General features: G+C 26.1%; 5 protein-coding genes across 7 annotated transcripts; 2 read left to right on the plus strand and 3 right to left on the minus strand.

The window, feature by feature from the left end:
• Positions 1 to 794: 794 nt before the first annotated feature.
• Positions 795 to 104,701, minus strand: LOC136973731 (protein artichoke-like). Of its 3 annotated transcripts, XM_067268475.1 has the most exons (4): positions 104,393 to 104,700; positions 43,843 to 44,134; positions 3,044 to 6,333; positions 795 to 1,844 (listed from the first exon to the last, which is right to left on the minus strand). In XM_067268475.1, the coding sequence occupies exons 3-4, from the start codon at positions 6,315 to 6,317 to the stop codon at positions 1,132 to 1,134; spliced, it is 3,987 nt and encodes a 1,328-aa protein (XP_067124576.1). In that variant the 5' UTR covers positions 6,318 to 6,333; positions 43,843 to 44,134; positions 104,393 to 104,700; the 3' UTR covers positions 795 to 1,131. The 3 variants fall into 3 exon arrangements, with proteins under 3 accessions (XP_067124576.1, XP_067124577.1, XP_067124578.1); XM_067268476.1 differs by lacking the exon at positions 43,843 to 44,134 and having other exon boundaries at positions 104,393 to 104,701; XM_067268477.1 differs by lacking the exons at positions 43,843 to 44,134; positions 104,393 to 104,700 and adding an exon at positions 18,564 to 18,645.
• Positions 104,702 to 108,099: 3,398 nt separating this feature from the next.
• LOC136973733 (chaoptin-like) lies at positions 108,100 to 112,527 on the minus strand. Its single transcript, XM_067268478.1, has 2 exons — positions 109,865 to 112,527; positions 108,100 to 108,673 (listed from the first exon to the last, which is right to left on the minus strand). The coding sequence occupies exons 1-2, from the start codon at positions 112,491 to 112,493 to the stop codon at positions 108,108 to 108,110; spliced, it is 3,195 nt and encodes a 1,064-aa protein (XP_067124579.1). The 5' UTR covers positions 112,494 to 112,527; the 3' UTR covers positions 108,100 to 108,107.
• A 2,522-nt stretch (positions 112,528 to 115,049) lies between these two features.
• Positions 115,050 to 117,310, minus strand: LOC136973734 (uncharacterized). Its single transcript, XM_067268479.1, has 6 exons — positions 117,195 to 117,310; positions 116,602 to 116,710; positions 116,446 to 116,525; positions 116,267 to 116,368; positions 115,202 to 115,258; positions 115,050 to 115,133 (listed from the first exon to the last, which is right to left on the minus strand). Exons 1-6 carry the CDS (start codon positions 117,264 to 117,266, stop codon positions 115,068 to 115,070), a joined length of 486 nt encoding a protein of 161 aa, XP_067124580.1. The 5' UTR covers positions 117,267 to 117,310; the 3' UTR covers positions 115,050 to 115,067.
• A 10,066-nt stretch (positions 117,311 to 127,376) lies between these two features.
• On the plus strand, positions 127,377 to 131,753 carry LOC136973833 (uncharacterized). Its single transcript, XM_067268614.1, has 4 exons — positions 127,377 to 127,460; positions 130,994 to 131,077; positions 131,158 to 131,248; positions 131,367 to 131,753. Exons 1-4 carry the CDS (start codon positions 127,392 to 127,394, stop codon positions 131,543 to 131,545), a joined length of 423 nt encoding a protein of 140 aa, XP_067124715.1. The 5' UTR covers positions 127,377 to 127,391; the 3' UTR covers positions 131,546 to 131,753.
• Positions 131,754 to 139,738: 7,985 nt separating this feature from the next.
• On the plus strand, positions 139,739 to 142,201 carry LOC136973834 (neprilysin-1-like). Its single transcript, XM_067268615.1, has one exon. The coding sequence runs from the start codon at positions 139,741 to 139,743 to the stop codon at positions 141,931 to 141,933; it is 2,193 nt and encodes a 730-aa protein (XP_067124716.1). The 5' UTR covers positions 139,739 to 139,740; the 3' UTR covers positions 141,934 to 142,201.
• Positions 142,202 to 144,179: the final 1,978 nt, after the last annotated feature.

Consider the following 144,179-nt stretch of genomic DNA (forward strand, 5'->3'; position numbering starts at 1 on the left):
TAATTAGAGAAATTTATTTGATTTATGGCTAATTATTTATTTAATTTCCGAAATGAATAGGAATTTTTAAAATGTTTTAAATCAATAAAATTCTTCTAGAACTTTTTTATTATTATTATTTTAGAGCAAGATATCTAACTCGATCCTTAGTGAAAATCTTCTTATACCCATCCATAGATATATCCATAGAATATGATTTATTAGGAAATAAAGTGCAAATAATTCTATTAAAGGAAGAAACTAAGTGGATAAGTTTCAAAAATGAAAAGCTTTGTCAATTTTATAGATCTCGAGAAAGAAAGATATCTTTTGCCATATTTCTGACATGTTATATATCTACCATTCCATTTCAGCTTTAGCTTAGTGGATCGAGAAATATCCACCGATGTTTCATGAGCTGTTATGAGTGCATTGATTTTTATAGCTTCCTATATAAGTTTATGGAGTGAATTCAGGTATAGTATTTCTCGGATAGAATTCAATCTTTTATATTATAATAAAAATATTATAATATTGTTTTTTTTATTAAAATTTGTTTCGACATGAATTTAATTAATTTAGAATTGTCTTCATTATACTTTAATGATTATTTAATGTTTTAATGGAATTTAATGGAAAAATTTCAAATTTTTTCTTTACGATTCTTTCATATCCTAGATTTTTCGATTTCAGATAAACAAATCCTTAGATATAGAATTTTTCTGTTTGCAAGTGATTTGTTTCACCTTGTGTTTCATCTCCACACCTTCAAAACTTTCTCTTAAACTCTATATATATATATATATGCACTTTTATTAAAATCTTTCAAGAAAGTATTTGATTTTCTCACCTGTTTTCCTCGTGAAATTGAATCAAACTGTTCCCACGTCATGTTGCCACGGCACACACATGTTCAGACACATCTGTAGCATACAGAGGGAAGCAACACAAACCGGGTCTCCTGTCAAATGATTATAGGAGACTCGAATAAAACGAAAAGTAATATTGTCCTTTATTATTGCAAGTTTTGGACGCCGATTTTTTCTATACAAAATTACTCCTTTATGTAGGAGTTGTATGGCACCCGTCGTTGTGTCCAGCACACAGATAGTAGTCCGATCATGGTGCCACGTGAACAGATCGTGCACAGTATCACGAGTATACGCCCTCCGAGGACTGGATCGAAAAGTGACGGTAAGAGATGTACTCCTGAGGGACGTCGTTCTTCACGGGTCTTCTCCTTCTTCGAAATTTCAAGGCTGTTAGGAGGATAGAGAGTGTAAGAACCAAAGCAGCGCTGACACTGCTTCCTAAAATAATGCCTAGAGTGGAAAGGGTGATTTTAGTCTTGTCTGTTTTTGCAAGTGTTCTGATTTGCAGGCATTTCCGATTCGTGGTATTAGTGTCAGATTGAGGTTTATCGTGATGCGTTACGTATGGAGTTGGCTTTGTCAGAGCTCGAAGATATTTACCAGTAGCTGTCACACACACTGTGTACCAAGTTTCCGGTTCCAATCCTTGAATTTCGTATCTTCTATGATCCGCTTTCAGAGCATGACTTATGGGCACACTGTTTGTAGATGTTACGTGGTAAGTGAGAACAAATCCACCTATCAACGTACCGTTTTGTATTTCCCAATCTACCGTCATCCTTTCGTGGTCCAGTCTCTGAATTTGGAGATCAGAAACAAGAGGGGCTGGACAGAAATCCACTGGATGTATGGTTAACAAGGTGACATCTCTTAGTTTTATGGGACGATGACAAACAAGTTCGACGGATTCGTCAGAGGATGTGATTAGTCTTAAATGATCTTGAAGCCATTCCCATAGACCCAACATTCGACAGTTGCAATTCAGGGGATTTCCTAAAAAGTAAAAACAGGATTGTTTATACATAAACGTTTCAATGAAAAAAAAAATTAAGATAAATTTATTTACATCTAATAAAATGATAAATTGTAAAAAGTTTTCAAAACTTTTTTTTAAATTTATTTTTTGCAGAAAAACTGCCTCTAACAAAATTACGATCGCCAGCAGCTTTGCTCGAAATTAAATTGTGTTTGGCACACTAACTTAAAAAAATCCGCCATTTTTGTTATTATTTTTGTTTTTTTTATTATTATATTATTTAAACATGTCAGACAAACGCTTTAATGGTAGCGCTCTTCTATTTATTAAAAGATATATTTCAAACAGTTTTTTTATAATTAAAATTATTATATATATAATATTTATATTTAATTTTAGATTTGTGTTATGAGTAGTTGAAATTTTAAATAAATTTACGAATAAAATAGGTAATATCTTGAAAACTATTTTAATAGTAAGCAATTTTTATTGAAAACAAAGAAAATTATTTTAAATTATGATAATTCAAATTTTTCTTAATATTTTTTGAAAATTCTGTATAAATGCCAAAGAATTTTTTTTAACAAAAAATTCATTCTTAGCTCTAAAATTAAATTGAAAATGTAATCTCGGTCTCGAAACGACTTTCGAGATATTCATTGGACACGTACTGACAAATGGACAGACGAAATAGTGATACAATTTTTTAAAAGGTGTGATTTATTTTAAGGAATATATTGCAAAATTAAATTCGATTTGGAAACGTGACAAAATTCTTCAGGGGATAATTCGTGATTTAGAATTCTTTTAATTCAACTTTGTACTCTTTTGCATTTTACAATCTCATTCAAGTGGGGATAAAATTGAAGTTGAATTTTCTGCTGGATTAAGTTAAATATTGTAGACAACACGAAATAAATTCGCTAGTGTCATTTCTCTCTTGTCAACTAAATGAATATATTTCAACCTCAGAAAATAAGAATATCTCTATTTTATTTTCTGTTAAAGTTTATCTTTCTATACAATTTAATTATTTTTCTACATCTATTAGTTATTATATTGATATTTTTATTTATAAAATGTAGTCTATTCCTTACCACTTAAAATCTACTTAAAGAATAATTTAAATGAAATGCGGCTCGCGTAGAGATTAGAAGCGACGATTAAATATAGTTTAAGATAATTAAAAATAATTATAATTTTATATTCTTCTTACCTGAAAGAAAAATTGCACTTAATCTAACCTCGATAGCAGCGAGTACTTCTTTAGGAATATGTGTCAAGCGATTATCTTTAATGTTCAACACCTCCAAATTTGATAGACCCACGAAAGCCTTTGGAGAAATAACACTTATTATATTATATTGCATCCGGAGTCTTTTCAAATTTTTCAAATGATCAAATATTCCTTTCTTCAAAACCGTAAGACGATTGTAAGAAACGTCAAGATTCTCCAAGTGCTTCATATCTTCGCTAAGTGCTGGTAACTCTTTAAGTAAGTTCCTTGTCAAATTTAAAATTTTTAATTGAGTTAATCCGTATAATCTTTCTTCTGGTAGGATTTCTAATTCATTATATCCCAAATCTAAGAACTTTAATTGATTTAATGGTTTAAAAGCACCCGGCGATATCTTAGATATCCGATTATGCCTCATGGATAAACTTAGGAGATTGTTCAAACCTATGAAGTCATGTGATGCTACGACAGTCATGTTACCCCTATCCAAACTTAAGATTTGAACTGAAGGGAGATCTCCGGAGAGTGTTAAATCTTCTTTAATTCTAATTATTGGATTTCTATTCATCGAAATGTGTTTTAGTTTCTTCAACATGGGAGAAAATAATGTGTTGGGAAGGTAGGATAAATAGTTGCCATCTAGTCTCATCTCTTCTAAAGATTGCGTGTAAAGAAATACATCTTTCGGGAGTATTTTTAAAGAATTATTGGCTAAATTCAACTTTAAAAGAGAACTCAAATTGAAAAAAGCATCTTCCTCGATAACAGATATCTCATTATCACTAAGGTCTAGTTTCTTCAGGTATTGATTTTCTCTGAATGCCATTCTCTTCAGGGAAATCAGGCAGTTGTGAGAGAGTGATAGGATTTCCAGATTGGCCACATTTCCCAGTGCATGAGAAGGAACTTTTTCAAATTTATTGTGATCGAGATACAACTCTCTTAATAGACCCACTGGTGCTAAAACATCTGCATCTAGTTCCGTCAAACCGTTTCTTTCTAGTTTCAGAATTCGTAATTCTGTAAGAGAATCGAATATATTGTCGTTTAAGAAGTCAAATCCTATATTATCAAAACTTAAAAGAATTAAGGATTTAGTTTTCTCGAACATTGCTTCTCCGATATCACTTATGTTGTTGTTTCCCAAATACAGATACTCCAAATTTGGAAGATTTAATACTTTTTTCTCGATCGTTGTTAACTTGTTTCCGCTTATATCTAATGTTATGAGAGATGAAACATCGCTGAAGGCTCCTTCTTCGATATCTTCAGCCATAACGTTAGACAATATCAATTCTTCAAGAGGAAGATTGCCTTCAAACATATATTTCCTGATAACATAAATTTGATTATTTGCTAAATGAAGGATTTTTAACTGTTTCAAATGCTGAAACGTGTTCGGTTCTATCTCCATTATACGATTATGAGATAAATAAAGTTCTTCTAAAGATGAAATTCCGCGAAACATACCCGAACTCAAATGATTGAGATTGCTGTTTTCAAGATTAAGATAAACAAGATTCTTCATACTAGAAAAAGCACCATCCTCGATAGACATAAGCGAATTGTGATCTAGATATAATTTCTCTACTTTCACAAGATCTTTCAGAACACCTTTCTGTATTTTCTTGAGTTTATTCCAATTCAACCACAAGATTTCCATTTGGGTGAGACCCTTGAGGCTGTCATTGTGTAGATTGGCTATCTCGTTATGGTTCAATTGCAGAGATCTCAAACTAGAAGGAAATCTACTCAAAAAATCTCCCATTTCTATCAGTCTATTACCCTGAATGTTGAGGTGTTGTAAATTAGCCAAGCTCCTTAAAGCTTCGTTATCTATGACCTCAATTCTGTTAAACTGAAGATGTAATTCTTGTAAATTGGGGAGAGAATAGAAGCTTCCTTTTTTAATTCTTTTAATGAGGTTATTTTGCAATCTCAGATCTCGCAATTCGACAAGCTCCTGAAATGTTCCCGGTTCTATATCAATTATAAGATTATTATCTAAGGAAAGTGAACGTAGTGCACGATTGCTCTTAAACAAAGTGGGATGAATCTCTCTTAACTGATTGAAAGATAATTGTAATTGATACAGATGAGTCAATGAGTAAAATGCACCATAATCAATATTTGAAATAGCATTATTAGGTGCAAAAAGTACAGAAATGTGAGTAGTATTGAAAAATGTATCATTTGTAATCTTCATGACATTATTATTAGATATAAACAATTCTTTCATGGTTGATAAATTGTGAAAAATCTTATTATCGATAACGTGAAGATGATTATAACTGAGATCAACAGTTTTAATTTTATTAAGATGACTGAATACTTTACTACTTAAATTGGTGATGGTGTTATGACTGAGATCCAATGATTCTAATTGGTCCATGTGAAGAAAAACGTCATCATCTAATTTAGTTAGAAAGTTAGAATATAGTGAGAGAATGGTAAGGCGGGGCATGGTGATAAAGCTTCTTTCGTGAAGCTCACTTATCTTGTTTGAACTTAAATCTAAGCGCTGTAAAGTAGTGAAGCGTGTGAAGCCATCATCAGGGATGTTTGTGATATGGTTCCAAACCAGCCTCAAAGTTTTTAATTGTCTGAGACGTCGCAACGAATTAAGTGGAAACACAGTCAAACGGTTATTGATGAGAACTAATTCTTCTAAAGTATTCTCCAAACCGCCGAATGCATACTCAGACAATGATTCAATTAAGTTACTTTGAAGATTCAAACTGCTTAAAGGTAGTCCGTAGAAGGCATAACTGTCGACGTGAGTTATTTGATTGGAATCGAAATCCAAAGAACGTAGAGAGTGCAGTCTACTAAGAGATTTCTGTGGCACTTCTTTCAGTTGACTGTTGACAATAGACAAGCTTTCGAGCACGTCCTCCAAACTTTCGAAAGCATCCTCTTGAATCGATTGCAAGTTCGAGTAGGAGATCTGTAAGTGAGAAATAGTGTGATTGAGAAACACACGGGACGGTAAAACTGTGATATTGCTGTCGAGATGGTAGATGGTGAGTGACTTGATGGGTGCTACAACCAGGGATAGGGTGTTGCGAATCTGTTCCAAGCCCGTACTGGGGCATTCTAGGAACAAACCGTCTTCGAACTGATAGCATGGACACCAAGGACTGTCTTGCCAAGGAGGACATCCTTTGTCGATCTGTTCTCTGTCTTCTGCAATGCATACTAAATAAAGTATTCCAGCGTACAGTATGATATACGTTAATCTCCGTAGTTTCATATCTCATGTCTTTCATCTAAAACAAAATAAATAAATAAATTTAAATTATTATCTTTTAAAAAAAGAATAAAAAATTCATTTAAAAAATATATTTTATTCTTTTAGATAAATTTTATTGATATGATTTTGCTTCAAGAAAAGCGAGTTTTTAAAAATTCAAAACCAATGTAATCCGGAATAATACGATAATAAATCTCTCTTTCGAATAAAAATAAAAGAATTTTAAAATATATTTTTGCAGAAATAAAAAAAAAATAAAGCAAAAACGTTTTGAAGTATTTTTCAAAATTAAATCTGCATAAAATTTATCATGAAAAATGAATAAGTCAAACATTAATCTTAATATAATTCCCGTCTCATATTATTTTTTAATAATGCAAACATTATCTTTTAAATTTAAAAACGTATATATGAATATAAATGGTTTTAATAATAATAATAATAATATCTTTATTATATTTTAAATTCGAATAAAAACGATTATAAATAGAAAAAAAGCGAAAAACCACGCACAAAAAGTTTATTTTTAAACCAAATATAGAAAAAATTTATCGTTAACAATTACGAATATATAATTCTTACTACTAGTCGCATTAGTGTGATTTCTGAAGAACTTTACGGACAGACAAACAAACGTATGAAAAGACGACAGGATGGCGAGGCAGTTAAGGCAATAGCATACTGTTATGGGGGATCCGGAATCGAATTCAAACGAGCAACTCTCCAAGAATTTTCGTCTCCTGCGAAAAAGGCCCTTCTTAGTGCGGCGAGACAAGGAAAATGTATAGAACTCAACGTTATTACAGCTTTAGTTCCCTAGAAAATTAGAATGTTTAGATATGCTGGCATAGGATATAATTGAGAGCAGTTTAGTATGAAAACGTGCAAAGAAATTTGCAAATTTAAAGAGCTTTTCTTTTGTTTCCGTGTTTCCGAACATACAAATGGATGGATAATAAAATGAATAAAGAATTTTGCATTCAGTTACGCTAGTGACAGCAAAAATAGGATGTTTGTTATGGAATTGTATAATGAAATTACAAGTAATGTTATGAAAAGTTATAAAAATTTTAAATTTTCTACCTTCAAGTATCCGAAGAATCTGGGGGATAGACAAACGGAAAAAAAAAAAAAAATCAATACGATACGATGTCATCATTACGTATTGTCATTTTAATAAATTTATTGAACGGGAAAACATTGGAAAATATCAAATTTAGAAAAATGCCATTTTATAAATGAGGATATTAACTTTTCCTATTGAATTTTCTATTTTTAAAAATTTCCAAAGTCGAGAAATTACACTACAATAATTCAAAAAATCAAATAAAATGGAAGAAATTGTAAGTTATAAATCTTTCAACTTTACTAAATTTACTTTGTATTTTTATATAAAACTTTATTTAAAAAATAACATTCTTTTAAATATATATTAAAAAAACTTATTAATTTATTATTGAAAATGAAAATAAAAATCGTAAAAGAATTGTCATTTGTCATCGATCATTCGGAAAAGTTTTAAAGAGTATTTTTTAAAAATAATTTTTATCAATAAAATATAAATTTTTAAATAATAAAAAAAAATATATATATATATATATATTTTCTTCTTCTTCTTTTTTTATCTTTAAAACTTTTTATTATTATTATTATTTTTTATCTTTTAAATAATCTACACTCTCGACATTCTTAAATGTACTCCAATAGAAAATCAATAGGTGTAACTTACTTAGTTTCGAGCAATGAATAAAAATCTAGTCAGAACAAAGTATTTCCTGAAATTTCTTCTGTAAAAATTCAACATTATTGATCAAAGTAAGGAAGGAAAAAGGAAAAAAACCCAAAAAAATAAAAAGAAAAGTAAAAGCTGAAGAGAAGCTTCATTCATTCATTTTACATTTAATTGAAAAGCATCTATGGGATGCTAAAGATAAGAGAACTTAAAATGCCGCATTAAAACGATTTAAAATATAAAAAATTAAATTAAAAATTCCTATTTTTTTCTATCGATTCTACACAAAAATAAATTAGTGCGCCAAATCTATCGCGTGATAAAATTCGGTGCACAAAATTCGTCTATAACTGATACTCGATGAGTAATTGATGCTTCATTTCCATCATCAATTAAGATTAGTTAAAGATTAAAGGTTAATTTTATAAATGAAAATATAAAATAATTTGTAAATTATTGCCATTTTATAAAATGTTTAAGGGTTCTTATCTACTAATTATTACATCCGCATTTAAATTTAACTACATAGACAATAATTAACAACGTTTAAAGCAGGATGTTAGCGTTAACTTAGCTAAATAATTTTCACTTAATTAATATAAATTTCGCCTCTATTGTTAAATATAATTATATAATATTCTTTAAATCATCCCTTTTACGTATACGTAACAGATATATAGCCATGTTAATCAGATTTGTTTCATAATAAACCCGTATCCATAAAGCGTATTGATTAACATTAAACAGAGAATTCAATTAAATTGAAACTAATTTTAATTAAGTTGATTATCGTAGATAGAATAGGTATGAAAAGGGAAATTAAATCTAAATAGCATTTTCTCAGCAAAATTGTAAGATATTTGATTAGGATTGAATAAACACCTCAAAATCATAGCAGCATTCAACTATAAAGAGCGCAAACAACTAGAGATTAATGAATCCTAAAATTATGCTGTAACATGATCACAAATTATGCAACCAGATGTTCCGTTTAACTTTGTTTTCCCTTATTTTTTCCATTAAAAAAAAGAATTGTTTAAACTTTCAGATGTTATACCTTCCAATCGGTTATCTTCCTTGACATATTGCCATAGATGGAATTATAGTAATAAATCATACAACCATTTATTACTATAGAAAACTATTTTCGAGATTTGATATTTTATAAACATGATAAATCCCTTTACGATCCATACATTTTTTTGAAATATTTATTATATATATATTTTTTCTTCTCTACTCATCGAAATTGATAATAAAAAATTGAAAAATAATATAAATCATGCAAGATATAAAATTATATCAATCATCTGTTTAATTTTTCAAAACTAACTTTTCTAAAAATCTTCGTTTGTTCTTGCATATAATTCGATTTATTTGAAGGGAAAAAACAATGTTAATTTAATTAAATTTAAGAGATTTTCTCGAAAAAGTTTCGTCTGATAACGATACAAATGCTGGAAAAGTAATGAAGTTGCTAGGTCAATTCTATTCATATCTATGAAATTTTATTGATAACCTCAGCAATTCTGAATTTTCATGGTTACAAACTTCGCAATTTTCTCGAAGATAGTTTCAGTAAGTTTTTTCCCTCCTCCCCTCGTCCTTTTTGGGGTCTTCTTCCAACTGCCAATGTCTGATGCACCTTACATTTGTCATCAGATGTCAAACGGTGTCACCATACATCTAATGGATGAGCGACTTTGCTAAAGTTAAAGCGTATAAGCGGCGACGGAAACGTGGTTTAGTTAGAGGAAATGTTATCATTTCCGGACTAAATGTTCACTTCCTGACATAAATGGTGTCTAATATGTAATTGCAAAAATTGATAAGTACATTTAAGCAAGAAAGATTGGCTTAGATTACATTAATAACGAACATCGTTGTTTAAATTGAGTTTGCCAAGGAGGAGGATTCTGCAGGAATTTTTTAAATATTTACTTAGTTTTTGCTGTAGAAACTTTAAAATTTATCTGCATATACTGTTCATATATATTTAAAATAATGATTTTTATGTTTTGTATTGTATAATTTCCTGATTTTATTATTATTATTATTATTCGAGTTTTTTTCGGAAAATCTTCTATAGAGAAGAGATACCCGAGTGTATTGACATAGTTTTAAAAATAGTTTTTGGCTGTTTAAATTGAAAATTTTCCTCTGGTAGAATTACAAATTAGTAATGTCTTATTTCGTCGGCAGGATGGCTGCCGTGGCGGCTTAATTTCGTACTAAATGGGGCCCTGACTACAGTTGCTGAAATCCCAGAGTGCTGGCAACCCCCGGGACTTCAACTGAGGATGTGGCAGCTGCCCCCTCGAGATTCTATGTTGTGTGGCGGCTGCCGGACCCGGTTGAAGAAACCGTGACTGCCCCAGTTGATCTTTAGGTGGGCGGGGTTCTGATAAATCGGTTCCCGCCTCTCAACTTCCGGTCGACCCAGGTACAATGGGCCTTTCAGGCCTCAATGGTTGGTAACTTCTTCACACAATCTAAATGTGTTATTTTTTTAAAAAAGTTTTCTACTTATTTTGCAAAGGACTTTTGCAAAATGGAATTTCTAGATAATCCTAACAATTTATTAAGTTACAAATTTACCTTTGTGCTTAATATTTAAATGAACAGAAAAATAACTTTTGCATACTTCAATGTAAAGTTTAAGCCGACAAACATTAATTTAAAATAAAATTTGCAACTGAAGGAGAAGTTTCATCAGACTGTTCAATACTTATCAATGGAGAAAACTAAAATAAAATAGTAAAATAAATATTTATATTATGTCTGATAATTCAGAACAATTGTTTATTTTAAAAGAATAATGAATATTGGGTAAAAATACCAAAATGTCTTCTCGCTGCATTTAGAATATATTTCAATCAACTGAAAATTAGGGAAATTCTCTTGAACTTTTTCACATCAATTACTTACTTTACCTTAATCGAAATATAATTCTTTCTTTCTTATGTCAATGCGTGTAAAACTGAAAGATGAATGATAATTTAAGCACAGTGAATCCGATGTTATAGTAGAGAGGAGGAAGCATTGTATTTCGTCGTCAATATTCCAAGAATCAAGTAGGGAAACTGTAATCTGCCTTTGAACAGGATCTGGCAGGGATTTCTAGAACTTGTTTACAATGTTGTCATATCGATCGAATGACGATCCAGATAGAGGGAGAAAAGTTAACCATAAATCTTGCTCTGAGATTAGACGTTGTCCTACTGCAACTGTGTATTGTTTCGCTTGTTTGTCTGAATGTAACTTTACTGCTCACAAGGGAATAAATCTTTGACGAAATATAAATTAACAGGGACAGAAATAAAACTCGAACTATCAAGGTAGTAAAATGTTATTTATTAGAGTCTCGAATGGGATAATTAAGAAGGTGGTGGCAGGTAGAATATAAATTGTTTTACTAATACCGTAATTACTTTTTGACTATCTTTTAAGTGTAAAATTGTATAAAAGATTTCGAATTTCTTTTAAAGGAGAAATACATAAAATCTCCAAGAAACATTTAGCAAATCTACATACAATTTTTTTCTTGTATTAATTCCTTTTTGAGGGAAAAAATATATATATTTTCAGGTAATTTGTATTTTTACTTTTATGTAATTCTGCTTATTTTGCAAGTGTAAAGAAGATCGATAAGCATACATAAGCGAATAACATAGCAGCTGGAGAAGGAAATTACTTAACGGAAACTGCCATTATTTCCTATCTGAACTTTATACTTGATATGTAAGCGTTTGAAAGTGCCAAAATGTTCATATTTATTGGGAGGGGATTTGCTGATTCGTCTGAAGTTTGCTAAAATGGCATTGATTTATTTACATACCTACTATTAGAATAGCGTTTAGCTGTCATTAGATACGGTAATTATCAAGATTTATAGGCTTTATAATATGAATTAAATAACAAATAATTAATTATTAATATTTTATATACAGAAAATATTATAAAATTGTTCTATCTTTAGTGAGTTATTGTATTACTACTATATTTTTAAAAAACTATAAAAGTTTTGCCCTTTAATCTGATTAAAATAATTTTTAAGTTAATTTTTATACAGTATATAGAAAAATAATAATATACCACTTATAACTTTTTAATCGATTTATATAATTATGAAACAGTCGATTTTACTGTAGATGAATTAAGTTTAAAATTAAAAAGTTATATTAAAGTTAAAAACAATTACAAATAACGTTATTTACATTGAAATATTTAAAATAATCGCTTCAAAATTTCCATCTCGGACTAGTTAAAATTATCATAAAGAAAAACTGAGATTACTTATAAAATTTAGAAAGTTTTCTTAAGTTTTGATTAGTAGAGCGTTTTTAGAAGTTAAAAAACCAAGCAAAGATATAAAACTAGGCAAGAAAAGAGTGTAAAATGGCATTTCTAATCATTCAAATATTCAAGTAGTCACAAGATTCACGAAACCTGACCCCAGTAACGAATATTGACTCTGCACGAGTGAACCTCTTGGATTAGCAAAAAATCCCCTATTCTTACATCCCATTGACGTCTCTCCCAATTGGGAATATTCTTACAGACTTACTCTGATTAAATTAGAAGAATCAGCTGTTAAATTGTAAAAAAAAAATCTTTTTTTAATAAATTAAAATCTGATTTAAGAAAGCGAATTTCGTATCAATTAATCGATAATTTTTATTTATTTTAAGTAAAAAAATAATAATAATAATAATTATATTTTTTCGAATTTTTCTATTATAAAATGTTCAATAGCTCCAGATGATCTCATCGATCTTACTAATTACGTTACATATTTTAAAAATTTGTAATATATTTAGTCAGAATATTATCAGCAGGACATAAAATATGCATCAGTCTTACATTTAATTTTTAATGAAAAATCTTAAAAGGGTGTTTTATATATTATTTTTATTATAAAAAATAACACTTATAGTATAATAAATAATAAGATTTCGAAGTAATTAACTTCTATAATTGATTGCCCGAAGGAAATTAATGATGCAAGAGGATAAAAAGCTAACAACTTTTCTTGCAATTTTTCTAAATTAATAATTTTAATGCTATAAGAAAATTCTCATGCATATTAAATAGATAAATATATTTAATAATTAAATTTTTGTTTTTTTTAAAAAAATAATTTAATAGATTAGTTATCGTTTTTTGAAATATTTTTTTCGTTCAATTTTTTGGAATTTTCTTGGAATTTTTGAGTGTTTCCTTCCCCCTTTTATATCAATGCCTTTTTGGATACATTTTATTGTTATTACTTATAATAAGTTAAATTTATAGATTCTTCAACCAATTATAGACAATTTTAGAGCTTAATTACATATTAAAGTGCATTTTTAATTAATTCTTATTATTAAAATAAAGAATTATCGAAAATTATTTTCTTAAAAAAAGCATTAATTTTATTTATTTTTATGTTGAAATTTATATATTTTATATATACTTTTATGTGAAGCGAATTTTTTACTTATTTTAAGTAAAAATATAATTTTTTACATTATATTTAATTCAAATCATTCTTATATAAGTATTTGTAAGCTTATGTAAATGCTAATGAATAAAAAGTTTATCGAGATGTTAAAGGAAAAATAGAGTAAAAGAATCATTGGCAGTCTTCTGTAAATTATAGAAGATAAAATGCTTGAAATATTTAATTCAACAACAATTATCGGAGATTCTTATTGGCTGGAAATGATTGATTGTTAAAATAACAAACAGATTGTCCAGGATATATGCAGTAAGCGAGCTTATCTCTGCATTTTTTACTATCTTTTTATTTAATTATAAACTATATCTTCAACCAATTGATGTTGGAGTCTTTCATATTTATTTATTTATTTTAATATTTGTCAAATATTCAGAATATATTATTTCTTCTTCTACATTTCAGCATTATCATATTCATCATAGCTTTTTCTTTAAACATGAAAATTTTTCTGATAAATTTAATAAGCTTATATTTTATTTATATTAATTTTTTCATTAATAAAAGCATCTTGTTACCACAAAAAGCCAGTAACAGTAAAAACGTTTTGTTTAACGCAAATTCATTAAACATTTATGTTCGGTTTTTATACAAATCGTTTTCAAACCTGGCTTTAATTAAGACAATACAAAAAATTTGTCATTCTTTAAATTTTGAAAAAAAAAAAAAAAAAAAAACATCTTGTACTGTACAACTCATTGCTATTGAAGCAATTCGATATCGATTTTGTAGAGAATTGGACTCGACACACGGATGACAGATCTAAAATTGACACAGTTGCAAAGCACTATCTTACTCAACTGCGTACATAAAAGATTCAAGCGACTTAATTTTAAATCTCATCAAGAAAACAAGTTTAATTAACCGTATTTAATTAAACCAGAGTGGATGGACTTAGTAGGAATTCTCTAAATACCTATTCGTTTGTCCATAAGTCTGTAACTATAAACAGAAACTCGAGAAGTTACCCTTTTGACTCCAATAATAGCTCAAAAGCAATATAATAATGTCATGTTTCGAATTGTTTCAAGATGCACAAGTGCTTTCCTCTTAACAAATATTTAATACCTGAACAATTTTACAAGAATAGCACTCGAAATATTTTCGCTACGTTTACGTATAAAAGTTGATAAATAAGAACAATTTATACTTTTAATAAAAATTATACTGTTTATTCTACTAAAAATTAATGTTAATATTGCACGAAACTTAATGGGCTTTTAGTAGAATTGATAGTTTAAGTTACTATGTTGACTGTTTACAAGAGATTCAACTTACATTAGTGATATTTATATACTGAATAAATCAAATTTATGGTATATCTAGCGAAAGAAAACTACTGTTTTGTTAATAAATTAAGCAGAAATTTCATAAACAAAAACATTTCTGTATTAAGAAATTCTGCACTTAACTACACAACATTCCTTAGAAGAAAAAAGGAACCAAAATACAATTCTGTATGAAAAAAAAATCAAAGTTTAACAATAAAAAGATTACATTTTCATGCTATTATAGGCACATATGTTGTTGTATATTAGTTTTCGCAGGCATTTTTAATGTTACTTGGCATTGGACGCTATCAAGGTCAAAAGCACAAAAGATGAAAACTTTGTTAACGACAAACATAGTTTCAGTGCATTATAAACTGAAAAAGTATGTACAGTACAGTACATAGAAGCACTTAAGTTCAGAAAAAAGTTGTCGAGGATAGTTGGAATTTCTTCAAAAGCACGAAATGATAAAATACTCTGCGCGGATGTCATCATTCCCCAACGTTCACTCTATTATTGACTTCTATAAATGGAACTTTTCTATTTTTATAAAGCTTTTCTATTCTTAAAGAAAGAAGTAGTTCTTTCTAAAGAACGAACACATCTTTCGCATCAATAAAAGTTTCGCGCGTACAGCAAAATGCATTTCGCCTCTATAATTATAACCAAAAAATTATCCAAATTTTTCTTTTCGCACATCTAAACAGATCCGTAGACTTAATACTTTTGCAAACCTACTTTAAATTTGTAAAGAAAAAACCCTGTCTTGTGTAGTTAGACTTATTGATGTACTGTACAAATAGAACGTGTGTATCTGTAAAGCTGGATAAATCAAGTCTTCCATCATAAAAATTGTGAATACTGTAAACAATCAAGAAAAAAAGTATGCGAAGAATGTAGACATCAGCAGTCATTTTCGTGGCAAACAATAAGAGGAATGAAAGCTGAGGGACATAATAGCCATGTCAGGACTATTAGCAGACAGTTTTCAATTTCATAGAAAATCTTTATTACCTCATCATCGTTAGAAAAGCTAAGTTGTCGGCCCACTTTATCTAAATGTCTTTGCTTCTTGTTTCCGCTAGCTGCCGTAGTAATGAACTAGGTCTCGAGGTGGATATTTAGAAAATCTTTTGCCAAGTCGATCGTGTAATAAGTCGCTCTCGAGGGCCACAAGAAATAACAGGTCTACAGAAATCCAGTTTTACAAGTGCTTCAAGTCGATTTTGTCGCTTCTCATAAAAGAATCATTGTGTTTTTATGTGAAAACACATTGAAAATGTTCTGTAACATCTTTTGAAGAGCAAATATTACCTCTATAATATGCGCAATCACGGAAATGTCTCAGTCAAATGGCACACATGATGAAAAAAATGCTGAATACTTTCAGGATTTCTTCCTGGTGTTTTTCCACGAAAATAGCTGATTTCAAATAAAATTCGGATTTAAATTTGATTTAGAAGATCCTAAAAACACAATTTAGAATAAAAAAAGAAGAAGAAAAAGCTTTAGTTGCATTTAAGAAGATAAGTAAACAATTTAAATGAACGTTAATCTTACATTACGCGATTATAAAATTGTTATTGATTTTCTTGACAATTTTTAAAATTCTTTTGAAAATTTTAATTGAAAATTGATTCTTTATAATAGAAGAAATCACACAATCTGTATAATTATGCAGTACTTTAGAATATTGCAAATAAAGGTTTCCTTCTCGAACGTTTTCATTTCATTCAAAGTAAAGATAAGTGGGAGTTTGGAGTTTTTTCGCATTTGCATTACATTGGCTGATGGAAGCAGCTTACTGATTGAATAGTGCAGATGTTATTCAAATTTTTCTTTTTTTACTTGAGTAGCAATGCGTTTCTCCTTGTTGAAAACCATCTCACTAAATTGTTTCACAGCTGAAACCATTCCTCAGATACTCTCCTTTCAAGAATATAGAAATTCATATTAAATTTATCTAGTACTAAACTTAGATTATTTTAACTAAGAATTTCGTTTGAAAGTTATGCGTTTAATAAAAAAAAAAATACCTTATATATTTATTATTTATCTCTATTTTATTATGGAGGAAGATACCAAATGAAAATCTAAGAGATCAAGAGCACGATAGGAATAATTACGTTTCTGTCAGATAAGAAAGAAAGATATATTTTCTATACTGGTAAGATTAGAAAGGAAGCTTAAGAGTTCCCATCCTTTATGTTGAGAACATTAAAGGAAAGGTGAGAAACATTCTCTTACTTTACTTGATGGTTCTAGACAGGAGCGATGTATAGACACCTTCACTTACTTTTCTATGAGATTAAATTTACTGTAAAGCGCGATTTTGTAATACTTTAAAGTCACATCTTATGATGTTTTACAAAATTTCCGACTTATAAATTTCTTTAAAAATAAAAATAAAAATCAAACACCCGAAAATTTGACTTTTTCGTATTGTTTACGCGTTTAACTTTCGGTTTCTCTATCTTATCATTTTAAAAATTACAGTAAATTTATTTATAATATAAATTTTATATATGTATAAGATATTTACAAAGACTTTTTGTTTACAATTCAACACAGAAAGATGAGAAAAAAATCGATAAAATTTATTAAAGGAAATTGCACTTAGAAAATTTATTTTTAAAACTTATAAAATTGAATAGGAAATTCTATTATTTTTTGTAAGAAGAAAGTGTGAAAGGCGATCAAAGATACCTTTCACCTATACATTAAATTAAAACTTTAAGAAATGCCGAAAAATTCGTTTTATGGAATGCTCTCTAAAGAAGTTCTGATTTATGACCATTCACACTTTAATCTAATTAAACCGTTATTTATTGCTTAAAGCATGAAAATTTAATGTAGTGCCACGCAATAAAGAAAAGACCTTCGGTTATTATCCTTCCACCGAAAATATTGCATAAAGTTTCCCAAAAATCAAAAGAGAATCCGGATATGTTGTAATGATAAATATTTATAACGATCGTAATCCATATTCGTTACTTGTTTCTTACTGTTTTTAACAATCTCTTGAGGGGAAATTACGGTAGACGATACCAGAAAATCCCTACCAAAAATCCAAAAAACTTCTCGTAACATTTACAATAAAAAATATTTTAGAATTTAATCGATAAAAGTACATTTTTAAATTAATAATTAACTTACGCTGTAAATATTTACTGAAACTTCATTCGATTGGTTTAAATTATTACACGCATTTACGTCAATTTGACATCAATAATTCATTCGTTAATGGCAATTTTTTTAAAATACGTAACAATGTCAATTTTTCTCGACTAAATTAACGAATCTTTTTAGTCGATTCGTCTAAATTAGTACGTGGTAATTATTAAAATTGCAAATTTGCCGGATTATCTCGGTAAATAAAGAAAATATTTGCCAAAATGTTTATAAAAAATCAAACTTTTTAAAGAAAGTTGACATTTATAAAGATGGAAACGCTCATTCGTGGGTCTTAGTCGTCGACAAGAAGAATAATTTTCCATATTTAAAGGGATGCAAAATAGATATCCTATAAAACAGATCCCTAGTGAAATATATATATATATATAAAAAAAATCCGGAAAAAACTACAGTAATAAAAATGTCCAGTATTATTTCTATACTAAAGACTTTGAAGTGTTTCCATCTTATTTGTTACAGGCGAGAATGTTAGGGAGAAGAGTGTTAGTTTGATGCCTTTCATTCAAATAAACCTAGATTACTCGATGAAAAACATTCTAAAATTTTCATACTTGCATCTAAATTTCGGCATCAGAATCAACTTTATCAAAAAAATTCTTGTTACCTCCCCTTTCTCCTTTATCGATATTAACATTCTATCTTCGTTTAAGTCGTATATTTAAATATTCGTGCCGAACGAGTGTGCTGAGAATTTGAAACAAAAACACATTTTCTTAGATGATTCTCGAGTTTTATGCTAATTTTTTTTTTCTGATAAAATTAGAAAATATTTTATGAATTTAAAATAAAAAAAATTAAATTCATTACTTGAAAGGAAAAGTGTGGAACCTTCAACCATCACTAATTAAGTTATGCACAACAAATTAATGATAGTCCTATTAACTAATGAGATAACGATCGAAACTATACAATTTGTGATACTGCTTTTCAAATAATTTTAATTAACGGTGAAATATTTGTAAATATATTATAAAGGAGATAATTTAAGCAAGATCTTTAGAAAATTTTGTATTTTGAAAAATATTCTTAAGATGTATACAAAGGATGAAGATAATTAAAATATGATTTAATTAAAGTTTTAAAAAGTTATAAAATTTATTTTAGGTTGAATATAATCATTTAAATTAATTGAGCTTTTCAAAATATTATAATTAATATTTGATAAATTAATTAAAATTTATTTTTTTTTTTTAGATAAGACGACGATGATGACGCTAAACAATTTATTCTTCAGGCTCGTTTACAGCTTAGTTCTACCCATCATCATCATATAAAAATGATAATTTTGTTCAACAGCAGCTTTAATTATAGTCCAATCCATGGACAATTCACTCTTCATCATCATTATTATCAGATCTGAATATCAATAATATTTTTCAAAATTACTTAACTACAATTTAAAAAAAAAAAAAAAAAAATGTAGACCTATAAATTCCCACTGTCGTCCGTCTGTCTGTCTTTCTGTCCTTCCTTAATCTCGAGAATGGAGTTACATAGATGGAAACCGAAATTAGATGTGGAAAGATTAGGGGCAGAAGGCCCCGATTTTGTATACAAAGACTTCCGATTTACACTGAAAGTCACGTTATTTCAATTGAAAAGTTTTCCCTTGGGGAGTTTATTGCTAACTTGAAAAATATGATGTACTTAAATTAAATTCATTAAACATATGATGAAAAGTTGTAGCCAGGCATTGTGACGACGTCACAATAAAATAATTGCTCGTTCCTAAATATGATACTATTTATCATCATCATCATCATCTGAAAAAATAATAATAATATAATTTTTTCTATTTCTATTCTTGGTTAACGATATTGTTCATCATTATCATCAATATTTAAAAAGAACCAACATTATTATTTGCTACTGATTGTGATGATGAATACTTTTCATTACCACTAGCAAATAATGATGTTGCTCAACAATACGATTACTTAACAATAATGTGGATCAAAAATGATGATGATGATGAATATTGCTCGTCGTCGTCGTCATCATGAAAATAATTTTTGAATTGTTTACGTAATGGATATTAACTTCCTCACTAGCAGTTAAAAAATGTATTACATTTTATGGATATTGCTAATTGGTAACATAGAATTTGTCGCCAAAATCTTTAATAGAGTTTGATTTATTACAATATTAAGCTTTTTTAACTCATTTCGAAACTAAACTTAATGAATTTCATTAGTAAAATACTCATGGGAACTATTAAGTAATTCTTCGTTATCTGAACGTTGCTACACTTCATTACAGTTTATTTAAATTACATACTTTAATAATTTTTATATTGGTCTAACGTCATTTTCTATTATTGCAGCAATAAATAAAATTTAAGTATTTATTTATATTTTTAAAAAATTATAAATATTATTATTCAATACAATTTCAAACAATTTTTTAAATTAAATTTAAAATATTGAAAAATTTCTTACTTGAAAATCCAACGAAACAATTTTTTTTTATGTAATGAAATATGGAAATTTCTTTATACTACTAACAAATTTCATCAGTCGGTTTTTAGTTATAAATAAATCTCTCGGATAGACAAACAGCCACCCGAACGAAGTGAATACAAACATTAAACTCGCTTGTACAGTACTTTTAGTTTCAGATAAATCTTACAGACAGACAAACAGCCAAACGAATGGAATGAATACAAAACTTCGATTCTCTACTCGAAAACTATTTTTCAAGAATTCAAGCAGGCAGCAAACATAAACGGGATGATTTTCTTCCTGCTTTTGTTCGCTGTAAATGAACTTTTTAGTAAATTAATTAGTAAATATATCTTATATATATATATATATATAAAGGTATAAAGGTACTATTACAGTAATCTATCTTATTTACTTTTTCTCTTTCTTATCTTTCTTGATGTATTGCATTATTGAGTCTAATGTTACGTTACTATTATTGGTTATAGTAACACAATTCTGTCTCCTCATACGAAATATAATACATGAACATTTTCTATGGATTGATTATCTATCTACAAGATAAAATAAGCAACAAATTATGGCAAATAAATAACATTAGGAAGTAATTTCATTATTTTCCTGATCATCTAAGTTTTATAAAAGGGAAATAAATCAATAATTTTCTTTGATTTTTTTTTTTGGTCTTATAATATTTGATTATTTTCAACTATTTTAAAAATCAAATTAATGTATATTTGTTTTAAAGAATAATGTATATTTTTAACGTTAATATGACGGCATTTTTACAATTTTTCTATTAGAAAATTGAATAATGACATCATTTTTACAATTTTATCATTATAAAATTCAATAACGACGTCATTTTTACAGTTTTGTCATAAGAAAATTGAATAATGACGTCTGTTTGACGCAATTGTACGTTATTCTAATAAAAAAAAAATTATATATTTTTCTGTTTTGATTAGAATGAAAAATAAACATGGAAAAATTTTAATTTAGTTTTTAAAAATAAGATAAAAATAAATAATTTTATATAATTTGGGGGAGAGGAAATACAACAGCAAATTTATTAGATTTTGGAATAAATTAAGATTTTATTAATTAAAATTAAAGTTTTTTAATGGTCAACAATTAAATAATAATTAAAACTTTAAATTAACTTTTAGAAGGTTAATAAATAAATAAATAATATATATATATATATATATATATATTTTTTTTTTAATTATAATTATAATTATAATTTTTTTCATCAAATTTTATTGAAATGGTTTATAAAATTTTAAAATGAATGTCAAACAGACAGTTCATCTGTCAGAAAAGCAGATGCACAATAACACGACATTCCAACGATTCCATTCTGCATACGTTCTTCTTTCAAAAATATTCGAAATTCATCTTTCGAGAAAACATCACGAATTTCTGATTCGCTGTATTTCCCAAATGACGGCACAATTATACAGGAGGGGGGCTTGCATGGGAGAAGGAAGAGAAAATTGGGAATTCCACACATACACGTGACAAGCGGTCACGTGACTAAACGTGAAAAAGCAAAGGAATTTTTAATCAAGTGTGTTTAATTCTACACAACCCAGTTGGATATGATAAGAGGAGTTTTATGAAGTTGAATATAACCTTTGCACCATCTCTCTGAAGTATATAAATTAAGTGAGGGAAAGTTTCATTAATAAAAATGAGAAAAAATAATAATAATAAATAGGTTCCTAAGTCGTCAATTTAGCTAAATAATTTAATTATTTATGAATGGCAATCAAAGAAAAGAATTTTTTTTTAACGGTTAACAATGCTTAATAAATTAAAACGTCTATTGAAGAAGATTGAAAGATTAGAATTATGAAAGATTGATTTATGTTAAAAATGTTAAAATTTATCGAAAATAATATTAAAAGTTTACAATAATATAATTTTATGCTCCTTTTTTTTAATAATTGCTATTGCGAATTATAAACTGATTATTAGAAATTTGTTTTTTAAATTTTGTTTTATAGTGAAAAAATTAAATTAAATTAAATTAAATTATATAAAAGTGACTGGAAAATAGGATTAAAATAAATATTTCCTATTAAAAACGTTGCAAGATATATATATATATATATTTTTAATTTGCTAAAATTTTATCCAAAATATTAACCAAAATAAATTTTGTTTGACTCAAAATTATCCAACAATCAAGCAAAAAGTTTTTATTTTCATAAATAAAAAATCAATTAAAAATTTTTATATGAAGAAATGATATAAAAACTAATTTAAAACTAAATAAAATATTGAATTTTATTAATAAAATCATATATACAGTATTTATGTTATTGATTATTCTTTTATTTATTAAAATATAGGCCTAAACAAACATCTTTATATATTAATTTTTAATATTTTAAAATTTTATTAGGAATGAGTCAGAAAAATAAATAATTTCATTTTAAATTATTTCAATTCAAACTTTTGTTAATATTTAATAAATAAGAAATGTATTTTAAAGCTACTTTAATCATTTTTTAAATGAAAAAAGTAAATTATATTTGCTAGAAGAATGACAGCATTATCTTTAAACGAATACAATCAACGAAAGTTATTGGAATTTTAAAAATAAATAAATAAATAAATAAATAAAATCAGTCAATCTGAATGTCAAACGCCAGTCACGTGACACTACCGAAAACTCAATGCAATCTTTCTCTTTCTTTTAAAAATATTGATTCTTTCAATATATACATAAAGGATTTCGTTTCATTTATTATAAGCAATATGTCCAATTTTGAACGACGAATATTGTTTCCTTGGAATTTATCATTTAGCTATGGTTATAACAATTTTTTCGGTTGAAAAATTTTTCGTCATATATGCGTTCGTGTAGACTTTTCTCAGAGGGATGTTAGAAATAACCTTAGCAATATGCTACTGTAGTTATATCCTTTCCCTTTTCTCCCTCGCTCTCTCCCTCTCTTAGAACTGTCACCAAAAACTGGTACTTTATTTATATCTAACTTCTGAAGGAATTGAAAATTGGTGACATTTATGAAATTTGTTTTACTTTCTGGTTCATTCTGAACTTAAATAAGGAAGGTTTAATGGAAAAATTGAATTGAAGTTTGTTATTACATGAAAATACATAAACAATTTTTTTCATTTATATTGAATTTTGTAACATTAAAAAATATTTCGGTAATGTTAACGTTAATGTTAATGTAAGTAACTTAATTATGGTTATAATTTGTAAATTAAATACATAAAGATTATTCTAATCCATGCTTATTTATTTATATATAGAAAAATATAAGTAAATAAAATACGAAAAAATAAATTTAATTTAAAAGTTTTGGTAAATAAAGTATTTTTTTAATGATATTAATTGAAAAGAAAACTGTCTTAATAGAGATTGTCTAGAGAATTCAAAACTGAAGGAGAAAGTATGCTATTTTCCTATTGTATAGAGAAACGTTAGCAAATAGACTAACATTTGTCTAGTCAATCTTAATTTCTTAACAGAGATTGGTTGAAAGTGAATGAAGAAGACACGCCTACTTCAGCCTATTTCAACTTCGTTAATTATTCTATGTAACCAATCATGTAAACTGTTTGATATGATTTCTTACATCTATACATTGATAGATATTATTTTAATTTAATTTTGTATTATTTATTAATTATCAAAAATATTTATTTATTAACACGAGAAGACGAATTTAATTTAAAAACTCATATATTTATTATCTCTCTTTATAAAATGCCAATTTTAAAATTAAAAATAGTTTTTTAGTATTAAAATTTGTATATTATTCGTGTTAATTTTTGAAATGATTCTAAATTATAAACCCATATTTTTGTGACATAATAAGTTTAAAAATTTTATCATTTCATTTCCAAAACTATCAAAAAGATTGACAATTATCTATCGTCTATTAATTTATTTAAAAAGTCGTGAAGCAAAGACGATTTTTTCAAGTTTTAACTTTCAAAACAGCTTATTCTAAAGTAGAAAGTTAATCCTAAACTAAAGAATAAACAAATAATGAGCAAAATAAGATTTAAAGCAAACTTTTCAAGATGTTATTAAGAAAACAGTGATATTTTTTTCTTCCAGATCAAGCTCTACATATAACACGGATTTCTAATTCGAGCATGTTGAACACTCAGTAAATTGTGACAATCGTAGCAGAAAAAGAAGTCCTAGAGCCAGTTTTCATACTTTTACCTGATGCAATCACTCTAGTAAAAGGAGATAGAAGCAAAGTAATGTGAATGATGGATGATAGGATTTAGAGAGGAAGCAAGTGATGTGATCTACTCGAAAGCTGTTGTTGACTTTGTCTGTAAGACATAAGAAACATTCTACCATGTAAGAAGAATGAAACTAATGTTTACTTTCCTAGACAAAGACAAGAAGGTCCTGTTGTCATCGACGATAGAAGAACTGCAGTAATATAACTTGATATTGAACATTGGTAATATCTGTTTGTTAACAAATTATCACTCTTCGACCGTAATGGTTAGTTCTCTTGTTTAATTTATTAAATAAATCTATAGGTTACTAGATTTCAATAAATATATTTGTTAGTGAATAATACAGTAAGTATAGTAAATAATTTTCTTATAATCCCGACTTTTGTAATATATAAATACTCCTTTTTCATATCTTTTAAAAATAAAAGTAAGGTATTTGTGAGTTAAAAATATTATTTTATATAGAAGGGTTTATTTGCGAATATTTTATAATTTATATAAATAATATTAATGCCTCAATAAAATAATTTTAAGTAATAAAAATGAAAAGAGAAAAGTTGATATGAATATAGGCGGTTCTCTGAAAATTACGTAAGATATTTATAAAATACAGTATATGATTGGTTGTGGAATTAAAACGAATACGCCTTCATATTCAACGGTCGATTTCATTCGAACGTTTTAAATTTTATTAACCAATTATCACTAAGAAAACTACATCTGTAACTAATTTCCTTTTAAAATGGTTTTTAAACTGCATCCTTGAAAATTCAAGAAAACGAAATTTTTGTATAAGAATAATTAAAGTAAATTTATCAATTTGCAAGGTATATTTAATATTTAAAAAAGATAATTTAAACGTATAGATAATTAATTTTATTAATCGCAAACATAAAAATAAATTTAAAAATGGCTAACGTCCAAATAAGACCAAAGATTTAAAAGAAAAGGAAAAAATAAAACATAAAAGATGATATTGGTAAAATGCCAACAACAAAGATTTTTTATAAAATTCTATTCCAAGAAATATACTAAAGATAATTATAAATGAAGGCTATCAATTTGAATTTACTTATATTAAAAATGCATAACTTAACGTATTATTTTAATTTTTACTTCAAAAAAGAAAGTTAAGATATATTAGTAGTTATTTATTTTTTAATGTGTAATAAGACTGAAAAATTAGAGTTTATTTTGATAATGAATCGTTTAATAACTTTTCAGAAAAATAAAATATATTCGCATGTTAAAAACCGAACAATGTGTATAGAAAATAACATGATAAGAGCATCAGCAAATTAATGATCTGCAAACAATTTTGCAAAACCAAATATTTTTTTTATGGATATTTATTCTTTAATTTGTTGTTGTGCTAAAAGATAGCATTTATTGCTTAAATTAATCAAAAATGCCTGAGGTTTGGTTAAAGTTATGGATTAAAGAATACAAAAAAAATTATGAAATTCTTTTTTTATTTATAAAACGATAAGATAATACTTTGTAATATTAATAAAAATAAATTATAGAGATTGAAAAATGTCAAGTTATACTTCTTAAGAAGATATTATTATAGATTGTTAATGATCCTAAATTTTGTTTCTTTTTTTTTATTTTTTTCTTTTTATAAAGTAACAGATCATTTTTATAAAATGTAATTTATTTTTAAAGCGTGTTTTCTTCAATTTCAGTAAAGAAATGCTATGAAAATGGATGTATTAAAGAAGAAAAAGCTGTTAAATCTTCATTAATTTTGTAATTTTACAACAGAATTTTATATTTATATTACCGCCTCCTAAATTTTACTGTTTCTTTGCAAGTAAAAATTTGCAAATAAATCATTTTATACAATTCACAGTATTCTTTCCGCCCTTTCGGGATTTGTTGAGACTATTTTGAATTTGTTAAACAAATGAATAATGGAAATTAATAATAATAGAAAAGGATAGAAACGAAACAAAAAACTCTTTTCTAGAGATTTTTTTCTCTTTTTACCATTTTATATATATATATTTTTTTTAAAGTGCACAATAAGGAAGAAGGGGAAAAAAGCAAAAACCTAAAGCAGTACTTCGTTGGAATCTACGTGCGAAACAATTCAGAATTATTATTTTTTTTAATATTTAATTTTAAATTTTAGAAAAAAAAATTAAAAAAGAAGCATTAAGAAAAGTGGAAATTCTACAGATAATAGTTTTTATATTAAATTAAATCATTGAAATATTCGCTATCAATAAAATTTTCTGTCATTCTAAAAATACATTAAAAACCTGAATTTTAAATGGAAATGAATCGATAAATATATTAAAAAACTTCATAAAATTCTAATGTGGTCGATAAAAAATGTACTAATCACAGTTTTATTTACAAAATAGGATTTTCTTGTTTTAAATTTCCAAAAATAATTAACAATATAAATAAAGAAAACATTAAAAATTTTCATCGTTTACACAAATCTAAATATAATATAATAAATGTAGACATTACTCTTTAAATTTTAATATACATACGCATAAAAATAACATAAATGAATGACTTTAAAAGTAATTTTCTTGATAAGACAGAAAATGAAAAATCAATGTATAAAATTACACATTTTCTTTCATTCAATGTCTAGAGAATAAATTTAACGAATTTAAAATAATTATAACGATAATAATTAGTGATTTGATCTGGAATGTATCATGATTTGTTATAATAAATTATTTAATAATAAACCCGCTATACTTGTTAAATTGATTCGAGTAAAGTGCAGTAACATCACACGAACTAATTATCACACAAATCCTTTACGTACACAAGATTTATCACTTAAGATAATAAAGTATAATATTTCATTATCTGAGTTACGTTGTTTATATTTTAAAATTTGGCATTTATCTTCAGTTTTAGCTGTTAATAATTTATTGATGTTTGTTAGTCAATGTTGTTCAGTTAGTATATGATATGATTATAATAAGTGATTGCCTTATAAGTTACAAATTTAATCTGTTGTAACGACTAGATTTTTCTCGTATTCTGTTAAAGTTTATTATTATTTTTTAATATACTACAACATTTTATCAATTTTTTGAGAAAAATGTATTATAAAAACTTGTATAAATTACGCATTTGCTGTATTTTTCTATATTTTTAATTATATTTGAAAGTAATGATTATTGTATTTTTAAAATATGTAAAATGAACTAATAATAAATAGCTTAACTTTATGATATGATAAAATTTACATTAAATATAGGCGGCTCTCTAATTAATACTAAGATAAAACAAAAATATATGTTTTTTTATTTCTATATCCTTAACCAATCATTTTCCGAATAATCGAATGTTCCACCAATCATCTTAAAATCTTCCAAGATTTTTTTTCATTATATCTTACAGATATGATAAAGGACCGCTTATGTTTCATAAAAGTTTAATTTAAATTTATATCTTATATCATCTTTCAAATTTATTATATTCTTTAGTATTAATTTTATAATCTTAACAGATAAATACGGAAATATCTTATTTGATAGATATCGTTAAATTGAAACCTTTATAAAATCTTTATTTAACACAAAAAAATCCTAAAATAAAATTCCAACATTGATTCGTATAAAGATTTTTCACGTCTTTCTGAAAACTCTCTACTTAAATTAAAGTAATATCACATAAAAGCATCTCAGTTACACAATATAATTTTATTACTCCAGTAAAAAATTATATAAAATTTTCAAAATTCGATTACATCAAAGATAATAAATTAAATTTTAAAGAAATAATAAATAGAATAATTCGTAAATTCATTACAGGAAATCATAAATATTATATATATAGACATTTCAACTTCGATTGAAAGTAATGGATATCCTTTATCCGTTCAAGACACCAATTAATTATAATCAGGTTATTTATAAGTGGTAACACGAATCAAGTAAGTTTGTCTGTTAATAATTCACACAACTCAGGTCACGTCGAGTGATGTCGTGATTTACAAAGTTTCCGACTTTTACAAACTGCAAAAGTTTGTTATATCCAATATCAAACATACACGCGTGAAATTTTCTAACGCAATTTTGTTGATGAAAAAGTAAGCATTTCTCTTAAAATAAACGTTTTATCTTTCCTAAATTAAATCAATTCTTTTGTAAACTAAATAAAAAGATAAAAATCAATAAAATTGATGAACAAAAGACAAAATGGTTTAATTTAATAAGAAAAAAAAAATCTATTAAAAGATGGAAGTTATATAGGGAACAATCAACTAAAATGAAAATTATGATCCATTTCACATTATTATTATTTTCATTTGGGGAATTGGGATAAGAAATAATATTCTAAAGCTTCCCTTAGGAAAGGTTGATAAAATATATACTTTCTGCCTTTTTTATGATCGACAATGGAATTCTAAAGGTCAAAAAGAAATCATTTTTTCTTCTTATTTCTGTGTATAGAATTTATATAAATTTCTCCTAAAAAATTGTTATCGATAAAAAAGAACTAAACTTTTTTGAATCAACAACAGAATTAAATTATCAAAACAACTTACAAATTATTATAAACTCTAAAAGATAAATTTGTTTTCTTCGTGTACTGAACAGTTTTACTTCTAACCTCATAGGAATTAATCTAACTGATTTAAATTGAAGACCTCGGTGACTAGTCAATCCCTTCATTACCAGAACTGATTGGCCAAATTTCTTGTAACCAAGTTTGCTTCAATTGTTTCTAGGAAAGAAGAAGAATGGAAGAAAAAAAAAGCAATAGCGAGACTTTCTAAAAATATAATTAACTTTACGTTGTCTATCATAAACAATGCATTCTCTGGGGAAGAATTGTAGACGTTTAATGATGTTACAAAATTTTTAACTCCATCCAGATAAATAGCATGATATATTTATTTTTAAAAAAAAATATATATATATAGCTAATAATTTCTTTCTGTTCATAATCATGATAACATCTCTTATGTTTTATAGACTTAATTTTCGTTCTAACTTCATAGCATATTTATATCATTAGTGCAGATTTAATTTATGATCTAAGAAAATTTCTCATAAATAATATTTCATTTCAATTCTGTTGAGAAAAAACAAGATAAATTTTTATAGCGAATTATTTTTATGTAACAAATTTATTATATCTTTCTGGTTTACATCAAAATTTTTTGTACGTGTGTTTGTGTGTCGTATATCTTTAAAAAATGGTTTCATTTTTTCATTATTTTTATCTTAAGGATATATATTTTTTTCGATTTATTTTCGCTTTGTTTCTATATCAATAAAATTTTTATCTTGGTGCAATGGATAGGAATGATTTCATCAAGTTTTTCAATTTAAAAACTTTTGTAAGAGAAAGCAAAAGAATCCCAACAATTTTTGCTATCTAAACTAAAATTCTGTTTTTCTGAAGTTACAATCACGAAGAATTTTCTAGTTAAATGAATAAGTATCTTCTCTTTTGCTTTCTCTCAATGATTTATCGATAATAGAAATCAGTAGTTAATGTTAAATTTTACTTTTTATTCCCACGAATGACTTATTTCACTAAGTAATCCCTACTTTGCTTTAAGCATGCAATTGAATAAATTGATCGTAAAATTCTTAAACTTAAATCCTTACAAGAGTAAACAAAATTTACTTTCGTTAATTTTAAGGAAAAATTTACTACTGAGCTAACGCAGGCATTATTATATTTTATTGTTATTATGGTTAAAAATAGGAGTTTGGTTACTTTAAATCGTTCGTATACGTTTCCATCTCGTTCATTTACATCATATTTGGTTACGAAATGAGTAACCCGTCATATTATAACGCTTCGTCGCTTCGCCTTGATACTCTTTTAATTAAAAATGCTGCAAAAAGTGCAATTCGTGTGATTCGTATACAACAAAAAAATAAAATAAAATTTATAATATTTTTACGATATTTTCTAGGCTATTGACGTATTTAATACAAAGGAAACCGAGCAAGAAACTTAATTAAATAATTCGACACTATGTTTCTTTGCCTCTTGAAATAATTTAACCTTTATTTTATTACTTTTTTAATGATAAAAAAATTACAAATGGAAATGTTATGAGATGCGCTTAATATAGAGAAAATCATTAGCGGAAAACATAAAAAGCAGGTAGATTTCATAAGTAAAGTAGACCTAATAAAGCAATGTCAGTATAGGAATTGTATATCTGTAATGTTATTAATACCACGTAACTCATTTTTATTTCAATGAGTTGTCAAAGTTATATTTTGGTAAAAGAGCGATTCTAGTTTTAAGACAGAATTTCATAATTTAGATCATGACATATGGACTGTCAATGCAATCAGATATGGAGGAAAGACATAGAACATGACGATCTGAATTTTGTATGACAGTCATGTGTCATCATTTTTCTTTGTCTGACGTTCTTTCCAAGTTTATTATGGTCAATGGGTTTATACTCTTGTGCCGAATCAGACATACAATCGTCCGAGTGTGACATACATTCGATTTGATAGCCAACTTCACTTAATTCAAAGAATACATTAGAATAAATCCATTCGAACGTGTTTATGCCTTTTCTCATACATAAAATCAGTCCTTTAATTTATTACAAATGATAAAAAATGTGAAAAAAATTGATTTTAAAAATGAAGACATCGATAAAAAATAAAATAAAAATGTAATTTGTTACCGCACGAATTTTTTTATCATAATAAACTCTATGCTGTTAAACTCTAAGATGCACGAAAAACGTAATGGTAATTTATTTTTAGATTTATATCGTAATTAAATATAAAAAAATTAATTATAAAGTAACTGAATCGTGTTTAAAATCACTCAAAAACTATATTTGGCTATATAAAAATTTTATGAAATATAAAATCTAGTCTCAAAGATCTCAAAAAGGATTTCAAAGTAATATCTTCGTAAAAATATCTCTAGATTATAGAGGAAAAATACTTAAAAATCCAATAAACACAGAAAATTTTCCGTAAAATGTTGAAGTACACTTAAATTTTTTTCTTTTAATTACAATTATATTAACCACGATTGATTAAGATAGTAGAAATGTACAGAAATAATGTTAAAATCACCTTGCAACCAATCACCTTGAAAATAATCAAATTCCGGATCAACCTTCTGTAAAATTGATTCTTGTTATCTTACCTGTATTGCAAAAGACAAATAAAATCAGTTCGAGTTTACGCTAATTTTTCACTATTATTTAAGAAAATTAATGTTTATTAACACGTTCTACTGTATACGCAAATGTATGCATAAACACACACATTTTCTAGTAAAAAAGCGAGTGAGAAATTTCATGTCATGGGAAAACTATATGCTTATGTCACACGAAAAGATGAAAGATAATATTTGTCTCGAAATGGGATGAAAAAAACACCAAAAAAATACTTGCGGAAAAGATAAAAGTCTACTCCCATAAAGAAAAAACAAAACTACACAACAAGAGAGAAAAAATAAGGGAGGAAGTTTCTTAACCTGAAAATAGTAGGCATGTCAATGTTTCTTGCTCTAATAATAAAGTATTGTTAGTGATAGAGATTTATGAAGATAAAAAATAAAGGATTTTCTGTCTATAAGAACATCATTAATTTCAAGTAACCTTCATTTCTGAAGAGTACTTTCGAATATCAAAAAACTTCAAAAATTATAAGAAAAAAGAATAAATAATAACTTTTTAAAATTACTAAAAATTAATAATTTATGTCCCGAGTAATATTTATTATAATTATGAGATTCCATTTTTAAAAAAATTAGGCGGGATAATCAATTTTATACTTGATATTAGCCGGAGGTTTTCGGGAAAAAATTTCTGAAAATAGCCTGTAAAAAATTAGGAGTGGAAGTATGAAAGTGTTGAAGAACTTAGAAAAAGGGGAAATTAATTTTGCCATCAATTGTTCTGTCGTATCGGATTTCAGTATCCTAATTTATCAGAAAGAAAGCCTGTTATTAGACACTTATGAGTTCAGCAAGACAGGCCAAACTGATTATAAAATATCAAGCTTTTATTTAAATTTCAACGCCTGGTAAGGTTTATCTAGAACAATAATGATGATCGATACCTAGTGAACTTAAAAATTTCATTTAACGCCATATCAGTTGGAATATATTATACATGGACTATCTCCATTAGCTGGTAATTTATGGGATGATCTGTTATTTTTGGCAATTCTTTTGCTTTGTTTTAAAAGAAAATCAATTTGCAATAATTCCGAGATGTTACTCTTCAATCGAACTTTCTTAATCGATTCTTCTGATTGATTGTTACTCTGTGAACCTTAAGATTTGGTTCATTAATTCTACGAAACGTTTCCTCATCTTTTTCTTCCACTACGGAATATGCAACTACCGAAAAATGTCATTGATTTACATTCTAATTTTAAGAAAAATATCATAATCGTAGAAGATTTCCTTCTGGAAAAATTCTTTCAATTTAACGAAATTTACGAAAGGAAACAAATCTTTTTTTAAAAAAAATGTTTAGGATCTTTCTAGTTGAAAATTGAAGCTACGCAGGTTAAAGCAAACCATTAAACGATTTTTTTGATAATTTTAGAATAACTTTATGCTGTTTTCTGTTTCCTGTTTTTTGGGTATATAACTGCCAAATCTGAAATGTCTGAATCCTCAGTATTGATGCGAAACAGGGAGAGTTTCAGCGAAATCTTTCCCTTTCTATGACAACAGCATTTCACTTTGAGTAAGACAAGACAATCAAAGTGCTCCAGGCAAAAACGTGTTAAGTAGCATTTAGGTTGTTGGAGAATCTAAACCAAAGTCTCATATTTTTTCCCCTTCTTCTTATTCCCCCAGCTCCTGTTTTTCTTCTTACTCTCTGCATTTTTCTTCTGTTTGATATTAAAAATTGTATTTTGCATTTAAATTGGTTATTTTTATTATCTTTGCAGTAATAAAAGAGAGAGATTTCCTCCTTTTCGAGACAATTTTTGCAACACAAAAAATTTCTTAAAATTTATTAAATACTTGAAATATTAAATCAAAATTCCGAATTTAAATGTAAAAGAAAACGTTATAGCATTTTTAAAGAAATGAACGATTTCAAATAATTTAATCATTGTTATGTTTAAGTATTCAATAATCAATAAACTCATGAAATCATTTTAAATTTAAATCTATAAATAAATTTAAATAAAACAAACGTTATTTATAATTCAAAATAGACCAAATAACATTTGAACGACGTATGAAACGTCTTAACATTCATAAACGAATAGGATACTTAGTTTGTTAAACCATTGTTGCGTGTAGATTTCAATAACCAATAAGGAAAGAAAACTTTTAAACGTAATTCTATAAATCAATTTAAACCAATCAAAGTTTTTTCACAATTCAAAATAAGCCAATCGACGTCGAACAATGTTAACCACGCTTTCTCAGCTTCTTAAGCGTGGGAAGAGCATTCAAACTCAAAGATTGAACATTGCACTAACAAAATAAAGTGATATTGTATAAATAGTAAATTTTCCAGTTCAGTAATGGTTGCCCTAGATGGCGCCACATAACTTTATGCTAGAAAGAACGTTGCTTAGATTTCTAAAGGTTCACTGGAGGCATTTATTTGATTGCTTTCTCTCCCTACAAGATATGCAAATTTTACAAGAAAATGTAAAAGTTTAACTGCAAAGCACAAAATCTTTTAATCTTACGGCGAAGAGACGTCATTTAATCACCAGAAAAATCCACAATAAATTTAGAATGTCAACCAGATAGGAAAAAGAGGAAAAGAAAAAAGAAAAGAAAAATTGAGTTTATTTGGTCAAGAAGCTACAAAGAATTTTGGCATGTTAACAGTAAAATATGCCAAACGAAATTTCAATAAAATTCAGAAAAGAATTCTTTTTTCTTTTTTGTTGTTGGTTATTTACTTATTTTTTTCTTTTGTCAGTAAACAGAAAAAGTATGCCAACGTAAGCACAGTACAGTTTTTTGAAAGAAAAAAAAAACATTTATTCAAGAAAATCTTATTAATTTTAAATAAGTAGTATATTATTTACAGAATAAATATAAATTTTAAAATTTTGATTTTAATTTTTGAAACAGTTTTTCATTGAATTGTTCTTTAAAAATCGAAAGGAAAAAAGGGCAGTTCTCTTTTGACATGAATGGAAAAGTAATCTCCCCATTGACAAATAATTCATTGATATAAAAATTGTAAAAAGATAGATAAACAGTAATTTAGAATGTATTGTACCCTGCAGATTATCATATTTTTATTTTTCTATAATTTTTTCGTCTAGAGATTTGACTTTTGCAGGCAATTGTTTTGGTTGCATAGATAACGTAATATCATTTCTGTGATAAGGATTGTATTCTCTGTGAACAAAGCTACATTAATACACTCGAGGGTCCTCTGTAAGTGTGTAACGTTTAACCAAAAATCAAAACTGACAAAAGCTCAGATACGACTTTATAATCTACGTGTCATTTAGCTTAAATTAATGTTTGAAAATAAAGCAATATATATATATATATATATAAATTAGAAACTCATTTAAATAATTGTTTTAAGGATTATTGCCTTAAAAACATGTCAAAATAAAGCTATGATAGATTTTGCTAATATTTTACATAAATTTTATAAAAATAATGTGAAAATTTGAATAATTTAAATAAAAGATCTCTACAAAAAGATGGTAAATATCTTTTCGACATCATTTATGAAGAAATGGCTTATGAATGCTACTAACATCTTTATAAGCTTGTTTTATGACTCTGAAAGTAAAGAAAAAATTCGGAAATGATGATAAATAAAGCAGCTATATCATAGTTGATGTGTTGTATACATGATTAAGGAATGAATTTTTCTTTCGATGTTATTAGTTTAACCAATTGTGGTAATATTTAGATACTTATACAAAGATCTTTATTTAATACTAAAACACATAAAACAATGGTAATTTAAGTAATAAATATAATATCCTAAATTAAATGAAAGATAATTTTAAGTTTATTGTACAGTACTTCTTATAATTGAAAATTTGGAGATTAAAGCTTAAAGAATTAAGGAAAACTATTATTTTGAATTAAAATAACTCTTTTACTTTAAAATTCACAAAGACGAGTGTTCTGTAAAGTATATCTGGAAATTTGAAGCACCTAAAGTAGTTAATATACCGAGAAGATAAATTCATACAATTAGACAGATGAACGTAGGAAAAAAAAATTAAAACGAAAATAGAAAATAATTAAAAATGACTCAAAGAAGAAAGAAAATAATAAAATTGCATCTTTGTAGCAGAGAAAGATAAAACAAATTCAACTTATGAAACTTTCACTTTACAGATATCAAATTAAATTTCGGTGGAGAGAATTTTAGCAAGAAGTTTGGCATTAGATGGAAGACGTCAAACAATCAGTTGCTTGGTTAGCCTCCTAACAAGAGAGTGGTTCCTCCTGCCTGACCAATTAACCGAAAGTGGCGCCACAGATGTCGGTAATGTTTTTTCCTGACCAGTGTTAAGCTTAATCTTCCATCATTTGGGCGAGAAAATCCGGTTGCAACTCAAGAAGGCTTTCTATTTTTTTCATTATTAGAAACGCCTTCAGACTGGTAATTAGTTTTCTAATTTATAGTTGGATATTTCAACTGACTTTTATAACTAAATCAAAAATTTATTATTTCTTATCCTATCAAGAGGTATCCTTATAAAGTACACTTAATAATATGCTTAATTATGACACACGATGATGCTACTGCTATCAGAATAATACTTTTTTAAGTGGAAATCATTCTTTGATGATTTGTTATAATGAGATATTTTTATAGAATTTTTTTTCCAATTTTCTTCATTATAATTTTACTAATTATTCATATTTATACACGAATAAATATTAAATGAAGTTATTAAAATAGTTTAGTTAGAATTTTAGAAGTAATTTATAAACGTAAGATGAAGAGCTTATTTTTCTTCTAACTCCATCTTTTATTAATATTTCATAAGTTTTTATGGTTAAATTCTTAAAAATACTTTAATTAAATTTTATATCATGAATTCTTCTAACAATTTTCTTATATGAAATCCCTATTTCACTGCTTAAATGAGAAAATAGAGATGTATTTTTTAAAAACGCTGGCTGTCAAATTGATTGAACGTGTCAAGTCAACAACTTTCAACACATTTACACGAATATCTTAGCTCTAAACGACATTATATTAGAATGATAAATGGCAAGTTAAATTTAATTATCTTAATTTTTATCTGGACATTTCATAAACGGTAGTAAGATATGACGAAATTTAAACGAATCTTAAACCGATTGAGTTAAGTTATTATCCTTCAAATCTCTCACTTTTTCCTGTTGAAAATTAAAGAAAAAGTAATGTTTTTGGTCGGATTTAAAGGAATTCTAGTAGTAGAAAAGTAAAGCAGTTGCTGTGATAAATGACACCTTTCCATTTGTTGATCTTGAGCTTCATTATTCTGAAGACAACTTTCCTTAAAAGACTTGCCATCAAAGTAATAATGAAGCTTCAGTAACACTTTAAAAAAAATCTTTATCATTAAATAAATTCTTTAATAAGTATACATTAAATTCATATAAAATGTTCACAAACTAACCTTCAATAATGATCTGATTTAGCTTTTGTAAGTCGTAAGGAAAGAATAAAAACGATCTTTAATTAATTTCTTGATTAATGATCTGTTCAAATTTTAAGTTTCTTCTTCTTTTTTATGTATGTTTTTTTATTTGGATATTTGAATGAAAAACCATTAACTCGTAATTATAAAATAATTATTAATTAATGGTTTCTTTTATTAGAAAATTAATAAAATTTCTGTGCTAGGCTATTAAATTGATAACTTGTTTGGTCTGGTTTATGAGAAAGAACTTATTGATTATTCTGTAAATAGTTTTTCGTGAAATTTCTAAACGTTTACACTTTCGTTTTCAAAATTTTAATGTGTTTTTCATGTGTCACTAATTAGGAGAATTCTTTAGACATTTTTATTATGTTGTTCGAATGATCTGCGCTTAGTCGCATCGCTTAACGTTTAACTTTTTAATGAAATCCGCCATATTTTTAAAAATATGAAAATAAACATAAAAATTTTTAAAACATTTCTCTAAAAATGCAGTTAAATATTTAAATTATAAAATATTTTCATGTTTTTAACAGAAATAAGAAGAGAAATTCATTAAGAGAGCGACTCCATGCGTGTCATCTCTTCAAAAATGCTTCTCATATGTAGAACTGTCAGAAAATTTGTAAGTTTAAATATGTAAAAATGTAAAAATTTTATTATATACGCTAAATATTTTAAAGATATTCATATATTTCTATTAGGAATAAAAATTAAATTCTGTGCAACGTAACGCGACCATGCTCAATTTACTTCAACATCTCACAGCCTACCTGCTAGAATTCTACGAAAAAAAAAAATATATATATATATTATATATATAATATAATATTCATGAAATATAAGATTATAATCTATAAAAACATAGGTCTAAGCATTTTTTATTACAAGATCATAAATATGCGTAATCTATGAGACTATTATCAAAGCATGGTAACGCATACAAATCAGTTGTATTCAATGGTGAATATTTATAGACATATAAATTCGGATAAGCTTAATTTATAAGCATTATACCGGAAAATATTCCGATATTTTTATAATTTAAAAAAAGAGAAGAGAAAGTTGGAGATAACTTACAACATTGATAATTAAAGATAACTGTTAATCTCTTAGCGAGATACGTAAGAGGTCATAAACTGGAACATAATGTTATACAGACCCACCGATCGTTGACCCGTATGATCAATCAAAAGCATCATCTTTTATGTTCCTAACCTCCATTTATGATAATAAGCTCATTATAATTAGTATATTTAGGTACGGAAGAGATTTTACGTCTTTAAATGGAAGCAAAGCATGAAAATTCGTAGAAATTGTCTGACATTGATAAATTCCTACAAATTTCATAAACGAAATCTTTTTTTTTTCTTCCTTTTTTTTGTTCTGTCACGTAACGTGGACTGAATCACGAAATGCAATTGGATCGAGTCGAGTTGTAAGTCAATTTGTTGGAACAGTTGAAACTGCGTGACGATCATAACGTGGCCTAGAAGAAAATAGAAGTCTACGTGATAGGGTCAATGCCGATATTATATTTGGAGAAAAATCATCCGACATATGTTCCTGTTTTATGTTTTATTCTTTATCTGTTTTCCTTCTCTCTCTCTGTCTCAATGGAAAGTGTACTAAAAAGAAACCACCATTTATCCCTAAAATACAGATTCGTTGTTACGTTTATTAAAGCGGTGACATAATAATAGAAAATTTCGACACGTTCTTACGTCACACGTTTATTTTTCACTATTACCGACGTAATAATAAGTATCGATTGTGATGTAAATTCAATTATTACATAATAGACTTATTTTTATAATTAAAAATGACGTAATAATATAAATAGATTATCGTATAAATTTGATTCTTACGTCACGAGTTAGTTTTCATTATCTTATAACGTAATTATAGTAAATTTCGAACAGAAACTGATATAATTGAAGTGTTACGTCATAATGGTCTTTTATATTATAATAATGAAATAAAGTTAATGAAATTCATAAATATTACATTACCCAATTTTTTATAGACAAAGGGGCGTAACAATTGCCATTTTTCATAGTAAATGACGTTATATCAGTGGTGTGACGAAATTTATATCAAAATTCTAAACCTAAACGCGTTAATCGTTTCAGTGATACAAACAGAATATCCTAAAGCTTCATGTTTATGAATCATATATATCTAACAATAATTACTTAAGCATTTATTGTTGAGTATTGCTGATGTGTCAGAGTAATGCGTTCACCAATAATTGAGATCGTTACCATAATCTGATTCGCGTAACCAATCTACTACTCGAAACAATCAACTTTTCTCCCCGAAGTACAAAATTTGTTTTACAAATTAAGGATTTATGAAACTTAGAAACATTTAAAATACCTATAAATCCATTCATTCCCCTTTGTTGCTCTTATAAATCGTTCGAAAATTACATTCAAAAATATTGTTTTATTTTTTATTTTTTCCTAGTTACACGAAGCTCAAAAAAAAATAAATCTTTAATAAGAGTAAGGACGTGACTCGAAAGTTATTCTAGTAGTTAAGACCATTTTTCTTTTATTTCTTTTATTTTTTTAAGAGAAAAAGAAAATGTTTTAAGATGAGAAAAGACAGTAATAATTCAATAAAAATCATAACAAAAGAAATAAATTTATTATCGGCTTAAGTTGAAAGAAACAAAACGTAGAACAGACAAACGGACGGAAATATAATTTATATTTTTTTAATATACAAAACCAATCTAATATTTAAATTTCTTGATGATATCGAACGAAATATTGCTAAATATTTATTATAATGTTTGGAAAATATTACATTAATGTTAAATTCTTCTCCATTTGTCGAATTTGATAATTCTAAGCGACTGAAACATCCAAAAAAAACAAGCAGACACTCAAAAAAATCCATTTGTATAGGTGCTTCGTACAATAAAACCGTAGCAAATAAGATTATAGAGCAAAGATGCTATCGATCCATAAAAAGTAATGTTTTCGCATCACTTACTATGAAGTAACACATTCTGTTCTGTATGCAGGATATTGAGTTATGTAATCATTACATAACAACAAATGGTTACAACGACTATTAGATATCGCCTGATATCTACAGACAGACATTATTGACAAACGTAAAGCATCCAAACATTAGCAGTAGCAATAGAAGCCAGCTATCCGCTTTCACGTTTAAAATCTTTGTAATATTAAATTTAGTCGTAGAAATGATCACATTTATAAATAACCATGCTTAAAATGTCATTGTTTTATATATAAATTTTAACTTTAAATTGTATAAATTCACTTTTATATAGGTAAATATGCCATTTTATATGTTAAAAATAAACAAATCTATAAGGATAAATTTAATTTTTGTACATGATTATGGATAAATCAAGTTTCTTATGTACTGTAAAGATGGATGGTGCTTATCTATACTTAAAGAATATTTGTAGATACTTAGAAAAGATTAGGTTTTATGAATAAAAATAAGTGTTTAAGGATAAATTTTAAAGTTAATTGCAGATTTTAACACATATATTTTAAAGATAAATATAATTTTCGTATATCCGAAATATAAATGAAAATTTTTTACATGCATTTTAAGAATTTTTCACATTCTAAAACTTAAAGTAATTTGGCTTTCGATAAGGCCCAATATATCTCTTTCTATATATTTCCTACAGATAAATAGATTTAATTTATACATTCTAAGAATGTAAACTTAAAAAAAGCAAGTATTTTAGTGCGTTTAATGCAATTTTTCTTGTGTACAGTACTATACTGTACCGTACAACTATAAGGATAAACGCCTTTGTTTTGTACATTGCTGAGCAGCCTGTTTTTGAAATAGTTTTAGTTATTTCATCTTTCAACCAAAGATAAATCGATTAATTCTCAAACAAAAGTTTATTTTGGTAACTTATTAAATTTCTAAAGTTATAAATAAGGTTTATTCAAGCGAAGTGTCAGAGAAATAGGATTAAGTTTAGATAAGATGCAGTTAGTTCGATTCTTCTAGTGCATGACTTGAGTCGAAAATTAACATGCTACAGATCATAAAATGTTATAAAGTCGAAGCATTCTATTAAAAACAAGCCAAGATAATTATTAAAATTTATAAGAGAAATTTTTTACGTGTTTATAACATGTTCAAGAAGTAATTAAAATTTTTAATATTAAACTTTTGCTCGAATGATCTTAATTAGTTTTTTTCATTTAAATAATAAAATATAATTAAATTAGTTTATTAGATAAATAAATAGGTAATAAACTGTATATTTTAAGTGTATTTTTTTTAAAAAGTAAGTTAAAATTTATATAAAATGAACAGGTTTTTACTAAATTTTGTTGATTTTCTTATTAGCTTTAATCATTAAATTAATGAATTTTAAATGATTACTAACTTATAATTTTTATATAAATTTAATTAGAATTTGTTTAATGATTCATTTTAAATTTAATAAGATTTTATTTATTTATTTTATTGATCTAAAAATATATATTTTTTTCCTCAAATGTTATTATAAGGAAATTCGTTTACTACAATAATAAATATATATATAATAGCATTAGTGAAAGTAAATAAATGAATATATATAAAAAAATATAAAAAAAACAAAATTTATTATAAATTTATTTAATTTTTTATTTTATAATATATATATATATATATATATATATATATATATATATTTTATAGATTTTTCTACTTTGTTTAGTTTCGATATTTCCTGTAAAAATTCTTTGCTCTAGGCAAAAAATTGGAGATATTTTACATCGAATATACAAATTTAAGATACAGGAAATTTGAATAAATAAAATTCGAAGCATTTTTACATTAAAATAAAACAGAATTATTTAATTTAAAAAGCTTTTTTCAGAAGATAAACAGGAGAGAATAAACAAGAAATTTCTTGTATTTTTAGAAAATAAGTTATTTTCATTGCCTGAATTTGTTGTTTGTTGAAAAATTTTAGGTTAAAAATTTTAATTTTTACGTTATAGATACGTAAATTAGCCTTTTGAATATGATTAACGCTTTATTAGAAAGAGAAGAGTCATCGAAAACATCAATTATCCAATATCAATCGATAATAAAGTGCATCCAACGATACTCGAACCGACTTAACAATTTTAAAATTAAATTTTTAATTAAACTAAATTCCTTTGTTAAATCAGCACTCGATACGAGAATTTCTTAGAATTTAAATGTGCATTAAACTCCGTTGAAGCTGAATGAATCCAAGTTAAAGTTACATGTTGACGAATGAAGTAGATCCGAGTCTCAGATAAAGTCGATTAATCAATCTTTAACGATAGGGTTTTAAAAATAAAATGCTTAAAATAATGCTTTAATTGAAATTAATTCATAAATATATTATCATCAGCTCGTTGCTTATCATCATCATCATCATCATCATCATTTTCTACTAGAATAAGTTAACTTTCCGCTCAGGGAGTGAGTAGCAGAGAAGTTAAAACATGTAATTTAGTTCGTTGATATGATAAATTTGTCTCATCAGGGAGGAGAAACTTGAAAAGTTTTAGGTTAAAAACATTAAAATTTGTATTATTGTGTAGCGGCTAGCAGCTACAATCTCTCTTGCCGCTTTTACAAAAGAAGAATCTTTTATGGAGACAGACGAGTTGAGAGTTGAAGGTATCTCAAGAGTGTTTGGAGCGCGATGTGTGGATGAAGTAGATAGGAAGTATAGGGAAAAGCACAGATGTCGACCTCTACGTGACATGGGCTATCTTCAGAGTCCAGAAAACGGAAGACGACTTTGTAAAAGGGAAACAAGTAAGCTGTTTAAATGGGATAGGAAACTCAAGATTTCAACTATGGACACGTATGACTCAATTACTTTTCCAGATTAAACCGCAATAAAACGCGATAAAGTCGTGTAAAAAGGGGATAAATTTAAGTCAATTTTGGGTGAAATTTGATAATCTATCGTCCAAAATAATTTTCTGAATATTTCGCGTAACACAACTCGCACAGTATCGTAACTATTAGGAAAATAAACTATCGAAAGTTATCGGTCATCGAGTACAGACAACGCAAGGACAGTTCAACAAACTGGAGTTCAATCGTTACTGCACCACTCTGTAACTAACCAGCATCGATCTCCAATTCCAGTCGTGGGGTTGTCGGCTTGTCCCTTCCGCTCCGCTCACAAATCACGTTTACAGCTTAAAAACCTTATCAAGTTCTATCAAGCTTCTGGTCGATTGGAATAGGAGCAAAATGAAAGTATAGAGAGTAGAAGAACGGGAATAAAAATAAAAAAAATATAAAAAATCTTGAACCCTCACCAATAAATGAAATACTCACACTAACGCGACATAAAGAAAAATTTTCTCTTGTAACCAAACTCGCTACATCGAGGTTCTTTTTAAAGTAGCCGTTTGAGCCGCTTAAATCCTATTTAATCGCTTAGAATTTTAATTAAAGGTAACGCGACGTTTAAAATTATTCGTAAATTACATACGCATAACTCTTCGTTACGCGTGACGCGTAAAAAAAGTAAAGAAAAAGTAAAAGTTTACGGTACTTACCAGGTAACTTTAGGCGTTTTTTTTAGGGTCGTTTTTGAGTTCTATTTTGTTTTTTGTGTTACTTTTTCGATATTTCCGAACGGTGAATAAAAGGACCACAAATTTTTCGACGGCGGTTGTCACATACAAGAAATAAATCCGCGTGTCGTCACGTCACGCTTCGATTCTCGAGCGTGTTACGGCCGTGACTGTCAGATGCTGTGTTCTAGAGTCCTTCTGCAGAACTATTGATTCGTGGTTGATGTAAGCATGCGCACTCGTTTTCAGGCCTCGTCGAACTTTCTAGTGGAACCTATGATCAACGAAGAAGGTATATCAGATACACGTTATGCCACGAATTTGTTACTGTGATGCCAATTCTCCATCTTTGATACGCGATCATGAACTACTTACAAACGTTAACTTAGTTAAAATACGATATTTATAAACACTCAAAGGGCAATTTTATTAATTAATTTAGTTTAAAAACCTCCTAAGCTACTCTAAAATTAATTTTTTTTAAATTTTTTCTATTTTTTCCCCTTGAAAAAGTTTGTTTAAAACAGGAGTTAACGCATAATACCACTAAGATACAAAGAAAAGAAGTAAAAATCCTTCTTTTCTCTGTTCAATAATCGCTCCGTGTTTTATATATTTTATGTCCGATATTTTTTTTATTTATGTTCAAAATATATTTTATCTTAAATCAGTTTTTAGATTGCTTTTTTCAAAAGAAAATTCACAAAAAATGCGAAGAATCCGCATACTTAAAACTTTAAGTAAAAACCTTAAACATATATTTAAAGAATAAGAAAAATAAAATTTTATTGAAAGAAATAAATTACATTTGAATGTTTTAAAATAAAAAGTGTATACAAATGTAAACATTTTAGTCATTAAATCATAAAAAAACATTAAAATAAATTCGAATTTTAAGTTGTTTAATAAGTCAACAAGTGGCAGATTGCTTGTTGATTTATGCAAATTTAGAATTATAATAATTCAAAAAAACAACTCTTAAAATATTAAAATTTAAGTTTATAAAAACATTTTAAATACAAAAAACCAACAGTTTAAAGTATTTTTAGATAATATACCAATGCCAAGAAGATGAGATCAATGTTTTTTCACTCACCTGATAAGAAGTTTGGAAAATATACTAGAAAAAGATACCTAAATTGAACACGTTGAACATTCTATTAAACGAAATTTTTTTTCATAAAATCATATTCTGTACAGAAAATAACATAATAAAAGATGAAAATGAAACATTATTCTTTGAAAATATTGAGTTGTCCATCTCGTTATTCTTATATATTCAAGAAATGGAAAGCTCCAGAGTTATGGAATTTTTTTAAAGTCAGATAAAGTATTCACGTATGATACACGAAAGGGGAATGAAGAAGAAGAGGAAAAAAATAAAAATAAAAGTAAAATACAAAATAAGGAAATGCGAAAATCGATCAGATTCTTAGAACTTGCAGAAAATTGTTTTCCGTTTCGTTTTTGTCACTTGTACCGAAATTACAAACGAAAAAACAGTGAAAAATACAAAATTTACTACATTTTATGTATTATTAAGTTAAATTTATTCCTTATTTTTCTATCCATAACATTTATCAATTTAATAACGGTTTCATTAATCATTTCTTGGTTAATATAATATATAATAGAGAGGTGGAAAATCTAACTACTCTTCAACCTTATGTAAATCAATTCATATAAATGGAGTGTTCAATTAATCACATGAATAAACAATTACTGAAGCATTCCTTAATAATTTAATTCTAAACAGAATTATAAGAGATACAATAAAGTTAATTTTATTATTAAAATAAATCAGTTTTTTATTTATGTTCGGATTCGAATTGCTACTAATTACATCTTAAACCCATACGTAAGTTTTTAAATATTTGTACAGTTAACAAGCTTTGTTTGTTGTTTATTTATTATATAATGTTGTTTAACAAATAAACAAACGTTTGTATAATAAACAAACTCTGTTTTTGTTTGTTTGTTCCTTCGTTCGTTTGTCCCTGTTGTAGTATGTCGCGTGTATTCTTCAAATTTTATGAGCGTTAACAAGAGATTCGATAAATTTGTATATGTTAAACATAGGAAAACATAGGAAATAGGGGCCTAAAATGACACACTGGGGTAAAATGTTACACTATATTTGATAAACGTTATAAAATACATCTGAATTTACCACTCTAAGCTGCTGAGAAGGTAGAAGAAACGATTATTACGAAGTTTCTACATCATGAAGAGTCTTTTGTTGAAAGAAAAAGAAAATCAAGAAAATTCCGTGCAATATTTTTTTCTTTGTTACGCAAGATTTTGTCATTATAGAGTTGATTCATAAATATTTAAAACGCATGGTTTATAAGTAATCTTTTTTATAAATAGCAAGAAACTATTCTTTCGTCTCTATGGTATACGTTATAGTATTATTAAATATTATCATTTATTGATTGGAAACTGAGATATCAGCTGCTTGACTGAATGTTCAAGTTGCAAGCTCTTATTTTATGTGATGATATTGGGTAGTTATGAATTTTACTTGATTTACTAATTTAGATTATTTATACTTTGTATAATAATGGAAAAATACAAGAAGTCATGAAATGAAATACAGTCGTGCTAAACGAGAATAACCATGGTTTAAATGTAAGAAATATTCTTTGTGGGCACGTAATGTGCAGCCCTCACCAAAATAAAAGACAATTTTATGCGAGATTTATGCAAAAACTGATTCAGGTGTATCGTTTTACCTAGCAGATGGAGTATTATTATTTGTTTTTATTTTTTGAAACATCTGTTACTTAAAAACAGTGTAAATTTTTCAGTTTTTGTTGTTAGTATTATTTGTATTATTCGGTGTAATATTACGTGTCAATAAATCATTAAGCATCTTATCTAAAAAATAGTTTTTGGGCTGCAATTTGAAAAAAATTGTAAACCTATAAATTCCCACTGTCATCCGTCCGTCTGTCTGTCTTTCCTTAATCTCGTGAACAGAGTTAGATAGATGACCGGCATGACTCTATTGTTAAAGGAAAAGTATGATGTAGAGGGGCAAGCCACTACTAATTTGAGGTGGACAGCGTATATTTTAGATTAAAAAAATTTAAAAAATATGATAAAAAATTTCAGCACAGCCACAATAAATAATTGCTCGTTTATTTTTATTTTTGCATTTTCCTCAGGATGTATCATTTTAGGCCAAATTTCCTTACAAATTAACACATCTATGTAATAATTCTAGTAATAGTATATTTTTATAGTGTATTTTTTTATATTATAACAATGTAAAAAATTATTCGATGTCACAATAAGTAATTACTTGTTTTATATTGAATAATTTAGCTAATTTTTTTTTTAAATTTTAAAATAGAATTTCACTAAAATATTTTAATATGATTATAAAATTTTAAAAATGTTATTTTACGTATAATAAATTGAATATTTTTTGTTAATTTTAATTTTTTTGAAGGATACAAATTTTATAATGAGTATAATTGTTTTATTAGTTAAGGATGAAGATGAGTGTTTTTATTGAATTTGCATAATATATATTGAGTTTTTTTTATTTAAATTGAACATTAATAATTAATAAAATCTTTATAAATACATAATTTATAAATTTTTCCATCTTTTATTTCAAAAATTTGATAATTTCGAATGACTTTTAATTATATTTTTAACTACAGTTTTAATCTTTTAAAATTGTAGAATGTCTTGCTTAAGTATTAGATCCTGTTCTGGCATAACGTTTTTATTTTTTATTGTTTTAGGATGAAAAATATTCTTTTAAAATACATTTAAAGAGAATTTTCGGATGCACGCAACACGATTTAAGGAAAAATATAACAAAAAAATAACTCATTTATGATTCGGTTTATGTAATTACAACTTAAAATAAAATATCTGGTAATTACGTTCAATTAAAAAGAAAAATAATAAAAATAAATATATGAAAAGTAACAATTTTTTTAATATTATTATTATTTTTTTTAAATTATCCAATTTTGTAATTAACACAAAACAAGTAAAGGAAAAAAAATAATAGAATTTTAAAAATAATAAAATTTCTTAAGCGATTTTCTAATTATTCTCGCGAGAATATCATTACAAAAGTAATTTTTATTTTCATTAATTAAGAATTATTTTATTAGAATTTTATGCTTTCCAATCCATTAATCAACAAAGAAAAAGCAAGATTTTATCGAAAACTTCTACTTAAATGTCTGTTATTTTCAGTTTCCTGATTATAATTAAACTTATTATTATCTAAATTATTACTTTCATCTTCGTATTTAACATTTTTTAGAATTAAAATTAAAAATTTCTTACGTCAAAGAATTTCTTTTTTTTTTTAAAAAAAAGTGCGAAATTCTAAAAGTTTGAAATTTCTATTAAAAAAAATAAAAATAGATTTTTTAAAAATGCTTTAAAGTATAATTTTATAAACTTTTTAAAAGTACTTTTATACATTTTATTTTAATTTAATATTTTTTAAAATAATTTTTTAATTTATTATTTCATTACAATTTTGATGGTATTAGCTAAGTTTTTCTTTTATTTTCACTTTAATTAAAACTTTGAAAATTTTGATTTATTTTAATGTTAAAAAAAATTGTTTTAATGTCTAAAAAAATATTTCTAGACGAATTTTTAAATTTATTTTAGTTTTTTTTTTTATTAAAAAAGCAAAAGGAAAAAATTTTGATAATTAAATTTTTTTAAATTGTCATTCTTAATTTTAAAGATTTTATATCAAAATTTTTAACATTTTATTCCACAGAGTAAATAATTTCAGTATAATTCGAGAACAATTCGAGTAAATTAATACAAAAATATTCATAAATGTCGTTCTCTACGAGATAAAAAAAATATTCGAAATTACGTTAATAATTTCATAAAATGAGAAAGTTTTACAATAAAATTGGAAAAAAAATGTTTTGAAATTTACAAAGAAAAATAAATTGATAAAAATAGAAACAGTTAGACGATGATCCATTAAGAAAGATAATTCGAAATGTTAAGTGTAAACTGTAGTAACAAAAGTTAGTTTTTGGGTATAGTAAAGATTGGATAAGACGGATGAAGGAGGACATAATGAACCGTGAGTGATGCAAATGCGGGGATGTTGGAAATTTTTCTGCCTTACTCTCCCCAGAACAGAAGAATCGATAGCTTAGCCAGAGTTTGATGGATGAACGTCAGAACTGGTCGATTCGTCGTTTTGCCTTCTTCTCATGCATCCCCTCTGAGTTAAAATTTACTTTTCGGAATTAAGTTTTTGTTTTATTTTTTTTTTAGATTTCTCTTAAAATATAATTGTTTCTTTTACTATTTGTTTCGGGTTTTTCTAAATTGTTTTCTTCATTCGAACTGATGATAACATTGCCAAACAACAACCAATGTCAAAGTTATTTGGCTGAACAGCTACTGGCGTATGTTGTGCACACGAGTTAATCTCTAACGACTGACACAAATGCCAAGTATTCATCCGATTAAACCCTTCTTCTCTAAAATCTATTTATCTTTTTTCTTCTCTTCCTAAAAAAAACCCTTTCCCTTTTACGATTATTCTCCTCTCCGGTTTAAGAATTCAACTTCGCAGAAAAAGGCAAGATTTCAATCTTTGAAAATAATTTAAGATCAACAACTGTCAAGTCTCAAAAATGCTTCCAATTCTCAACAGCTCTCGTGAGAGACAAGTAAACTTTATATTACTGTAAACAATTCGACCTGTGCAGAATCATTCCGGAGTGATTCCGAGATAAAGACAATATATAGTTTTCTATTGGACCTACTGGTTTCTTTGATTAATTATACGATTTTTTTAAAGTAATTACACTGTTCTGGACTTTAACAACTCGATAAAGTGTTGATTTTTCAAATTCATTGTCGTCTAATTCGAAATTATGGCTTTGCAATTTAATGTCCTCATATTGCAAGCACTACAGGTCTTTCTAGTCATGTACAGTACTGTACCTGGCACTATGCCAAAGCACTACTTGTGAAATGGGCATGCGTCTTTTAGTTCCCGGTGATAAAACTGTAAAATTTGCACCTACACACGTGACCCGGGGGGTTGACTATGTTTGCGTTGCAAATTACGAACACAAGAACGTAATTATTCCGATAGACATTGACTTTGGCACGTTTTCTATGACACTTTCAAACTAAAGAATACAGGATAACTATTATTCTAAATATCGAGTCGTAGTTTAGTTAATATTAAACAAATCATATTTAATGACTTAATCGATATATAAAGTGAACAGATTTTGTTGTTTAGAATGTGATTTTATGATGCTACAAAATCATAATTTCTCTTTTAAAGATATTATTCTCGTGACTTATTCTAATTAAGATGACTCTTAACAGTTTCTCTAATGTTAATTTTGATTAAGTTAATTCTTTCGGCACGTTTTCGTTTAACGACAGTTTATTTTACACTTATTTAACGTTTAATCTTAGTTTCGCATATTTCAGATTTAATAGCCTGGAAAAATAGTTGCTACTATCTTTTCACTTTATATATGTAATCTGAGGAAAGAAATCGAATTAATTCCATTTAAAATCAATTGTTAAATATTGATTAAAGTAATTAGTTTATTTGACATTTTAATATTCATTTTATACGTATTTAAATATAAAATTAATCGTCATTAAATATATAAATTAACATATTTTTATACACGGCGATTTTTCAGATTAAATTTTTCTTCGTTTAATTGCACATTTATCGTATATTTAATTGAAAAGAAAATCGCTTTTTATAATTTATATTTAAATATAAATTAACTTTTCGTTTAATTCTCAATTAATTTTTCATTTAATTGTTAATTTATTAATACTTAATGACGTATTTGTCTTTAACTGTAAATTTTCTTTTGTTTAATTATGATATTGTATTTCATTTATTACGAATTTTCTTTTCTTCTGAATATTAATTTATCACCATTTAATTGCAAATTTATATTTTATTTAATTGTATTTCGCCTTTAACTATGATTTCACCTATCAAATAGATGCGGATTCTCCCTTATTTAATTATAAAATTGCCTTTTATTTTTATTGTTAATTTCGTTGCATTTAGTTGTAAATGTGCTAGCATTTAATTAGAATTTATCTTAAATTTAAATATAAATTTCCTCGCATTTATCTGCAAGAAACTTTTCTTAAAAGAAAAAAGAACAGGGGGGCGAGAATAGAAGAACTTTAAAAAAGAAACCACAGATATATGATATAAGGAAAATTTATGGCATTTATAGAAAATGTATTAAATATTTTTAAATATATAAATTTTGATATTATTGCTCAACTATGGACTATAAAACTCCTATTTTATTGTGATTAAATGCTAAAAGTAGAAAGTTATCCTTTTCATAAATTCTGCTTGTAAGTGTCGATGGAACAAATGTAAGGGAAGAGGATACTTTACCGCATCTAACCATTAAATTTAAAGCGTTAATGCCTTCGATTTTACCGTTGTCCGTTCAAAAAAAGAATATAGATAATAAAACGATGTTGTATATTATAAATAATTTAAAAAATAAGAATTAATTCCCAATAAAAATCAATCGATTTTTCCGAAGATCAAAACTCAAAAATTAATTTTGAATTCTAATTTACGAAACGATTTCAATAATTAAATATTAATTAAAATTTTGGAAGCAATTTCATTAAAATAGAAACTCTATTCAAAATATAAAAATTAAGAGACGAAAAAATTTAAATCTTAAATTTAAAAATCTTAAATCTGAATTTTAAATCGTTTAATCTTTTAAATTCAAAAATAAAGTTCGAATTTTTTTAGATTTCATTTTACTAAAAATTTAAATTTTGCTTATAAAAATTCAAATTTTAAAATTGTTTAATCGATATAATTATTTTAACATTCTTGTAATAATAATAACAATAATAATAAAATAATTTAAAAATTTTCAGTAAAATTATTAAAATATTATATACTTTTATGTTTCTAAAGTGTCACGTATATTAGTAACAATTAATTTTTATTTGCTTATGTAGTACTGTAGTACTGTATGTCTGAATCTTATATATATACAGTTAAATACAATATATCTAAATAATTCTAAAGATATTTTTTTGTATATTTTGTATTCATAGTTAACTTACTTTCAGATCTATTACCCAAAATATAATACAGTTTATTTTGAATTTCAATATCTGAAAGTGTGTAAATAAATTTCAAGGAAGGTGTATCAAAGTTGAAATAAATTACAGAATATCTTTTATTAGAATATAAGGAAGAGAAAGGTATTGCTATAATATAGCAAAAGCAGAGTATCGCTCTATCTTAAGACAATGAATAAGAAAGGGTTAATCCCATGATCCTTTGTCTAGACCATCGAAATGGAAAAATCTTCACGGATGTTCATTATCTGTTCTAAACGAAAATCTTTCTCATTTCTTCTCAACGTTTCGGTATTTTTCTCTTTTTGCAAAAGAGTAAAATCTTGTAATCTCATCGGTCGCCTGGAAAATGGAATCTTCTGCCGTTAATCATCCAGTTATTTTGCATATCAAACTTCTTTACGACAAACTGCTTACTCTGGATTGTCTTTCCGACACTGTGATAAATTTAAATAAATCTATATAGTGTTACCTTTTTTATGCAAAAACGAGGAGAAAAAAGAATTGAATTTTGCAACAAAGTTACAAACACGCTGATTGGTTGTATTCGTTAGATCATCAAATTTTTAACGTTTTTTCCTTGTAAATTTTGATTTGAAATTCTCAAAAACAAATAGTTAATTAAATTTTCTTTTATTTAGATATTTTAATTCATCTTTTACATGAAATTTTATTTTTTAGCAACTTTAAGTTAATTTTCAGTACCATTGGGCGCATCCATCTTATTTGCTTCGCACCGCGACTGCTTGATGTGTAATTATAATGGTATATAAAGAATGGGTATATTTTTTTTCTTTAAGATATTAAAATATATAAATAATATTATGGAATAAACTGTTAAATTAGATAAATATGTATATTTTTAATTCCTTCCACTAAATATATGGTATTATTTAAAATATATATTTAAATTTAATGAGGAATTTAATGTGTATATCATTTATAAGTTATGGAACATAACTATTGAGAATTACGTTATAAGTATCGGATAACACGGAGAATGTTTCATACAGGCATATTTATCTCTACTTATGAATATACAGAGTTAATTTTGATTTCAGTCAACAGCACGTGTCGCGTGTTGGGAGCGATGACGACGCGACGCGAACGAATTACAGTACAGTACAACCTTATCTCTTCCACTCCAAAAAAACAGGAGCGAATTTAACAAATTTTTATCATTTAATTCATAACCTTCCATTCAACGGAACAAAACGCGAATTAATTAACGTTTAAAATCCAATTTTTGACACCCTTTCAAACAATCGAAGGAGATATCCGATCGCCGATATAAGGTACAAATATGTCATCCGAAAACAATAAACAAAGTCAAAAATATGATAATTAATTTGATTATCGACGATATCGATTAGTTTCCTTCTTATTCTAGATAGATATTCGGGGTTGAACATCGATCCAAAGCAACGAATACCACACACCAATTGGAGTAAGTCAGTTGTTCCTTTAACAGTAACATTGGCAGACATTTATGCTAAGCACAGGAAGATCATGAAAGGCAACGGGCGATAATATCGATGTAGAAAGAGATCGATGTGTTTGGTACAAACATCAGTTAAGCCCCAGGTCATGGATGAGACTTTCGTCTCCCCCATTTTTTTGGGGGGAGGGGTACCATTTATTCTCCTGAGGACACTATTGTTGAGCTCATAAGAAAGTCTTCTGTCAGAAAATGCATTTTTGTAAGAGACTCACGTCTGTATTTTCTGTTTATTCGAATCTTAAAGTATAAAAATATTATCATTTTCAACATATTTTATTTAAAAAAATAATTTTACTGATTGTGGCTATTTCAACGCATCGTTATTATCCAATTCCCCATCTTATCTTTCAGGAATAAATAATAATAATTTTATATATTTTTACTGATATTTATGTAACATGTATTTACAAATATGTAAAACTAAAATTGAATTTTTTAGTGATTTTTTTTATGTAAAAAAATCCTATCTTGAATGTAAATTTTACATGTTTTTATCGTCAAATAATCGATTTTTAATGATAAAGTAAATATTCTTTATAGTAACAATACTGTTATTTTTTCTATTAAAACTTTTTATAGTTGTATTTTTGATAAGATTACTTTCAAAGAAGTAAATATCGATATTAAATTGATCATATATGTCAATAAGATGGGGGGAAAAGTCCAATAAATGTCTGAAAAATATCAGTTATTTATATCAACTTGTACAGCATGGTTTCTACATGAGTGAAGAAGATGGATTTAAAAGAGGAATTTTTTAAAAATCAATTTAAAATATTTAAAAAAAAAACAAAATTTTTGATAAAGTTTCCTGAACACTTTTACATAGATGACACCGCATTACTTCACCGTTAATCAGATTTAGCAAAGAGAAAATATTGATTTGCAAACGCTGTAAACTAAACTTTGGATATTCTTTCTTATTCTTCGTGTTAAAATGTTAGATTACAACTCGGAGTTAATGTAAAATTGATTTAAGAAGTGATATATATATGTAATAAAACTTCTTTTTACTGCTCGGAATATATATTATGAAGAGTAAAAGTTGGATTTTTCATACAGTCAATTGAGGTTAGTTTAACTCCTGGGGCAACTTTGATCCAACAAAAGAAGAAGATGTTGAATTTATATAGGAATCACTTACAGGTGCAACAGTACAGAATAGTAAGCACAGTGACCTAAAGATGAGCAAGTTGCATTCTTACATAAACTTGAAATCTTTCTCTTTTTTTGGAGTAAGGTCCCTCTGGATTTAAAGTAACTCTAGATGACAACATTGGGAAATGCTGAATTTTTGGTTCTGCACAGATACTTTGGTTTAACAGATACTTTATCGGAGAATCGAAATAAAATTGTTAGCAATAAAGCGAAGGAAAATATTATTTTTATCTCTGATAAATAAAAATTGAACGATGAAACTTTACTGTTAAAAAGAAATGTTTTTATTGTATTATGAATTGACGATATCTGATATTGCATTTATTATTAAATAAATATTTAATCAATTATTTTGTAGGATAAATAATATCTGTAAGCAAATTAGATATATTTTACATTGAAATCATTCTAAATAAAAATATATATATATATTTATTTTTAAGGAAGATTTTTTAGTTTTGAAATGATTTTAAGCGGAATTTAGTATAAATTGTGTTATATGTAATTAGTAATTACATTTTCAACTTGATAATTACATAAAGTCTAAACTTTCATAAATTAAAACACAGTACAGTCGATTATCCAAATCAATCGATGTAATTTCGGATAACCGATCATATTTTAATTTGAAAAAAAACTTAAATGGAGTAAAAACATATTAATTTTAATCCTAGTATAATAATAAAAAACAGGTTGAAGATTAGAAATTTAATACAAAGGTCTACAAATGATAAATAAACAAAATTGTATAATTTATTAAAAACGAGTACAAGATTCAATACAAAATTAATATTAAATAAAATATAGTAGTCCGAATTATACGCAAAAATTATTTATCTGCAAAATCCTTGGCCTGCTTGATCGTCAGAAGAGTTGAAAAATTGTTTCAGGTGCATTCCTAACCATGTCAACGATGTTTCTAATGCATCAAACTCTTCACTGCGCCTATACACAATAAAGCATTTGGTGTATTAGAACCCTGTAATCATGCTTTCAATTAGAATCATGATTTTCTATTTGTACTGTAATAAATGAAACCTAACACTAGTGTTGATAACGAGATAGCTCAATAGCGGGCCAACAGAAAATCGCCGACAATCGTTATTAAGTAAAAACTTCGTAATTTCTGGAATTAGTACGCTCTGAAATTGATTTCGATTAATCGATTTTTTGGATAATTGATTTTCGGATAATCGACACTCTACCGTATTTTTATTTTAATCACTTAACCTTTAACTTTAAATTAAATATAAACTCGGCTTTCAGTTCGTTTAAACTACAACTTTTATAACTATTTAAAAAAAAACTTTCTAACGAAAAATTAATAAACTTATTTCTCAATGCTTTCAATATATTTAATAACATTTTCACTTATTTTATACGCTTAAATTACAGCAGAATATTAAAGTTTAAGCAGTATAAACTCGGCATTAAATTCAACTTAACCTTTTACACTTCACTAAACTCCATAACCTGACCTAATTTAAAAAAAAGGAAAAAAATTAGCAAATTCCCAACAACTGATACAATATTCATGAAAGAAACTAATCTGCTACAAATCAAAGAACTGATAAATCGTTTTTTTAAATGAGACTTTTCTTCTAAACGACTTTCTTATCATGTTTCTGTTATTACTCATTAACTGTATCTTCAAGTCTCTAATACTGATATTTACTTTACTTATAACCTAGTTACTTAGTTTTTTAAGTAATTATTTTTTTTAAATAAAAATAATACAGACATATATATAACTTATATTTAAGATTTTTGAAAAATTTTCCATTAAAATTCAATGAAAAATACAAATTTTTTCCTATCTATCTACCATTTTCTTATCACTGCATAAATATCGAATTTTGAGCAATTTTAAAAATTTTATTCCGATGTGAAGATAATTAAATAAGTTATTAGAATAATTTATTGAGTTTAGAAGTTTAAAAAAATATATTTTTAGAACGATTTGTAACATTATTCTTTCTAAAAATCAACGCGAAAATCACCACCCAGCCATTAGTTAACGTTAAATTTCTTTGCATCCCAATCAATCTCTTAGTCGATTTTAAGAATTTGACATGTTTGCAAGAACAAATATAATAATTCATAGAATTTAAAAATATATTTTACATATATTCTTACAGAATTTATAAATTTACAGCTTTTAATTTACGCGAAAATTACACATTGCTGATTTTCCACGACTTTCGGGATGCTGAAGAGCGTATCAATGAATGAATTTCAACATAGAAAGAATTCTATTTCTTATTATTTAACATATATACATATATATTTATTTTTTTTATTCTTGACAACCGATCGTTACGTCATTAATCATTTCCTTTCACAATTAATCACCTATTAATTACTGTTTGACACTCTTGGCCACTCGATGACAATGTTAAAGCATAGGCATTGATGACAAAGCAGCTAAATCTGGTTAACCCAACGATTTTGATTTAGTAACTAAACTAATCCACGTCTCCCATTTACCGCAAATATTGTGTTATAAAGAAATTTATAGTTTAATATTAGGCATGTAAACGGGTCAAAGGTCATCAGTTTACGAGTTAATGTTTATTTATTAAGCTATGTAAAGACTAATCAAAATATTTATACGTCGTGTTATTAGTTAATTATTGGAAAATTCATGCTTGATAAACTTTGCTTATCGAATGTTTAGTTAAATGGGAAAGTTTTACATAATTTAACTTTAAATAAATTATTCTATAAATTTATATATATTTATTATTAATAAATGTCAAATTTACGTTATAAGCTTACGTCAAATTGAAATTTTGAAGTATTATAACCTTAATAAATTTTTAAAAATAAAGTTTTATTTAAAAAATTTCTATATTAAAATTTATTATTTAAAGAAAATGTTTATTTAATAAAATTACAAATTAAAGAAAAACAATAAAAAAATGTAAATTTATAAAAATTTATGAAATTTATTTTAAAAATTTAATTTTTTATATTAAAATTTTTTTTAAATTATTAATAATTAATAATAATAATAATAATAATAATTTTTCAATGTTTATCGAATGTGTTTTTTATTATAAAAATAAATTATTTTTAATAAAAAAAATTAATTTAGAAAGTTAATAAATAAAATTTTAAATTATTTTTTAAATATTTATTTTAATCTCAATTTTTTTATTTTTTAATTTATATTTAAAAATAAATTGTAATATTCTATTTCAAAAATTTCATAGTACAATAAAAAAAAATCCAAAAAAAAACACTAAAAATAGAAAGTAATTACACCAAAAATCAATGCAACTAAAAACTTTTGTTTTGTTTATATGTGCGTCAATCCGTTATCATTTAATTGTATTATCTTCATTTTCATCATTAAAATTTCCTGTAACTTTTTCAGTTTTTGAGTTCATCGTTCGAAAAAATAAAAATAAAAAAATACACTTTTTTTCTTTTCTAAAAACATTATAGACTTTTTGAAATTTCGAATTTTTACGGTGTTATAAACTTTCCTCTTATTGGTTACATTAACGGTTACGATCTTTCCGAGTGTCGTTACGTGGCAATGAAAAGCAACAATGGAATCTTGAATTAAATTTCTAAAAAAAATTCGATTGAAAATAATGAATTTTTTTTCTTTTTTGCTTTTTCTTCTGATTGCATGTTATTAACAAGTGATTTCTATCAGGTATGTTTACTCAGCAATTTGTCACTTCTTGTGGAGAAAAAAAAGAAAGAGCATTGCCACAAACTGCATTAGTGGAAGACACGATGTATGTCCGGAACTACGCTGACCTCAGTCACTTATTAAGTCCATTGTGACGTTGCAATAAGCTTGTGTTAGCCGTATTACATACGTCACTCCACTACCACAACAATAATAGGATTGGATAAGTCCTTTAGAAAATCCTCCTGTGTGGGTATTTTCTTACTTCCTGCTTTAATCCTTCTTAGGATAGATGTAGAAGTTTTATATCTGTCAGAGAATATGATATTTATAATAATATCATAACAAAATAATCATTTCTTAATTATAAATTATACACGCTTTAATTCATTAGAGTTTAACTCTGTCTTGTTAATTATTCTCTAAAGATTCTCCAGTATAACTGAGATACAATTGAAGTATGTTAGTACGTCAGAATCTATGTAAATGCTAAATTTTTCATAAATATGAGCTTTTTTAAATAGCCTATATTCTATATATGTTTACGTATTGCATTAATGATAAATAATCATGATATTGTGTTCTTTTTAATTAATTAATAATATAATTATTGTTTCAAGAATTTCTTCGAAGATAAGATAAGAATCTTTCAAGAATCTCTTCGAAAATAAGAGCTGTTCGCGTAAAATCATGGCCAAAAAAAATAATAATATTTTAATTTTTGATTCAGTTAAATTAATAATTAACTCAATTATATTTTGCCATAATTACTCAATCTTGGGAAGGAAACGTCATAAATTACATTAAAATCTTTATAAATATATAGAAACTCTACAAATTTAATCAAAGTGGATGTGACAAGAAGAAGAAAAATAAAAACAAACGTTACATTTAAAAAATTCAAAATATGAGAGATTAAATAAATAAATAATAATAAAAAACACAAATTGGTTTCGATCAATCTAATTTGTTTTGCAAGTAGAAGAGAGGTCGAATTTTATTCACACTCAGTCAATTGCCCTATATCGAAACTAGAAATAAAATTTTCTATTAGGAAATAGTTCTGCTCTTATCGAGAGACGACAGCATTTGCTTCAAGAAGCACTTACAATCAATTCTCTAATACAGGCTTCCTAATGGGAATAAAGCACCTCCCATCTCCTTAAGTCGTTCTCTTTCCAACTATTTGTCACTGGGAGGTGGATAAATGGCTTCTATTAGCTAGACTTTCCTCCATGAAAACAAAATCGCCGATATGCTTAATTCGTCCAATAGGAATCGTCGTAGAAAGCGAGCCTTCCGCCTCATTTGTGAAGTTTTTGTGTCTTTGATTCGTTCGAATCGACTTCCATTGTCCTTATGATTTGTTACGTAAACGTAAATGCGCGTCATTACCGACCATCTAATACCGAGACCTTATTGTCCCTGTTCAATTAGCCATACCATATATATTAGATGAAGTGAATGAGCAACATCGTCTACCACTTTCTAATATTTCCCAAGCTTCCTTATATACTTAACTGTATACTCATATATATATAGGACGTTACTGTATTCAAGTTTAATTTACTACTGTCGTGTTACTAAAAGGACATTGCTTTCGTATGAAATTTCTACTCTTAACTGGAAGCTGGCACTATGCCGAATGATAATCATTTACCAGCTCTAGATAACGAAGATGTCACATTGCTTATCTCTGGATGATGTCCTCTTAAGAATACTGTTCTTTAAAGATAAAGGAGATTTCTTTCTATAGAGGTGAACCGTAAATAGATATAATAATCCAGAAAAGTAGCAGAAATTAATTAAATAAAAAACAAAAAACTATTATCTAAAAACACAGGCGGTCCTCTGCGTATATCATATCACGTAATATATTATCGTATAAATGACTAAACAATGCTTAAATAAAAACGAAATTAAACACGTGAGTAATTAAGTAATCAATTTTATTAAAAATTTTCAACTGCTATATATAATATATTTTACGGAGACCGAACTATGTTTTGAATCGCATTTTTTTGCTGAATTTAGCCATTTACATCTTAGATAAGGGTTGAAATGTTTGGATAACGATCAATCTTATCTCTATACCTTTTCTTACGATAGTTATATTATTTCAAAGTGGTTTAGCACGTGTAAAATCAACTTATCTACGGTTATAATTTATCCTTAATCAAAATCCCGAACCAATAGAATGGAAAGATTGATCATCCACTAAAATCGGTTTCTAAAGTTTTCAGGGTGAAAAATGATCACGTGACGTGCTGGAGTGTGAAATTGGAGTTTTTATATATGCTGGAAACGGTTAGGAGTGTGATTGTCGTTTGACCGGAATTACTGAGGAAAGAGAAAAGCTGAGACGAGATAAATCGATGTTCCAAAGTAACGGACGTTGCCAAAGACAAGATAATTACTACAAAGAATGACGGGAATGGGTTGTTGTTTCTGTTGTCTTTGAAGTAAAAATTTTTACTTAAGAAAAATGAAAACATAATTATTTATTCAATTCGGTTGTTAGTGGCAATATTGAATGCACTTTATAATTTCGACATGAATTTAATCGTTTTCTCTTACTCCATTCGATTTGCTCGATATTAATCAAAATGTCATCCAGAGTTTTGATTAATATTTTGAAAGATTGAGAAATCGAAATAGAAATTAAATTATGCACTAAAGGAGGAGTTCATAAATCACAATAGACTTTATCAGGAATGCATTTAAACGTATTATTTATATATAAAAAATTAAAAAGAAAATTCAATATTTTGATTTGAAAATTGTTTGCAACTGTTTTTATTTCGTGTAGTTCCGTCAATTGAATTATAAACGAATTCTTGTATATGCATCGTACCTGAATAAAAATTATGACTTTTTAAAGTCATGATCGTGTTTAATTATCATAATAATTACTTAATTATCGCATAAATTAGTAAATGAATGCTTAATTATTATTACTAAAGATTCATCATGATACTATGATTAAAAGTTTCGGTTAACGATAATGAGGCATGTACTGTACTTGATAATCAAGTAAAGTTCAGTGATTATCATCATACTTAAGTATATTATGAGTTGTAGTCATAGTGTCGTGCTTAATTATCATATTAGTATCATCTAAATTATCATAATTGTCACCGAAGTATCAGACGATTATCAAGTATGCGCTTAATTAACACTACTAAACACTTAATTATCAATTATCTAATTAATAAAGCACTCTAAAATTTATAACATTTATACTCTAAGACTATAGTACTGTGAATTTAATATAGATTTATCAAGATATTGTAGAGAAATTGGCATTTTTATCTACGAGAAATGAAAAAATATATATATTATACTAAAACACCGTTAATTATTAAATGTTTGTATAAAATTCTTCAAGTAAGTAAATATAAATTCTTTTGAAATTTAAATTTTGTAAGCTTTTATTTTCAATTATCATTAAAATTAGTATAAATTATTAAGTGGAAATGACAAAAATCTGTAATACTTAAATCGTTTATTTAGTTTAAATTTTATTCTAATTAAGGTTAGACCTACAAACGCACGCACAGCATATCTCATAGAGTATTTACATAGCCTCGAAATATATATATTTAACACTATACACAGCTTATGAAACGTTAAAAAACGTTTTTTCATGTAATATAATTCATGTTTTTTCATGTTTATGTTTTAAAAATGGTGAAATTTGCAACAAATCTTTCAACATAAAAAAATCACGTGACTGTTCTTAAACTTAGTTTCAATAAGTTTATTCTGTCATAATTAAGCTTTTTTCTATTGTTAATATAGAAAATTAAAAAAATATATTTACTTAAAGAAAACAAGGAAAGTGCATTTCAGATATAATAAATCGAATCTATTATATTAAATACAGAAATAGGAGTTGGTAGCGAATTATATCTATTAATGGTCTGGACGACAGGAAAGGGAAAAAAATAGGTACAGAATCCATTAAGAAAAGGCTAATTATGTTAAATCTAATAGCCAATATTTAGTGAAATACTCTTACACAATTGCCAAACTTTTATTTTAACCAGCTGTGAACAATTCAATTGGATCAATTTTAACTTGGACTTTCTTTAAAGAATTTTTAAGAATTTTTTGCTTTAATTAAATTTGATTAAACGTTTTCGAAATCCCAGATTAATATACTGTTAGAAAAATCTCCTTTAAAGGGTATTTTATAAGAAAATATATGTTGAAAATCTTTTAAATCAAACCAAGCTTGAAGTCGAAACCGTAATTCAATCTACTTTAAAAAATGCTTACCTAGTATATCACAGAGGAGGAAGATAAAAAAAACGAGAGTATATTGTGTAGTTGCTGTTTTTTCTAGTTATATATCTATATAACAGATAAGCAATATCACAAGTGTGAATTCAGGAATGTGAACAATTTCTTCAGTCGAGTATTATTGAAAACTTTTATCAAAATCTCAACAATTGCTGCAGCAGAATTTGAAGAAATTCATTTATTATCTGGAAGAACTTGCAATTTATAACCTTAATTTGATTACTAGGACATTTATCTTACTTTGAGAATCTGAGAATCTATCCAATTTTTGAAAGGAGAAGAAGGAAAGTAAGTAATGACTTCATCTCATTTCGCACGTTATTAACATGTATAATGCTGAAGAATCGTATGAAAAATCTAAGTTATATATTCATTTTTAACAATTAAATATACATTTTGTATTAAAAAAAATATATGTTATATAAATATTTTCGTAACTTCTTCGGTGTAGATTATTAGAAAAGGGTTCTCTTTTCGTGTCTCAGAAGGGCTCTTATTTTTTTTACAAGGAGTGTCTAGAACATTTATTGAATGTTTTCTAGTTTTACTTCATTAAGATAATTTGAAGATAAGATCAATATATTCGCTTACTCTTAAGATATATCGGGTAAGAACTAGCGCCTCGAGCATGCATTGTACTGTTTGGTTCGGTCCCAAGCGTAAATTACGAAAGCTAAGGGAGCCATCAACGTTACCTCCACTCCTTTTTATTACACTTAGCTACCGCGTACTTCTCTTATTCTATATAGTCGTCCCTAGTGCCTTACGTCTTAACATGATTATCCACGTCACTTCCTTCTCTTGAACCCTTTAAACTCGACTCGTAAATAATGTAGCCGTTACTAGCATTCATTATGACGTCAGTACAAATAGCATATCGGTCTTAAGGGTATAATAGCAGAAATCCTGTCGAAAGGATGCATCATTCTTACTTTTACGCCAGTTCTCCAGTTCTCTACATCTTGTTCGATAAAATTCATAATATTCTTTAAAGTAAATGCTGAAATGTTTAATCTTTCGTATGAATTATGTACTATTTTTATGATTTTTCTATATTTATCTGAAAGCTAACATGCTATTCCAGGAAGAAGAATTAACAGAAATTGTAACTTTAGAATAGTTAATAATGGCTTTATAATTTAAACTTAGGCCTAAATTAATGTTTAAATGTTTAGGTTTTTACATGAGCTAAGAAATTAAATGGCAGATCGATCTTGAAGATAAAATAGCAGAAATTCCACTGAAAGGTAACACCATACTCGCTCATTTTACGCCTTGTTTTCAAGTTAATTCTTAATATTACTTACATAGATGTTGAGATGCTTAATCTTTCATAAAAACTGGTGAAATTTTTATGATTACAACTTATATTTTCTATAAATAGCGAAATATAATAAGAGAAATTGTGTCGAAAGGAATCATCATTCTTACTTTTACTCATTTATCCTGTCTTAATAGTTCCTAATATATTTTAAATGGAAGTTGAAGTGCTTAACTTTTCTTATGATTTATGAAATTTATATGATATTCTTTAATCTAAAAATAGAAAATTGATGCTAGATACAGAAAATGTAATCAGAAAGAAACATTTTCTTTATATATTAATGCTTTTAATAGCCGAAAATAACTTTCAAATCATAGCTGAAAGTCTCGATTTTCATTTAAATTATGAAATTCTTATAAATTTGCATTGCTTAGTTCGTAAAAAATTAATTAATAAAGCTTTTATTTCTTAAAATTATTAATTAAATTAAAATTTAGAAGAGAAAACGAAGACAAATGCAGCAAAATAAAAATAAAAAATAAAAAAATTAGATTTTAGTGACAATTATAACTTAGTTTTATTTCCTATTGAAAACCGTTAAAATGTCGACTTTTAGCATTTGAACGAATATAAAAGCGAATAAAGGTTTCTGAGTAAAACAGTAGTTATCCAATTGAATGGCTTGACTATTGCTTCAATAAAAAGAATATTTTTCTGCTTTCCTAATTACGTGTGTAGAATTCAATGCAAATTTCTTTAGTAGAAAGGAAAAGGAATCGATCAGAAAGGATCGATAATAATGCTGTAACGGTAAAGAACCATTTACCATTCTGTTTTCTGATTCAAAGAGAAGCAATAATAGCACCTTTATCAACTAAAGTTATTCGAGTATAAAGCAATGCTTAGCTTGAAAATTTTTCACACAACAACATTCCTAAACTACAGTCCTAAAAATCGTCTTCCTCACCAAGTAAACGAACTCGTTCCTCAGGTGAGAACTATCGGGTTGCTGTAATGAGAAATCAATATGTATCCCTGCATGTTAGGGATTTGTAGAAATATGCTTCCTGCTATTTTTATTTTATATATATACATATATTTATATATTTTTATTTTTATATCGATCTCAGGTGATAAGAGTAACTATCTCAAAAGATCTCCATAATCAATTAGATAATCTTAGAATTATTTACAAGTTTAACGTTTTAGTACTGTAATCTATAAATGAAAAATAATTTTTAAAAGAAATTTTTTAATTAAAATTACAAATTTTGCTTAAATTTTTAATTTCGTACAATATAAATAAAAATAATTAACTTTTGTTTTGATATCCCGAAAGTATATTTTGATACACTAAAATCTAGCAAATTTTATTGTAAAATTTTGAACATATTTGATTAAATTTTTAATAAATAAAATACAGCTTAAAAGTTTTTAATATAAAAATAAGCAAAAATATGTTAATTTCGTTAATTGTTACACTCTCGACCAATCGTCGTAAAAAGAATCGTTACGTGAAACTGATTTTTAACTTGATAGCTTATAAAAATCGCGAGGGACCGCTTATATTCTTCAGAAATTTTTATTTAATTTCGTCTCTGTTAGTAATATAATTTACATTTAAATTTCACTGCAAAATTTATTTAAAAATGGATTTTACATAAAAAGAAAATTTAGTACAGACCACGAATAGAAAATAATAATAATAATAATAATAATAATATAATTTAACTGCCGATAATGATGAATTCTATCTGATTTATTATTCTGTAACAAAACTTATCACTAGAAATTTTTTAAATATAATAAAAAAATAAATCTCTAGACACCAGATAACGAGCTACATCACCACCGAATTTTTTTACCGTAAAAAAACCAAAAAAAATTTGTTTACTTCTATTCAGCCTGCTATTCTTAGAAATGGCCCATATGTCGTACATAAAAATTTGTACGACAGCAGTTTTTCTATAGAGTTTATACCGAGTTTTACTCTTTCGCCATCCAAAAAAACTATATTGTCCTGTACGAAACTTGTTCTTTATCATCAGATACAATTCTATACTTCAAATGGAAATATCTTCCCTCGAAACAAATTGATTCACAAGAAAAAAAAGATATATAACATATATATATATATATATATATAACAGGATTCACCAATCTGTTCGTCTTATCCAACTATTGCTATAGGATTTCAACAAATATCGACAAAATGATGGAAACTATAGTTATCGAGCTGTTATTTATTTTTTTATCATCAATCGAATAACTACAATTTAAGTGAAAATATCTATATTTTCAACAAATTCTTTCTTTAAATGCGAAAATTTTACGGATTTTTTTCATACTTTCCGCGTTATTCTTTTTGTTAAACTATGAAGAGACGAAGAAGAACATAATCAAAAAAAAAACATTTTTATGAGATTTCCCAGTTGTGCCGCATTTTAAGAAAGATAAATTTAATAATTTCTCATCTAGTTTTCATTTTGTAAGTTAAAAAAACGTGAAAAATGAAATAAAAAAAAACAACAAAAAATTACATCAAACGTAACACGTTTTGTTTTCTACAAATTAAAAGATTTGGACGTTACTTTATTTTATTTTTTATATTTTATACCTTTTTTAAAATAATTTTCGGAATTTTTAAATGATTTTTTCTCTTTATTTCATTCAGAAAATGAAAACGAAGAGCTTAATTCAACCCGTGAAGTAAATTACTGTTAAGCAATTAATGCATTTCCTGAGAGTTAAATTACAAATAGGCAATTAATTAATTAATTACCTTTTAAAAAATTAAAAATTTTAAACTTTTATTAAAGTAATTAATACTTTTCTTAGAAAATTTAAATTAAAACTTAGAAAGGAGTTTTGATTTCTTAATTTTCTAAATGCTACTGAGATCCATTTGTTTAATCAGTTAAGAAAGCTGATCGATAGGAAATTAATATGTTAAATCGATGCAAAAAATCGATATTTTGAATCACTGAATGAATTAATTGGTGTGAAATTACTACGTTTTATCTGTAAACGTATCGATAAGCTTAATCAATGAAGAATCAATAGACTAATTAATAGCGTATTAACGTTGCCCGATTCATCAAGAATTAACGTATTTATTCAATAAATTAATCGATCTAAGAAAAAAAATTAATATGTTTATCTATTAAAAACGTTTTTAAATAGTGAATAATTAATGTTGTAAATTATTATTTTATTTTTATGCCGAAAAAAAATCAATATTTTCGGCTAGTTGTTTATCTCAATAGCTATTGTTTGCACACTCGATTGTCCCAATACTTTATGAGTTCTATCACCCTATACTTATGAAGTTCTAATATTCTGTACTCGATGGATTCTAATACTTACACTTTATGGGTTCTAATACCCAATAATCTATCGATTCTAAAACCCTACATTTTATGGGTTCTAATACCAATAATCTTTGGGTTCTAATACCCTATCTTCAATGGATTATAACCAATTGTGTTTCTTAATATACAGTACATCCTAACTATTGAATTGCATCTCCGTAACTAGTATGTTTCTGAATTACCTGTAAAAGAGAAAGTTTCAAGTAAATAATTACCCAATGTTAAAAGTAGGATACAATATAGTACTTGTGTCAATCGACTGATATGTATATAGTTAAACATATCTAACGTTTTCTAGTAGCGATTATCCTGATAACTAGTTTTCCCTATAATAACAGTAATTTTTAAATACTTGATCCAATAATAGGCATATCTCATACGATAGATTATCGCAGTTATGTATATGCTTTCCACTTACCCAGTGACTTATCCCAATCAAGAGATTATCCTCAATATTTTGCTCAGAGATAGATTTAGAAGTTTAGCAGCTCAATTTGAGGGTCCCCTCTATCCAGCCTACACACGAAGCTATTGTACACAGTTAAATAAAGAAAGTCATCATCTGTTTATCTAACTTTTAAAGCAACGAATAATAAAGATTTTATTAGAATTTTATTAACCAGGCAATAGCTTCGTGACATTCACAAAAAAATTCAGGGTCCTTTAATAGTTGGGGCCCCAAACGACCGGTTAGACCAATGGGTGCTCAACCCCAGTACTTAACAAATTATCATAATAGTTATTACAACTTGCTTATATGAAACTAAAGAATCGGTAATCGCGAACTACTGGTTGGGAAACTATTAAAAATCTCCAGTTAAAAAAGTTAAAAAAGCATTATTTTAAAATAGAACTACACAAAACTTTTTAAAGGAAAGTAAAATTTCTAATGATTTATAAGTTTAAAAAACATCGATACCGTTCAAAGAAATATATATTTTTAACTGAAAACTAACGATTTTCGATAGAGATAAAAGAGTTATAAATTCAACTTCCAACCAATTGTCATTCATGGCATATAAATGGGCCATATGATAGAGACGAATAATATATATATATTAAGATGCGAGAGGAGATGGAGATGAGATTCTGTATAATAAAGACATTTTCATTGGTGACTGACTAGCTTCTCGAATTTAACAAAGGAAAGCGAAATTTGTGAGGTTATTAATAACATCTTCTTCAAGTAATTCTACACTGGAAACCATATTCTCTGTGGCACCTACTTCCAGTCGTAATTCACAAAAGTGAAATAACAATACACATATTTCTTTATAAGAGAAAACACTTGTTTTATTCACTGGTCCTTATTCCAACGGCAAGTTTTGCAACAGTTCAATATATACAAATTTCTCACGAACTACACGTTGAAAAATCTGAAATGTTATACTATTAAAAAAATATGTTAAAAATTACATTAAATACCTTAAATAAATTGAAATAATTTTATCATTTATATTAATAAAAGATTTTCAAATAAAATTAATAAAAAATGTACAAAATTTTCTAAAATTACATAAAATTAAATAGTAAATTTTTTTACTTTTGATATTTAGTTTATCAAGTGTAGATCGCATGCTACCGGTTGGGATGCCAAGTGCTATATCGTAACATTTCATGAAAAATGTATAGAAATTTTTCTGTTATGATACTAATTCGTTCATTATTGATTGAGTACTAAAGGGATTTTACTAAGGTAGGTGCTTTTTATAAAGACGTATAATTTGTCAAGTAGTTTTGGCAATTATCTTCGAGGGAAGCGTAAAGATAGAAGAACACCTTTTGACAGCTACTGAAATAAATGAGAATTCTTTGATGTCGTATTAAATAAAATAATTTTTTATCTAAAAACCTGTGGAAAAATAAGTACACGTTTCTAAAAAGCAAAAAAAAAAAAAAAATATTTGAATTTTATCGATTTTTTTCCCTTTTAATTTCTCACAAAAGTCTACGTTTTAATTACTATAAAAGTAAGTATTTTCTAATGAAATAACCAGTTTTATTTAAATTTAATGATTATAAAGAGTAAAATCTCAGAAAAAATTCTCTAAATTAACGTTTTATTTCCCAAAAAAATCCATAATTTAGAACAGTTTTAAAGAATTTAATTTCTCAAAAAAAAGAAAAAAAAACTTAGAATCGAGACGATTTCTCTCAACGAAATTCGGCGTAAAAAACAAAAACTGCATATATATTTTATATATTACATAAAATCCAATAAATCTATTAAAATTTTTTAAGATTTAACTTTAAAAATTCCTACAAAATTTTAAACTTTTTTCACCTTTAGTTCCTCTGTAGGTACTAATTTTGCACTTTTAAAAAAGTTTTAAAAATCATAATATTAAAGTATACAATATGTATAATTAAAATGTTATTTTTTATAGTAAAAATATTTATTAAATTTTGAAAGTTTTAGTATAAAACTTAAAAAAAATAAATAAAACGAAAAAAAAAATCAAATCTTCAGAGGAATAGTTTTGCCACATTCTTGTTTACTTTATATTTGTTGGAATGTTTTCCAAAGCACTTGTTTAAGAGTTGTCGTCAGCAGGTGACTTTTATTTTTTGTATGGGTGTTTTTGGCAGTAACAGCTAAAGTAAACCTTCGTACAACACACACAAAACTCCCCTTATACAACGTCTAGTAAATGAAGAAAGATACTAAAGAAGTCACCAATACAACAAGAAAAATTCGCATTTTTTTCCTTCCCCTAACGATTTTCTTTAAGAATTCTTCATTAATTGAAATATTTTAACGATAATTAACATAAATTAATTAACTAGAAACAAAAGTTGTTGGGAAATTACTCCTAATTCTTATCATCAGCGGCATCAAAGGAAATAATATCAGATGATGAGTATGAACGGTTATTAGAGAAAATGTTGCTATTATTTTTGTCTCTTTTATATATAAATATATATATATTTTCTTTAGACAAGAAGAAGAATGTTTCTAGAAAAACAAATTTATCCAGAATATTTGTTTTTCTAGAATATGATGGATGCGAAAACTGACTTCTAAACTTCTGAAAAAAGTCACCTGCGTTATGCTACTCACGTGATTTATGAGTTTAGAATTTATTTTTTACAAAAAATTCCTTTACATAATTTATATTGTAAACGAGATGTAGACCAAGAATATGCAATCTTCACTTTCTTCTCTTCTTCTTTTTGTGTTTTTAGAATTCAAACTTATCATTGTCACTTCACAAATTGAAACTGAATAAAATTTATGGTTCGATCTTATATTTCAATAATGCATTTATGTGTTTTTAGATGTGGAAACTAAGCACTTATTGCCTTTTTTTGAACTCAGAAAACGCAAAAAATTAAGCTAATCTTTGAATTTTTAACTGTTTTTTTTGGAGCAAAATATATTCTAAATAGTATTTTAGTGATGATATATCGAGTTTCCTTCTCTAAAATTTCAAGATAAAGCTTTGAATTACACATAAATCTTTATTTTTCTTGCTTTATTATTGATCTAAAATTATTTTTTTAGCGTTTAATTTCATTAAAATTTATAAAAATTATCCAGAAAACGAATTACAAAATTGTTTACATATATAAAATTTTATTTAAATATTCATAATGCAATTTAAAAAAATATTTTTTCTAACTTTTTATTGAAGATTTTTATTAAAAAATACGTTTATAAATCAGAATATATATATATATATATATAATATATATTTCTTTTTTTATTTAAAAAAACCCATTAAAAATGACTAAACTGGTTATTTAAAGCATCTTAAATAAACTAAAAGGTTAAAAAAATATTTATTTTTAAGAATTCTTGAACATGTCAGAAGTGACTTGAAGGATTTATGGTGTTAGAACAGATCGTTTATCAACACTCTTTTTAAAAAATTGTAATTTTTTAATAAATTGTTAATATTAAAAGAGTTTTCCCGAGTTGTTACTTTAAAACATAACTTTATATAATGAGAAGTTTCATTAAATTTATATCTACTATTATTCTATGAATAAAAAATGATCATCTAGGGATGCTGAATGTCGTTTCAGGCTTTGAAAGTGGATAAATCTTCGTATTTTCTTGCTATTTAAAAAAAATATAGCTTAAACTAATCATTCTTCGTCTTCTTCGTGGAAGACTTTTAAAAGATCATCCTTCATCTTAACATTCTCTTCATAAACTTGTAACTAATTAGAAAATTGAATGAAGATGAGCATATCCGCATCCTCTTAGGGAGCTGTTGGAAAATGGAATTAAACAATAATTACGTGCAATGATTCTCCCTCTTCTTGTATAGAATTGAAGAAACATCTTCTTTTAATCTATTTTCTAACAAAGATTCATAAGAAATTGAAGAATATCTCCTCACCCTTTTATAGAGCTCTTAGAAAATGAAATTAAGAAATAACAGGATGAGAAGATGCTCTCATTTTCTTCTTCCATAAAATTGAAGGAAAATGTCCACCTTTCTTCAATTCTATTTTCTAACATAGATTCATAAGAGGATGGAGAGCATCTCTGCACCTTACATTGAATCTACGTTAGAAAATACAATAAAGATGATCATCATCTATTTTTTCATCCTGAAAACGCTTAAATATTTGTAAGAAGAATCAGAAATCATCTTTAATATTCACTTAAGAGCATTTATTTTATAAATTACGTAAGAAATTCCATCATATCCTCCAAAAAAAATCTACTTTGGAAAATTAAAAAATTCTACATAATTTATAAAATATTTTGAAATTATTTTGATAATAAATCATTTACAAGTTTAAAAATCTACATTTTTAGATGATAGAAAGACAAAAATAAAACTTTAAAAATTCTTTATAATGTCCACGAATTATCAGAAGTTTAGTGAACTAATTTGAATTTTTAAGAATTTTTTAAGGAAAATCAAACTTTTTTTTTTATTCCTAAATTCTAAATTCGAAGAATTTGTAAATTATTCATAGATGTACACGTCTAATTTGCATTTTTTTTCTGTGAATTTTCCTTAGAAAATATTCGTTTAATGAATAAAATTTTAGATTAAAAATATATTTGTAAAGTTATTCGTGCATTAAAATAAATAAAAATCGAATATTTGGGTACATTTTTTAAAAAAATATTATTCTTTATCTAATTATATTTTAATTATAAGGAAATTAAATAAAATTTAACCTTATATTTACAATAAATTGAATAATTTTTTAAAGGAAAAAATTTAACAACTAATTAAGTACGATTAAGTGAAGAATCGTTATAAACTTTTATCAGTTTAAAATTTAATTATTTAATTTAATTAAACATTTCTTTTATTAATAAAAAAAGCAAAACAAATAGAATTAAATTCTTGTTTTACCATCAAACAAATCCATTTTACAGCAATTTTTTTCCATTAAAAAATATAAACTTTACAACCATTTTTTTCAGTTTACAAATTAAAATTCTTTCTAAAAAATTTTTAAAAAATGATTGATAAGTTATAAAATATATATTTTTTTCGATTAATTTTTGAAATTTTATATGAATTTTTCAGTTTGTTTAATTAAAAAAACAGACATAAAAAATTGACTTTTTTACGAGTCAAACAGTGAAATTCTTTGTTACTTTCATATATAAAAAAGAATATTGAATAAACAGAAATTTTTATAGAAAAAATAGAAATAAATATAGTGAAAAGTAGTTGATCTTCCTTACTTTATCACTCCTTTCTCTACTAAACTCATGGGTCATTAGATTTGAGCGAACGTCCAAAGAAGAAATGAAGACGGATGTGTCGACATTGCCATTATCTTCTGAGATTTTGGCCAAGTTAGAAGAGTTTTTTCTGAATTTTTCTTATTCTTTAAAGGTAATTCTTTTATGTTAGCCCAACATTTACTACAGAAAACTTAAAGCTCAATGGGAAAAGGGATATAGAAAGTATGCAACGTGTCACGACTTCAACAGCTCGTCAATAGAAAATATTCAAAATATAAAAAAAGAAAAGCGTACCTTAGAGAAAATAGTTATCAGAAAAGCGAATTTTGTACGCATTTTCTCAATTTTTATAGTGGAAAAAACATTTTCAAAATGCCACTTTCACGATTTTCTCATTACGTAAGCCCTATTTTTATCTTAAGGATTTTTTTATGGAGCTTTATAAAATATGATGCGTGAGAGATGAAATTCGTGCTATTTTTGGAACTTTATACTCACGATATCGGCACATATTAATGCGAAAATACAGAAAAAATGCGCAAAAAAAAGTACTTCATAACGGTGTGTCACGTGAAAAAAACCAGCAATTTGACTCGGGTTTCCGCGAATTTATATCGATTCATTCATCACGAAGTTCGTGATTCAGTAGAGAAAATGATAATTAAACTAAGCATAGATTGCAGTTTAATATAATATTAATAATATATCGCATGACTTATTCATGAAACTTAATTAATAATACGTCATTATATAGATTTAACGGAGGAATATCCTCTTAAATCTCTCGTTTATAGGATTTAATTTCAAATATTTTATTGTATATATAAGTTATAAAGTAAGTATTTTGTATCTCTCCTCTATAAAACTGTAGTACTTTGCGGTTATATTATAAATACAGGATTTATGGAATGGTGAAGAGGTACCTTTGAGTAATCTCAAGAGGAAATTCTTTATTTTTTATTTTATTTTTATAAAAAAATCTAGCTTTAAAAGTAAAGCCAAAGCGATAAAAAGCTCTGGAACTAGAAAAGTAAAACTCTTTAAATCTCTTCCTGATTTAAAATTATGTTTTTGGTGTAGCGTGGACTTTGCTTTACTTTCTAACTATTGTAATTCTCTTCCACTGGACACAAAAAATATCCCTCTTTTCAATTTTAATGATTTTTTGGGGAAATTTTATACCGATGAATAACTTTCTTCACCTTTAGAAATGTATCAATTTATTTAAAAAAAATCTTGTTTGAAAATGCTTCTACTTGTTATATTTTTACCTTTAGGAATGTGTCTATTTATTAAAATCTTCTTTAAATTGTATCTGTTCAATAAAAAAATCTTGCTTATTTGCTTACAGATGCTTCTTCTATTCATTAAAATTCTCTCCAAGAAAGCATTTATGTATACTAAAAGTCATTTAGAAATGCATTAATTAGCTAAAAATCCTAGTTATAAAACGCTTTTAGAATGTATATACAGTCAAACCTCTGAACGACGGCCAATGCGGGAACATTAAAAATGGCCGTTCTTTGGAGGTGGCCGTTGTTTGGAGATTATTTTATTTGCATTTCGAGAAGAAACGTAACTGAAAAAATGGCCGCTGTTTAGAGGTGTCCGTTATTGGAAGTTCGATAGTGTGTATCGAAATTATAAGTAAATTAATTCACTAAAATTCTTGTTTATAAACGTCTCTATTCATTAAATTCGTGCTTATAAATAATTTCATTTGTTAAAGTTATAAAATTCTAAGAATAAAGGATCAATTTAGTGTAGGAAAATCGTTCTCAAAGTGTATCCATTTACTAAAAATGCATTTTAGAATGCATCGATTTTTTAAAAATCCTGTTTAGAAATGTGCTTACTTACTAAAAATCCTATTTAGAAATGCTTCTATTTGCTAAAATTTAGTAAAAGTCTACTTATTAAATAATCCTATTTAAAATTTCCTTTATAGATGTAAGAAGAATTGCTTAGAAACGATTCTATTTATTAAAATTCTTTCTATAAATGCATTTATTTATTAAAAATTCAATTTAACCTGTAACTATTTACTGGAAAGTCCTTTAGAACTACACTTTATATCGGATTTTTAATGAATAAGTGCATTTCTAAAGACGTTTCTAGTCAATAATTACGTTTTAATCATTGGATTTTTAATAAATGAATACAAAAATTTAATTAAAAACATCTTTAGAAACACATTAATTTACTAAAAATCCTTCTTGGAAATATTTTTATTTGTTAAAATCACTTTTAGAACGGATCAATTTACTAAAATCATCGTTATGTTGGACTAAAAATACTTTAGAAATTTACCAATTTCTTAAAAATTCTCCTTAAAAATGCCTTAAATTCTTTTAAAAAATCCTATTTAGAATTTATTTATTTATTAAACATTCGCTTTAGAAACGTATTTATTTATCAAAAATCCTTTTAAAAACGCATTCGTTTACTAAAAAAAAATCACAAGTAAACAAAGAAGTGAAAATTTTCGTTGAACTTTTTTATCCTTTATCCTCTCGTTAAATATTAATGTGTATATTTTTCAGGATTTCAGGATCTAGAAAAATTCCGTTTCGGATTTGGATAAAGTTAATAGATCACAGGATTTGTCTGTCAATCACAACAACAACAGATGCTACTCCACTTTATTCTTCCTCTTCTTTTCTTTTGAGGATTGTGTAAGGATAAGATAAAACAAAAAAATATATAAAAAAAACATTAGTATTGAAGACAAATAAAGATTATTATTATAAAAAAATGTCCTTAGTCAATTTTATTATCTAAAAAAATTTATATAGGCTTTTGAAATTCCGTATAATAGCTTGATTTTGATAAGTATCAAAGGCATAATCCATGGTTTAGATAGAGTACAAGAGCCAATAGTTTAATATTATGTGGTAAGAGTAAGACAAACAATTTCGTGTTCAATATATTGATATCAGGAGTAAGACCCGAGGTAAAATTTGCCACCAGAACCAATCGATCTACTGAATTATTCCATTATTATTTTGGCATTACCATTTTTAATCTCATAAATCTTGTAAGATAAAACGTTGTTTTTAACATAATTTTTTAAAATATTTTTTTAGATATTTTATAAAATAATAATCGATATGTAAGCAAAATAGTATAATTTAATATAATTTATTACTATTATATTCACAAATTTTATTGATTATTATATTTCTTTGCGTGAAAAATCCGCATTCAATTAAAATATATCGATATAATAATGTATTGAACATTATTCGCGTGAAACAATAGTGAATATAGGCTTATGGTGTGCAAAATATACATAAATTTAAACATATTAAACATATGATATAAGCATAATGTGCTTAAATATAAGTGTATTAAACACAGGAGAAGCAAAATACGCGTAAATTTTAACACTAAGTACAGTACAAAAAAATGTTGTGTATAAGTTTCAATGCTTTGTACTGTACAGTACTGTACGTAGCAGCAGACAAAATATGAATACATTTAAGTATTTTCAATACAATAGTAGACAAATTAAGTCTAAATTTAACAATATAATTGAGAAAATGTGCATAAAGTTAAGTATTTGTAACTTACTAATAGATTACTTTGCTTAAATTATGTGCAATTTAAACAATATATGTATAAATTTGAATACTTTAAACACAGTAACACATTTAATTATTTTAAACAGAAAAAATGTGAGCATTTTGAATAGAGAATTGAACATTTTGAACACATTAACGGACAAAACGTGTAAATTTGAACTTATTTAATATTATAATCAGATAAACAATGCTTGAAATTAAACACATTGAACATAAATAGAGAGAAAAATGAAAGTTAAATACTGTACAGTACAACGAATGTCATGGATCTAGTAAAAAGATAATAAAAATAAAAGCGTATAATATTCATTTTAGAAATAATAAGAGTAAACATTAAAGAGCAACAGAAAAGATAATTAATGAGAATATTTTTCAGAAAAGTCATAAAACCAAAGAAAATTAAATAAGCTGCCATAATTAATATAATATAAACAGTAATCGCTTCCACTGATAAAAATGGAATTTTTAAAGGTAATTATTTTTCTAGTTGAAGTGCCAGAAGGGTAGAAAATTAATCATTCAACCCTAGCGGAATGTGACGTCACGTTCGTCGTCACACAAACACACAGAAGAAAAAAAAGAAAGGGGGTGATCTATTATTATATATGAACAAAAGCGTGACGTAATGTTTTACCTCCCTTCAGTGAATTTGTGTATTGTTTAAGGAGCATTTGGGACACATTTCCAGAGGGGTTTAATTGGATAGTGGGAGATATAACACCGAGATGGAGGTAATGACTTTTAAAGGACTTTGCTAATTACACGTTAAAATATATATCCATAAATAAGCAACCCGATTTATGGCGAGGTAATGATCCAAAAGCGTACTGTAATGGACTTCCTTCCTTGAACACAATCTAGTTTATTGCTGAATAACTACACTCTAATCGATTGATTAGTTGTTTGAATCAAGATGTTTTTTCCATAAAATACATCGAAATTAATCCGAAAATCGATTCGTTTCTTAACAATCATTCGTGTAATTGCGGTAATTAATGGCCAGATAGCTCTTAAAGAGTGAGTTTTTGAAGATAGCATCATCATTGATCTTATTTATGAACTAGAAATGATGATTTTTGAGATTCTTAATTATCATCTGTAATGCCAGGATGATGCGTGGTAGGAGGGAGACCCTTTAGATGATAGAAGCAAACAGGTCTTTATCTATCATCATGCAAAGCAAAGCACTAAAATACAGTTCTACAAAGTCTTCAAGACAATCTTCCAAGTATATTGTAGAGAATAATACTGTAATGTATTATTTTCTATAATAGATGATCGCATAAATATAGACCACGACAAGAGACGAGTAATTATTTCAGGAATTTCCAGTACAATTTTTATCATTGCCAACAATTACTTACGATCTATAATTTCAGATCTTAAAAGCTCCGAAACGTCCATAAGAGTTATTAAAATACAATTTAATATATAGTAACTATGACCCTAGATGATAAGTACTTCATCAGTTATAGTAATTGATAATGATAAATCATTCATGTGTTACAATGACAGATGATGGAACTGTTTAAGATGCTTCTAAATAGCTTCTATCATCATCAGGCATTTGTCTGTTATCGCGCATCTGTGATAAAAGAAGAATATTTTATGATGTAGAACACATTCAATAATAATTTTTCTTATCATCAACATAAATCACGTTTCTGTATCATCATAAATAATAATTTCATCATCTAAAATCCGTGAAAAGCATTTGATAAACGATACAAACTCTTTCAGAACTTCTTAAAGACCATTAAGATCTGAAAAAAATACGATGTTAACGCCTCAAAAATCTTAAAAATTGTCCAAAAAACGCTTAGAAAAATCCAAAATTCTCAAATTTCTAAGCAAATTTTCCTTTAAGCAAACATAATAAATCACATCTCATTAATGCTAACTAATAAATTTAAAACTTAATTTAAATAATTACAAATTGATCGATATTTATTAATATCCGAGGAACGATCGATAAATCAAACGAATTCTTTATTACATTTTTAGAAATTCTAAAAATACATAATAAATATACTTAAAAAATTATATATTTTTTGCATTTTTGAAGACATCTCATCATAAACATTAGTTAAAAACTGATAGATAAGAAGATGATACCAGGGCATATTAGATTTTATTGTAGAAAGTATAACTTGAGCAAAAGTTAATGCAGTTGATAGGGATGATTAACTACTTATTGCTTCAGCTAGTAATTAAATACAGCGCCTTAATTACATTCTAATGATCTCTAGACTGGAATTTGACAGCGATTTCTCGCTTCAAGCGGTAAGGATTGATCGCGCTTCTCACTTTTTATCAACAATTCAAAAAAGAAAAAATTTATATATATACTGCTGTTGAATTACAGAAATTCCTTTAAATGTTTGTAGATTTATAATATTATTTCTCTAGAATTTTCTTGAATTAATGTAATGTTGCAAGAAGCATCTTTCTTGCAGCACTACTGAAGCAAGTACGGAGCTTTGATCTATTGAAAAAATATCATTAGCTTGTTATGTTATATAGTATTTTTATATATAGATCATTTCCTATATATAAATAACATCAAAGAAACTATTCTTTAGCTTTTCTTAGAATTTCAATAGAGTTTTGCTTTATAAGTTTTATTAAACATAGAAATGCTATAGTTATTTTTCTTTTTTTTTTATAGACTATAGAAAGAGATAGAAATTTTATTATAAATATAATTAGCCTTTCTAACTTAATTTTTAAAAACAATATTTATATTTATAGAAAAATTTTCGTCTTTTTTAAAAAATAAACTTTTAAAAAATCTTAAAGGGTGTTTTTTAGTGATTTAATAAGATTTGAACGTCTTAAATCTACAATTTTAAAAGGCTAAAAAATTATTTTAAGACATTAAAAATTATGATTTTCTTCCAATTTGCAAAGAATTCTCGCGCTATTTTATGAATAAAGATGACAGAAATCTTCTCAAATAAATTTACTTTTAAATCTATATCAAATTTCGTCCATTTTCAGTAAAAAGTAATCAAAATTTCCCCATAAAATTAGAAATAATTATAGATTCAAATTAAAATTTATCATTAAAAAAAGCTAAAATTTACAAAAAAAAAACAAGAAAATACTGATGAGAATCGCATCGATTCCGTAATAAATTCTAACTCGATTACCATCTTACATATAGGTTAGAACGTAAAATTTGCTTTCCTCTTCGACAGATCCCCTAATTATCTTCCTCCACTTCTGCTATCAACTCGAAATTAAAAGTAGAATTTTAAAAAAATATTATTATCCTCTTCTTTATCTATCTTAGAAGGTGGGAATTTTGGCATGTTTTCCTTATTAAGACCTCGTGCACGCTATCATTAACCACTAAGCCAGAATAACGTGTTTAGCAATAACGAAAGAACCGTTTACTTGTAGTTGTATGTGTGTGTGTGAATAAAGCAAGGTTACGTTGTTTAATGACGTCAAAGACGTAGTTACATACCGAAATTTATGTAAATATAAAACTTAATTGAAGTTTGAGTTGTGTAGGAAGTATAATTTCATATTTTCCTCATTCTAATAGTTGTTAAGTTAAACTTTTAAAGCACGAAAGTTAGAGTTACTTTCTTTATTTTTTTTAATCGAAAAAACAGAGTAACCGTGTATAATACACGGGAAATTTGCATATATTAAGCTTATTTTCTTTAATTAATTAATTCATTAATTAATTTACGACATAAACAAAACACGAACGTTCTGCTTTATAGTTTAGTTGTTTATCAATACAAGCGAATTTTAAAGTTTTGTATAGGATTTTAAAGTTGAAAAGAATAGAAGAGAGACTTAAAGAATAAAATATTTCAACTGAAAGGAATATTTTCTAGTTCAGTATCAACGAACATGTTTGATTAACTTTGCGGTTTTAGTTAAATTCCACCAGCTTAATTAAATCTTTGTAGCCATTGACTCCAATTTGCATTCTTTACAAAGTAAAACAACGTTCTAAATGAGAAACGTCCAAGTATAACTTATACACAATGTATATAATTTACGTTTTCAAAGGAAACATTTTTATTTTGACATGAATGAACTTGTCAACGCTTTCACATCAAAATTCTGACGCAAATTTTTATTAATAAATTTTTAATTTTCCGTAAGTTTAATATGGTTTTTAATTAACAAAAAAAGCAAAACGTTGAAAACAGTTTGAATTTTTAGAAAAGAATGCACGAATTTTAAAATTTTAATGTATCTTATATGGTAATTTATACCGTGAAATAAAAGAAAAATTCATATTTTTTACTTTAAAGTCTAGTTTACAATTTCAAAAATTAAATTAAACGTGCTTACAGTATTATTATTTTATAAAATTTCTACTTTACTTTAGCACTATAGTGGTGTAGATCTACGAAAATAATTAAAAATTTAATATTTTAAAACTGATATAATAATAACAATAATATTTGAAAATTTAAATTTTGAGTCATACTTAATTTTTTGTAATGTATAATGAAATACATTTACGTTAAACGTGGACATTGCACTAAGTAAAAATTATCAATAAATAGTAAAACTATATTGAAAATTAACAATATAATCATATAGGAATAGAAAATTATTTCGATTTTAAATCTTAAATTATGATAAATAAAATAACTTTATGACAGACAAACATACCGACACATCAGCTTGTGATATTATGTTTGATTTTGACAACGGGATTTTATCATGTAAACGAATCTTTCGTTATCAATTTCATAATATACTATTGAATAAAGAAAAATAAAAATATAGGCGGTTCTCTTCAAAACGTAAAAGATTATCTAAACGATGATTGGCTATAGAATTGAAAATACGGGAAAGTTTTTTAATTTGCTCAAACAATCGCCAATGAAATTTTTATATATCCAATCAATTTTATTATTTTAAAATCGTGTTTAAAACAAGTTTTATCATAAATTTGGCGAAGGATTACCTATATTTCTGCAACACTTATTTAATTTTTCTTTCTCTCGTTTATTACACTTATTAATTATTTATTTTAAAATTCTTGCATATGTAATTATATATATATATTTTTAATAATTAATTTTATAAATTTTCTGTAAAATTTACTTAAGCGTGTTCTCGATCGATTCTTCGATAATCTAGCAGAAAAAAAAAAGGAAAATATTTATACAGCGAAACAACAAAAATTAATAATTGTATTTGTAACTCATTCATCAAATGCATTTAAATAATATTTCCTTTCAAAATAATTTCTCAGAAGAAAGTAATGTATTTAAATGGAATATCATTCATTTCATTACAAGCTTAATAATAGCATTGAAACGATTCTCCTCCCATTTCTAGATTGCGTGTAACATTATAAATCCTTTATTAAGTTCTTGAAAATTCGTGTCACTTGCCTTATAACGCCCAATTTCGTTTTTTATTAATGTATAAACATTACCTTTAAACAGTTTACATTAATTGGTTGATGACGAAAGATGACGAATGCATTCGTATTATTTTAATACGAGTCAATAACTATGCAAAAGCGACAAACGAATATATTAATTCTATTGCTTTGTATTCAAATGAAACCTTGTATTAACGTAGATAAGTTAAAAAATTATTTAAATCGATAATGAATGAAATAAATAACACGTTAATATCATATGATTATCTTTAAAACGAATAGAAACATCTTCTTTTGATAACAGTATCAATAAGATAATCAAGATGATGATCCACATTTTTTTAATTAACGAAATTTGCATTTTATTGTTTAAAAATCAGTAATAAATAATAAATTTATGCAGTTTAGATGATACATTTTTTGTTTGTAATTATTTTTGATATACAGTAGAATCTGTGAAGAACGGCCACTGAAGTAACATAAAAAATGGTCCTTGTTACGAGGTGGACGTTGTTTGAAGGTTTATTTTATATGCATTTTAAAAAGAAACGTTCCCGAAAAATGGCCGCTATTTAGAGGTGTCCGTTATTAGAAGGTCGATTGCATTATGTTAGGATTTCAATTATTAATATTTATTTGGAACAAGCGATTAAGAAAACAAGTATAAAATTCGATATGGAACAATGATTAATAGATTATTTTTATTATTTTTTTATGGTAATGTATATAAACAAATCTAATTATTTATATATTCTTAAAAGCTTCTTAGAAACGGAAAGATAATATAAAATTTTAATAATCCTATTCAAACGTAATCTAATTTAAATAAACTGATGCAATTAAATTACGCATGATTATCAACTGGTAAGGAAAAATATAAAGAAAAATTCGCAAATATTGTTTATGTCATATTAAATTATTATTATATAATTATACTTTTTAAGTTGAGAAACAAAATATCGACCATTACAAAAAATATCACGCTCGTTATTGCTGATTTTCTAGTATCTTTTGGAGATGAAAGGAGTTTACTTTTGACTTCAGCGATCTCACAAGTCAGAGAAAGTTTGGCAAGATTCCAGATGAAGACATTTTAAAAATTTGAAGACTGAAATTTCACTACGAACAACTTTAAAAAAAAGGAAAGATAGAAGTGTTTCCTAAACTTGATATTTCCGACAGATTTAACAAGTAAATTAAATCAATTCAAGGCTTGGAACAATCTAAACCCCTTCAAGAACTGATTAACTCGTAAACTATGTCAAATTTTGGTTTCATTAATTGAATTTTCCTCCTTTTCTTTTGATCTCATTTTTCGTGACATGTTTTCAATTATAAATTTTCTACATTATTATCTTATTATTATACATTTATATCTGTCTGAAAGTAATGAAATGTTTTATTAAAATAAAATTGGAAATTATTAGAAATTCAATAGTTTTTCTTTTAATAAAGTAGAAAAAAAATTGTTTATACATTTTATTAGTTAAAAATAATTAAATTAATAAATATGTCGACGTTTCAAATATTATGATATTAATTTTGTTTTGTATTTTATTTACATGTAATTATAAGAAATTCATCAACAAGTTGAGTAACTTTTCTGGATATTATGAGATTTTATTTTAAAAATAACTTTTATATTATTAATTATTATAAAAAGGCAAAAAGCTTAATTTTGAGAGTAGAAAGGCGTTTTTTAAAATATTGTAAATGCCAATAACGTTTAGAATTTTTATTAATTTTTACTCCAATCGACATATGACGCATGACTCTCCCCCCTCTATCTCTCCACTCTCTTAAACATTAACCATTAAAATTTAACAGCACCAATGCCCCTTATATACAAGTTATCGTGTCAAATTTAATTTATTAATCTCTAGTTTTCTTAATTTTAGTTTTTTAATCCTGAGATACACAAAATAGACAACAAACACGCACACACGGCTATACAAATCCACGAAATCTCTCCCCTTTTTTACTTTTTTTGCGTTCAGGGGGTCTCAAAAAGTCGAAATTTGCAAAAAACAGAGTCAAATCTGACACGATTCTAATACTTTCCCGTATACATAACAGCCGGAAGTAAAAAGAAAATTGTATATACAGATATAATTAAGTAACGTTCAGTATATAGAAAGTTACAGCATAAGAAAATAAATTTTTATACAACTAAGATAATAAAGCTCTGTACAGTTTATACACAATAGCGTAATTTAATGTAAAAAAAATTCTGTGCAATTTAGAATGATAGAATGTTACTGTATATACTGTATTTTATATAAGGTATGAATAAATAATACTCTACGCTATAACATAAAACAAAATAAAATAAATGAAAATATACATTCTCTTCTAACTGTAAATAAAATTTCATAAACAATCTCGTATACAAAAAATTTTGGTAATAATTCATTAACAATTTTATACAAAAATATAATTGGTTATTTCAACTCTAATTTTATAAAATTCGGATTTGGAAGAGATGCAACAAATTCAAGAAGCGAAATATATGGTGTTATTTCCGGTTCTGTTACAACTATCCGGATACAGAAAGGACTAGAAGGGAAGCTCAGTTGATGGATGACAACTATTTCAGGCATTGAGGGTGTATGGGATGACACGTCCACACGGGAAATGGCATTCTGCTCTTGAACATCTGATTTATTGTTTTCTGAATCAAAACAATACTAATCTCTCATAGAGGCCTATATATATATATATATATACATATTTTTTTTTTAAATTAACATCAAAAAAATGTTATTTTCACATCTGAAATTTAGAAAAAAAATCTTCTAGCATTCCTATAATAAAAGTTACCTTATCTCCCTTCCAGATATCTCACAGATAATCTTGTTTCTGTAAATATCTGAAAAGAATCTTGCTTTTTTTTTATCCTTTCTAACATCTTGATATTGACTGCAACTTTAAGGATTTTTTTCTTTTTTAGAGCATTTGCTTTCAGTCGAAATAATTCATCCTGATAAGAAAATCTACAACAAACTCGATTATTCTTTAGGATAATCGACATTTAAAGAGTTTGGAAAGAAATTTTAAATTTCTGTAAAATTTTTTAAAACGCATTTATTTTTTATTTTTACAAAAAAAATCTCTTTTATTTCTTTCATTAATTTTCAAAATATACCGAATAGATTTATATGTTTACTGCCAAATGCTTGGGAGATCGAACAATGATTGATATTTTTGTTTGTGTATTTTCTCTCTTTCTTGTTCTGCTGATGATTTTTCTAGGTCTAAGATTTATTTTTCATAATTAAATATTTTTGCCTCTTGCACCTCTATTCCTTATTACTTTCTAAATAAAAAATGGCAAAAGCCTAATAAGCAGAATACTTTCTCAGAACTTTGTTTCAAGATATTTTAAGATAATATTTAGCTTTCTTTAAAGTTTCCTTTAAAAATTTAGCTATTTTTTTATTAATCTAATGCCACGAGCATCATTAGCAATATATAATAATATACACAAACTAATGATCATAATATCGTTTTTCATTATTTTTCTATGAGTCTAATGCTGTAAACATCATTAGCAATATATGATAATGTACACAAACTAATGATCATAATATCATTATTTATATTCTCACTTACATAAATCACTTTATATTGATTTTAGTTTTTTAGTTTCTTAAGTAAATAATTTAATTTTATATTTAATTCTTTACTTTCTTGTTACTATCAAAGAAAATTTCCGGCTGTTTTAGTCAAATCTATCTTGAAGATCACTATATAAGAATACACTCTTAATATCCATTTGATAAATTATCAGAAAATATCAACCTCTCTCAGATTCATTTTCATTTTGATGAGAAATTAATTATAGTTTTCAGTTTAAGAAGTTTTGTATCTCTACTTTCCACAATTACTTTTGCTCTTCTTTTTCAGAGCATAAATTTTAACTTTTAGAATATCCCATTAAATTATATTTATCACTTAATTACATTTATTATGCTTATTATATTTGATAAACGTTCGATTTCTGATGATATACATCTAAATTTAATTGATAGTAGTTTACTCATTGGGCATAGATGCCCAATGAGTAAACTACTAAATACATCAATTAAATAAATAGAAATATTGGGCATCTATTCCCAATATTTGCTGAAATTTCTATTAATTTTGCTCTTAAATATCTCCGGATTATTTCCTTGAACCATAAAACATCTTGCTATTTCAGCTGCTTTGTCAGTTGAAAACTTAGATTTTTTTTCCAGCTCTTCCCATTCCGATGTAAGGTAAACTCTGCAGTGTCTTGTTTTGATGTCTTCTTGCCGCAAATATGCATTGAATTTTTTATTATTTTAATATCATTACTGTTATATGGAAGGATTTATCATCAATAAAAGTTGGAAACTAGCTGCACGTAAAGAAACTTTTTACATGGTCTGCATACATTACTATTAATTTCGGTAATCAATATTTCTATTGTTAGATACTTTTCAAAATTTATTTTAATTTGCTTACCTTTCGAGTCGCTTTCATATTTCTCATTCATAACGGATATATTACATCAAATTGCATTCTATCTATTATCATATCCCAGTTTTCTTTTGAATAATACATTCATTTCATACGAATTATGTTTTTAATTTACGATTAATAACTGCGTTTATAAATACTTGAATTAAATTCTTGAATAAATATATACTTTTTGATATTACATTTTAAGGATTGGATTGGATTGATGAGCAACGCAATACACGATCTTGCCACAATTCCTAGAAAGTTCTTTTCTTGGCGATCTGCCAAGGAAAGGACTTTCTATGGAAAATTGGTCATATTTAAGTGATTAGATACTTGAAGAAAGCCCGAAAACTCCGTTGGTTAGCGAGAATCCATGGGTATCTTCGCGCAAAAAAGTAGTGGTTCCACTCAGCCATTGATGTGTCCATTAGATTTTAAGATTTTTATTATAATTATCAATATTAATTTTAAATTTTTAACTAATTTTTGTTTCTCATCTGGATTTTTGCATTCTGTTAATCGTGTAAACTATTAAAAAATCTTTTCGTTTTCATATATTTTTGATATGGTTCTGTTATCAAGACATAATCTGCTTTTTAATTAATAGAAAATCACATTATAGCTCTCACTTTTATACTTTATACGTACTAAACTCTTACTAAAGAATTTTTTTAAAGAAAATGTTCGCTAACATTATGGTGCTGTTTGCTCTTTTCTAGAACAATTTTAATAATTTCTTCTAGATAATTTGTCTTCTTATACTGAAAATCTAAATATTCCTGTTCTTAAATTATTTCTGTCGACTTATCCACTGATTAATACGAATTGCATTTTTCAGCCCTCACCAATTGTTTATTTGCATAGTTTTTCGATCTTATAGATTGGCTTCTTCATTTTTCTTACGACTTACTTTCTGCCGTTTTGAGATCAAAGGAAATAAAATATTAGAATTTACTTTTCAGGTAATGTCTTTCATGTTTTGATCTTAATCGTCTATTGTATAATCTTTTATATAATTCAATCGATTAATTTAAATTTTAGATTACTTCTTCCACTATAATTTCCTTGCGTAAACATTCAAATTTCTGCTTTTTCTTTAAAAAAAATTAAGTCTTTGTGGATCTCTTGCCTATTCTTTGGCTATTCCTGATTAAATTAACATACACCAAACAAATTGATGTGTTTCTACATTCCATAATAACAAATTTACATTGCATATTTTATACTTTTGAAATGTAAATTCTAATTCAATTTACTTAATTTATTGTCATTTTTAAAAACGACAAACAAATATAAAATATAATAAAAATATTATTATTTTCTATAAAATTTTTGTTTTTTACGTTATTTTCTAATTAATAATTTTCTACAATTTTAATTTTTATTGTGTAAATTTATCCAGAATTGAAGAAACTTTAAAATGTTAAAAATAATTAATGATTTGTTTTAATTAATTGTTTTAAAAATTATTATTTAAAACACATTTTAAAGAATAAAATCGAATTTTTTGTATAAAAAATCTTCTGTTTTTTGTTTTTTATTTTGTTTATAAGCTTGTTTTTCCTATAGAATTAGCGAAACTGGAAAGATAAATATGTAAATGAGATGTGTATTTTTAGATTTATGTGAACTATAGTATTTTTATACAAGACAGTTCAGATATTTTTTTCTCGATTCCACTAAATCTATTTACGCCAGCTTTCATATCATTCCGAAAAAACTGACATTTAAAAAAAACATTCCTGAAAAAATGTTGGACCCTGGAAGATGGATGGATTCCATTTATTTCCACGCAGATTGTAACCGTTTCCAAATGCAAGAGATAAATACTAAAATGTTCCACCTAGATGGAAAATGGGCGATGAAGTTTCCAAGCAATTTGTTTCTTAGAAAGCACACATACGATATTTAAACTAATTTTTTCGAATTTTGAATATTTCACGTTTTCTCTCTTCCCCCCACTTTTCATTATGAAACATTTGAGTTTAATAATATTTTAATTATTTTTAAATTAAAACAAAAATTAATTTACGCAATTTTACGCAAAGAGATTATCTTTATGCAGTTATTGCTTAATATATTTTGGATTTAACGGAAACTTTTTTCTAGAATTTTGGGAAACTTCGTGAAGCAATTATGAAAAAGTACTTGCAGGATGTTATTCCTGGCATTAAAGTTATGAATTTTATTGAATTTCTTAAAATTATTTGATATTTGACAAAAATTTTAAATTATTAAAAAATTTTTTAATAGATTTATATTTGAAAAAATAAATTTTTTTTAGTTTAAAAATTATAAGTAAAGCAAAAAAATTTAGTTTTTTTAATCAATTTATTCCATTTTAATATTCTAAAATTGTTACTGTAGGGTTTTAAATACATAATATTAATAATTTACGATATATTACGTTAATTTATATAATAATATACTTAAAAATATTAATATTATGACTATTATCTTCATCTTTATTGTAATAAAGAATGTATTCTTGTTACAAAGAGTTGAATACACATTAAATAAATTTAAAACAAAAATTTTCAGTAAACATTGAATTATTCTTGATAACGACGATTAAAGGATTACATTTTAAATTATATTTTAAAAATTTCACTATTTATATAGCTATAAATTTAAAGAATAAATTGCCATCATTAAATCTGCTTTAATGCTAAACATGGAGAAGAAAAAAAGGAGCACATAAATTGGTTCAATTGAGAAAAAATAATGAATCCTGTCTAATTTTGAATAATTTCTTTAATTATTTTCATGGTTCAACAAGTTTCTTGCAAATAGAGAATGTAGCGTATCGAAAAGATTTATTACAGATGAATACAGCAATGAACATAACAAGATAACGTTTGACGTTAATGGAAAACAATTATTGTTGTTTGTGTCTTCCTTATTTTAAGGAGAAAAATCATTATTGTAGCATTAATAAGCATTAAGAACTAAATAAATACTTTCAAAATTAATACCCAATCGAAATATTAATAAATAACTCATCGCCTTTTCTAAAAATAATTAAAATAACGTGCCATTAAATTTGGCCATTCTTTTAATTTCGTTTATATAAATTTCCATGCAAATTCGTATTCATTATATAAGCTATAATCATTATAATATAATTTAGTGATGCTCTATAATTATAAAATTTATGCGATAATCGAGAGAAATTCTGGAAAATTGATACAAGTGATGACATCAGGAAATATGTTACACGAGAATCAATTAACTAAATTAATTTAATGGCATCATATGAGGAAGTTTAACATTTTAATTTTTACAAAATTTATGTTTAGTGTTAATTCTAATTTAAAATTTTCATAATTTTATTATAAAAAGTATTTTAATTAATTTAATCAATATAAATTAAAATTTACGATAATAATAATATTAAACACATTTATATAGTTGCATTTTTCATTATTAAAAGTTATAATTTTGCATAATCTATTCATAATTTTTAAAATTATGGGCGTGGCTACGACGTTTTGCTTTTACATTTGATCATAACCACGCCCACAATCGAAACTGTATTTCCAATGAGCGATACTTTTTACATTATCGATTATATTAACAACAAATTAAATGTTTATTTTTCGACAATAATATAAATATTTTATTTTATTTTAATATTTATGTATCTAACAGTATTTCGGTAAGTTTATTTTTGTAATAAAATGATTTTTATCGACCATAATAAATAGATTGTATAGCAAGAATAAAACGGAAGAATAAGAAATGTTTCATTCGCAAAACAGACATTAAACCAAAAAAAATCAAGTTTTAAAGTTTCGTAGCGAAGATAAACTGTAAGGTTTACGGTGTTGTTGCACAAGGAAGTTTACAAGGACTTACAAAATGGGAGAAAGTTTGTAAATCTGTACGAGCGACGAGATTGAAATGTTAGCACGGAGACACAATATCAGGTAATTCCCACGTGTGTGTGGCATCATTTAATGTCTCCCAAGGCACGACACACAAAACTTTTCCTTTTTATTTATGTGCATTCTGCTAAAAAGTTGCCTTTTCTAACACTATTTCCAATAGTTGTATTGAAATATGGATTTTAAAGCCTTCAGATGGATGATAATTCAACAGATGGTAATTTTCTAAAAGGGTTTAGAGACTTTTTCGTTGTACAAAAAAAAAGAGAGAAACTAATAATAATAACTTTTAAATAAATAATTTTATTTATAAGTATGTGTGCATCTGTTCGTTGTAGAATATTAAGTGTGGTTAGAAGGTAATAAATGTTTAAAATGAAAAGAGTTTTTAAAGAATATAAACAAATAAAAATGTTCAATATAATGTAAAATAAACGACTTTTATGTAAATTAAATATATATTAAAATATAATTTAAAGTAAATTTTTAAAATGTTTTTACAATAGATTTAAGCAATGCAAATTCGTAATATAATTTCGAATAATTAATTTTGTAAAAGTTGAAAGTATTTAGAATTTTATTTAAACTTATAATTTTTATAATGCTTCAATTCTTTTATAATTTTCTAAGTAATTTTTTTAGTAATTCAAATAAATTTTCTGTAATATTTGGCTTAAACTTTTTATAGCTTGAAGTAAGTTTTACTTTAAAAGAATTTAGTTTTTTTTTAAATTTATTATAATTTTTTAAAAAATGTATAAGTTAAATTACTTAATATATTTATAAGTAATGGATTAATATGGTTTCATAAATAATAGGAAAAGTTTCAATTACCTTCAGTTAATTTTTCCTTAATAAGATTTAAAAGAAAATACCTTAAAGATTATTTATATAATTAGAAAATATATAAAGCTTTTCTATAGTATAAACTACGTCTAAAGTATTTATTAAAATATATATTTTTTTTATGATCGATATTATGCTCCAACTTATCTCGTTGGACATTATGTGACTATGATCAGTAAATCCGGATATCTCCATCTGTACTTATGGTTCTGTCTATGATGGCAGCTGACCTCATATATTGAGGATAGCACAATCGACATTTACAGATACATATGGTCCTATATTGAATATCTCCAGCAAAGTCGATTCTTCTTATAAAGCAAAATAAATATTCTTTTGACGACCCGTCCAGGGATGAACATATACAAAAAAAAAAAACCCCCAAGAATTTACATTGAAATTGTTAATAATTTTTTTAAAAACTCGTTTATAATCCTAAAATTTTGTATATTTAACGAATAAAAGATAAATTTTTAAGTTGTCGTTTATTTCAAAGTACTTCTATCTTCATTATTTATTGACAAATTGTAGAGGAAGAAGGAATCTACTAGAAGAGAGACGACAAGATAATCGATAAATGTTGCCACAATTCTCATCTAACACAGCTAATAATTTTTAGTGATAAAGTTTTTATTTAACAAATATAATTTTATTGAATTATTTCTTAATATTTTTGTGAAAAAGCTATAAATATATATTAAATGCGGGAATAGAATAAATGGAGATTATAATACACGAAAGCCTTCTTGTAATGCACACTTAAATTTGCATTTTATCGATATTTACAGAAAGGTTTAAGTATTTTAATTTAAGTTAATCTTAGACAAAAGTCTAAAGTCAAGTTTGTAGCATGCTGAGTTTCCCTGAATCTCTTCATATTTTAGTTTTACTTCTTTCAATTCTTTGTTATGTTATCTATGACTTTGCATCTGTACGATAGTCTAGGCTTGTAATATACTTTTTAAGGATTTTCTTTGCCTTGGCGATATTAATATAAAACTATTTCAATTCCAAATCTTAAAAAGAATACGGCCCAAAACAGTTCAAAGTTTCTTTACTAACGGAAACAAATTTATCTTTAGGAAAAGTTTTAGCTGCTTTGGCTATCAACAATGACTTGTTCTGCTCCACTAAGTATGTTTGGTTTCACCTCCTTACACACAAAAGCTATACTGAAGTGCTCTTTCGGGACGAAGTATACGAGTATCTCTTCTCAAAGGTGCTTCTTCATGTCACTTCATGGCCAATGTTATTGGTGCAACTGAGATTCCTTCCAAGTTTTGTAGAGCGAATTACGTATCTTACAACAAGGCGATTTGCAATGCTTACAACTGCTGAAATCGTAAAGTACTGAAGAAAAATTAACATCACATTCCTTATCTTATGCACAGATTAATAAAAATTGAGCCTCGATATTTTCTGTTTAATTTATATAAGAGAAAATTAAAAAGACTTCATTAATAAAGTTTCAACCTTACGAGCATCAACGAAAGAAAGTTTATAGTGCACAATAAAATAAATACATAAAATTGATTATGCTATAAATTATTAAAGATCGATTTTATTATTAGAAACAACAGTTAAAATTTTGAAAATCAACCATTTTACAAAGTAAAGTGAACATAAAATTCTTTATGACCAAGTGTAAAATGGTTTGAACACCCATTAATCATAATTTAGTATAGTTATTTTATGTTTGTAAGCTACACAAATATATTTGCTTATTGAATGTTATATAAATGTGGATACTTGTTATATGCTTGATGCTGATTATCGATTCATACAAATTTATGGGAATGAAAATTTTTCCTTTGATTAAGGCTCTTCTTTGTATCACTTATAAATACAATTGTTCTTTGTTCTTGTAATAAAACGGATATAAAAGATAAGTTATAAAATTAATATTTTATCTTATTTTATTTTTTATGAGATTTTTCATTTATTAATTTATTTAATAAATCAACGAAAACGAACAAATCTATAAAAGTTTGTTCTTATGAAACATTTACGTTAAATTGCGGAGTAAATGCATAATAATTTTTATGATAATGTTAGCAAAATTTAATAATTTACGTTTCAAATTTTGTTATAAGTTTGTTAATAAATAATTAAATTTATATTTTTATTATTTTTTTATAGTAAAGAATAAATAAATTCATAATAAAAGTACTTTTAAAAAGATTATTTTTTAAACTTAATACTGTTTTTAAAAAATTGCTATTTTAATTAATTATATTTAAAATGTAAAAAAATATATTTAAAAGTTTTTAATTTTCGTATAAAATTTAAAAAAATTTCACAAAATGTACTGTACAGTACATAAAAAACGAAAAATTTTAAAAATTTAAAAGAATTTTTAAATAGTTTAACCCAAAAATTATTGAAATAAATTAATTTAAAGCTAATTAAATTAGCAGTTTATTTATATTATTTTTTATCATTTTATACGTGTAAATTATATAAGTAAAAAAACTGTATAATAAAAGTATTCTTATAATATGTAAAATACACCAAACATTATAAGTACTGTACAAACATTCAATATAAAGGACATTCAATGGAATAGATAAATATTAAAATATTCGTATTTTTAGTAGATATTATAAGTAAATCCATGAGAACATTTTTTAATATATAAATTATAAATTTACAACTAATTGTTATCTCGATAGCAAGATATGTTACACTTCTAACAAATTATTAAAATTTCTAAAAATAGATATAATTTATATATATATATATATATTATTGCTTCTATTAAAATAATAATAATATTTATAAAATTTATAAAAATATGTATAAGATTGTAATAATTTTATAAAAATATTGAAAATTTCTTTACACGTAGCCTATAGTAACACTAATTCAATTCACTTTGGCTTTATTGAATAATCATAAATTATTTTTTATACAGTGATGTAAGATAATAATCATAACAAAAATAAGGCAAAATAAATTGTAATTTAGTATAACATAAAATATTTTTTTTTGATGAAGTCAACAGTTACTTCTTTGACACTTGTAGTGAAGCTACTTTGAAGTAACCAAAGATATTTGGTGTAAAAGTAAGCAAGAGCAGCGTATCAAACTAATGTTAAGAATACCATTCTTAGCTGACTGAACCAAAACAATTGATCTGCAAAATCACAAACACTAGCAAATGAATGGCGAGCATCAATTTCTGTGTCAGCAAATGCTTTCACTGTGTCATATCGATTGCTTGCTATAGGGAACGAATCAAAATTCCAGCATTGCAAACTTGTTCTAGGGGAGAATAAAATTCAAAAAAGTTAAAAAAAAAATTGCTATCTAAAAAATTATATTCTTTTAGATAATAATTGAACAGCAGCTGGATTGGCAGAACATTTTATGGATGAGGAACTCAACTAGAAGTGCTGTACTGTACAGTACACTACATCATAATACGACTAAAAGCAACTCTATTGTCAAGATAAGTTTAAGTTTTTCAACAAAATCTGGCTTAATGCCATACATCAAACACGTTAAATAGAAATTTAGTTGATTTTTTCGAATTTTAAAAAAAATACTTTCCTTTAAAATATTTACGTATAAAGACTGTTAATAACGTATTGTACTGTACAGTACAGTACAATATGCTAGTGTGAATTTAATATTTAGATTATTTCATGAAATATTCACAGATATTATTATATTTTTTGCATTTTTTATTTATTAAAAGAATGAAAAAATATTCTAATTTTTAAAACTGAAGTTAATGAATTTTTTTTTATGTATATTTGGCAAGTAACAAAATTTTTGCTGAGCTGTTGACTAAAAATTCATAAATTACTTATGATATAAGATTCATATTTAAAAATATTTACTAAAAAGTAAAAAAAAAATTTATATTTTTAACAAAAAATTTCTGTATTTACACATCATTCGAGAGATTTTTTTTCGTACTTCAAAAGGAATAAAACGGTGGAGAAATATACTTTTCATGTTTAAAATTGGAAAGAAAAAAATGATTTTGAAATGTTTAAGCATTTGAAACTTTCTTCGAACGAAAGAAGATTATTTCTATGTGAAAGATTTCTAATTTTTTCAAATTTAAAATATTTTAATGTGCTTTTTTTACTCAGGAAACGTATTTGTTTTTTAAGCATCAGACGAAAAAAAATTTATTTGTCTGTTCGTACAACTTTCGAATAAATCTATAAAATATATAAATTTTTTTTATTTAAAAAATATTAAAAATTAAGTTATTCGAAAGCGATTTATATTTTAAAAAATATAATTTTTTTTTATTTTATAAAAAAAAGTTTATCTTTTCAAATAAACTTTTTTAAGGAGTATTTTTATTAAGTGATACGATTTTTATATTAATAAAGAGATAAAAGTTATTGATTGTAGTAAAAATTCGAAGTTAAATGTTTTTGAAGGGTATTCTATCATAAAAATATTTTTTATTTCGTTTTTTTAAACCCATTCGGATGTATTTTCTCAATAAAACTTCATACTTTTGACAAAATATGTCTTTACCACTGTGTTCATCAACAAAAATCACTGATCATATGAAACAAAACCTTGGCATTTTGCCACTTAATATAATTTTTTTATATTCTGAATAATACTTATATAGTATTTTATATGAAATTTAAAATTATTTAACACATGCGTTTTCTTATAAAAATATCTTTTTCATATTTGTATTTTATATTCTAGTTAATTTATGCTTTTATTTAACTACAAAATATATAATTTTCATGAATTATTATAAGGAGAATATACAGTACACAAATTCTTACTAGGAACAATATAACTAAATGTTTTCTTACAGGAATTTCTTGAATTCTCTACAAAAAATTTATCTTTAATTTAGTATTAAATCCTTTCTTATTAAATTTGTGTGTAAATTTCTATAGAAAATACATGATATGATCTTTTTATAAGAATTCAATCACATATTTTCTAACAGTGTTGAATCTTCTGGCTTTATTATTTTTTATTAACATGTTTTACAAGAGTAAAATGTGTGTTTTCTACATAAAAATATGCATTTTTTCAAATAGATATGCTTTATAAATTGAAATCTTCGTATCAAACATATTTATAGCAAAAATTTTGGACATACTTTTATACAGTTTACATGTTTCTCTATATTCTAAGCACTTCGTCTATACTAATTTATGATTTTCTTTAAAAATATATAACTAAATTTAAGTTTTCACATAATTTTTATACTTTTAAAAGAATCTTCCCTATAAATTCATCAATATTCCCGTAATTATACAAATATAATCAAATATTTATAGACTGAACTATGAAGTATAAACACGTAAACATTTAGTGATATACTTTTAAAAATATTTTTAAAAATATCGGTTAAAAACATATTTTTCTTTAGAAAATTATCGTCAAAGGTGTTGCTAAACTCTAAAAAAATACCCCTACTTTACCCACTTTATCACGTGATCGCGACCTTTATACTTACATATGCGTGTTTGAAGGTGGGAGTGAAAATCGATGGAAAAGTAATATGGCTCAACGGCCTTCTGTACTGCAATACTAGTCATTACTGATCTTTCCATTTACTTTGGAAACCGCTCCTGTATCTCTCCTTATAGCAAGAAACGGTTATCTTTCTATGAATACTACTATAAGATTTTTATTATCCTGAAAGAAACCTTATTTTCAATTGAATATATTCTGTATAAATAACCGTAATTCAGATAAAAATTACGTAAAAATCAAAAGAGACAAACAATATTCAGTTTCGAAAATTAAATATTTAATTTATTTTTCGAATTTTTCTTCTATTTTCGTTATCTTTAAGCTAAGGAGAAGCAAGGAAAATAAAAAAAATAAATATCTAGAAGCATGCTTCTGAAACAAGATCTTTCTACATTATTCGATACTTTGATATCGAAACCTTCACTATCAAGGGGATTTTCTTGTTGCAGATCAGTCGTTGACTTTTCTAGATTTTATTTTAGATTTTTTTTTTTTCCTTTTTACAAACCTAACGTTTCACTAAAGTGAAATCAATCATCATGGAACAAGACAGAAACTAATATCAAGAAAAAAATCTCAATTTTACTCCCGTTAAATTCGCAATAAAATCTTGAAAATATATAATTTTTATAATTTATTAATCAATAAATCAAGATCTTTTTTTGTGATTTCTTATAAAATTTAATACTACTTTACCAAACTCATCAAGGAAGTGGTTCTTAAAAGTATCTGGAGTTAAAGGTAGATTCTATAAGTTTATATACACTTAAATACTTTTAACTTTCCGTTCGTAAACTCTGTTCATTCTGCAAAGTTGTTATTCTTTGTAACCGGTTGTAAATTTGCTATAAATCAATTTTAAGAGGAGTTTAAAAATAATGCCGAATGTTATTGCACGGTAGATCCATTTTAAAAATTTAGCTTTGTTTATATCGAAAAACAAACTTTTTTAATTAATAGAAGTCATTTTTATGTCATAAAATATCTTTCTTTAATAACTTCAACTTATAAATCTTTCTAAAAATCATATTTTAATGTTTAATAGTCTACAGTTTTTGATTTAATTACATGTTTTGAATGCATTAATAATTTAATTAAAGCTTTTTTTAAATATATTTTTTTAATTATTTAAAAATGTAAGAAGTTTTATTAATTTTAAAAAAATTAAAATTTTAATTTAAGTAGATTAATTTTTTTTCTTGGAAAATTAAACAAAAAATCTAATTATAAATAAAATAATTACAATAAAATGATTGCAGAGAATATGTTACAAAATGGAACCTCGTGCCATCTATTGAGTTTTTAACAAAATGTTTTATGTAATAATTATCTTTAATTCGATATTTTAAAATTATAATTATAAATTTTGTTTTATAAACGTTTTAATCCAAAAATTAAAAAAAATAATAACAATAATAATATTTTAACGAAGTATAAACTTTTAATAAAAAGATTAAAATCTTTAAAATCATAAGGACTCATATTAAAACTAAATTTATTTATTACATTTATCAAAAATATTATTTAAAATTTCAAATTAATCAAAAATGATGATATAATAACGATAATAAAGCTTGCATAATAAATTAAGAAGCGTAGTAAACGAGTCATTTTAATAAATTACACGTATTACGTATAATAATTAACAATTTTAAATAAATTTAATTATATTTCTTTATTAAAACTATTTATTTTCACGCAATTTATAATCAAGTTTATTATTTAACACTTAAAGGCATTGTTTACAGTTTAAAAAAAAACAGCAACAATACTGATCTCACACCGTGTCTGAGACACAACTACACAACTTAAATTTGTTTATATACATTTTACATAAAATTAAAATTTCACATAACTGTTTGAAATTTAGAATTAAGATTGAATTCATCTCACATTCAGAAGTAGAAACCTGTGAGATGAATATATTGGAGTATTGCCAACTTGATGGAACAATGATAGAGAGAAAAAAAAAGAGTGTCATCCTTTGCTAGATGTGACACACATTCCTTGTTCTAGAATATTGGAGTAAGATTAAAAATTGGACCCAACCGTGGCATCGTCTATACAACAATCAACGAAGATTTATTATATGGAGACTAACGTGCCTCTAGTACCTTTAAGTAAATTTATTGAACAATCCGGAACATATATTTCAAACATTGAACTACTTTTTTGATAGATAGTCATCTTTAAAATTAGAAAAAATTACCTTTCGATCTTTACAAAAGTGGAATAAATTTCATCTGACATGAATTTGACTGAATATAAAAGTGATGAATGTTAAGTAAATATTTATTCAATATTATAAATTTTACTAATAATAAAATGGACGGATAATAAAATTCATATATATTATTTCTTAACCTCTAAAAAAATCTTTTAAGAGTAATTTCTGATACATTTTTGTATGTAAAAATATAATTTTCTCTTTATTATAACGATTAACGAATGTATGATTAATTTTAAAAACTTTCGCAGCTGATTGGATGAACTAATTATAAACAAATTAATCTTATTGGTTAGTAGTTAAAGACGTTTTAAGTTAAGTCAATTATATTAAATGACGAATGCAGTAAAAGTGGGCGGAGAGTTTAAAATTTATGTTACACCCTTTGATTTTGATTGGTTTATTTATTTATGTTCGTTTATCTTCTATGCTTCATGTATTTTCTAAGAATAAATATGCTTCAAACTTCTAGAATATTTTATTTTAGATCATTAAATTCATGAAAAAGTATCATATCAATGTTTTAAATATATTAGAAATTCGTTCTAAACAATTTGCAATGATTGAAACGAAACAAATGATTTATTTTATTGGCTAATTTAAAAACGAAATTTTCAAATCAAACGAAATAAAGTATATATTAAAAATAGGAGGAGTTTAAGCACAATTTATGTTCTATTCTTATATTTTTATTAGGTTATTTACTGATTTCGTTTTCTAGAATTTTCAATTTTCTATAATTTCATCTAATAGAGTCATAAATTTATCATGAAAATTTCAGACGTTTCGTACGAATGGGGCCAACAATAATTATAAAAAAGTTATGATAAAGAGATTGAGCAATGATATAGGTTACTTCTGTTCTATCCTTCACTTTAATTTGGTTTATTTATGCATATTTACGGTATTTTCTAAATTTATATTCCAGAATTTTTTGATTACAGGAGTCATAACCGAGTGTTAAGACAATTATATAATTATATAAATCTCGAGTGCAATTAAGTTGAACTCTTCTACTTGTTCTAAACATCTAGCGATGTTCAATAAATGTGAAAAAGAAATTCGATTACTCTAACTGAAGGAAATTGGACAGTTGGGAGCAGATAAGCAATGATTGCCATCTCTAACTTCTGTTACAGCCGACGACAGTGAGATTTTGGCGGAAGAAAGACGCCTAATCTACTTAGGAGTTTCTGTGTTCACACAACAAAGAATGACTTTCAGTGGGGTTTCTGATAGAATAAAGGCTGTTGTGAGTGAAACCTCACAGCATCTGACGAATTTTAACTCGAAGAAAATTAACTTCTTTAGTAAAGTTTGCCTTTGAACACACTATGATTATATTACAGATACTTGCGACGATGAAGTGCTTAAGAAAAGTAAAATCTTTACAGACGTTAAACGGTTCATTTTTTTTGATAAATGAGTTAAGTGTTCCACTTTTAAAACGATCATTTTATACCGAAAATTATTTAATAAAGTTATCAATTTCCTAAACTACATTCTCACCTTAATATACAAAAAATGAAAAGTTTTTACTTAAAAAAAGACACATATATTAAATTTAATTCTATAATACTATAAACATTATAATTAACAATAAAAGTCTAAAAAATTATATATTTAAACAAAAACAACTCGCTGAAATTATATTTTTCAATAAAATAAATCTTTATAAAGTTTAGTTTTTTGAATAAAAATTGTCACAGAATTTCTGTTTTTTATGTTAAAAACCTTATAAAAGTTCTTTTATGTATTTTTTATTAAATTAAATTTCGAAAATATATTAAAGTTGACGAATTTAGCATTAATTAAATTTGATTTTGCCTTGTCTCTTTTTTTTTATAAGGAAATTTTATTATCTACGACTTCGTTTCCTTTATTTTTATGAAATTTATGCCAAGTTCTGATACAGTTCTGAATGCACTTACAAAACCAAAAAAAAAAAAAAAACATCTTGTACTTATTTTTTTTATATTACTTTGATATTGTAGATCTTTTTAAACTGCATTATAACATGACAGAAATACATTAGGTACTTCTACTAATAAAAGCAGTAAAATAATAAATAAAAAGAGTGAAACTATATAAGTTAATCACGCTATCGAAGTTGTATTATGTATTTTTTTTTTAACTATTCTATTTTACTTTAATATCTTTATATCATGCAAAAGTATGGGTAATAAAAATATATTTTTCTGTAAATTATAAGTCGCTTAGTATGAATTTTATAGCTTAATAATATTTAAGAACTATTTTACATTATGTCGTTATACTTCAAATCATTTCAAAATGCGATTAATAATCAAATCTAAAAATAAAAAAATCGCTTTTTTTAAAGCTTATAATCGTAAATTTATTGAAAATTTACAACTATGAAGCACATAATTTCGAAGATTTTTTAAAACTTGCAACATTTTTTGTACGATGGACACCATAAATTTCATGAAATCTGTTTGTTTTTGATTATTTTAAAGAATTTTACGTTTATATTCACAATTTCTTTAATAATTAAATATAAATAATCGATAATTTTTCAAAAATTTATATTGAAAAACATGAAATTTTCGTATTTAAACATATATAAAGATATAAGAGTTAAGTTTAATTATAAATTTATTAAATTATAAAAATTTAGAATAAGATAAAAAATTATTTTCAATGGCTTCTATGAATTTTATATTTATATTTATAGTTAAAAAATAAGTAAAAAACTAAAATATAACACTTATATTTATAGTCTCATATATTTACGCGTTTTACTTGTAATAAAAGTAATTTTCTTCTCCTCACGAAAATGAATGTGTTAATTTGTTTAAACTTTTAATTCTCTGTTGAAATGTACGCTTTTATATCAGATTAAAATAGCTATTACACTAAACAACTGTAACAGCAAATTAAAAAATAAATAATTAATTAATTAAACTGTAAAATAAGTACATTTTTATACAACTTTTTGATGAAAGTAATCAGGCTTTTTACAAATTAAAGCACTCCTTAGAGAATTTCATAAATTGTAAACAAAATTCAATAGTCTAACTAGAACAAAAGCTAACTAAACATTAGAATTCAAAGAGTGGAAATTAAATTAAACAGCGTTTCAAAATGGCTTCAATTTACTAATTGTTATTTGAAAATCATACAGAGCAAAGAAAAAAACAATTTAAAAAATACATTTAACAAAGGAAAACACGTATTCTAATTAACAGTTTACTTATTTCGATTATTTAATAAATCTTAATTAATGAACTGACCTCGTTTTAACGTTGTCTTCGAAATCATCTCTTGAGAAAGTACAGTATTAATCCAAAAAAAAAGTAATTTTATATGTGAATTAACGAAAAATTTTATGGAATATTTTAAAATATAAAAATTATTTTTAACGAATTAAGTTAGTTATTAAAATATTTGAGAGTCTGTAAACACGTTAATTATATTTAAATTCACTTTCTGATAATCTTAAAGCAACAGACGAATCTTCATCTATAGCAAACAATGAGATGATTGATGAGGCTTTCTTCATCCGAATGGACATCTGCAACACATTAGTGCACTTCTACACTCATTTACTACTATTTTACTTTATCTTCTTAAGGTTTTCAGACAGTTATGATTAATTATATCAATAATATGTCGTTTGAGATATTTTAAAGTTTGAAAAGAGATTCTGAATTACAAAATGAATATTTTAAAGATAATTTTTATATTAATAAACTACTATTACATGATTTACATGTATAGTATTATGTGATATACATATGTATGATTTACTGTTAGTGTTTAAGGGGAAAAACTGTAAATTTTCAGTATATTTATTTTACTTAAAGCATAAAACGTGCAACAGTTTAACAGAAAATAGATTTATTTTTCTGGTATTATCATCGATATTCACTTTTTCACCACAGTTTGGGATTATTCTGGATTTGAAGATGACATATTTCTTTATCCTTTCTCGTATATCAATTTTCCTCATGAGTTTTGTTATCCGAGATATTTATTTTCTTATTTTTTGACACATTACTTTTATATTTCTTTGAAAATTATCATACAAAAAATCAAACTTTAATGAATAAAACAATTATAAAAAATTAAAAATGATATCATTCTCTACTTATTGAGTAATGAATCTTAATTGAATTTTTCGATATTATTCACGCTCTTACTTCCTACACGTTATTAAACTTTTTAATTTCCTGTTACGTTTGTTAATTACCGTAAACGAAATGTTACTGTATAATTAAAAAATTACGCTTGGTTACGATAAATTCGTATATAAAATATTGCGTAAATCTGTTAAACTAGTAAATGATTTTAAATGTTTCTTTAAAAAAATCCAGTTAAGTACTGTACAGAGGGGGAAAAAAGAAAAAAAAACATTACAGAGAATCCAAAAAATCAAGTAAGAAGTCCCAACAAAGTCTAAATGGGTTTTGTAGATATAATGGAACACGAAACGCCCTCCACCATGTCACATTTCGCGTCACGTGAGGTTACTTTATCACTTTCATCGATGATATCAACTTTTTACGGATTTCTTTACTTTCTAAAATTAGTTTTTATCAATGTAAAAAGTGAAATTTAAGCATAGAATAAAGAAAATATTAATATTTTCCACTTACTCTTGCGAGATTTTAATGCCAACTCGCTACAAGTTAAGATCATAATCTGTAAAGTTATGCCTAAATCTGTCATATATACATCAAAAGTTAGGAAGACACAAGAAAGAAAAGAAGGGGGAAAAAGAAAAGAAAACAGAAGAGAGTTTGATGGGATGAAGAAACAAATGGACATGAGAAAGAAACAAGGAAAAATGAAGAGACACTAATGGGACAGAAGATAGGAGAATCAGGTGAGACAGAATAAGTTCGAGTTTAGACTCAGAACTTGTCTTCAACTAAAAAAAATAACAATAAATTCTTTTGTAAAAAAAATATTTAATGCTTTAAATATCTAAAAATGCTAATTAAAAAATTATTTCTTAAAATAAAATATTTTAAAAGATTAATGAAAGTGTTGCCTTATTATTTTTGAAATTTTTTTGATTTCCTACAATTTTCTATGTAAATCTCAAACTAAATCTTAATTTACGTGTTATAAAACCGTAAGAGAATTATATTTTACTAGTATTTTGATTAAAAAATTGTATGTATTCTCATAATTTAAATGTAAAAAAATTATATTAAAATATTTAAAAAAAATATGTTTAAACTTCATAAAAAATAAACAAATTTACATAAAATTTTATCGATTTTATTCATGTTTTAAAAATAATTTACACATTATAATGGATAAATTATGATAATTCATGAATATTCACACATTAATATAATATATTTTAATTCTTTCTAAAATTATAAAATAAATTCTCTACATAAAAACGAAGCACTGGAAATTAAAATTTAATATTTTAAATATGATAACACATAATAAAATTAATTTCATTCAGCTATAAAATAATTGGATAAAAATAAATTTTCGGTTTGCTTTGAACTTAGAGATAATGATTTTTAATTAAATTAATGCTAACGAAAGGGAAAGAATAAATAATCAACATTTAAAAAAATGAGAATTAAAAGAAAAATAAATGAATAAAAGAGATACTCACCCGTAAAATAAGAGGATTTTACCATAACTTTATACGGTTAGTTAGACTCTCACTTCATTTTTTCCCCCAAGAAAATAAATCCCACATAGCATGACTCTCTTCCAAATTGGTTACGAATGAAGTGAAGCTCAGACACCAAAACAAATTACACTCTTTGTATGTGTGCGCATGTGTGAATGTAATTGAACTTGGCGTTATTATCATTGGCATATTGAAAGAGTCAGTAGAAAGAAACAACGATAATTCAAAGCGAGATAGGTGAAAAGTTAATTAAATATTCTTAAGTTACACTCGAAACTTTCTTCCCTATTTTAACAAATATTCAACTTTTCTTAAATATAAACTCGACTCCAATAACAAACAATCGTTTAATTGCTAACTTCGGCAATGGTTCTTTTGAAAATTGAAATTAATTGTCATTTACGTTACCAGAGCCGTTAAAGTTAACGGTGAAAATTATTCAAAACTTAATTTCAAGTTTTATTATTAACGATACGGAATAATAATAATAATAATTACGTAATTTATTATTATTATTATTTTTTTAATTATAAAGGGTGATGTAGTAGAGCTTTATGAACTCGACTAATCCTTCTGCTGTTATGACTCAGCCACCTTAAGGCACCCCCGGAACAATTTGATGAACGCGGGAACTATAAGGTCACTTGTTGAGTCGTGGGATAAATTATACTTTGTCCGGCAGGATAATTAAACAAATGGCCCATTCCTTTAGGAAACTGCTTTGCTATCGTCTATTTTCCGAATTTAATTATATTCACTTAACAAAAAGCTCTTCTTTGTCATCCCTCGCAACTGATGATAAATCACCACCTTGATGTTGTCATCTGTCTTTTTTTTTCTTTTTTTTTATTAGTAGCTTTTTAAAATGTCTGCTGTTAAATCCTATCACTATTTAAAGAAATTGTTCTTAAAAAATTTTCACTCAGAATAAATACAGGTTTCTTATAACTTTTATCTAAAATTTATGGCTGTGCTATTGAACCTATTTATATATTGGTCCATCAAATAAATTTTTAAAAAATGTATCAATATAATTAACTGGTATTTTGTTGGGACCAGAATAATTACAATTATATATGCAATACAATAATAAAATTATAGAAATATTCGATATGAAATATATTAATTAAATATATATATAAACATTAGTTGGAATTGGACATTACACAATCCAGATTTAAAAGAACGTGTGATGTAATGTAAAATGTGTGGGAATCTGAAATATTTGCCTGTTATATAACTTATTTCTGTCTTTAAATTTCATTAATCTAATTAAAAGTCGAAAAGAAACTCTACTAGGAACATCCGTCACAAGAAGGAACCGTATTTCCATGCAATACGACTCATCGACATGACACACGCAATGACATACACTATTAGTAAGCATCAAAAACTGAATCGCCAATGGAGGAGAACAAATCTCCTCAAATTTGGCATATTCCGGGATGCGATTACTGGACGAGAGTTCCTCGTAAAAGGAAAGCAAAAACAGACAGTATGAGAGTCGATCAAAGAGAAATCAAGAAGAATCGGGTGGATGCAAGATGCGGGGATGAAGTCCTCACATCTTGGATCCACCATCCATCACCAGCAGTAGCCAAACCAGTTAGCCCTTAGTCCCCATGGACGTATGGGGGCACTGGTTACAGAGCACAGGGGTTGATTTTCTTGAAATTTTACACAAAAACGCGAGTACCAATTTTTAATTAGCCATCACTGAATATTTGTTAACCTTTTTATTTTCTGTCTTATTTTATTTTATTTATTATTATTATTATTGTCTTGTTTTGTTTTGTTCTTGCTTTTCTCGAATTTTTCCACGGTTTTGAACGAATTTTGGAGGGACAGTTGCCAGTGAAGTAAATATAAATTTTAGTCTCTTAAGCAAAATGTGGTAAAAGGCCCTTCAATACTTAGTCCTTTCACATTCATAATGATGTAGGAATTTAAACAAAATTTTTTAATAGCCAGTTTTTTAATTTTAAATTACTAGAAAATATAGGTAGATACATTTAAGAAAATTTTTGTTGTAATTAAATATCGAACAAAAATGAGAAAACATTCCAAAGTATTCTACAAACAGATTTATAAACAAATTAAAATTATAAATTTGTAACAACAAAAAAAATCACCAAATATTTATTTCCTTATAACTTCGTGATGTATTTCCTAACTATACACATATAAAATTATATTTAAAGAATTAGGTGTGTGTATTGTCAATCTGTATAGGAATTTGTGTGACATTAACCCTTAAACAAGACGTGTCATAAATAATTGCGAAGTTCTCATATGCCAATCGGTCAGGTCTGATCGCGTTCATAAAAATCAAATTGATGGATCTCATAACTGTATAAAATATACATAATACATTCAAACACAAACAAACATGGATGTAATCTTATATAGCACATTTATATATACAAGAGAATGAAGATTAGGCCTACAGCTATAGCCACAAAATAAACATATTATCACACAAGACACACACAATAGGCTGCATATTAACAATGGCAAGCAAAGCGACCCTACATAAACACAGAATCTGCGTACAGACACACAAACACATAACATATATATAGTACAGTACCAGAAGAAGATATTGTAGCAGAATACAGTAGTCGAAACCTTGATAATCAATAAGATGGTAACGTCAAAACACGTCATTCTCTCATAAAATACGTATATTTATGGCGATAGTAATGAGTGATATTTAAAACTTTATTTAGAAATTGCCCATTTATAGAGGCAATTAAATGGAAACGTTTTTAAAAGTTATTTTAAGCATTAACTGACAAAAAATAATTCAAAAATATTTATCATTTATTGACCAGCTCTTATAATAAATAACATAAATTTCATAATTCAAACTATGTACAAAATTTATATATATTTATAAATTTAGCGGTTTATTGACATTTCTAATGTTTCAGAAATATAAATTCTCTTAATTCATTTAAATTATTAAAAATTTATTGATTGACAGAGGGGGGGAAAAGGTGCACAGAGAGAAATCTTTTCTCATTGAAACTGTACAGAACTGGCTGATAAATTTTTATGTTTTCCTTCAGTAGGGTCAGTGTTTCCACTTTTGTCACGAATTTTATGTCTTTCTGTCAACCAAATCGTTTTATCTTCGAGTCTAAAGCTATCATTATAGTCGTTGTTGAGCAATGACACGAAGTATATTGTTTAACGTCAAATCCTTATCGTTTATAATGGAAGTTTATAAAATAATACTTCATAAAATATAATAGGACCCGTCATAAAAATCAATATTCTTCTTTTTTTAAGCTATTTGTTTCTTTATTACTTTATCAAAATAAACTTCTAGAACCGATATACTGTTTACGGGACTATAATAAACTATGGAATTTTCAAATAGAAATTTTCATCACAGAAGATGATGATACTCTATAAAAATATCATCTATTGACTATTAAAATAATATTAATATTTACTAATTAATTATAGAAATTAATTTTTCGGTCAACTATAAATAGCGGTTCGATTCTTCAACCATTTTTCAAAATCCATTAAAAATTATACAATAATTTTTTTTTTTTAATTTCATAAATGAATAAAATTAATTAATTTTACCTTTTTTTTAATGGTTATCAATTTTTATTTACCTATTTTTTTGTCTTTGTAACGCTAAATTAATGCGCGTTGTACTGTACTGTACAGCCGAAACTTAGAAAGAAACCAGTGATAAAATCAATAAAACACTTGTAATTATCATTAAATGACTGTTATTAAGTAGTGAAGATGGAGAACTCGAATGTAGAGGACCAAATTGAATGCATTGAGAATCATAACTCTCTCTTTCTTTACCTAACGAATCTATAGCTATTAAACATAATTGATATTCGATCCCTGTATTTAACTTTTCAATTGTGTATTCTCTGTGATGATAAGATATGTTCATTTCTCTTGGCAATTCTCCTTGATTCCCACTCAATTTTGCTTTAAATCCTGCAATATCCTCTTTAGAATTGACGTACCAAACGAATCGAACTTTCTTCTCTCTATCTTTCGTTTCTATACCTCGATATATCAAATCCGGATTGATGAATTCGTCTTCTGAAAATTTAACATCTCCCAAGCACTGTAAACGTTCTTCGTTAATTTCTTTTAGTAATTTATTGGCTAAATTTGGTGGTTGGTGGCACATGACATTTCTCCATTCGGATGAATTCGGATGTTTATGCATCCAATACACCAGCCGCTTTAATTTACAGTCGCAATTTATCGGATTACCTGAAAAAATTAATAAATTTTATATCATGTACAATATTTTGAATTATTTTTACAAATATTTGCTTATTAAATTCGAATCTTAATTAGTATTGTTTTTAATTATCTATAGTGCCACGCGAGGCGCTTTATATGTCAAATGGTTATCATCACGTGATGTAAAAAAGCCAATTAAAAAAGCATGTGCGCCAAGTAAGATTTCTAGCGCCATCTCGTATCCGATTTAAGTGTTATATTTTATTTTATTTAAAAATTTGAATAATAATAAAAAATATTAATGCTTTTTATAATTAAAGTAACTTTTTAAAATGAAATAAATATAAAAACAAACAAATTTTAATAAAAAAATAAATAATAGGAAACTGTAAAACGGTTTTATGTCGCCTATCAACTACTCTGCTGCCATCTGCGAAGAGAAATAAATACTATTAACTATTTTTGAGAAATACAGTGGTACTATACTGTACTGTACTGTACAGTACATGTGTACTTAATTTTTCTTTATTTCATACTCATTAAATTTTAAGACAAAAAAGATGATGATGATATAATAAAGTGTTATCTTTCTACTATTATAATTGTTTTCAGAATATGCATTGCATCTATCATTTTTTATTTTATTTTTTTATTTTTAATTAATATAAAAACATAATTATTGTTTTAAAGCATTTAAATATATAGTTTTAAACAGCTTTTTAAAAATTTATTATGGATTTTATAGTCTAAGCCGTCCATAACACAAAAATGATCTATAAGTACATAAGGAAGGTCTTCTATATAAGTAAAATATAAAAAACTTCGCAAAAGTTTCTTATAAATCTTCATACATTTAATTTAAAATATTATTTTATAAATAATTCAATAGTCAAAGTCAATTTATTTATTTATTTTTATGAATTTGCAACACACGGGACATCACACGAAGAATCTCTAAATGGCCATCATTTTACTATATAATTCACATATTTAAGTAGTTCTTATACAACGTCCTATTATGTAAAAAGCGAAACTTTCTTAGTTGCATTATTCTCTAGTAATTGCTTATTGAGTTATAGAGCGTGACAGACAGATAATATGGATAGTTTTTTTTTTAATAAATAGACCTACTCATAATAAATTTATTTAAAAATAAGTTCGTTTGAAAGTTAAAATGGAATTTTATATAATTAAATTTGAAAAATGTACAGTACTTACCTTCGTAAAAGAGTCGAAGGCCATTCTTTATGGGAGGAAAGAATTCTTCGTGAAATTCAGTAAGCTGATTATTGCTCATGTTAAGAATTTGTAAATTCGCCATCTTCAACAAGTCGTGGACGTATATAGAATAAAGTTTATTGTTCTGTAATTGAAGCACTGTCATGTTTTCTATCATACCAAAAATGGAAGGAGGTAATCTTGTTAACTGATTAGATGATAAGTCTAGTTCTTGGAGTTGGGTCATATTTTTCAACACGTTAGGAGTTATTTCATTAATGATATTATTTCTTAAATTGAGCACTTCAACTTTTTTCAATCCGTCATCAAATGTTTTCGTGATAATCGGAATAAAGTTATTACTTAAGTCGACATATCTGATCTTGTAAGGGATGTAAGGTGATCTTGGAAATGTTCGATCCGTAACTCCAGATATTCTGTTATTGGATGCATTAATAACTTCTACAGATAATAAACTTTCAAATAATCCATGAGTTTTATTTTCTAAATTTGCCAGATTGTTATAAGACAGATCTATTTTTCTTAAAGAAACTAATCCTTTGACTGCATCGGGTGGAAGAGTTGTCAATTGATTATGGCTCATGTTGAGTACCAAGAGCTGCAACATGCCTTCGAAAGCATTTTCGCTAACGTTATTGAGCCTGTTATAATCTAATCGCAAATGAAACACAACTGGTAAGCTACCAAAAGCTTTTTTATTTAATTTTGTGATATTGTTATAGTGAAAATACAGATATTGCAAAGCGCTAAGATCCTTCAGAGCCTGCCAGGGTATTTCAGATATGTTGTTGTGGCTTAACGATAGAGTTTGCAATGTTAGCAAATTAGAAAATGCTCCACCTTCTAATTTGTTAAGCTTGTTATTATCAAGATATAAGTGAAGTAATGAATTCATTTGTGGAAACGATCCCGGACGTATGTGAGAAAGATTGTTATGCTCTAGATGTAGTTCGTTCAACGCAATAGGAACAGTAAACATCTTTCTGATGTTATTATGATGTGCATATAAAGTTCGTACTGATACAAGACTAGAAAATCCTGAGGAACTCACTTCTGAAATGTTATTGTAACTGACATCCAACTCTAATAGAGTAGGAAGAGCACCAAAACTCGAGTATCCCACTTTACGAATTTGGTTGTGATGAAGCAAGATGAAACGTAAACTTGCAAATTTCTCAAAAACACTTCCACTGACCTCAGTTATGTTGTTGTAACTCAAATCTACGGTATGCAACTCATATAGTCTTTTCGGAGTAAACGATTTTCGATTCAGTGCAGTTATTCTGTTGTAGCTTGCATTAAATATTTTAATCCCCGTTAAGTTAGTAATCAACACTTTACTCAAGTCTTCGATTTGGTTGTGATGTAATAATAAAATATTAACGTCACTAATTTCGAAAGCTTCGTTGGGTATTTCAGTTATATTATTATATGAAAGATCAAATACAGTAACGTTTGATAATTCTGTAAATGCTCCCTTTCCTATGTAACTAATCCTGTTATGGCTCATGTCGATGAATACTTGATACATTTTATTAAAAGCTGCACTGGCTATTTTTGATATTTTATTATGACTGAGATCTAAAACTTCAAGCCAATTGAAGTCTTTAAACATCTCGTAACCGACATCTTCGAGAAGATTACCCTCTAAATCAATAGTTCTTAAGCGTGTTGCTGATGCAAAAGTCCTTCTTGCAATAGTCTTGATGTTATTGCCACGCAAGTATATATCCCTCAAAAACCTCAAACCTCTTAACATGTACGCATCCATACCAGTTAAATAATTATTAGATATGTTTAGGACTCTTAACATAACATTTCTCACGAACATGGATCTTGGAATGGTATCAATTTGATTATTTGAAACGTTCAAAAACCATAAGTTTGTAAGGTCACGAAAATCATTTTTATCGAGTTTTGTAATGCTGTTATAAGACATATCTAAATATTTTAGCTTGATTAACAGTCTAAATGAATTTTTTTCGATGGTAAATATGTTGTTGTGATGAAGATGAAGCCTTTCTAAATGCCTTAAACCATTCAAACTTCCAGGTTCCATCTTGATTATTTTATTATTATTCAAAAATATCTCTACTAGTAGAGGCAAGGGTGCAAATGAATTGGCTGTAACGATTTGTATCTCGTTGTGTGATAAGTTAATAACTTTTAAATTTTTTAACTTCTGGATGGCTGCAATTGGAACCCATTCCAATTTATTGTAAGAAAGATCAAGAACATTCAGAGATTCATTCAAAGAAGTGAATACATCATCACTCAATTCAGTAATCCCATTATTTTTAATGTGAAGATCACTTACACTTAAATTATCGAAGATGTCACCAAAGAGTTTGCTCATGGCACAATTCTTTATAGTTAACTGCTCAACGGGTAATTCTATGTTATTAATTCCCACAGCTAACATCGCCAAATTTGCTTTCTCGCATTGTATCACTAATCCTTTCTGCTTCCCCGAAACACATTTACATGGATATATAAAATATTGATCGGTAGGACATTTATAGATAATGGGTGGAGGAGTTGTTCCTTCATCTTCCGTCCAAATTCCAGAAACAGTGATGATAATGATGATGTATATCAGCAGAATCATTTTTAATATAATTCTGAAATATAAAAATAATTAAATTTTAATTAATTATGAAAGAAAATTAATTTGATAGTGACACCTCCCCTAAAACTAAACAATGGAGCTGTTCGTTGTAGTTTTCACGTTGCTCCTTTATTAGTAAAATAATGAAATATAAATTAAATTATTTAATAATTAAAATTAATAAATTTAAGAAAGAGAAAAATATTATTTAATTTTTAATTTAAAGATAAATACAACAAAAAACACTAAGTACTATACAGTACATTTAAAAAAATTATTATTATTATTATTATTATTATACATCCATTCTGTTCGTAAATTGGGTTTCTGTCTATTTTTTATTCTTGAAAATAGTAAAATAACGTATAATTTATAACATAATTCGCAGAATATTTAGAATATTTTAGCGTATATTCGGAAGGATGTTTCAAAGGTCTGCATACAAAACAGACACCTAAAAACATGTATGTGCACACATTAGAAGCGTTAACATGCTCTTGTAAGGGAGGAGAATGCATTTAATTAAATGGTATTCACATAAATCATATTCTGTAACTTATATATTAAGTCCACTGTTTATGCATGGGGAATTTGGAATCATTCCTTATAAAGTTTTCTAAATAATTCGAGCACTACAGTTTAATATAAATGAATAAAATAATTATATAATTCCTATAAATGGATTTTTTAATGGTTAATTCTCCATAAATTTATATACATCAAGGATTCTGAATGGTTCTTATAAATGGTTTCGAAGAGTATGGCCTTCATGACTATCATTTTGTTTCGTAGGAATAAACAGGAAATATTTTATAATGCCTGACATAATGTATACTTTTATAAAATGTATACATAAACCAAATACAAATTTATATTTATAAATTGTATTTAAAAATATATAAAAAGTTCGTTTTAAGTTCCTGTTACGAAGCACTTTGTGATACTTTGTGTAATACATAATTTGAAAATTCGTAGGTTCTAGCTTTAATAACTCGGAAGATTTAATAATTGAAGTTGATACAGACAAACGGACAAACTCGCAAGGTTAAAACAATAATCAATTTTTGTAATATTAAAAGTTTTTATATTAAATATTGAAATTTAATTTTAAAAAATTCAATTTTAGTCTTTAATTAAAATTGTTGCGTGATTTTTTTTACTGTTTTTAAAATGGTTTTTGATCGATTTTAAGTATAAAAATTAATTGATTTAACGGGTAAGTTAAATAATTTAAATATATTCAAAATAATAATAATAAATTTTTATAAATAAAGGTAATTTTTGGATAAATTTTTACGTGACGATTAACATTTTTATCTTCCATTGATTTATTATTGCTGTAGAATAAATGTTATCATCATTATCAATTATTATATGAGTCGAGTGTAAGGTCAGACAGACTATTTTAACATTTAACATTTATTTTATCTTTAATTCGAGAAGCAAAATCATTAAAGCAGTAGGGGTGATAACTGACAATCAATAAAATATTTATTCAAAATTGGTAAACATTTTAACGTGTCTAATTCATTTTTAAACTAGATTAAAATAAAACAAGATTGTATTTTATCTAAACTGATATTTTTTTTCTATATATTATCATGCGTTACGCGTGACACTTCGTACCCCTCCAATGATTTTCTACCCTTTTAGCAAGGTTAAAGTAGGGAATATTTAAATATTTGCAACTTATTAATGCTAAAAAGTTATGTAAATGATTAATTTTATCAATATCTAACACTAAAAATGCCAAACATAAGTAATGTTGACGGCGTTAACAACAATAATCTACGATATAAAGATGTTGATAATTAAATATCTATCTAAAAATCTGGTTTAAAGTTTAAAAAAATGATTATTTATTAATCATATTCAAAAAATTATTTTATTTTTATATACATTAAGCTAGAAAAAATCGAAAAATATACTAAAATTAACTTACCTTTTACGTTATGAATTTTAAAATATTATATATATTTTTCTCTGTATCTCTCCCTTTTAAGTCATTTTAAATTCTATATTTTCTCTATATTAAAATATTTACATCTTCAGGTTTTACCAGTTTGTTTCCTCATTTTCTTCGTATTGTTTAGTTACACACACGACATTCAAAGCATCGGTTAACCGATTTCCTTTCATAAATAGATACAAATTCACAATTCACAAGAGTAAAAACATTTCATAAATTTAAAATAAACTTACAAAATACAATTTTCGTGTTGTTAAAAGCACTGAAAATGAAATTTCAAACTTGTAAAATTCACCTTTAATGTAGAAGTACTGTACTGTACAAGCAACACTCCACCATGACCCAGTTAAGTAAAGGAATGCTACGTGGGTATACAAACTTAAAAACCGGTTTTACTCCTTAGGTTTTTAGGTTAACGTTAAACGTAAAAATAATTTTATAAAGAAATAATTAAAATAATTAATAATATGTTTATTTATTATAAGAAATTTTAAGTACAAATGTGTGTTATATAAAATTTAAAAAAATCTTATAAATTGATATATTTTTAACAATGTACAGAGTCATATTGTGTTATAAATTCAACATTTCATTTATATTTTATATTAATTTTTATGGGATTTCTTTCTTAAGGACTGATAATGGGAAAGGACACTTAAAAATTCATAGACCTGTAAATATAATTTATAATTTTGTATTTATTATCGTTATATTACGTAAAGAAAGTAAATTTACTTACCAAAATGGCAACGAAACAACTCATTCCGTAGAGAACAAACAACATTAATGGCACACACTAAAAGTAAAAGGAAATCTGAATTTATTCTTTGCATTTTTTTATTAGAAAAATTAAATTAAAAATGCTAGAAAATCATAAAAATTCTGTACAATTTTAGTACAGGGTAGTTTTGTGTACAATGTTTATAAAGATTGAAAAGTGATTGTTTAAGATAAAGAACAGAAATGATAAACATTGACCTCATTGCTCAATCGATTGCTTCATTTTTTTAAAATATTTTTAGTGAGGGAGTACGAACGTCTGACCGTAAATGTTCTTTTTCTTTTAAAATTTTGCTTCTGGTACAATTTAATTAATAACAGAATAAGCTTCTGTACCAAAAGTATGAAGCTTCGAAGTTACTTAAATTGATTAAAGTAACTTTGCAGCTTCATAATTCTAAATAAAACTGTCTGTGTTGTACTTCTGTTGAATGTCGTGTAATCAACCCAAGATTCTGTTACATTTTATGTTATAACGAGCTTCAAATGTTGATTAATAGAATATCAATCGTTGATTTTATCTTTCTTTAATATATCTACGAAGTATAGCATAGAATGAATTCGATATCACAGCATTTAATTGATGTTATGGATAAAGTGTGTGTAAGATTATTATAAAATCTTTTATTGTTTTTAATAATTAATAATTTAGGAAGTTTACGAGATAAAAAAGTAATATTTAACAAACAATTTGATGAAATAACAACACAAGTTTAAAATTTGACAATAGAAAGGTTAAACGTTACTCGTTTCCTTGGAAATATCTACAAATTTGGAAGATTTATACTTAAAATATTTCTTCTATTTAATCATTAATTAAAAATAATAATAATTAACTATATATTAGGATCCTAATATAATAGTTAATAATATAATTATAATTATCATTTCTTTATTAACACAAGCATATAGCCCGTGAAGTTATATATTTATTATTTAACGCTTTAATTATCAAATCATGCGTAAAACGCTACTTAAGATTAAAATATTTTACAATTTATAATGATTTTTTTAAAAAATTTACCCCAGTTCCTCCATCTCTGAGAAAGAGAGACATAAAATTGAGTTTAATACAAGCATCTTGAATGGTTCCAATCATCCAAGGAATCATCAACTTACGACTTTCCTAATAAAAAATAAATTAGATTTTATATAAATCTATAAATTTTTATTTGTTTTGCTTATTTAAATTTTATAATTTACCAATTTTAAGGCAATTATTAGAAGAAGCGCTTTAACAAAATATAGGGAACAATGAATGATAGCACCAAGATAAAAGTTTCCTGTAAAATTCAAAAATATTATTTTAAATTTATTTATTAGTTATAATGTAATTATAAACAAAGTTTAAAAACTTACTAGTTACTTTAAAAACGGTTCCACCGTTAATTTCGTTAATTTGTTTTTCTACTTCTTCAGTGTGAAATGCTATGATATAGAGTACAGCAATTGCTACAACTTTGATAAACTGTAATATTAAAAACAAATTTATAAAATTAAATCATTAAATTAAACATTATAAATATTTAACAGGCGACATAACAACAAAAATTATTTAAAAAATTACACGTTGACAAATATGGAGCAAAGTTCGCCAGCGTGCTCTGAAGTCACCACGCATTGCAATTCATATTTATCTTAAAGTATATCGATTTTTTCTTCAGAATTTTTTATATTATTCTTATTTTCGATGTATATTTAACCACAAATTCATTTATTTAAGTAATAGCAAATTATAATATTGTCCGTCTATCACGCTCTACACTGCAAGGATTACATAATTACGAATTTAATTTATACATTGGCATTAACAGTAGCATTTCATAATACCTTTTTAAAAATCTGAAACGTCATTTCAAAATGGGGAAAAACATTCCTGCTTATGGCAAATTATTTTTAAATTTACAATATATATTTAATTATATTAGAATATGAACTGTTTTAATACTTACCAAAGTGTACACAGCGCAAGCATATGCAGATTTTTTAGTCGATTTACAACCGAAAAAATAGACAGGCTCCATTTCTGAACGAGCAGTTATGATATTACTCTTATATCGTGTGTTACAGTATATATTTATTGCAGCTTATCTTATCTATTGTTTTTGTGGACTTAGCACATAAACAAATCATGGGATACTAAAAGCAAAACACAAAATTAAATTATTTCGCATCAAGCTTAATACATATGATACCAAATTTACGAATAAGATTATATTTTTATACTTAAATTTCATAGGTAACAATGTCTAAACATACTTTTTATTATAAAACTTTTGATAATGAGTTAACTACAGACGTCTTCTATCTAAAATAATATCTATACTATTCTGGATAACACAGGTTTGTAGTAAAGGTCATAATACTTAGGATATCGCTGTATTGTGTGAGATTCCGGACTATTATTTCTAAAATTTAATGTTTGAATTAAATTAAGAAGTTAAAAAAAAGCTAAAATTCGTAGAAATAAACAAGGAAGTTTATGAGATTTTATCTCCTGACAATGATAACTTTCGAAATGATACAGTTTTATAGAGCGACTACCCACTCAAAGAACTCAACAAAAGAAATTCGGGATTGGATGATAATCGCACTCTCTATCCAATTTAACTAAATTTGGGTCAAAATCGGGAGAAAATAATTATATAAAAGGGAAGGTGACGAAAGGTCGCAGTTCAACCCGAGATTAATCCGAATCGAGATGAAACAAGTGGTAGAGATCGTTCTCCAGCCGCCCACTATGGTATTGAGAACTGATGTTTAATCTTCAGAGGACCTCTTCTTCTTTGGGTGCCCTATACGTTCCGGATGTTGACTGTCATCATGGCTGTCGTACTCCCATTGCTGGTTCTTCTGAAAAGTTCTAACGACGACACTTCACACCTATCCCTCAGGTTTCTCAACCATGAGATTCGACATCATCCTGATCCTCTTTTGCCAGAGATTTTCCCTTACGTGACAATTTGTAGGATTTGATACTTGACACCACTTCTCATCACGTGGCCAAAGTTCCTTCGTTTGAAGGTGTTAACCAGATTTTCTTATTGTTTTTCCATTCGTCGCAATAACAAAGGACTTAGTGATTAAAAACTGTACGTATTTACTTAGAAGAACCCTTAAAAACTGGTGTCAGAAAACTTCTAAGCCGGAGTTCTAGTGTCACTCTCTCACAATTATAAACAAAGATTTTGCTAAAGATGAATTTAAACATGTATACAGAATTTTGTGTATTTGATTCTACAAGTAATTATGTATTAATTTAAGGTCCGTAATATTAGTTAAAATTTCTGATTGTTAGTAATCAAAGTTGTATTGAAACAAGTTGTAGAAGTGACGGATTTCACAAATTAAAGAAATATAATTTTAATAAATGATGTTTTGTATACAATATAAAGAATATTTTTACTAAAATTTGTTGACAAAACTATTTATTTTCCTGAAATAAATGAATAATTCCATTGGTAATAGGCCTAACCTCCAACAGAGACAAGGCATTATATGCTTTTTGTAGAATTTCCCTAACAGGAAGCGAAACAATCGAACTAAAATTGGAAATAATGCCATATTAATATAAATTCGTTAAATTAACACATGATAATAAACATTAATGTTCACTTTACACTCTCATAATGATTAATTTCTACATTTGGTTGTTACAGTGTTTTGGGGGGTAAGGCTACTTCTTAAAACACCATTAAATTGCATTGTCATCGAACTTAAATATGTCCTCAAAATTCTATCTTAATTAATAAGTCTTTTATCTTAATTAGAAGTGGTTGAAATTTGAGTTAAAATATTTGAGAACATGATACAAAGCAATTTAAATAAAAGCATTTTAAAATGATTTCCTAAAACTATACGCCACAAATAAAGTCGAAATATGTTTGATGAAGCATTTTGTGTGTTTCAATCTATCCATTTTTAAGACATAGCCTAAACCTAAACTTATTTTTAATATCATTTTTTATATTTGACGTATTAATAAAGCAAAGGACTGATTTGAAACGAAGGTGTGCAGTCGTGGTGTCGCAGATACCAAAATTAAACCAATATTATAAATATATAAATGTAAAAAATTTGCAATACTTTATTTGTAAAAACAAAAACATTTTTAAAGGTTTTTTAATATTCTATTTACAAACAAAAAGATGTTTAAGCGGACGGAGATAAATCCACAAAATAATAATAAGGGGACGTCCATAAATTACGTAAGGTATTTTGGGGTGGGTGGGGATCAAGGATTTCTTACGATTTCTTACTCAGGGGTAGGGGGTAATAGATCTCGTTTTACGTAATATTCTTATTTTTATTTTTTGATCTCGTTGAGTGGTGGAGTTTTGAATTTGGCTTCAATTTGGCGGTTTCTATTAAGAATGCTCGTTGTACTAACGCCTTCTCGTGTGACGTGATAGAGTAATAACGCTAACAGAATCATGCCCTACACATTTTTTATCATGGGAGAAAAACCGTGTAGGAGTTTCTCTCTGTTTTTTATATTATTATATCCTCTCTAAAATTCCTAATAGTACTTTGCTCTAATTTACGTAGAACAAACTCTCAGAGTAAGCCTGACATTGGGCTGCCAATGTCAGGCTTATATCAATACAATATATTTGTATTTTATTCATTTTATTTTACTTTACTTGAATACATGCATTTTAATTAGTTCAATTTAACATTTTTATATATATTTGTTATTTAAACGAATTTTTCGAACGGATATGAAAATTTGAATTTCTTTTCACAGAATCGTTCGAACCTGGAACCAATACAAAAACGTTCCAGAAAACTTCAAAGTACCTGACGATGGCCTGTAGATCAGGTTTGAAACGTTTGTAAGACAATAAATATTGGTTTTCAGAAGCGTAAGGTGTGTGTGTGTGTCAAAGTATTCAAAGAATCTGAGTGTATATTGAAATATAAAATGATTTATTACATTTATTGCTTCAAAATTTTTGAAATTGTTCATAAAATAAATTATATTGCTTAGAAACTTAAATAATAAGATATAATTTTCATATTCAACTAAATAAGAGAGAATTGATTTACAAAAATTTCAGCTTTATTCTATTGAAAAATACAGATTAAAGTTAATTTCATGGATTTAAATCATCCGTAAATCACGAATTTTATACATGAATCAATATAAATCTTCATTAACATCAACTTAAGAATTTCATAAATAATAAATTCTAAAGAAATTTTTTAGTTAATTCCATAAGTTCTGAAATAAATTGAAATTTCAAACTACGCTTCCATTAACCTAATTGGTTAAAGATAGAATTACGTCAAGAAATGGGTGGGAATTTAAAAATAATCAATAGTAATAGAATAAATAATAGATTTGTTATTCGTAAAATGCTTTAATGAATGTAATTTAAATAATGTAATTATTTTATTTACTTTATAATCTTTCATTTTTGCTATATATAATTGATATTACTGTTATTTTTACTCAAGTTTTATCATTTAAATCGCAGAGAAACGGCTAAGATACTTACTCCAGAACAAGAATAACTTATCTCGATATATCGATCTGTCTCAAAATAGCATTTAATCAATTCACATTTCAGTTAATAAAGTAATATTATCCCTTCTTACTGTATATCATCAATTCGGATCTGTAAAAGAAAAGAATTATGTTTTGGAAGTAGAGAAATACATCACTTACAGTTAGAACCATACTTACAACCAATTTTCATTGAAATTCTTAATAAAAAATTAAATAAATATACAATAAAATATTATAAAAATATATTATTGATATAAAAAACAATAATTTAAATTATATTTATTTAATTTTATTATTATTATGTTGGGTTAAGTGAGATATACTCGGTTAACACCGGTGGCTGTGTACTATGCCGGACCAAAGTCAAGGCATAGTAACCAAAACAGAAATTAAAGAAGTGTATCAGTGTGTGTGTCTGTATTCAGGAATTTTCTCACAATATGACATGTATTCAATATAGTGGCCTTCTGTAGTGTGATGTATGTGTTTCTATTCAATTGTAATGTGCCCAGGCTTTTGTGTAGTGTGTGTGGTATGATACCTGTAGAGGAGAGAACAACAGGTACAATAAGCACCCTATCCATCCTCCACAGATGCCTTATTTCCTGGGCGAGTTCTGTGTACTTGCTAATTTTTTCAGTGCATGCGTTTTGTATATTGTGAGTTTTTGGAATGGATATGTCTATAATGTATGTGATTTTATTGTGTTTGTCAACGAGTGTGATGTCTGGTCTGTTGTAGTAAATTGTTTTATCTGTGATTATGGCTCTGTCGTAGTACATTTTGTGCGTGTTGTTCTCCAATACTGTCTGTGGAATATATTTGTAGTATAGTTCGTGGATGTCTACTAATTTGTGTTTCTTTGCAAGCTCTTGGTGTATTATATTTGCTACTTGATTATGTCTGTGTAAATAATCTGTCTGTGCCAAGAGCTTGCAACCAGAGGTGATGTGTTGTATAGTTTCTGGCATGATGTGACATTTTCTGCATGTGTCATTTGTGAGTGTTGCATCTTTGAGTATGTGTTTTCTGTAGTTTTTAGTATTTATGACCTGATCCTGTATGGCAATCATGAATCCTTCCGTCTCCCCAAAGAGGCATCCCCGAGCTAACCAGCTGTTTGACGCAGTTTTGTCAACAAAATCCTGGGCCAGATCGTAAGGATGCCTGCCATGGAGTGCCTTTCGAGCCCACGATTGCTTAATGGTGTCTATGCTTTTTATATGTTGTGTTGTGTCCATATGATGTGAGTGTAAGTTTAATGGTGTGTTATTTGAGTCTGCTAGAGTTACTGCTTTATGTAATTGTGATGTTTCTTGTTTTTGTAGAAAAACTCTCTTAGTGACTGTATTTGTTTGTAGTGAAGGTTAACTATGTCAATCAGGCCACGTCCGCCATCTTTACGTGGAAGGGTTAATCTTTCTGTGGCGGATTTAGGATGATGTTGTTTATGCTTAGTAAGTGTTGTTCTTGTTTTCCTTTGGAGTTGCTCAAGATCTGTGTGAGTCCAATGTATAACTCCAAAAGAATATGTGAGTACTGGGATGACATATGTGTTTATTGTTTTAACTGTGTGTTTTGCATTTAACTGTGTTCTGAGAATAGCATTTACTAGCATGAGAATAGCAGTACTTTGGTATTATTTAATTAATCTTTGCTTTATTTGTGTATGTTCTGTTAGTTTGGCCTGTTGGAATCCTAAATACTTGTAGAACTCGCCCTCTTTCATGGATTCAATAACGTCTCCATTTCCAAGTGCAAAATCTTCTTTCTTCAGGATTCCTTTTTCTATGTGAAGTGTTTTGCATTTATCTAGGCCAAATTCCATTTGTATGTCCTTGGTGTATGAATGTGTGATTTGTAGGAGTTGATGAAGTTGTTTTTGTGTGGATGCATAAAGTTTTATGTCATCCATGTACTGTACCTGTACATGAGATGTGACAGTGTAAAGTGTGTTGTTTTTTCGTGTCTGATATTGTAACCATATTGCGTGTTGTTTAACATGTTGGATAATGGGTTCAGGGCTAAGCAGAACCAGAGAGGACTCAAGGAATCTCCTTGAAAAATTCCTCGCCTAATAAAAATTTGGTTTGTTTGTATGGAAGTGTTACTAACCCTGAGATGTAGTGTTGTTCTCCAGTGCTGCATAGTGTTTTGAAAGAATGCAATGAGTGATGGATGTATTTTGTACATGTGTAGAATATGTAGCAGCCAACTGTGTGGAACACTGTCGAATGCTTTTCTGTAGTCTATATATGCCATGTGTATGTTTCTGTGTTGTTTGTGTGCTTGCCGTAGAATGACTGAATCTATGAGTAACTGTTCTTTGCATCCCTTGTGATTTATACGGCAACCTTTTTGTTGTTCCGTTAGAATGTCGTGTTCTTCAATATGTTTGTATATTTTGTTTGCGATACAGGATGTCAATAATTTGTAGAGTGTTAGAAGACATGTAATTGGTCTGTATTGTGTGGGGTCTGTGGTATTGTTGTTTTTAGGTTTCATGTAGGTGATGCCCTGAGTAAGAAAATTTGGCATGTCTAGTGGATTGATGATGATGTGTGTTAGGTGTTTGGCTAGTTGCTGGTGCAGTGATGTAAACTTTTTGTACCAGAAATTGTGAATGTTGTCTACACCAGGTGTCTTCCAGTTGTGTGTTCTGTTAACAGTGTATTGGAAATCATGTATGTTTATTTCAGCACAGGGCATAGTTGGTATGTTGTGCAAGTTTCTGTTCTCCTCCTCGATCCAGCCTGCATCAGCATTGTGCGTGACAGCACTGGACCAAAGAGAAGACCAATATGTTGTGAGTTCTTTTTCTGTTGGTGTGCCACTGTGCTGTGTATCAGTGTTTGCTTTGTTATTAATTTGTCTGTAAAAGAGTTTTTCATTGTTTGTAAATAATTTATTTTGTTGTTTTCGTAGTGTACATGTTTTGTATCGTTTGAGACTACGTGCTTTGGCAGCAAGTTTTTGTTTTAGTGTATCAATGTATTCTGTAATGCGTGGGTTGTGATGTTCATGTTTTATGTGTGTTTTTATTTTCTTGAAAATGTTTTTGAGCTGTTTCCTTAATTTGGGTGTTATGTTGTTTTTAGTGTATTGTGTCAGCTTGCCTAATTGCTGTCTAATGTCATTTATTTGTGTTTCTATTCTTTTCTGCCAGCAGGCTTGTGATAGAATTGTGTTTTCTGTGTATTTGTCTGTGATTTTACTTTCAGTCCATGGTGTGTCACTACTGTGACTGCCCCAGCATAAACTAATGTATGAATGTCTGCGAGTGTAGAAATTGAATGAATGTAGTGTGGTAGTAAGTGAGTGTTTACATAATTTAGTGTTTTTCCTACTTCCTTTGACGTGTTGATTTTTGGTATTCGATGGTGGTCGTTGTGTGGGATCTGTGCCTGTATATTTAATGAGTGTTTCCTGAAATATAAGTGAGAGCGTATTAACTAAATCCATGTCTATGTTATCAGTGATGGACGAGGAAGTGTCTGTAGTATCATTAGTGGTAATTGTTGTATGTGTGTTATTATCAATGCTTGTTACTGGATTATCCTGACAGGTTACGTGATCTTCATTAATGTTAGATGTTCTGTTGATGTATTTGATCAGCAACCTGTTGTTTGATAAGTTCAAGTGTTGTTTGTGGAATAAGGTTGTTGTGTATAATTGTTCTTTTTTGATCAACAACCCTTTGTTCGGTGACAGTGAGATGAGGATACTGTTGTGTGAATCGATGGTGTAGTTGTTGTCTGTATGCTGTCATGCTTGTTTCGAGTTTTGTGATGGTGTAGTAAGTACGGATGATAAACTCGTTCATTTCTACTGTCCATTTCATCTGTTAGCGTGGTTTTCCAGCCTTTGTGGTCTGTGGATGCATTGCCACGGAAACACCAAGGCTAGGTTGGTTCCTTACATCTGTTGAGGGCATTGCAGTAGCCATGCTTGGGCCGGTGCTGCTTTCACCACCAGTAACCAAGGGAGACTGTGACCTATTTTTCGAACGTGAGCCTCTGCCTAACCCACGAACGCGGACCTTGTTAACCCGGGTGACGTCCGAGCCGGTATCACACTTTGATCTAGTTATTACCATAATAAATATCACCACAGAATGTGGATGTGGTCACTCTTAGCTTCATTTCTCCCCATAGATCTTACTGGCATGGGTGTCCCTACCAGGAGCTTGTGCTCCAGCCAGCATTGCCCTATGGATCAGTAAAATTACTGGGCTTTCCCACCACAACTCCTCTCCCGTGGTCACCACGGGAGAGGAGTTGTTGTTGTTGTTGTTGTTTACTTTAAAAATAATTGTATTTGATTATGCAAATAAATTTCAAATAATTGTTTGAATAAATAATCATAAATTTTACATAAAACTAAAATATTTATTTAAAATTTATTTAAATAATTACACTTATTTATAAAATATTAATAAAGTTGAATACACAAATATAATAAATGTAATTTAAGTTATTGCTTTATTGCTTTTCTTTAAATAAAAATAACATTTTTTTGTTGACTTACATGTTGTTATATCACCAATATTTTAATAATTATTAAAGTATGGCTTTAAAAATGTAATTTTAAAATATAAATAGGCCTATATCAGCTCTACTACTTTGGATATTAAAGAAAAGAAAATAATAATAATTTTGTATAAAGAATTTATGTGGTAGGAATTTATCTATAGTTTATATGCATTTATGTATTGGTAAGTTATGTGTATCGATAGTTTACGTCTTTTTTCGTGACTGGTTACGTGTGGATGTTGAAGGATCGAATTGAATTTGTGAATAAAAGACGAATGTAATTTCACTGATCCATTCGTCTCTAAACTTATATATTACACCCATTTTTATATATTTCGTGATTTCATTTGTATGCAATTTTATGTAGGAGTTCCTTAAACCAGAAAACAAACAAGACATTAGCAAAAAATAACATTTTTAAACGTAATTTTCAATTCATTTTTTCCCCCTAAATTTATTCCTGCATTTTCACAATAGTATGGGTAATAATAGGCTATATGCGTGTTCCAAACTATAATGTTCGAACTTTCGCTAGAATAATAATAATAGATTTAGTTATAATGCTGTTATAACTAGGTTTGTTATATTATTTACATGTATAAATCATAAATCTTTATTATTACTCCATTACTATAACATTAAATGTATTGTTTAAAATGCAGAATTATAGTTTTATACTGACAAAAAGTATAAATTCCTTAAATAATATCAATTACTTAACATTAAAATTAATAAAGTTTTTCAAAAAGGACTTTTATTAATGTTTAGTAATACATATTTTTATAAAATTCTTTATTTTTTCTTAAAATTAGTGGCTAATATAATGCTATAGTCTAATTACAATGCACAGAATATTTAAAAATCACATAAAATCTTACACTTTTCTTTGCATTTTTACAATATTTTAAATAAGAAATAATTTAAAAATTACATTATTATTTTCTTATCTTTATATTTAATAAAATATATAAAATAAAACCGAATAAATTATTAATTATTTGCAGAGTTTAATCATGTTAACATCTCATAATTAATTTAAATTTGATTGTAAAATAATACAACATTCTTAAAGAATCATAGAAATTTAACACATTAGTAATTTAAAACGTTAAATGAATTATATAACACCGTTCAAAAATTAATTGATGGAAAATAAAGTTATAAATTCAATACAATTTTAAAAGAAAGAAAATATAAAATAATGAAAATAGATTATAATAAATTTATCAAACTTACCTTAAGTAATTTATATTTTTTTTAAATATAATTTTCCAAATAATTTAAGAAGAATGATATAAAATGTAGAATAAATTATAAATTTAACAGGATGAGAATTTATAAAAATCCATTTTAAAGTAAATAATAATTATGATTTAAAAAGTTATAATGTTTTTATTCATCAGGATGTGTCAATAAACAGATTTTAACGATGATTTTTTAACTGGTTTAAGGCGATCATTTCAGGAATTAACTTACAATTACCACAATTAGTTTAAAATGAAAATTTTTAAAGGAAATCGTTTTAAAAAAACCCCATTGTCATGATATATTTTTAGCTACTCGTATCATAAATTTAGGATAAGAAATTTCCCTCTGGGCCTCAATGCATTACTATACACACCTTACAAGTCACCGTATCTTTGAACGTGCGATACATGTAAAACAATCCAAAAAATGTTATTATAATCCACAGTTTAATATTTAAAAATATAGATTATATTTAAATTGATCGCATTTATTATAAATAATTATCTTTAAAAGAAAAAAAAAATTTAAAGAAATTCAAATTTTCATGTCTCATCCAATTAATGGGTTAAAAATCTTAAGTTTAAAAAATTATTTTGGGGAAAAAATAGATAACGTATATTTTATTTTAAACTTATTATTATTTATTATTAAAGGTAACTTATTTGTTTGATAAAATAATTATATTTTTCGGATTCTTTTCTTTGTTTAAAATATTTTTTTCTTCTATCAATCCTGATGACCTTAAATGAACTTTAGTAAATTTTTTGAAATTGTCACTAGAGGGAGCCACTTAGCCTCCTACAAGAGGTTTATACCCTATATCTTGAAGATTGACAGTTGAATGTGACCAGTTGGTCATGGCTCGTTCTTTGATCCTGTTCATCTTACTTGCGGCAATTGTAATTGCCGTCGTTTCCTGCAAAGAGGTGAGCTGGAAAATTATTGAATTATTTTTAAAAAAATAAGTAAATTTTATGTTTATTTTAAATTTTTTTCAAATATTTTTTTTCAATTTATCAATAATTATAAATATATATACTTTATATGTTTTTCTTAAGTGCATCTTTTAATTGATCTTCTATACAGCATCTCGTTAAATTGATTACTCTCATCTTTTTTAAAAAAATAATTTTTAAAAAGTTATAGCATTTTATAAATTTTTTAAATCATTTTTTTAAATATTATAAGTGAAATAATTTGCCACAAAATAAAAAAATAATAATAAAAATCTGGTTAGAAGGACGTTAGAAAAAATTGCGATTAATTGATCTTCCATGTTGGATTGACTAACATGAATTGCTCGTATTTACTCGGGAGGAATTGTAAGCTATAAAAACTTTTCTTAATAGCTACCTGCACTTGGAAGTTGCTAAGTTTTAGTCGTAAATGTTCTCGTAAACGCGTTTAAAATAGCCTATTTATATGATACAATTTTACTAAATATGTTTTAAAGAACATTATATAAATAAACAAATATTGTATTTTATAAACATAATTCGCCTTTAAAAGTAATTCTAATACTTAATCGATCATTAAGAAAAATCGATAAATCGATAAAACTGATTTACAATCTCGAGATTGATCACCGAAGCAATTTATCTTTACGTGTTGCATTTAAAAATGGCATTAAGAAAGTAATTTAAAGAATTTTTTTTTAGCATTTTTGTATACTTTAATAATTTAAATTATTTTTTTTAAATCGTTAGAGAACAAAAATATAATTTTCGCATGGAATAATTAATAAAATGCCAATATTTTTATAAAAGTAATTAATAAATAACACAATAAAAATACTAAATCGTTTAAAATTAAATTCGTTCCTAATTATAATTAATTTTATGATATAAGAATAATTTATTTTACTCATTAAAATTTTATTAAGAATTTTAAAATATTTTTAAACAATTCTTGCAATATGTTTTTAATCTTATTATTATCATTGTTTTTATTTTTACTTTACTCGAGTTTCTAGAATTATTTTTTTCTTTCTTTTCGTATCTTTTAATGCGGGAGCTACTTTGAACATTTTTTTTTCTAACGTAATGAATAGAAGAACATTTTCATCGATTTTTTTCTGTTTTAGCTCCTTACAGAATAAAATAAATTCTCAAGTAAAAAAAAAATTATTTGTAATTTTTTCTACTAATCTTCAAAACTAATTCTGAAAAGTTTTAAAAGATGCATAACGTTTTATTCCTTTTAAATTAACCGGAAACACCTAAAAGCTAATCTCTTAGCATACTGAATATATAATTTTAAAAAAGGCATATCTAATGCTTAAAAACTAATTATCTTCCAAGAGCATGTGTTAGATCTATTTGGTACAAAGAATGAACTATTCAGGCAAACAAACCTTTGACTTATTCATGTCAGAATGAATTGCACCCCAGGCACTTCCTCTCCTTATTTTATAGATAATGAGCAATAAGAAAATTGACATAAAAAGTATATACTGTATATATGTTAATTTTAACCTAAAAAAACATTTTCAAATATTAAAAGATTAATCCAATTTCCATTAAAAAATATTTAAAAATGTTTAATCTTTTCAACTAGTTAAATGCTATGTTAAATGTATTAAGTCATGAACGTTTTCTGCATAAAAAGTCTATAAAGTTGTTTAATTTTGCATTTTTTTTTCTTGTTTGTTTTTTTAAACTAGAAATGTTAGCATTAAATGCAAGAAATCAATCCAAGTCAGATAGTTAATCAAGGCAATCAGACAAAGTCGTTTGTCTTTCGAGTTGATTGGATTTGGCAAATGCTATTTCCACTAGAGAAACAACCAATAAATTTAATTCTTTTGCATGGTTGCTATTCATCTTAACAAGCAAAAAAACATCGCCTCCAAAATATCGAACTTATCCTTCTCTCTCTCTCTTCTCTCTGTCTCTCTCTATAAAAAACTCCACTAAATAACGCATATTGTTTAGTGCATTTTGTTACAGAATAGCATCTTATCATTCTATGTAGCAGACACTATTGCCTTCTGGCTAATATCCCAGACAATCGGCTTCATTGATGAACCGGTTCTGAAGCAGAAGGATGTGAATGGAATGGTTGCAGGTGCAGAACTTGTTCTCTCATAAAGTAGGACAAACTAAAGACAAATTCTTTTTTAAACGGAAGTTGTTACTTTGCTTCGTTATAATATTATAAAACACTACTATTCTTCTAGAATAAACCCTTTATTATTATTATTATTATCTTTATACAATCTTCTTGTGAATAATAATGGTTTTATTGAACAGATGTTGCCGAAAGAAGATGTTTTTCATAAGCGATTTTATTATCAAAATCTAAACAAATTTAATCACTTAAACATTTAATTGAACCCAAAAAATTTTATTTAATGTTTAATAATATTTTAGAATTAATTTTATTTGTAAAGAAGCTGATAAGTAGACTACATTTATATCCATTTTAATTATAAAACATCTATAGAAGTCTGCATGTTAGATTAAATTTTGTGATAAATGATAGTTCGACCTCTTGTTAGATATCTGTTAATTTAGAAGGTCTCTTTTTTATTCTCTTTTTAAATATCAGCACTCTTTCGACACAATTGAAGTGTAATATCTTCTTACTAGGAACTGTTTGTTAGAAGAGATAAAATATTTCCTCGGGTGGAATAATAGAAAAAGATCTAGAAAAGAAAAGAACGTCTAGATTTAACTGGAAAGTTTCCGGAAATAGAAAGCTCCATCGTATTATTTATCGCGGAAACAATCCGGAAAATTGCCTTATTTCTCTTCTATCAGTTGACTATTCTTTCGGAAAACAACCCTCATGAAAAAAACCGTATTTATATTATTTATTATTAATTTTCTATTTATAAATTGTAAAAGTTTAAGACGATGTTGAATAACTATGGCGAGAATGAAAATAAATTTAAAAATTATCGTAAAATTTAAAAAATTACTATAAATGTGTGATTGGTTATTTTGGAATGAAATTTAACCAATAAATTAATTTGAAGAAAATTGTAATTAACATTAACCAATCAATCAATCATTAGAAAAACACGATTGAATGATTGGTTAATGTTAATTAAATATTTTGAAGTAACAACCAATAAGCTTATTTAATTAAGCTTTTAAAATTTGATTGGATGCATTTTTTGAATTATTTCAAAAAAATATGATTTTATTGGTTAAACCGTACAGAATTGCTGTAACAATAACAGGTGTTTTAAATGAAACTTTTTATGTTTATGATATAAAATATAATAATAAAAAATTTAAAACGGTTATAAAAATAAAATATTTAATTTTATAATATTAGGCCAATATTATTAAATATTTTTTTTATCTCGTTTGATATATAAAATATAAAATGTATTAAAATAACCGTTGTACTACACAAAATAAATAATCACTGATTAATACAGTATAAATTAAAAAAATATAATAAAATTTATCTTATAAAATATTAATAAATTTAAATATTAATTTTTCAGATAAAAAGAAACAAACATAAAACAAAAGCATCAATAAGAGCTGGTTTGATTGAAAAAAGCGAAAGTAAACACATTCATCAACAGGTAAAAATATTTAATTTATGTTTAGATTTTCTATATTAAAAATGTTATATGTTAAATATTTTATTTATTTATTTATTTAGAAGTTAAAACATGAAAATTTTATGAAACATAAATCAGAAAAACATCAGAGGAAGCAGGATACTAACAAACGCAATCATCCCTTATATCACAGTAAGTAAATCAGAGGAGCAGGATACTAGCAGACAATCTCATCCGGTTTTTCTAGTTTGTTTTTTTAATGCCTGCATATAAATTTTTTTTTATAAATTCCTTTTTTTTTTATTTTTAGTGGCGAAACAATCCATAAGAGAAGATATCGAAGATATTGCAGGGCAATATAAACCAATGCATACTTTCTTGAGATCTTTACCTACGAGGAAACAACCGAGACGTAAATATGAGAATAGAAAAGTTAAAAAAGTGCAGAAAAAGAAAAGACAACAAAATAAAAGAAAAATTGAGTGGTAGTCGCATTTATAAGAGTTAAGGTTATGGTGTATAATATCAAAAAAAAAAAAAAAAAAATTTAAAAATCATACGCATATTTTCATCATTAGTTAATTCTGTATTACGTAAACGGCAATTTATATAATGTTCATTATTTTCACATAATTAAATATTTAAGCTATAGATTATATTAACAGTAGGTTATTCGGCAATTTAACTGTTTATTTGTTTTGTCGTTCATATTTTTAAAAAAATTCATATATAATCTTAAAACGAATTTCTGTTTCGTGTACTGTAGTACGAATAGTATCTCTTTAGTGATTTCTGTAAAAATATTTACTATATAAATACCTTGTAGGTAGCATTTTTGTTCTTTTTTTTAAATAAAAATTTAAATGTTTTTAAAGTTTATAAATTTATTAAAATACAATATAAAGGTTTTTTTCATCTATTATCCTATCTTAAATAATTTCAAGTAATTCGTATTGTTCTTATGAATTAAACTCTTAAATAAATATATTAATTGAATTTATGATGAGAATTCTGTATACATATATCAATTAATAAACCTTAATATTATAAATTAATGAATAATTAATTATATAAATGTTCTATAAATTTAATAAAAGATAGTTGTTAAATTATAAATGTCGTTATATCTTGAAATGATTGTTATATTGACATTTTTTCTTTTTCTTATTAACAAAATTGATTTTCTGAAATAAAAATAAATAAAATTAATTTAAACGTGTTAAATATTGAATTTAAAATAATTAAGGCGTAAAAACATTACAATTTTATTAAATTATCTTATTTCACGAGATAACAAATACATATAAATGTAATTTAATTGAAATAACGTCTTAAGAAATAAAATTATTTTTAAATTAAATTTACATTCAATTTCTATATTATTGTATTACATATTCTGATTTATAAAATAACATTCATTACAATAATTATCAAAAACTTGTTGAAAATAAAACTCCTGTTTAAAACAAAATTATTAAAGCTCATTAATAAATCCTTGTTAAGTAAATGTTAATTTTTTATATTTAAAGATCATTTATCTAATTCTTTAATTATAGTTTAACGTGTCAAACGTATGTTGCAAAGTAATCTGTATCCACATACATTCAAGATAAACTGTAAATGAATAAAATTTCAAATTAAAGAGATGAATATGCAAACAAAACATTATTTACGTTCTAAATCATGAATAATAGCGTTTTTATTCAGACACGAATTTACGATAAGTTATTATTTATACTGTTATTTACACGTTTACTTGTTGGATAAAGCATTTTTCAGTGGAAATAACCAGGAAAACATAAATTGGAAAAAATAACGATACTTCTATCATTTTTCATTTCTCGAAAATATCATTATTACAACAATATAACACCAGTCAGTTGTCAATATGACATTTGAATATCTAACCATTGTTCTAACAAATATCGTTAAAATATATATATTTTTAAAGTGTTTTTAATTTATTTTTTAAATTTTAATTTATATATTTTTAGTTCCGCTTGCTTAAACAACAATAATTACTAATGAAAATTGTCTAGTATGAAGCAAATATTGATTTAACTTTTAAGTCCGTAAATTTCAAATTTTTGCAAATTAATATTTATTTTAAATGTTAAACAAAACATATTTTCGCCTAAATATTCCTTATAAATATGCAATTACTTTATATTATTTAAGTAGGAATTATTTAATTAATTTATTCGTTAATTATAGGCCTATATTATTTTAAAAATTAATCTCACGTGCTTCTTTCTGCTTTTTCTCTCGTCCCTTTGTTTAATTAAATGAAATTATTAATGAAAGTACATAATATATTTACAAATTAATAGAATACATGAATATTTTAAACTATAAATTGTGTAAATTAGTTAATTCTTATAAACTAATTTAGTAAAATATAGAAGACAAACTACATAATGTACTGTACACTTATTAAAGTATAGGCTATTATTTTGAGTTAGGAATATCTTAAATATAAAATATAATGAAGTGATACATGAAAAAATCTGTAAATATTTATTTAACCGAAAAAATATTAATTAATATTATAATAAAGAATAAGAAAACAAAAATACTATCTACTTTTCAACTGTTCCTTAATTAAGTTATGATTAGAACATTGAAACTAATTAATTTGTATTTTTATAATCCTAGACAAAAATATGTCAACTTTCAATCGATATTTAAATATGAATATTGCGTATTACAAAAGATTTCTATCTGTAACACATGGTTTCTTTCCCGCGTATAAGTGTGATACGCGTACCCCAGAGGCACGCGAAAGTTCTTCATGGGTATAACAAAAGGTAATTTTAGGATCTGTACTATACTGCACTGTACAATAAGTACAGTACCACTGACACAGAATCATTATTAAGAAAATAATACTGTAGTAACGAATTATTTTAAATGCATATATTTCTCAATAAATTATAAATTTCGTATAAATTTTCCTAGTTTATAAAGTTGTGATAAGTGCTGCATTTGGATAGTTCGCAAAAGATATTTTTAGAGAAGGGAGTACTGGTTACTTACAAAAATTTAAAAAGGGGAATACTCTAATACAATAACTTTCTTATCTTTCACACTCCTTTGTTACAGTGAATGAATTTCATGTTTTCTTTTTGACGTGTATTTACGCAAAATTCAAATTAACCAATGAGAGTATAAAAAAGGTACAAAAATTGATCACGTGACGGAGTTTAAACTTATTTTAAAGCACTTAAATTGCTTAAAACTTTTGAGTAAGTTTGAATATTATTTTATTTTATTCACGAAGCGAATTTTTAAATAAAATCCTGGCATTTTATCGAATCTGTTGGTCATTTACTTATATTTACACTTTAAAAAAATGATCCATTGTTCAGTAAATAATTATTAAACTCGTTATATCATTGCAGTGATCAAATAAATGGGATTCAAAGTAATTATCAAGAAATCTTAGATAAATTTTATTAATGTATTTTAACTTATTTAGGAATTAATTATAAATATAAAACATAAACAGAAGCATACATAAAAGAATAAAATTATTTTACATTGTAGACAAACAAATTTATATTGATTTCTATATTTTATTTATGGAATATTTTAAAATTTCTCTCATTTATTTCTTCTAAAAATCGTTTTTACAAACGAAAAAAAGATATAAAAGTAGAATATCCACTTTTGTTTTTAGAAACGTTAATATCTTACTAAATATTCTACCTATCACAATTCCCTTAGCATATGAAATATATTTTGTTGACACGCAATTTAAAAATACATATTAAAATGTTATAGCTGTAAATAAATACGCATTTAAAAAAATAAATTATCTAAGAAATAGGGCAATATTTCTTTATACAGTATATTTCAATTTCATTAAAATAAATTAAATCTCTAAAATGGAACCGCCGAGATTTTAAATGTAAAGAGAAATTTCATTGGATAAAATCTTACTTGTTCAATATTTTGTGTAATAATATAAATTTATAGCTTATTTTAATTTTTTAAAAATTCTAATATTTGATATTCTTTTATATTTTTGAAAATTCGTACATTTTCCTTTTCAATAAAATTAAAGTTAACTAAAAGTAAGTCGGTTGCCATGCCAAGAAATAAGAGCATTAAAACGTTATATATTATTTTTATTTATTATTTTACCATTATATTTATCACTACGATCATTTTTTAAATATAGTTTTAAGAGAAAGTGATTAAAAAATATGTTATTTATGCAAATACAGCGATTCCCAGAAGCATAAAACATTCTTATTCATTATTATCAAAATTTTATGAAGTATTTTAAATGTGAAAACACTTGTGATGAATATAAAACTCCGTCAATCTTATTATCAAAATATATTTTAGGGAAGAAATGTTTGAAAAGTCAAATTTAAAAAAGAAATCCCAATTTGTGAAAATAATAGTAAAATATTATAAATCTTGTTTAAATAATCTCTCTTAGTCCCCAAGAAATAGAAGCGATTTTCAGCATTTTAAGCTTCGTTCAATTAGATAAATGATCCACTTCCAAAAAAAACGATAACATCACTTCCACAATAGGAAATGCAATCGGAATTTTAATGATGGCACAGGATTAATATCCGTTGTTACAATTATTTGTATTAAATTGGGTATTTTATTATATCAATAATTACACATTAAAAAACAATATTTATTCGAAAATATAAGGTCTATTATTTATTAATCGGTAACTCGTTTACAATGTTTACAATTTAAGTTCCCTCGAGGTTACGAAAATAATAACAACATTTAGAGTTATCTTTAGGTAAAATCCAAAATAAAAATAAAAAATCTGTTTTAATTATATAATTACAAAAAGAATATTCAAAAATTAATTTATAGTTTTTAAGATAATTATGCAGAGTTTTTAAATGAATTTATCAGAATTTTTGGATGCTTTTAATTCTTATTCGAAGAAGTATATGGTTAATGCACAGAAATGTAATCATGGAGATAGAAAAAATCGCATTCCTATTCAAAAATTCAGGATAGTAATGTCTTTATTTGATGCTACATTTAAAACTTATATCGAAATTAAATACTTTCTATGCATTTCATGCATCATTCTGTTACACCAATTGCATTTTATTCTGTAATGCTTCCGATAATTTATATATAATTGAGCACGAGTTTATATAATAAACTCGTGCTCAATCAGCTCGTAGTTGTGTTTTTTTTTTTTCCAGGGTATACACGGTGAGTGATGAGTGATTATGCCTAAAATGAATGAAACAGCATCAAGGAATCATAAAGATTTCCACAAAAGAGGTTATTTGAATACTCTGATTGCAGGAATTATCAAATTCACTCAATCTAAAGAGTTTAGAGATAGGGCTAACATGCATAATTATAAAACCTTAAACTGACCTATTTCGCACGTCATTACAAAAGAAATATGTTATATAGTTTCAAAATAAGTGCAGACTATAAACAGAATGACAGTGATGCACAGTTTACTGAAGACTGAAATGAATCTAAGGGCTTACAAAATAAAATTAAAACTTTTTTCTATAACAACAATGAAGAAGAAACACTGCAAATGGGCCAAATGATATATTGTATTACGTGGACAATTTATGATTGAGAAAAATAGTTTTTTTTACTAAAAAATACCGCTTTTAAGTACGTAACAATGGGTTTCGTCTTGTGCAATGTAAGACAAAATATGGCAGCGTTGCATGGAAGATGATTTACGAGACTAATGGATAATGTAATAAAATCTAGATCTTATTATATTATCCATTCCTTCAGGTCATACAAATATTTCAAAATTCTTTTTAATTAAGTGAAATGTACTGTGCTGTACAGTACAGAACAGTATATTCGCTTAACCTGACTCCAATGTGTTGAACCGATTCAGAAATCCATGGTGTATAGATTCGATTGAAAACTTGTGGACTGTTCTGAAAAAGAAAATTACAGAAATTGTCCAATAACAAGAACTTAATGGGGCGGTAATAGGGCCGAGGCACCATGTAGTAGATGTAGGCATTCTTAAATCAGTCATTGCATCTATTCCAAGACAATGTGTAACTCTTATTAAGGCTTAGGTAATCAAATATTACACTTAGAGTTGAAAAATATACGAAAGACAATGGTATTCTTTTCTAATCTTGTGTTATTTTGTACGCTTTGTTATCCCCAAATTTATAACGATAGAAATAATCCACAGGAATAGACGACAAAATTCATAAATAAATTTTATTTTTTAATACTAATTACTGGTACTTTAATACTAATTACTAATACTAATTTTTAGTTCCCCGCCTTTATCAAAATAAAGATGTAAATTACTATAGTTAAGCATTTATTTATGGGATTTATTGGAAAAAACAGCTGGAAAATGGAATCTCTCTCTAACCAGTTCCATATGTTTGAGTAGGTAGAAGTTCATATTTCTCATTTATATAATGGAGGGGTTTTATATAATAATGAAATTTTTAAAGTAAAAAGAAGTAAAACTTCGTAAATATTCGAATTTCTATTAATGATTTGTTTTTAAAAAAAATATATTAAAAATAAATAAATATTTCTTTTCCTATTTTTGAACCAATCAAGTTATGTTTTATAATAATTGGTAAGAAATTAGTAATGATAATTGGTAGAAAGGACATTTCTATTTGGAAATAAGATAAGACGAATTAATACAAAACAATAATAATATTATTAAATTCATTAAAAATTATTATTATTTTTAATGTGTTATCGAAATTTTATTAAAATGTTAAATAAAAATTAAATCTGAACAGAATTAAAAACAGATTCTGCAGATATCATTAATTTTATTTAAAGTTTCTTGCAATTCAGAAGAAAAAGCATATGTTTGTTTGATGTTTAATTAAATTAAAATAATTTCTTACGAAATAAATAATAAATATAAAGATTTTTACTTGCTGTTTATTGCAATTTTACTGAAAAATTCAGACATTTATTTTTATACTTTTAAAGTTAATTATTTAGATCATTCTTATTCTGCTACATTATATTATATTATAAGCAATTTTTAAAAAATTTAATCAAATAATTTAATTAAAAGTGTCGATATCAATAGGTAAAATTCTTAAAGCAGTATACGGATAATTATATAAGGATTCGGATAATATATAATGAGGTTAACGTTTTAACCAAATTAATCTTCATGGAATTTTAATAAATTACTATGTGTCACTTTTATCTTAAGCATCGATTGCTGTAGAATAATAATCAAAACAATAGAATTATAATGAGAGCTTCATAAAATAGAAATCTCTAATTACTCAATGACTGACTTTTTCGACGTTAGTTATTATTCACTGACTTTCCTTTCTGTGGCATTTTAACAAAAAAATTAATATGGATGATTCATTTTCAACTTCTAATCGATATTCAAGTTCTATTTTCTAAACATTCTAAACATTAAATAAATTTCTGATAAAACCAAGATTATATTGAAACGATTTTCTCCATTTCGTTCGAAATATTTTTCTCTGATTAACTATGAATTATTGAAATTATTAATTCCATTTTAATTTTAATTAATTAAGTAAGCAATGTTTAATTAATGTATTAATTATTCTACTTACTTTTACAACTGTTTTTTTCTTCGCGTAAGTTTACTCTGTGGCCACCAAAGAGGGCATTTTTCCCCCATATTCATTCTGGGTTTGGCACTCCTGAAACTTCTGAAGCTTCCTGAAAATCTCTAGAAGTTTGCTCGTCCGGATTCGACAGAGAAGTAAGCCTCGGCCGTCTGTCTGGCCGTTCATCAAAAAATATTATTAAAAAGTCAAATTAAAGTTTAAGATAGGAAAGAACTAATATCTTAAATAATTAATACACGAAATTATATATAATTTTAGCCAATAATTTAAAATTTTACTTTCATATTTTATTTGTGAGCAAATTTCAAATTCCGGTATTATTTTTAGATAATTAATAGGTAGCTTTAACAATTACGTTTATATTTATATGTTTTAGTGTAGATATATTCAAGCCCTTTTTTTATTCGAAAAATTACTTTAAAAATTTAAATTTAAGCAACGTTATATTTGTTTCTATGATTTAAATGTTAAGAAATAAATTGTAAATAATCTCATTAAATTATTAATTTCATTTCTCTAAATCTAAGGTAATTATTATACGTTAATTGAAATAAATCAGAATACATTTTTACTGATTATTTTTTTATTTTATTTGTAATAAATATGCAAGTAAATTTATAATAACTCGACGTACTGTACTACTATTGATACTTTGAGTCTACGTGGCAAACAGTTAAGTAAGCAAACTAAGTAAACCAATGACACAGTTCGTTTCACATGAAACCGACTATGTCATTGGTTTGCTTACTTAGCTGCTTGCCATCCAGACTCGCTCTTTCTCGCATAATAATAAATAAAATTGTCTTATTCTTTATTTTGTAATGAATAATTTTATTGGTTGAAACTGGTAACATCAAAAGCCATTGATGAGACAGCACATTTTTTAATTTTATTATTTATTAAGCTAGTTTATTCCTTCTTCGTTTTATTATTATTATTTTTTGACATTAATTATTAATTTAAACTTTAAATTGAAGCATTCGATTGTTCGTTCTACAGAATTTTAAATTCGTTGAAATTAAATTCATTTCAAATTTGAAAATTTTCTGTTTGACTTTCGTAACGACTTTCTAGTAATTTTAGTGATAAGACAAAATGGATCGTTTGACCTATAGAAAAATTACAAAATCAGAACTTTACCTTATTCTAATTTGTATTTTTTTCGTAATTATGTTTATCATCATGACTGGCCTCTACGTAAGTTCATATTTTCAAAGTAAAGTGACAGACAATGGTAAAAGCAAAGTGATAGACAATGGTAAAAGTAAAGTGATAGAAGACGTTTGTACTAGCGATTTTTGTAAGTTTGAAGCTGGATCTATTCTTAGAAGCATAAATTTTCAAACTGATCCATGTGAAAATTTCTATGAATTCGTTTGTGGAAATTATTTTAAATATGAAACTCTTAATGGAGAATATATAAATCCAGCGGAAATTTTACCTAATTACAAGTATCTGTTGGCTAAAAAAGTATTAGAGAAATCGGATGAAAAAGATGATCCACCATTTGCAAATAAAGTAAGAAAATATTATAAATCTTGTTTAAACAGTTATGAAATCAAAAGTGCGATTTCCAACTTTTTAAATCTGTCCTATCTTGATAAATGGCCCGTAGTCCAAAACGAAACCCTGAATTCAACAATAGAAGAAGCTATCGTCTTTGGAATATTTAATGATGGCACTGGATTACTGTTTCAAATTCTTTTCCGGCAAAGTCTTTTTTATGTTAAAATAGGATCCACGACTGTTAAATCGAAAGTTTTATCTGATCGGTTTTTTCATATGAGAAGATATGGCATCTCAATGACTTATATATTAAAGATGCTTGGAATGGATGTAAAAAGTTCAAAGAATATAATAGAAGAAATCAGTAATTTTGAAATATCTTTAAATCAAATTCAAAAAAGAAAATGGAAACAGGAAAACATCAATTTGACAGTTTCACAGTTACAAAAAGAATGCTCAGAAATTAATTGGAAGTTCTTGTTTCAACACATTTTTAAATATCTTGGTCCTCCATTTAACGAGAAAAACACTACAGTAAGAATATTCAACATTAATTACATTCACCTGCTGTGTAACCTCATTAAGAACACCGAGAGAAGAATCATCTATAATGCACTCTTATGGAATAGTTTTGTACCACATTTAGTTATATTCGACGACAAATTCAGAGATATGTTATCTACAACATGGCATTACTTCAGGTATTATTCAAAACGGATGAAATACAAAGATCAAACACTAAAATGGAAGAACTGTATTAATTACATGAGAAGATACATTGAATTAGGATTGCACCATATGATAATAAAATCATTAAATCCGAAAAAATTAGTTAAAGAAGTTAAGAATTATGCTAAACAAATTAGTGATAGTCTTAAAGAAATTTTTTCTGAGGTAGAATGGATTAACGGAGAAATCAAAAGGGGGATGAAAGACAAATTAAATAATATACATTATAGTATTGGATATTCTAATGGCTATATGAATATGGAATTTTTAAAGAAAATATTCGATAATATCATTATCACAGACAACTATGTGCAGAACATCTTATCTTTGAATAGGCAATGGCTATATGATATGACATTCAATACGCCTTTGATTGTTGAATATTACGAAACAACTGTTTTCGATCCATTTGGATTAACACCGATTTTCATAGATTTTGAAACAGGAGGACAAATAGCAATACCACTAGGATGGATGTTTTCTCCTTATTATGTCTTTGGAATGCCACAATATTTAAACTATGGTGGTATATTTACTGTAATTAGTCATGAATTTTCGCACGGATTTCAGGATTCATTTTCATTAATAAGAACGTTTGGTAATTTACAAAATAAAACCAAAATCGGTAAAAAATTTTTACAGCTTATATTCGAATTCGACAGAAGAAAAAATTGTCTGATTAATCAATATTCTAAATTCCCAATAGAAGGAAATTTAACAGTCAATGGTAGTAATACATTTAACGACAACTTTGCTGATAATAGTGGAATTCTTGTAGCATTTCGAGCTTATGATAAATACATTAAGGAAAATGGAGAGGAACCAAAGCTTCCGGGACTTAATTACACCAATAAGCAAATGTTTTTCATTAGATATGCTGAGATGTGGTGCGAAACAAATGATGTACAAGTAAAAAGAATACCTACTAAGCACAGTCCTAGCATATATAGAGTTGTTGGTCCTTTAATGAATTTACCAGAATTTTCAGAAACTTTTAACTGTGTTCCAACAAGCTATATGAATCCCGAAAAGAAATGCAATGTCTGGAGATAAAGCAGGAAATCTCTTTAAACATAGTAACTATAAATAAAATTTAATAATATCTGGCAATCAGGCAAATTAAAAAAATGAAATTAAATATAATTTTTTAATTTTAATTATTATAAAATAGCAGATCATATAAATTATCCAAAATAAGCTGGCCTCTATTCAAGTACTGTATATGACTTTTTTCGTATAAAGTTCTTTACTTAAATGTTATATTCTTAATTGATATTCAATGTTTTACTATTATTTATTTTATTTACAAGTTTGTTATTATCGTCGCATATATTTAAAATATTAATTTGAAAAAATAAAAATATTTGAGAAATCTAAAATCTTTATTTTTTAAATTCAATTATTAAATACTTAATTATTAAATAAATAATCAATAGACCTTCTATTGCTGAGAAATGTTTATTAAGCAAAACACTAACGTTTTGATATTTGGCCAATTAATAAAATTTATTATGTAGTTTATACATATATTATATATAGATATATATAAAACAGTAATTTTATAATTATAATTATTTATAATATTTAATAATATTATAGGTATAAAACAAAATAATATTTACGACAAAAAATCTTATACAATATAGGCCTACTATTAGTAATTTCTATCACTACTTCCTCAAATTATTTATCTTAATAACTTAACTTCAATTGAATTTTAAAAGTAATACAGTAATTTTATAATTGTTTCAAAAGATTGACAAAAATCTTTAAAATAAATAAATATTATTAATTATCCCTGTTTGATATCAAATAATTTAATGAATAGTTTTTATTTATTGAAAAATTTGGAGTAAGCCTAATTATCAAAATCGCGTAAATACAATGCTGTACAGTACTGTACGATTAATAGTAATCAATATTAATTAATGATTTGGTGACGTCTGGATTAAGGCTTTTACTCTAGAAGACCCGGGTTGGAGTGTCAATCACGGATTTCTCGTAGATGGTCTGTCCGGATATATCGGGCACGTTTCTCATTAATATTAATATATAGAGTGTCTATAAAGTCCGTGTGCAATTTAAGAAATTTATAACTTTATTAGTATTTGTGATAGAGAAATTATGTAGAATGTATTAGAAATAAGAAAATCTATATATTTTTTTAATTGTTTTATGTATTTTATTAAGTTTCCACATGTCCACCATCAGTAATACAAAGGGTTATATAATTTCGTAAGTTCTTTATAAACATTTGTCAATTGATTTACTTGATGTCTGAAATTACATTAGTTATTTTAGCTTTCAAGTCTTCTTACGATCGAGGTTTGATTGCATACACTATTGCTTTCACGTGTCCTCACAAAAAAAAAAAAAACTAATAAAGTCAAGTCTGGCGAATGTGGAGGCCAAGAAAATGGTCCACCTCTTCCAATCTCTAAAAACATTTGTTAGTAATTAATTTTACTTAAAACTAGGCACATTAAGCTCTCTAATAGTTCTTACAGATTTTTTCTATCACAAATACTAATAAAGTTATAATTTTTTTTTTAAATTGCACACAGACTTTATGGATATGTATACATAACTTTTTATACGTAAAACTCAGATAATACATTACAGATATAACATAAATTGAGCAAATTTATTGCAACCTTTGATCCACAGATAGTTATTTATTTATTTATTTATTATAAAATAAATTTTTAAAATATCATTTAATGTAGATACTTGAACATTCTTCTAATCTGTAATTTAAGGTTTCGCATTAGTAGGCTCAAGTACTGTATGGTGTAGTTTTTCACGTTATTTTCCTGTTTGGAATATATACATTAATTTCAACATTGCACGATTAGAAAAAGAATTAGAATTTATGCTTGCTGTATTCATTGAAATTTGTTATATATTTTATTAAAACTAAGCAAGTTTTTACCAACAATAATAAATAATACAAATAAAATATTGAATTATTCAAAGGATTTTAGACAAGAAAAATTTGAGTTAGTGTCAAAACGTTTTACGTTTGTTACGCTTGTTTTCTTGAAAGATCGTTTAAAGTATAAATTAATGCATATTTTATCAAGGAAACGAAAACTAGAGCCTGACTCTGTTTAGGAGGAAACAGTTAATTTTAAAATTTAAAATATAATATATAAGACTATAAATATATAATTCGAAAGAAATTTGTCACCATTTAGGCATGTTGTATTAAACTTTTTTTTTTTTTTTTTTTTTTTTCTGTAACCTTATGAAAGGGTTAACTAAAACTATGATTAATTTACTTAATTAATCAAAATTTA

Source organism: Centruroides vittatus, unplaced genomic scaffold (assembly GCF_030686945.1).
Source record: "Centruroides vittatus isolate TY-2023 unplaced genomic scaffold, ASM3068694v2 contig_329, whole genome shotgun sequence".
In the NCBI taxonomy this organism is placed as follows: Eukaryota; Metazoa; Arthropoda; class Arachnida; order Scorpiones; family Buthidae; genus Centruroides; species Centruroides vittatus.

Coding starts and splice junctions, on each gene's coding strand:
- LOC136973731 (XM_067268476.1), bottom strand. CDS start 6,317: ATGAAACTACGGAGATTAACGTATATCATACTGTACGCTGGAATACTT. Junction 1,845..3,043: donor AAGTGCAATTTTTCTTTCAG/GTAAGAAGAATA, acceptor TTTACTTTTTAG/GAAATCCCCTGAATTGCAAC.
- LOC136973733 (XM_067268478.1), bottom strand. CDS start 112,493: ATGATTCTGCTGATATACATCATCATTATCATCACTGTTTCTGGAATT. Junction 108,674..109,864: donor CCTTCGACTCTTTTACGAAG/GTAAGTACTGTA, acceptor TAATTTTTTCAG/GTAATCCGATAAATTGCGAC.
- LOC136973734 (XM_067268479.1), bottom strand. CDS start 117,266: ATGGAGCCTGTCTATTTTTTCGGTTGTAAATCGACTAAAAAATCTGCA. Junction 116,711..117,194: donor CTTGCGCTGTGTACACTTTG/GTAAGTATTAAA, acceptor TTAATATTACAG/TTTATCAAAGTTGTAGCAAT. Junction 115,259..116,266: donor TCAGAGATGGAGGAACTGGG/GTAAATTTTTTA, acceptor TTTTACTTTTAG/TGTGTGCCATTAATGTTGTT.
- LOC136973833 (XM_067268614.1), top strand. CDS start 127,392: ATGGCTCGTTCTTTGATCCTGTTCATCTTACTTGCGGCAATTGTAATT. Junction 127,461..130,993: donor CCGTCGTTTCCTGCAAAGAG/GTGAGCTGGAAA, acceptor TTAATTTTTCAG/ATAAAAAGAAACAAACATAA. Junction 131,078..131,157: donor GTAAACACATTCATCAACAG/GTAAAAATATTT, acceptor TTATTTATTTAG/AAGTTAAAACATGAAAATTT.
- LOC136973834 (XM_067268615.1), top strand. CDS start 139,741: ATGGATCGTTTGACCTATAGAAAAATTACAAAATCAGAACTTTACCTT.